Below are 137,489 nucleotides of genomic sequence, written 5' to 3'. Positions count from 1 at the left end.
CTTCCCTTTTTCCTTTTTTGAGACAGGGCCTTGAAGTGGAAACTTAAGGATTCTTCGGAAAGTCAGTTGGATGCTGTTTTTGAAGTGGCAGACACGTGAAGGAACATTTCGCTGAAGCAGACACAGGAGAGAGGATGTTCTGCTAAAGCAAGCACGTGAAAAGGACACATGACGAAGGACTTTTTGCTAACCACACAGATGTCTGCCTTACATTGCATAGTCGAGCTGCATTTGTCAGAACGCCATAGAGAGAGAAACGCACCAAAAAACTTTAGTGGTGAGCTGAAGTTTGTTTCCGCTTCCAAGGACTCGGGCTGATTGGATGCACGGGCTGAGGCAAGGCACATGGAGGACACGTGATGTTTGGAGAATATACACAGGACTCTGAGGAGTGATGGAGAGAGAGCTTGGTTTGCTGGTACAGCTAGCTGTGCAATGCCTGTGGGTCTCTCCTGCTCACTGATCTTCGCTTCCCTGAGAGAGACACAGCACAGAACTTCTCCTGGTGTCCCTCCGGGTTCCTCCTGCTGACTCGTGCTGAGGCCGAGCCCTGGCCCTCTCTGCCAGGTCATGTCACCCAACTTTACTGAACTGGACCGCTGATGTATGTGTGAGGTGTTTACGAGTGGATTGGACTGCTGCTGCTGCTGACCTGTAAACGGAACTGCCGATTTCCAGACTACACAGACGGGAGTTGCTCCAAAGAACCTTTCTAAACAGGTCCACTTCCCCCATATCCTTTCTTTTCCATTACCTCTGGTGCATGGTGGGTTACAAGGAGCTTAAAGTGTTTAAGAACCATCATTAAAAATAGGATTTGAAAAGTTAACGTTGGCCCTGGGTTCGGTCCCCAGCTCCGGAAAAAAAAAAAAAATAAAGAAAAGTTAACGTTACAGAGTCTGACTATGTAGCCCTAGCTGGCTACCCTCAAAGTCACAGAGATGTACCTGCGTTTGCCTTTCAAAGCCTGGGGTTAAAGGTGCGTGCTACCAGGCCAGGTGCCTACCTCATGAAAAACTGGACTGGGGTTACTATGACCACACTGACCTTTTTTTTCCTCCCTGAAACAAGTTTCTCTGTGTAGCCGTGGGTGTCTTGGAACTCACTCTGTAGAACAGGATGGCCTCAACCTCACAGAGATCTGCCTGCCTCTACCTTCCGGGTGCTGGAATTACAGGTGTGCGCCACCACAGCTGGCTTGATGTTTGACTCCTTATTTTTTGGTGTACGGTATAGGTAAACATTCTGTGCAGCACATGAATGCGTAACCAAGGAGGCCAGAAGAGGGCGCCAGATCACCCGGAACTGGAGTTCCAGAGGTTGTTAATGGCTGCCTAGGAGCTAGGAACCAAGACCTGCTCTGGAAGCACAGCCAGTTCTCTTAACCACTAGGCTAGCTCTCCAGTCTCTTTACTGGACATTTGTTGTGGCCTCGCCCACCCCAGCATCTTCCATGGCTTTCTTGTCTCAGGAGATCACCCTACCATCCCCTCACTTAGCTCCAAGTCACGGGGTCATCTTTGGTTCTGAGTTTCGCTTGTTTCACCCCAAGTCCAAGCCTCCACTGAGTCCTGTCCAGTCTGTCCACAGCCATGCCCACCTACCATTTGCATTCAAGGCTGCTCACTGCTCAGCCACACTGCAGCATTCCCAAGTGGACGGACGCCTGGCCCTTTGCTCTTGGCCTCTGCCGGCCACAGCATCCCTCCCACCAGTCCTCCTCTCAGTGTCTTCCAGGGGAGCCGGGCATGGTGGCACAGTCTTGAAATCCTAGCAGCGTCACTAGCAAAGTGGCTCAGCAGAGGCTCGTGTCACTAAGCCTGACAACCTGGGTCAATCCTCAGAACTACACAGTGGGAAGGGAGAGCTTCCTGGAGGTTGTTCTCTAAGTCCACCCAAGCACCATGGGGCCTGCACGCACGTATGAGCACGAAGGCACAGAAGTTAATTAATAATTAATAAAAAATAGAATCCCAACCCTCGAGACACAAAGGCCAAAGGATCAAAAGTTGAAGGCCCATCCTGGGTCACATGAAAGCCTGACTCAAAAAAACAACCAGGCCGGGGGCTGGGTGGATGACTCCGTGGTTCAGAGCACTGTTGCTATTCAACAACAGTCCAATGGGGTTAGCTCACGAACACCGTAACTCCAGTTGTAGGCGATCCAATGCTCTGTGAGTTCCAGGAGCAATACACACACCCGCGCGCACACACATACACACATACACACGCACACACACACACACACACACACACAAAATGCACATACATACGTGCAGGCAAAGCTCTCACACGTCCACACACACAAATCTGTTTTAAAATTTAATTTAAAACAAAGCCAGTGAGATGGCTCAGGGCAGGAGCGTGGTGATAAAACAGCCACCCTTCAAGCCTGTTGATCTCCATTCAGTCCCCAGATCCCAAGTAAAGCAGCTCCAGATGCTCTGTGACCTCAGCACACACACTGTGGCACCACCCCACGACCACATAAAGCACACACAATCACATACAAATAACTTTTTTTTTTTTTGAGATTTTTCAAGACCAGGTTTCTCTGTGTAGCCCTGACTCTCCTGGAACTCACTCTGTAGACCAGGCTGACCTCAAACTCAGAGATCTGTCTGCCTCTGCCCCCTCAGAGCTGGGAGTAAAGATTTGTGCTGCCACCACCCTGTTTGTAAATAACATTTAACAATAAATGAATACAAGAGAAAAGGATAGTAAGGGAGATTTTAGGAAACTTTTAGGAAACAATGGCCCGACAACAACAAAAGGTTTTTTAATACCCGATAAGACCCTCTGAGAGACTCTTGTTTTCCTTTGACCCTCCCTCAGGAAAGTAATCCAGGCTCCAATTCACCAAGAAGCAGACAGACAGGTGCCACCCTGCCCCGTTAGCTATGTGATCTTTTAAAGAAGGTAAGCCGGAAAGTTCTGGCATCAGGCTATGAAGAGAAGCAATGGGGGGAGGGGCACAGGCAGGGAACAAGCCAACAGGAGGCTTCGCCATAAGACAGAACCACCAGGAGAAGACAGGCTTCCGGTACTGGGCAAGGGCTGATCCATACGGAGAGAGTAAAATTAGCTTATTCCCAGCTCCAGGTGGGTCCGGGGCTCACGGATGAACAACCAACGTTTAACTGGGAGAGGAAAATATAGGAGAATATTTTTACGCTCTCCCGGCAAGAAATAATCTTTTTAAAGTGAACTTGAAACTTGCCACATGCCCAAAGAAAGGCAAGCATTTTCTAAGTGTGCAGCCAGATAAGATTCTGTAAAGTAAATGCAGCCTAGCACTCAGCAGACAACGTGACCAGCACCTCCCTCGGCCCCCACCACAGATTGTCTTGGGCATAGGGTTGTAGATGGAGCTCAGCGGGAAGGGCCCTGCTTATCACCGTCCTGGGTTCAGTCCCAAGCACCTCCCTGAAAAGAAGAGAAACCCTAGTACTCTGGAGGTAGTGGCAGGAGGGTCAGGAGTTCAAGGTCATCCTCGGCTGTATAGGGGAGTTCACGGCTGGCCTGGGGTTCAGGAGACTGTTAAAAAATAAAACAAGGGGTTGGGGATTTAGCTCAGTGGTAGAGCGCTTGCCTAGCAAGCGCAAGGCCCTGGGTTCGGTACCCAGCTCCGAAAAAAAGAAAAAGAAGAAAAAAATAAATAAATAAAACAAAAGGCCAGGTGTGGTGCCACATGTCTTTAATCCCAGAACTTGGGAGGCAGTGACAGGCAGATGTCTGAGTTTGAAGTCATCGTGGTCTACAGAACGAGTTCCAGGACAGCTAGTGCGTCACAGAGAAACCCTGTCTCGAAAAGCCAAAACATAAATAGAAAACCAAACCAGTTAGGATGCTGAGCTCAGCTGGCAGAGTCTTGGTGTGGCATGCTGGAAGCAGGATGAGTGTGGGGAACATCTGAAATCCTGGCATTTGAAAGGCAGAGGCAAGAGAGTCAAAAGTCCAGGGTCATCCTCTGCTATTGAGTTAAAGGCCAGCCTGGGCTACTTGAGATCTGATCTAGAAGCAAAATCTAAAGCACAAAGTGGATGGGGCTGGCGACAGTGCTCACCCTGGGTTCCCAGCACCCACACGAAGGTTCACAATGGCTCACAAGCGTGTGTAACTCCCGTTCCAGGGGACTCTGCATCCTCTTCTGGCCTGCATGTGACCTACAGACATACATGTAGAGAAAACTCCCCTACATACAGATAAAATAATTCAATGTTTTGTTTTTTTTTTTTATTTTTAAAGAAACATGGTCATTTGACTGTTAGCCTAGCATGGTGGTTCATACCTGCAAAAGCTAGCCTGGGCTACATGGTAAGTTCTAGGCCAATCGAGGCTAAGTAGACAGACCTTGTCTCAAACAAACAACAACGGAATCAGTAACACAATTCTTTCATTCTTTTCCAATAACAGAAAACGATTCAGATAAAGTTAAAAAGAGACACCACAATAAAAAAATTTGCAGCACATCTAGTAAGCAGGAGATTTGTACATAGAAAAGGATGGGGTATTTTCGTTCAGGAAACAACGACGAGGCTCACATACAGAGCACAGGCTCAGCCTGCACAAGGCTGCACACTCAGCCTGTAGCCCTCAAACCTCAAACAACGTAAGAAGTAAAATCCAGTTCTCAGCAAGACGACCGAGTGGCACATAGACTGCTGGGGACATGAGAGCTAAATCAGGTCCTTTGGGGAACAGAACTCTCCTTGCCAAGGGGCTGGCCTTAAAGACATGAGACTCAACCTAAACCTTGAGCGCTGGAGACAATTTGGGCAGGAAGAAAAGGAAAACTTTTGTCACCCTTACTTTTTATTTATTTTTATTATTTTATGTGTATGAGTGTTCTGCCTTCGTGCGTGTCTGTACACCGTGTGCTGGTGCCTGAGGAAGTGGTAAGCCTCCATGTGGGTGCTGGGAGTCAAACCCTGGTCTTTTGCAACAACAAGTGTTCTTAACCACTGAGCCAGCTTTCTAGCCTTTCTCCCTTATTTTTTAATTTTTTCTTTTCCTGTGTCTTTTGTGTGTGTGTATAGTTTAAAATTTATTATTATTATTATTATTATTATTATTATTATTATTATTATTCTCTCTGTGTCTAAGCATGTATGTGTGTGTGAGCACGTGTGTGTGGTTTTAAATAATTATTATTATCATCATCATCATCATTATTTTCTGTGTGTGTGTATGTGTGTATGTGTGAGTGTGTGTGTACGGGGGTGTGAATGTGTCCACACCACAATATGGGTTGTGTGGAGGTCAGACCTCCTCTGCTTCCACAATAGCATAATAACTAACCTTCATGCTAGGTGGGAAATCTACCACTGAACTACAACCCCAGCCATCTCTCGCTCTCTCTTTTTTCTTTTGAGACAAGGTCTCACTAAGCCTCCCCATCTGGCCTTAAGTTTACTCTGTAGCTCCAGCTTCTTCCTGCCTCAGCCTCTCAAGTGTCTGGGATTGCAGGCCTGAGACACCCACCTAGGCTCTGTGCCCTTCCCAGTATCCTCCTCTCTCCTCTGTCCTTGCTTAAGGAGTCTCCTCACCAAGGCTGGACTGGGGCCTGAGCCTCCTTGCTAAACTTGGTTTCTCTACTTTGCATATGGCCTCTAAGGCCACTGCTGTAAACATAGCACTTTCTTGGTCAAAGGTCCAATGGTTTCTGACCTGAAACAGAAACTTTCTCTTAGCTTCCTATTCAAGAATCAAACACTGAGTTAAAGGCTCTCGGGTTAGTCTTTTGAGAAAAGCCATGTAGACCCACAGCTGGAGTCCTCAAGGATTTCACAAACATGGCCGACTACTAGTGCTGGTGGCAACCAACAGAGTTCACTGAGCAGCTGCTGTCCTCTCTGTGTGGCCCTGCCTCGACCACCGCAAAGAAGGCTCAATGAACAAGCATGGGGGAAAGGTGACACTTGACTTTGGAGGCCAAACAGCATCACTTCCACTGTATTCTACAAGAGGCCCTGGGCCAGCTCCACTGCAGGGGGAGAGAAAACAGGCTCCACTTCAAGCAGGGACAGAGATAGGGAATAGTGCGTGGGGCAGGAAACGCTCCCGTAGCCATGGACTGGACCTATGTGTGTCTGCTATGGCAGGATCCTAGACTCTCTGGATGTGAGCTCAGCCTACACCCCCCAGCTTCACCAGCACCCTCGATGTTGATTTCTGAGGGCCATGCTCTGGAGCTCTGGCTGACCTGGGGTTTGAACCCAGGATCCTTCTTCAGCATCTGCCTCCCGAGTTCGTGCACTAGAGGAACCCCCACCCACCCACCCACAAAAGTCTTTTAAATGTATCAGACTGGAGGAGGCGTCTTTATATGCTAAATGAGACAGGAGCAGCCTCACCCAGAGAACTGTCCCAGCCCAAATGTCAAGAGCCTCTCCCAGTCTCTGCAAGTGGAGGCCTTGGTGGGGGAAGCTGCTGGCCCCAGGTTCAGCACCCATTGGTCTGTCTCACTGAGCTACAGCAGAACAGTGTGAAGCGGGAGAGTCCCAGACAGCAGTGCATCTGTGGCCACAGGGTGGTGGCCAAAGTGTAAGAGGTCACAAAGGACAAGGGACTGTGCTGGTGGGGACACAAGTGTCTCTGCTGTGCTTTTTCCTCGACTTACCCTCTCAAAACAGCTTCCCGGTCCTCTGGGGACTTCTGGGAGACTCACGAGCTGCCACTCCTCCAAAGGACCCAGCAGCGGAACAGATAAAAAGAATGTGGGGAAAATGTCACTTTTGATGGTCACTATCTGTCCATCGGGCCCAGTTCCTCAGGGAGTCAACCCCTATCCCACCCCCGTGGGCCTGAGCGTCATCAAGGTCAACTACCTTTGATATCAGGTGACAGGTCTGGGTCAGCCTCTCCAGCGACTGAAAGGTTTCCCAGGATTGAGGAACAAGGAAGCTGACTAGACTCTGAGCAATGGACCAGCCCCACCCTAGGCTGATGTCTACTTAGATAGGTGAAGGAGGCCTGCTGAGTTCACAGCCGCAGTCCCAACCTGAGGTTTCCAGTCACCTGGCTTAGACTGAGTTTAGCAGGGCTGGAGATTTAGAGCCCTCGCGCTGCGTGTCCAAAGCTCTGGGTTCATGTTGGAGGGATGAAAGATACCTATCCCTCTTCCTGGTGGAGTATGGATATATAGAGTGCTTATTGTGCTATTTGAGTGTGTGTGTGTGTGTGTGTGTGTGTGTGTGTATTTGCACGCGCATGTGTCACTATGTAGCCCTGCTGGAACTTTAGACCAGGCTGGTCTGCTGGTCTGACTTTTTTTTAATGTAAATTATGGTTACTAAAAAAATTTCGACAGAAGGAAATAAAATCCAGCCTCGAAGCCTTTCACCAAGCAGCATGCCGTGTCAGATCCTGTTTGTTTTGTAGTGCCGGGACTAGAACCCAGCACCTTGCACATTCTGGATGAGTGCTCTCTCTGTCTCTCTCTCTCTCTCTCTCCCTCTCTCTCTCTCTCTCTCTCTCTCTCTCTCTCTCTCTCTCTCGGATGAGCTGCTGTCCATAATGTGGTAGGAAAAGCAGCAGCTGGTGGTAAAACGCTCTGTAGAGAGGAAGCTCAGATTGCTCACTGACAGAAACCTGAGAGAAACAAACAGTAGATGACAGGCACCAGCTAGGCTGCAGGTCTAAGCTCGAAGATACTCCGGAGGCTGGGCTGGGAGAAACAAGCTCATGGCCAGCCTGAGTCATTTAGTGAGACTGTCTCAAAATAAAAAAACCGGAATCATTATAAACAATAAGAATGACATCTTTCGGGGCTGGGGATTTAGCTCAGTGGTAGAGTGCTTACCTAGGAAGCGCAAGGCCCTGGGTTCGGTCCCCAGCTCCGAAAAAAAAGAACCAAAAAAAAAAAAAAAAAAAAAAAAAAAAGAATGACATCTTTCTTTCTTTCTCCCACCCAGAGCCTCCTAGTCCTCTCTGGTGACATGAGTGGGCACGCGGGGCCGAGGTTGAGGGAGCGATGTGGGCACCAGCAGGCAGCAGAATTGGCAGATACATTCCTCTCCTGACGCTAACTGAGAAAATTAGGAGGTTACCCATCCTGGTCCCAGAAGATACTAAGAATCCTCTCTGGGAAAGACAGGAAAGGGAGGGGCCTCAGTCACACACTAGCAAGCACACAAACACACACACACACACACACACACACACACACACACACACACACACACACACACAAAGAGTCGGTAGTCAGGGCACTTGAGGCCTAGTCAGGGAGTATTCAAGAACAACACCCTCTGCCATTTCCCACAGAGACAACTTTTCTCACACTCCAAGTTTGGTCAATATATTCTGTCTCCAGTGCCTACTCCACAGGTGTGAAACAGCAATTCCTTAGGGAGTGGGGGTCACGGGCTGGCCTCTGACAGCTGGAAAGGTCCTCCAGTCGGGTCATCTTGCCAACTGTCCTCCGCAAGCACCTGCTGTGCGCCAGGCTCCATGCCAAACATTTTATAGATGTCTTGTGACATTGCTGCAGGGGGCGGGCGGCACCCTTATCCCCATTTAGTGGATGAAGAAACTGAGGCTTCATAAGGTTCCTCCTCAGCAGTGGATCAGGGACCAGGGGTAGAGCTGACTGGTGCAGAGCCAGGACCACCCTAAGGCAAACTGGTTCTGCCATCTGTGCCTGGGCAGTTAATCCGAGAGATAGTCACCCATATTATACATCAGGCAAAGACACCATTCTCTCAGCTGAGGACACAAGTCCTGAGGCTAGAGGTTCAAATGGACGTGAGGAATCAGCTCCCATCTGGGTGCTGGGCCTCCCGGTGCTACCCAACTGACTCATGGAACTCAGAAAGTCTAAATTTTATACGGTCATTCAAGCACCCTGGGACTTCACACTCCGAGTGTTGACACACGGGGCTGGCTTGGCATCTTCTGCCTGACGTGTGACATGTGGGCACTTTCTCTTGGCTCCATCATCCAGACACAGACCTCGGCCTACAAAACCAACAGGGTCTTGGTATGTCTGGAGGGGCAGCCCGGAACATGTTGTATCCCAGACTGGTCTGGATTCCCCACAGCAATTTTCCTCAGCCTCCCAAGCACTGGGATGATGGGCAAGTGTCACCACAGCCAGGGCTCATGGGGGTAAATCCTGACAGAGCAACTATGGCTGCCTGGAACACTGTGGACCAAGGGGTCTGTCCCCCTCTTAATGGATTGCCAATGACTGCCGCAGGCTAGGGAGCTGTGTGCTGTGAATTTGCTTAACTAGGATGCTCAGGTGGTTGGCTTCAGTGAACCCTCAGGAAGTCCCCCTAATGCTCCTTGTAGGTGAGGTGTCCCACTAACCTACTTCTGTGAAGACGAGTCCTGGGGGGGAAAAGCTGCGCTGTGGGGATTTCATGTTGGTTTAGGCTTCCTATAGCCACTTCCTGCCCCAGATAAGGTCTAGGACCCACACCGAGGGTTATCTGTGAAATCTCAATCATTGTCTTGAGGCCTCAATTTTGAGGACTCCTGTGGAGAACAGCACTCTGAGGTCACCTCTTTTCCTAGAAGCATCCTGTTTCTCATTACATCAGCCTACGCCCACAGTCAGAGATGATCTGCAAACTCAGAGCTGGTTTACGTGGCTGCTATTGTGGGACACAGCTCTCCCTGGAGGAGCATATGCTGGTTTTGTCTTTCATATTTGTAGGCTCTGAGGACTGGACTTGAAGCTAGACGTGCCCTCTATCTCTAAGCCCCCCTCAACCCCATGAGTACACCTTTTTTTTTTTTTTTTTTCCAGGACAGGGTTTCTCTGCATAGCCCTGGCTGTCCCGAAACTAGTTTCGTAGACCAGGCTGGCCTCAAACTCACAGAGATCAGCCTGCCTCTGCCTCCCAAGTGCTGGGATTAAAAACTCCGAAAAAAAAGAAAAGGGAAAAAAAAAAGCATGGGCCACCACCACCATCCACCCGCAACCATGAGTGCATTTTAAAAGCAGAAAACCATGGACTGGGAGATGGCTTACTCTTTTTTTTTTTTTTTTTTTTTTTTCTTTTTCTTTTTTTCGGACCTGGGGACCGAACCCAGGGCCTTGCGTTTGCCAGGCAAGCGCTCTACCACTGAGCTAAATCCCCAACCCTGAGATGGCTTACTCTTTAAAGTGCTTGCAAGGTCTGAGTTTGAAGTTCAGCACCAGGAAATAAAGGTCATGTACCATGGCTATAATCTCAGAGCACTGGAGCCAGAAACAGACAAATCCCTGGGGCTCTAAAAGCAGGAGCCTCAGGTTCTATCGAGAGATCTTGTCTTCATAAAACAAGCAATGATAGTAGGTCAGGTTGACCTCTGGCCTCCACCCACACCCGGTGTGTATGCACACATATGCACACTAAAAGCAGACACTAGCTAGGTGTGGTAGCTTACCTGTAATTCTAAGCTACCTTGAGTTTTGAGACCAGTCAGGACCATGCAAAGAATAAAAAAAAAAAAACAAAAACAAAAAAAGATAACACAGCAAAACCCTGTCTCAAACAAAATTTCAGAAACCTAAATGGCTCTAATGGAGGGATTTTAGGATGTGTAGCAGGTGAAGGGGGACCCATTTGAGGTCCCCAGTGTCCATGGGGACTGCCAGACTTTCCTCAAATACACCCGGGTTGGTGCGCATGAAAGCTGGCTGCACCCCACCCGTGTCTCTGTTTGCTAAGCCCTGAGCAGGCCTCTGCTGTTTCCTCGTAAGACAGTCTTGTTTGGCTCTGATAGGCGGCTCCACTCCGCCCTGTTCCCCAAGCCTTCTGGGACATAGGACTCCCCACCCAGGGCAGAGGACCTAGGGGAAAGCCTCATGTTGGAGCAGTCATCCATGGTCTCAAAATTCCAGAGAGTAACTCAGGAAAGGAGTTGAGGGAAGATGTCCTACAAACTTCTAGAAGTTTCCTGAGCAGGGACATTTAGTCTTTAATCCTACCTCCATCAGACGTCTTTCCATGATTCCTCCTGTAAAAGCAACTTGACCTCCAGTTGAATGTCTCCAGAATCAGGGAACCCAAATGGAAGGGCAGAGACGTCTAGGCATCCTTTTGTTTTGGCTTGTTTTTTTGTCTGTCTGTTTTGAGACAGGGTCTTCCTGGCTGACCTGGAACTCCTTCTGCAGACTAGACTAGCCTCTAACTCAGAGTTCTGCCTGTCTCTGCTTCCCACATGGTAGTGGACAGGAAGGCGGGCAGCAGAGCACTGAGCCTTGTGTTGTTTTGAGAAAGTCTCATAGGCCAGCGTGGCCTCCTCAAACTTCCTATGTAACTGAGGATAATCTTGAACTCCTGATCTTCCTGTCTCTTCCTCCTGAGTGCTGAGATCATAGACCGTACCACCATGCCTACCTTCCAGGCATTTTCTATCTCTTTGTGTCTCTATGTAGAAACAGGTTTTTGTGGATGTTGTCGTTTTTTGCAGTGAATTTTTTTTTTTTTTCCGGAGCTGGGGACCGAACCCAGGGCCTTGCGCTTCCTAGGTAAGCGCTCTACCACTGAGCTAAATCCCCAGCCCCTGCAGTGAATTTTTTTGTTTAGCAAATATCAACACATCATCCACTAGGTGACTGTCACGTTCTTAGTCACTGGACATGACAGAGCAGTGGACAGAACCGAGAACCCTCTGCCTGCCTAGACCTGATATCCTGGTGTGGGGAGAAAGGCAATAAGCAAACAATTGGGTATAGTACGTCCTGTTCTGTGGTGAAAGGTGCTATGCAAAACAGGGAAGAAAGGGAGCACGGAGCTGGGCTACGGAGCTGGGCTTGCTTTTTAGCGTACAATAGTACAAATGGCGGCAGGCAGGAAAACGTCCAAAAGATAGGAAGGGTGTAGCCACCTGACTTGAAAAAGCATGACTTAGGGAAGTGAGGGGAAACTTTTGCAAACTTCCAGAAGTTTCCCAAGCAGGGGAATTTAATGCTCCCAATCCTATCTCCATCTGACACATCTTTCCAGAATCCCTTTCCTAAAAGCCACTCGGCTTCCAATTGAATGTCCCCAGAAACAGGGAGCCATCTTGGGCTGTGACTCAGGAAGGTGGCAGCCAGTGCCCATAGTAAACTACCACCAGGTCCCTCTCTTTCACACAGGCAAAGGTAGGGACGGGTGCAAAGGCCCTATGGTGGGAAGACGGTCAGACAGAGAAGCAGCAGGGTGAGCAGTGTGAAGAGGGTAAGGTGGACACAGGGGCAAGAACGGTGGTGTCTTTACAAGAGCTGCGGTTTTGCTGGAATGTAAGAAAGTGAATGTTTACAGTGTAGATTCTAGTGGAGACAAACCCAGACGAAAGAATAGGAACCCCTCCCGATGCACACACATATCGCAGCAAGTGTCATGGTGACCGTACTAGGAACTTCAAAGTGGGGCCACTCACCTGAGCTCCGCTGGTGTTCGGCAAGTTCCTTGAGCTACAGGGAGCCTAGCATCGACAACCAAGTGTATATATAGGTCTAGGAAGAGCGAGACATGCTGCTGTGTAGGGCCCAGGCTGGAGCCGTGGGCGCTGCCTGGCCTTGTCAGACAGGGGAAGTGAGTTGGCCTCCTCAGACCTGGACCTGAGCTGAGGAGGGTGACACTGCCCTGCGCAGATGTACCCTTGAGCTGTGTGGCCCTTTTCTTTGGTCTTGTCCGGAGAGGTAGAGCAAGGGGCTAGGACTCAGCCTGATGTGTTGAGTGACTTTCAGAGACGACTACCCACCCTAGGCTGTTGTTGCTCAGAAGGGTGGCCTCTGTCAGTCCTCACAGTAAACTCCCACCAGGTCATCCACCTTAGGACCGGAGTCAGAGATCTCCTTGTTGTGAGGAAGTCCTGTGAAGCTCACATCTGGCTGTGACTTGGGATCTAAGTTTGCCTGGAGGCCCTGACTCCAGGCTGCTTGGCTACCCTGTGTTTCTTTGTGGCCGTACAGGTCTAGCTTCAGGTGCAAACAGACCCAGAATAGGGGACATGCAAAGGGCAGTGGGGGAGGAAGTGAGGCAGGAGGGGACAGGGTGGGTGCTGTCGGGGAGCAGGGGCCACGAGTGCGTGCTCCTGTGTATATGTACATGTGGTCAGGGTGTATGTGTGTGCGTGTGGTGGGGGTGCCGAGGGCTGGGTAAATGCTCTGCCACTGATCTACCAGTCAGCCCCACAGACTCCCATCTTCAGCACTGCTAATTCCAAGCCCTGGCAAGGACTCTGCAAGATTCTACAGAACCCTTCGTCCTCTGCCAGCACCTGACACAGAGTCATTGTTACAGTGGTGGACGGAGGCCATTATCCTCCAACTGGCATTGGTGCTGTGTGTGTTTGCTGACTTTGATTTGGGTAAGAGGAGTCCAGGGCACAGGGCCAGTGAAGTGCTTCCATCCAGAACTGGGGGAGGGGGAGTCTCCTGGGATTCCAGGTTCCACAGGGACGTGACCACCTTGCTTTCCTTCCACCCCATGCCTCAGTCCCACCCATTCGAGGTCTGGCCAGAGTAAGCTCCTGTTGCCAGGAACTGATGGCAAGACCGTTGTTGGGTCTTTGACTCTGCCATCTACCAGCCCCAGTGGTCCCCAGAGTCAGACTGACAGCTTCAAACTGTGACATCATTTCCTGAACAGGTGACATTGAGCAAGTCATCCAGTGGCCCTAAGACTGAGCAGGGGTTTTGTCTTTCGGTTACCAGGAGAAAAGTGGTTTCTTTGTGGCTCCAGGGTTTGGACACAGAGCCGCGTCTCTGTTAGACAAGCTCTACTGCTCTGCTGCAGTATGCCATCAGCCCCACTGTCCCTTGGAGACAAGGTCTCAATAAGTTGCCCAACCAAGAACTTGCCAACTTTTTGCCTTACCTTCCCAAGTAGCTGAGATTTCACACAGCAAGCCCAGCTCAAGATTGCGCTGTAAAGGGGCTGGGGATTTAGCTCAGTGGTTAGAGCGCTTACCTAGGAAGCGCAAGGCCCTGGGTTCGGTCCCCAGCTCCAAAAAAAAGAACAAAAAAAAAAAAGATTGCGCTGTAGAACTGGTTATGTTTACTTTGCTGGGCTTTGGGGAGGAATAAACAAGATAGTGTGTGTGCACCGAGGATGTAACTCAGTCGGCAGTGTTCGCCTAGCGTGCGTGAAGTCCTGGGTTCGATCCCCGGCGTCCCCTGAGCCAGGTGTGGACATGTATGTTTGTAATCCTAGTGCTCAGGGAGTGGAGGCGGGAGGATCAAAAGCTCAAAATCATCCTCATTTACAAAGAAAGTTCAAGGCGGGCCTAGGATAGATAAGACCCGTCTTTAAAATAAAGTAAGTTAAGGCCCTGCGTGTGAGGCACTAGGCTTGGTACCTCGAGTGATAAGCCGAGTGATACGTAAGCCGCGGTGATTACGTTCCTTAGACCACGTATGATTTACTGCCGTCACGGGATCTCCCGGCCCGAGTTTGGACTCCGTAATGGTGTTGGCGTGGAGTAGTCTTTTTCACCGCTGCTGGCAAACTAGGAGAGAGCAGAGGCGGACTTAACGTGTAAATGATGCGTGGAAGCCGAGTGAGGCCCAAACGATGTGACAGCCCACTGTGCGAATGGAAGAGTGGCAATAATTCACAGGGAAACGTGGGGGGGGGCACTGAGTCATCCGCAGCCCATGACAGCATCCGGAGGCATGGCATACTCAGACAAGATGGGCTCTAATTGGTCATCTTTCCACTAGTAGCAATTTGGTGTCAGCCTGAGAACATCCTCTGGCTCCATTCAACTCATAGTCACTTAGCATTTTGCTGGGTTTGCAGTTTTCATTCATTTGTTCATTCATTCATTCATTCATTCATTCACTCACTCACTCACTCCTGTGATGTGGGACCTCAAACCTAGGGCTGCAGACAGGATCAGCGAGGGCTCTTCCATTGAGCAATGCCCCAACTCTGTGTCCATGTGTGTGTCATGTGCATCTCTTTGATGCAGACAGATTGCTACATAAGGAAATCTATATGAGAAAGTAAGTATAAAAATAGATGTGTGTGTATGTATGTGTGTGTGCATGTGTGTGTGTGTGTGTGTGTGTGTGTGTGTGTGTGTGTGTTCAAAATGAAACAATGGCCAGCCTGAGCTAAAGAATGAACCTGACTAAGAAAGGAAAGAAGCAAACACAGAGACTAATTGCAGGGATAAATAATATGCAAAGAAAACTGGTGCCGAGGAGTGCAGAGGGGCTGCCCAGAGGACAGTGACAGCGGCAAGGTGCTCTGTGTGCATCCCTGTGCTCTGACCTGCTTGTCATTGCTCACCTAATCATCTTGCACCGACAGTCACCCAAGCACAAGAAGCAAGGCACACAGCCTTAAAGGAACCAACCTTAAGCTGGCCATGGGCTGTAACCCCAGCATTCGGGAGGTGAAGCAAGAAGGTCAGGAGCGGGCTGGGGATTTAGCTCAGTGGTAGAGCGCTTACCTAGGAAGCGCAAGGCCCTGGGTTCGGTCCCCAGCTCCAAAAAAAAAGAACAAAAAAAAAAAAAAAAAAAAAAAAAAAAAAAAAAAAAAAGAAAAAAAAAAAAGAAAAAAAAAAAAAAGAAGGTCAGGAACTCAAGGTCACCCATAGTTACATACGGAGTTTGAGGCATAACTATGTAGCCTAGGCTGCCTAAAACAAAAGTAAAACTTCATGTATGTTAGCCCATGATCTGGCAGGGCCTGTTAAGGTGGCAGTTTCCAACGTAAGGGCCAAGACCCCTAGAGTGTTGACAGCCAACCTTTCACAGGGGTCACATATAAGACATTCTCATATCAGATATTTGCATTATGATTCATAGCAGTAGAAAACTTACAGTTATGAAGTAGCAATGAAAATAATTTTATGGTTGGGGGCCACCACAACATGAGGAACTGTAGTAAAGGGTTGCAGCCTTAGGGAGGTTGAGAGCCACTGTGTTAAGGCCATGTGCAGAGTTCAGGTTAGAGCTTGTCTGCATTGGCAGGAAAGAGTCAGGAAGGTGGGGCCTGCTTTGGCCATGTGAGGAGAACATTGAGCAAGCACAATGCAAGAAGTGGCAGAGCCACTGTCCTTATGAGGTAAGGCCACCAGGGACATCTCAGAGACGCCTGCCCAGTGGTGAACCTGTAATGAATTCTAGATCCTGCCTGTCCCCCAAGCAGGTGACATATTTGAGGTGACAACTGCCAGGAAGGCTCCACTGGTCTGAATCAGCCTGGTCCACGTGTCCCAGCAACCTTGCCTACAAGTTCCATATGTGGGTCAAGCTGAGAGTACTGTCTCACACAGCTCTTGATCTCTGACCTCAGGGGGAAGGAGTGGGGGGTGGAAGTGACTTGCCAAATGGTAAAGAGATACCAATGAGCTACCTGGAAGCCTGGACCACCAAAGACAGTGCTGAACACGGACATCCACACCAGGAGACCGGCCTCTCCCCTCCATGAGAAGACTATGGGCCCCCAATACTATGAGGAAGGCCTGGATGCCAGCCAAGGTAGAAGGGTCCACAGGGAGAGCGCCTTCCTAGCAAGCTAGCTGGGGAACCCAGCAGTCCCAGCAGCCTTGGTGGCTGCAGGACCCTGTGTACTTCGTTAACATGATACAAGCTGGTACTGTTAATACCGTGTGGGGAAAAAAACGAGGAAACGGAGGCCCTGAGAGGGGTATTACCCAGGAACACTATACCATCCCCTGCCAAGTTCAGGGGAAAGGCCATTCGGTGACTCATTAGTGAACGCCATGGAAAAGTCAGCATGTACCTACTGAGACAACACAGGTGAGCTAGTCTGATCCAAGAAAGTCAAGTGTGAACCACAGCTGTGCCACCCACAGAGCCTCCCCAAGTGAACCAGGTCTGATTCAGCCCGAGCTCAGCCCTCAGAGAGGCAGAAGGCAGAACGGAATGAGTGGGCTGTCCCCTTTCGTACGCCCCTGTCTGAATCCTGAGTCCGTTTCCCTAACCATCTCTGGGCAAGAGCTCCAGACTCTGTTTCAGAACCTGTGAAGTGGGGACAGTACTAGCTGTGTGTGCAGCCTATGGCACCAGAGGCAACGGTGGTGGGGTGTGAGCATTGCTGCCCCACAATGAGCCAAGGAAGACTGTGAGTGCCGGCTGTTAATTAAAGGATCTCTTTGTCTGCTTCAGGAGATGCCGGGAGATGCGGTTCAGGAGAAGCACCTGATCCCACCTACTGGGCTGAGACTGCGTGATCACGAGATGTTCCTTGCTTCAGAGCCCATTTTCTATTTTGGTACAGAATCTCTCGGTCTGCTCCTGCCCCGCCCAGGCCTCTCGGAGTCCACATGCCTGTTTACACACTGATAGGAGTCACTCGGCTTCCTCACGCCAGATCCAATGTCACTTAAGGAAGGGTCATAGATAGTACCAGACAGTACCTCCTGTGCGGGGTGTTTGTAAGTCCTACTCCTGCCTCCCCACAGTGAACAGATGTGTGTGTGTGTGTGTGTGTGTGTGTGTGTGTGTGTGTGTGTGTGTGTGTGAGACAGGGTCTTTTATGGAGCCCTGGCTGTTCTGGAACTCACTATGTAAAGCAGGCTGGACTTGAACTCACAGAGAGTCACTTGCCTCTGCCTACGAAGGTGTGCGCCACTATGCCCAGCCTTGGATGGGCCTTTTATCTTAAAAAGGGAGCACATGAGCGTGTTTAAAGCCAGCCTGGGCTACTTAGTGAATTCCAGACAAACCTTGCCTACATAGTAACACTCTATGAAACTCTATAAGAATTGTCTGCTATCCTGAGCGATAAAATTTGGCACCTAGGTTCTGCCCAATATGCACTCTGTGATCTTGTCACCCTCTCATCTCTCTCCCCCAGGTGTCTGTTCCTCAAACCCTGTTTTGAGGCTGTCTCCACTCAACTCTTCCTCTGAAACCTTCTACTCTGCTTTTGTTTTGAGACTTGGCTGAAAGATCCTTTGTGCTCGTAGGCCTCCTCTGATACCCCAGAGACAGTGACTCTTCCCCAAGTAGATCCACATGATGATGATGATGATGATGATGATGGTGATGATGATGGAGATGATGGTGGTGGTGGTGGTGATGATGGTGGTGATGATGGTGGTGGTGATGGTGGTGATGATGGTGGTGGTGATGGTGGTGGTGATGGTGGTGGTGGTGGTGGTGATGGTGGTGGTGGTGATGGTGGTGGTGGTGGTGGTGATGATGATGGTAATGGTGATGGTGATGGTGGTGGTGGTGATGATTTTGAGACAGGCTCACACTATAAAGCCCAGGTTAACATTGAACTTAGAATCCTCTTGCCTTGGTTTACTGAGTGCTGGGATTACAGGTGTGTACCACCATGCTAGCAAAGTCCTAGAGATCAAACCCCGGGCCTGTACACAGTGGCAAGTGCTCTACCACTGAGCTACATCTCTAGCCCCTCGGTTGTCTTCCAGATGGTGCCTGGTGATCTATGCCTCCCTGTTTTCCCTATTGTCAGTCTCCCTCCCTACAGCTGGGACACCGGAAGAAGTCTGGCGTCTGCACGTCCCAATCGAAGTCTTGGTTGGTATCAGATGTCCACACGACATACCTGGGAAGAGGTACCCTCAAATGAGAACTTTCCTCCATTAGATCAGCCTGTGGGCATGTTGGTAGGCATTTTCCTAATTGCTAACTGATGTGGAAGGCCCGCCCACAGTTGAGCCTGGGGTGTCATCCTGAGCATGTGGTCTGTGGCTTACATAAGGAAGATAGCTGAGCAAACCAGTAAGCAAGCAACCCTTGTCTGTGATCTCGGATTCATTTCTCGCGCCTCCAGGCTCCTATTTGAGTTCCTGCCTTGTATCCCTCAAAGATGTACTTACTGCAAATGAAAAGATGAAGGAAACTGTTCCCCCCTCCGAGTTACTCTTGGTCAGTGTTTTAATCACAGCAACTCACCTAACTAACTTGAGACATGAGTGAACCCCTTACTCTGTTCAGGGCTCATGAGGACCTTAGGGTCTGAGGTGGCTCAATGGCACCTGATGCCCTAGCAAAGGCCCCTGGGTCTGCCACACAGGTGTCCTTCCTGAGCCTCTCAGGTGTGTGTGCTGAGTGCAGCCCCTCAGGCCGGCAGCAGCCTGTAAGGAGCCTGCTGGCACACAGCGCTGGGCTCTGTCCCCAGGTGTATCTGCCATTCGGAGAAAGCACCGCCCTTCCCCAGGTATTAGCTGATTTTCCCTTGCAGTGTTTGGCTTAAGGATTAAAGTCAGTGGAGGAACCTGTAATTTCCAGAGTCATCTGTTTCTTTCTTGGCTGCCCACACTGAGCTCATTGTTTTATTCCCAAGCCCCTGATAGTGCTGTTCCAGACGTGTCCAATGTCATCTGACAGGACTAAGCTTCCCTGAGCCGGAGAACGGACAACTTCGCTGTGAACCCCCAGCAGCTGTTCTCTACATTCTTGTGCCCTCTTCCTGATCCTGATAGGATCAGCCCTGAACCTATCCCCTACCCCTCCCTGCCTTTTTCGGAGTCAGGATCTCAATAGTCCAGGCTGATCTCAAGCTTGGTTGTAGCTGAGGCTGGTCTCTACTCCTGATCCCCCTGCCCGCTTCTCCCAAGTGCTGGTACTACAGAGGTGCGTCCCATGACCAAGTTTTATTTTATTTTAGAAGGGTCTTACTATGCAGTCCAGTCCAGTTTCCAACTGAAACCAAGCGTCAGCATCTCTGAGGGCTGGGGTTATACGTATAGCCTATCACAAAGTCCTGCTTATTTATTCTTAGTACTGCAGTGACTCTCATGTATCGTGTAGTTAAGAAATGGGCTACTCCATCACCGCTCTGCTGGCCTCCAACAGGCCCGAGGAACAAGGAACATCCATCCAGACGAGCCTGGCATGGGTGTTTCCGGGAAGGCTTCCTCAGCAAGTGTATGGAAACAGATGTGGAGACCCACAGTCAAATGTCAGGTGGTGCTCCAGGAGTCTTGTGGAAGATCGAGGGACAGGACTGAGTGAGCTGGGGGGCCAGGACACCACAAGAAGACCTACAGAGTAACTAACCTGGGCCCACAGGGGCTCACAGAGCCCCTGACCGAGGAGCATGCAGGGGCTGGACCTAGACCCCTACACATTTGTAGCAGACGTGCAGCTCCGTCTTCATGTGGGTGCCCAACGACTGAAGCGGGGCTGTCTCTGTCTCTGACTCTGCTGCCTGCCATTGGGTCCCCTTCCCTTAACTGAACTGCCTGGTCGTGCCTCAGTGGGAGAAGAGGTGCTTAGTTCTGCTGGGACTAGATGTCCCAGGGTGGAATGGTGTCGGTGCCAGGGTAGGGGTGGGGGCTTCCCCTCTCTGAGAAGAAGATAAAGGGGTAATGGGGAGAGGGATTTGTAAGAGTGGGACTGGGGGGGCTGGGGATTTAGCTCAGTGGTAGAGCGCTTGCCTAGGAAGCACAAGGCCCTGGGTTCGGTCCCCAGCTCCGAAAAAAAGAACAAAAAAAAAAAAAAAAAAAGAGTGGGACTGGGAGGAGGGGGTGGACATGATCAGGATGTAAAGTGAATACATATATATATATGTATATATATATATACACACACACATACATACATACATACATACATGCATACATACATACACACATACATAATGGGGACTCCATAGGTGAATTTTCAGAATAATGCTTGTGAAACCCTAGAGAAGTAAACAACCAAAATCAGCTTTATTGAAATATAATTGACATACTATAAACTGCATATATTTAAAGTATACAACTTAATATGTTTTGACACATGTACAGACTCAGGAAAATGTCACCACAATCAAGATAAGGAACATGTCCATCATCACCAGAGCTTCCTCCAACCCCTCCCTTCCCACTTCCCCAAGCAACCATAGATCTGCTTTCTTTTTTTTTTTTTTAAAGATTTATTCATTTATTATATGTACGTACACTGTAGCTGTCTACAGACACACCAGAAGAGGGCATCAGATCCCATTACAGATGGTTGTGAGCCACCATGTGGTTGCTGGGATTTGAACTCAGGACCTCTGGAAGAGCAGTCGGTGCTCTTAACCACTGAGCCACATAGATCTGCTTTCTAAACACACATGCAATGCAAAAGTCTCTCTCCCTCTTCACCGCTTTAGTCAGCAGAGTGTGATCCTTGGTTCACCTCGTCATTAACGTTCTGAGAGCAATGTCTTCAGATGTCATGAAGATGTAAAGTGTCGTTTGCTCTGAACACTAAATGGCCGGTTGCCATATAGCCACACAAGGTGGCTTGGTGCTGGAGAGGCATCTGGGTGCATGGTCTCCTAATGTCCAGACTGGCATGACCACCTTCGCCTTGTGACTTTTCTATACCATACTGTGGATCAGAGGTCTCCGCAGGATTTTGTCACTAGAAGGGATTTAACAAAGTCTCGGAACTTGGGGAGTTGTTACTATGGGAGTGGCATCCATCTCATGTTAAAACCAGAGAGGCAGCCAGTGTTCTGTAAGCCCGGCCAGTGCCCACCAGAGTGTTGATAGTTGAAATACAGAAACCCTGTATGGGACAGCAAACCGATGGGAACCCCAGCACCACATGGAGGCGATCAGCTGAGCAGAGCAGTGGGCTGGTTGGAATAGTGAGGCATGAAGGTTAAGGAGTCTGCTGCAGCCTCTGTCAGGCAACTCTGGCTTCCTGAGGACAAGCCCTAAGGGAAGGAGTGTGGCGGCATGGGGACCCAGCACCTAGCAGGTACTCAGTAAGTGCCAGGCAAACAGGGCTGCACCCAAAATATTTTATTAGATGCCTAATTGTGGGTAGCACTTGCTGGCACAGAAGGTGAAGCTGAATACATGCAGCTGGCCAAAGGAAGCCATTAAACCGTCAAGTGACTGGGATGCAGAGCGGCCTTCGGTGAAGGTAAGTGCAGACCCACCCCAATAAATGAGAAGGCCTGGTCACGCTGGGATCCAGTTCCAACGTGACCAGATATGTCACCGCCAAATCACTTCTAACTCGAAGCTCCTCCCCCCACCTACAGACACCACTTGGCCTGTCATATAAAGGGTTTTTTCCCAAAGTGCTTTAGCCAGAACTGGAAAGTTACCGCCTGACGTGACCAAAGCCTCACCGGGGCACTGGCAGCCAAGAGGGAAGCGGAGGGCAGGCAAGATGGATCTTGGATTCTCTGGAGCTAGATGGTGACGTATGAGCGTGCTTTACTTGGTTTTGCATGACTGGAGGCTTTCATTAATGTATTATAAGAGCTATGGAGACATTCCTGAAGATCCAGAAAGGAAGGAAGGAGGAAGGAAGGAACCAGAAAGCTCTCCATCCCTTTACACACATGCTGTGCGTGCAGTGAGTTAAACCAAGGGGGACTGGTGCCGAAGGTTCTTGAGTGCCTCAGGTTAGGGAGAGGTTTCAAAGATAGAGACTCCCACAGTTCCTCCAGGGTACAAAGGGACTGACTGGATATTAGCACTAAGGCTCGCTATGGTTACTTCTGGATCAGCTCCAAATCTGAGGATAAAGAGAGATCTGGCTAGCCCTTCCTCTTGCCCCCCATCCAGATGGCCTCACTTTAGACTCTGAGTGCTAAGGATTCTGTGAAATTGGTGTCACCATAGAAGACTCACGTCAGGGAACTGAGCGTTAGAGGCAGCCGAGATTCCTGGACCCCTAGGTTTCAGGTCAATGGTAAGAATGATAAAAAAAAATACAATACCTGCCTACAGGACTCATTGCAGAAAGAGAAGAGATTCTCCTTCTAACTAGCCTGAGAAAGACTTTCAGATTCTTGTCAGCAGAATTATTGCAAACGCAATCTATGTGGCCATCCAAACGCAAGCGGGACAAAGTGCAGGCAGCTATGGTGGTTAGCAGGGCAGCTGCTCACCTGCGTGGTGCCTCCACACAGCCCCCTCCCTCAGTGAGACACAGCTCACTGCTTCCCTCAAGGCATTGGCAGGGAAGGCTGGCTGGAGAACACTTGTGCCTTCAGGGTTCTGGCTACTTCTCCCCCTCCAAAGACCCAAGGAGACTCCTCTGGGCCAGGCTCCAAGGAAGGGTGAAACCACAAGGCTGTCATTCTGGGGTGAACTTTTAAGTCACAGGACAATTGGGAGGGGCACTAGGGGACTCCCTTGCTAGATAGGGCCAACCCTGTCCCTGTTTCCCCTAAATGGTGCGGCTGCTCATGGCCTAAGGAGAATCTCTGACTCACTTCCTGCCTCAGTCTCACCACAAGGGTATTGTTCTCCCGACTATGTGAGGTGCCGCTGCTAGGGGCTACCCCATAGTGGTCCCCACAACATCTTAGCTCCTTCTAAGGGAAAACCCCCATATGGGAGGAGGCAGAAAGACTTATAGACTTGTCTCCCAACGTTTAGAGACCCCATGTCTGCAGTGTTTTAAAGGATACTCAAACAACAAATTCAATTAACTTCATACACATCTCCATTTTCAGAGGGATTAAACAACCGAGGCTCTGAGAATTCAAGGTTGGCATAACATAAAATAGTACCACAGGGATTTGAGCCCGACTTTGCTGGGTGACTTTCCACACAAATGACTTTAGAAATACACATACACAAGCACGCACACATATATTCCTACACCTGTGTTGTGTATTTCTTTGGGGGTTTTGAGACAAAGTCTTTTATATGTCATCTTGGCTGGTCTTAAACTTGTAGTCATTCTCCTGCCTCAGCCTTCCCAGTTTGATGATTACAACTAGGTGCTACTACTACACATGGCTCCTTAGCATATTATTTAACCTCACTGGGCCTAAACTCTGTCCTTTGAGAAAAGAACCCAGGATACAGACAAGGTACCTAGGTATCACGGTATGAACTTCATGGGGTCTGTGGATGAAGAGTTGCATACGGAGACAGCTTAGGACGGTGCCTATCTTCTAGAAGTGCTTGATGGCCTCTGTTTCTATCACTGTTGAGGAACCCGTGTTAGAGACACACAGGAAGAGGACAGGATAGGATCATGTAGCCAGGTTATCTCACAGAGAGCAAGAAGGGATGTGCAGAGACTTCTGGCGACCTTGGAACAACCCAGCCTGGGAAGATCTTGGCCCGTTTCCCCTCTTCTTTCTCAGCTCAAGCAGAATGTCGACCTCCGCCAAGTAGCACAGCCGTTTTCTAGGGCAGGAACCCAGGGAGGGAAGGGCTCTGGCTGGTATATTGTAAGTAGTTTGGAATGAAGTGCTGCCAAATCTGAGGCCTGCTAAGTTGTGTAACTTAAGGAAAATTATTTAAACTTTGTGTGCCTCAGTTTCCTTATCTGTAAAGTGGGATTAATAATGTTAGCCTGAATGGATTATGTGGATTAAAGAATGTACATAAGGAGAAGATAGAATGAACGATTGGCCCAGTGCCTAGCTCTCCGTTGTTCCAGGAGAAAAAAAAGTATTAAAAAAAAAAAAAAACCCAAAACCAAACATGAAAGGAGGTGGCTATTCTGTTTATTCACCTGTCTCTACAGAAGCAAATAAAACTGTGACTCCTCTAGCTGGAGGTGCGAGGGCTGCTCTGCCGCTGTGAGGTCCGACCTGAGAGTGGAGCTTCCCCAGGTCCGCCATCCCAGGGCGCTTCCCTTGATTATCCCCCAAACTCAGAACTCGGAAGCCAGGACCGCAGGGAAGGCAGGGACAGCTTGGACTCCCCCCAACCCCCGATCCTTGGCCCTTCTCTCGCCATCTCGCCCGCAGGCTCCCAGTCCGGGTCTCCGAGACCATCTGCCCGGGAGTTTGCGGGGCCAAGAGCCGAACCCGGCGCGGTCCGAGGGGCCTGGGGTGGCGCGCGGGGACCACGCTCCCTACCAGCCCCGCTGGCAGCCGCAGACAGGGCGCCCCGAGGCCGCAGGGCCCGCCGCGTGGAGCGCTCAGAACGTCGGCCCGGCCCGGGCGGGCGGCGAACGGGCCGGGCCGGCTGCGGCCGCGGAGCGCGGAGGTGGCGCCGCGAGGGGGAGGGGCGCGGCGCGGAGGAGGAGGAGCCGGGGCCGCCGCCGCCGCCGCCGCCGTGACAGCGGCCCGAGTAAACAAGCCGCGCCGCCGCGGCCGGGCCGCTGCCCCCCGCCCGCGCCCGAGCCCAGGCCGAGCCTTGCCCTGGTCGCCGGCCGGGCCGAGGCCGCGCCGCCGCGCCTCCCCGCCTGCGCGCTGTGACGCCGCTGCCGGGCGCGGGGACCGCCCGAGCCAGGCCCCCGCCGCCGGGCTCCGTGCTCGGCCGAGGGGTACCCGAGCAGCCGCGGCGCTCGTCCGGAAAAGTTTCCCCGCCCGGCTCCCCAGGGTAAGCGGCGAGGGCGCGCGGCCCGGGGCCGGGGAGGCGGCGCGCTGGGGAGCCGGGCCCGGAGCGGGCGGGGGAGCGCGGAGCCGGGCGGCGCAGCCCCGGGCCTCGCCGGCCGCCGGGCTCTGGCCGCGGATTCTCTGCCGCCGCGGTGGAAGGACCGGAGCCGCGCAGCCCACCTGAGCGCCGGGCTTGGGCCCGCGCCGGTACTTTTCCGCTGAGGCCGGGGCGAGCCCTCTGACCTCAGGAAGCGCCGGCGGGGCCCCTGCTGGGGCGGGCTAGGCAGAGCATTCCTCGGGCTCTGGGTGCTCCCGCCTGCCCGCCGTTCTCCGTGGCCCCGGCGGCTAGGGCCTGCGCCCGATGGGGCGCGCTCCTGGTAGGGCACGGGGTCCTCGGCCGGCTTGCACACCTGTGCGGCCGGAGCGGTCGGGGGCGGATTTCGCGGGCGCGCACAGGCCGGCTTGGGGAGGCTCGCTCTGGGCTGCCTCCTGCCGAGGCCTGGCGGAGGCCCCTACTGCCCCCGTCGGGTGGCTGGCCGAGGGGCGGCCTGCTTGCCATACAGGTCTGACAGCAGACACTAGTCTAGCCAGTGTCTACGTTCCCACCGCCCCAGGTCTTTGCGCCTAGGGGAAGTGGACTTTCATCTCTCTGGAGCGCTGGGATTCTCTGTGACTTGGGAAGTGCCAAGGCAACGCAGGTGATGTGGCCCAGTGAGGGCTTGTGGCTGCCGGCCAGGTGTGGACACAGCAAAGGAGAGTGGTCAAACAGATTAGGTGTTTGTTTCCTGTTTTGGACTTCTATCTAAAATTTGAAGTTTAAAAAAGAGGATTCCGTGGCTTAAAAAAAAAGTTTGAAAGCCTCTGACTTAATAGTTTTCCACCACCAAGGAAACTGAGGCCCAGAGAGAGGAAATGACCTGGGTAAGATCTCCGAGGGACCAGTAGTTGAACAGGGACTAGGAGTTAAAATTTCATGGGAGGTGCCTGTAACAGGACCTGCCTTGGGGTCTCTGCTGGAAAGAGAGACCTGATTGGGTTTCCCAGCAGTCTTCAGTGGCTTGCTCCGTGGCTGCCTCAGCCAGGTCTCCAGCAGCCACACCTGGGGGTAAGTTCCTTGGGTGGTTGGTTGTGGTGATCTCTGTTGGTAGGTTCTAGGGAGGGACAAAAAAGCTTTGCCCAAGAAAAGAGCTAGGAACAGCCCTATAGCCTCTTTTCTAGTCAGGCCCAGCGCTGAGTGCTGGGCAAGACTGACCCAGAGAGGCTAGAAATATATCCAGCCTCCTGGTTTTGAGACAACTGGGACTCAGAGGGTGAGTCAGAGTCTGGGATGGGGGTGGGGAGAAGCCTGTTCATTCATTGTTCTCAGCTCTTTGTGTGTGTGTGTGTGTGTGTGTGTGTGTGTGTGTGTGTGTGTTATGTATGTGTTGTGTGTGTGCCCTCCTATGTGTCTGATCATGAGGCAGGACGGTCTGATGTTTGGAATCCATATTCTACCCTTACCGTAGTTGGGAGCAAGGTGTCGGGGGAAGCAGATCATCTTCCTTGGGGTGGGGTGGAGGTCCTGTCTCTGTGGCCCCATCTATATAGTTTACTGGAACCTGGGCTAGCCCCAGAGCAACCCAGCCGTAATTTGGAAGTTGTAGGCAGGTCTCAGAACTCGGAGCAGGGAGTCTGCAGATGTCTAAACTCAAGAGGTTTTAGATGTGGAGGGTCCTGTTTCTATGTGGGGGGACATGGAGCTCTAACTCCCAGGCATGTCTTTGGAGCCCTTTGGACTCTGCCCTTCAGGCATGGAGTCTGCCTCTTGATGTCCCCTGCCATCAGCTGTCGGGTTATTTTGGTGTAAACTGAAAATACTCCAGGATTGTGAGTGGAGTCCCCTCAGCCTGTGGGGTGAAACGGCAGCAGTTAGGGAGACTTGTAGCTCATGGCAGCTCCTGGAGAATCATGGAGTTCCCAGTGGCAAGCAGATCTGTCCAGCTCCTCCGGGCAGTGTGTGCTGAGGTACCTACATTTTACCGTTTGGCTGAGCCACTTCTAGGGCTGGGCCACAGGAATGGTAGGGGTATCAGGATCCTGGCACTGAGAGGATGTCTCCAGCAGCCTACTGGAACCTCTCCTAGCTGCCACCTACCCCAGGAGCTTGGCTTGTGACTAGTCGGGGCCCTCTATGGGGACAGTTATGTGGCCCCAGGCAGAAAGGTCTTGCTGTCTGTTTGCTGAAGGAGGAAAAACACCACTCAGGGCTATTGATTCAGCCTCACCTTGGTGCTCCTGGCGCAGCAGCCAGTGTTTGCCCTGGCAGTCTGGCTCAGATTACGCAAGGTGGTGGGTGGTGGGCCTGGAACAAGCCAGGGGGCAGCTCTGACTTCTAAACCCAAGCCTGGCTGGACTAGCAGGAGCAAAGTTGCCCAGGAAACAGCTTGGGCCTGCCTTTAAAGATGGCCGTCATTTCAGCCCTAGAGGGCGGCGAAACCTCTGGAATCCCTCATGCTCAGAGCATGGCTCTGAGCCTCCATCCCAACTTAAGATACCCACTCTTTCCTCCCAAGGACTGAGAATCTCTCAAGTAAGCCCCTACATCTAACCTTTTTGCTGAACCAGGACACCCTAATGAGTTGGGTAGACCCTGTTCAATTTTTAAAGAGCCAAGATTTTATTCTTTTATAAAATATACCTAAATATTTTGAGAACATACAATAGCACAAAGAAAGTAACAATTACTACACGTAATTCTCACCATCTCCAAGGAGCCATTGTTAAATTGTAACTTGTATCCTTCCAGATTTGTTTTGGTTATTTATAAATATGCATGCATAATTTTAAGAAAACAAAATGGAATCGTGTGTGCATGCCATTTGATAATGTATCTTTCTTTCTTTGGTCATTGTTTGCTTTTTCTTTTGAATGACTCAAGCCCTGATTATATTCTTGATGGAGAAAGGCTTGGGAGGGGAGACTGTGGGTCCATGTGTCTTGTTTGGCCGACCTTTAGGGATATGTACTAGATATCTTACAGAGACAACTTAGGGGTTTGGTGTGTGTGTGTGTGTGTGTGTGTGTGTCCGTCCATCTGTCTGTCTGTCTCTGTTGAGGCTGGGGCTGGATCCCTGGAAGCTGAAGTTACAAGCAGTTGTGAACCATCCAATACAAGTGCTAGGGTGAGGACTCTGGTCCCCTGCAGGAGCAGAATGTGCTTGCTCCTAACTACTGAGCTATCTCTCCAGCCCTGACCAGTGTTTCTGACTTTGTTTGGGGGAGGGGGGTTGGGGGTGGAGAAGGGGACTAAGACAGGTCTCTTACCAAACCTGGAGCTTGCAGGTTTGGCTAGGTTGACCCAGCTAGCAGCCCCAGGGGTCCTTGTCTCTGCCCTGCCAAGTGCTGGAGTTGCAGGCACATGCTGCCAAGCCTACCTTCTCCTGTGGGTCCTGGGACTCCACACTCAGGTTTTAATGCTTGGGTGGCAGTAACTGTCCCTACTAAGCCATCTTCCCAGCCCCTTAGGTGTTTGTTTTACCCATCTCCCTTGAAACTCCTGTTAGGCCCTGACTCAGCCTTGAGGATAGGAAGGGCGGCATCAGTGTGTGACAGAGAGGACTAACTCTTCTTTCTTCCTCTTGTTCCCTTAGATCTGGCCCCCGTCCTGTCCTCCAGCCCCACCCACCTCGGCTCCATGCCCCCCCCAGTCAGCTTCGGGACCCTGGCAGTGAGCAGGCACGTGGCAGCCAAGGCCCTGTGACCAGGCCAGGGAGACGGAGCTCTGGGGTCCCAGTCACCTGCCCCCCCATGGAGCTGAGACCCTGGTTGCTATGGGTGGTAGCAGCAGCAGGAGCCTTGGTCCTGCTAGCAGCTGAAGCTCGCGGCCAGAAGATCTTCACCAACACGTGGGCTGTGCACATTTCTGGAGGCCCAGCTGTGGCTGATAGTGTGGCACGGAAGCATGGGTTCCACAACCTGGGCCAGGTGGGCTTCTAACTTGGCCTGTTTGTGACTTCGGGACGTTCCCTAGTGGGAGTGAGGGCAGAGACTCTCAAACCTTAAAGGAGAAATCGTATTTGTCTTCCAGGACATCTGGTCAGGGGCAGGTTCCAAGTGACTGGTGGAATGGGATCCATGGCATTGTCCTCTTTGTGGGTTTTCCTATAGGTCGCTTAGAAAAGCCAGCACATCTCAATGATGGTGGCCCTATCATCCCCTGCATGTTCCTGTGGGTCCTAAGCAGGGAACAGATCCCCCCCCCCCCAGTCGCTTGCCTTAGTGAGCTTCCCCAGCAGCCTTGTCCACCCCCATCTCTGCCTCCCCCAGGGACTGGCAGATGGAGGGCCCATCTCAGACTCACTGTTTTATTGTAGATCTTCGGTGACTATTACCACTTCTGGCACAGAGCAGTGACAAAGCGGTCCCTGTCGCCTCACCGCCCGCGGCACAGCCGGCTACAGAGGGAGCCTCAAGTAAGTGTGGCCCTGGCCCTTCCGGCTGCCACCCCCTTCTGTTCTGAGTCTCCCTCACTCTGCAACCCCCACACCTCTACCATCTTCCTAGGTGAAGTGGCTGGAGCAGCAGGTAGCCAAGCAAAGGGCCAAGAGGGACGTGTATCAGGAGCCCACAGACCCCAAGTTCCCTCAGCAGTGGTACCTGGTATGCTCCTTGGACTCTGGTCCCTTTCCCCACCACTGGGAGGTCCTGTGAGTGGATGAGGCTCACCCCGGGGCTTCTTCTGTTTTCTTCTCCCTTCTTTCTGCCTCTAGCCCAGTGGTTCTCAACTTTTCCTACTGTTTCCACCCTTTAATACAGTTCCTCATGTTGTGGTGACCCTTGACTATGAAGTTATTTTTGTTGCTACGTTATAACTATAATTTTGCTACTGTTATGAATTATAAATATTTTTGGAGATAAAAGTTTGCCAGGCGGTCGAGACCCACAGGTTGAGAACCACTGCTCTAACCCATCCTGCCTTCCCAGAATCTATGCCTATGATTCATCTATTTTTATTTTATGTACATTGGTGTGCTTATGTGAGTGTGTGAGACTGTCAGATCCCCTGGAACTGGAGTTACAGACAGTTGTGACCACGTGGGTGCTAGGAACTAAACCTGGGTCCTTTGAAAGAACAGCCAGTGCTTCTGCTGCTGAGCTGTCTTTCCAGTCCCCAGGAGTGGCATTTTAAGAGCTGGGATGGGTAAAGATAGAGGTTTTAGGGTAGAATTTATTCTTTTGAGTTAATAGCCAAATATCCCTGGTAATGGGCTGGTTGTCTCTGCAGTCTGGGGTCACTCAGCGAGACCTGAATGTGAAGGAAGCCTGGGCCCAGGGCTTCACAGGGCGTGGCATTGTGGTCTCCATCCTGGATGACGGCATTGAAAAGAACCATCCTGACTTGGCAGGCAATTATGTAAGGAACGGAAGAGAGTGGCTGGAGTGACCCTGGGTAGCCACCTCTGGGGACTCTCCTGTAATGTGGTTAGGCAGCTCTGATGATGGCCTTGTCCTTTCCAGGACCCGGGAGCCAGCTTTGATGTCAATGACCAGGACCCTGACCCACAGCCTCGGTACACGCAGATGAATGACAACAGGTGAGGAATGTTAAGTTCCTGGTCGCTCAGCCTCTCCCTCTCGTCCCTCAGGGACACGAGGGTGAGCTTGAATGTCCCATGTCCCACTGAAGTCTTTCCAGCATGGCGGCATACTCCTTTAATCCCAGCACTTGGGAGGGAAAAGTTGACAGATCTCTGTGAGTTTGAGACCTGCTCTTCACAGTGAGTTCCAGGCCAGCCAAGCTGCCTTATCTTGGAGAGCCAGGGGCTGGAGAGAGGGCTCAGCAGTTAAGAGCACTGAGTTCAATCCCCAGCAACCACATGGTGACTCACAACCATCTGTAATGGGGTCTGATGCCCTCTCCTGGCGTGTAGGTGTACAGGCAGACAGAGCACCCATATATAAAATGAATAAATAAATAATATATCTTAAATACAACAACACATAACTGAAGTCTTTGTCTAACTGAAGTCTTGTTCCCCAAGGGAGTTTCAGTTTTCGTTCTTTGAAACATGGTTTCCATATGCAGCCCTGGCTGTCCTAGAATTTGCTTTGTAGTCTAGGCTGGTCTCAAACTCAAATCTTCTGATCAGGCGCCACAGGGAACTGCTGAGTGGCCCAAGGGCCTTTCTGCGCCGTCCATTCCTAGAGCTACTGCCTCACTTGTGTATCTCCACTGACGCCGCGTTCTTACTCTGCTCTTGGTCTGCAGGCACGGCACTCGGTGTGCCGGGGAAGTGGCAGCGGTGGCCAACAATGGTGTCTGTGGTGTAGGTGTAGCTTACAATGCCCGGATTGGAGGTGGGTATGGAAGTGGGAGGAGCCTCTCCCGGAAGTTTTCCCTGCCCACTCAATGCCTTCCACCATAGATCTTTGGCAGCATGCTAGTCTAGGCAGGATTCTGGGCAAAAGGAAAACCTGGAATCCCAGAGCTGGCAGCATGGTGGAGTGGGGTGTGGATTTAAAAGTCTCCCTAAATCATGGCACAGCCTTCGGTCCCTTCCTAGTGAAGAGTGGTGTGACTTGGGAGAAGTCGGGTCGCCTTTCCTCTTCCTTAGGTCCTGCTCTTGAAAGACAGTGGGAGACCATGCATAAGGGGCTCGGGTTTCCCAGCACTGCCACTCCTCTCTCTCACCGCCCCCCCCCCCGCCCCCACCCGGCCTCAAACTGGGCCTGTGTCTTTGGGTGCCCTGGTGGCTGGACCCACGCAGCATCCCTTTTCCCACCCCTCTGCGGCTAGGGGTGCGTATGTTGGATGGCGAGGTGACTGACGCGGTAGAGGCACGTTCGCTGGGCCTGAATCCCAACCACATCCACATCTACAGCGCCAGCTGGGGCCCCGAGGACGACGGCAAGACCGTGGATGGGCCAGCCCGGCTCGCCGAGGAGGCCTTCTTTCGGGGAGTTAGCCAGGTGAAGTGGGAGTCCTGGTCTAGCTCTGGAAATCAGACTGGCTGAATTGCATCTTCCATTGCTCTCTTCCTTATATTTCAGTTTTCCTAGTTTTTTGTTTTTGTTTTTCCAGTTTTCTAAGAGTTTCTCTGTGTAGCCCTGTCTGTCTTGGAACTCCCTTTGTAGACCAGGCTGGCCTGGAACTCAGAGATCCACCTGCCTCTGCCTCCCAAGTACTGGAACTAAAGGTGTGCGCCATCACTGCCCAGGCTGGTTTGCTTTTTGAGACGAAGTCTTCTGTACAGTTTAGACTGGCCTATGTAGCCCAGGCTAGCCTGGAACCCATGATTGCACTGCTTCAGCTTCTTGACTGTTGGGATTACATGTGTGCACCACTTTACCTGGTTGATTAATTTTAATCTTGACAAAAGTGGTAAAATTGAATGTTATAGAGGCTAGAGAGATGCCCCAGTGGTTAAGAGCACTGGCTGCTCTTGAAGACTTGGGTGTGGTTCTCAGAACCCACATAGTGGCTCCCAACTTACCAGTAACTCCAGTCCAGGGAACTGATGCCCTCTTCTGTCCTCCCAGGGCACCAGACACACATGTAGTAAGTACATGCACATATATACAGGCAAAACACTCCTGCAATAAAAATAAAATTTTAAATAAAAATCAATTTAAGAAACTAAATGTTACTAAAACATTAAGAAGTTGGGAACTGACGATATATCTTCATTTTATTTATTTTATGTTATATAAATATTTTAATGGCATGCATGCCCATTGGATTTCTGGTACTGGGAGTATGGGTGTTTGTGAGCCATCATGTGGGTGCTGAGAATCAACCCCAGGTCCTCTGCAAGAGCACGGTGCCCTTAACTTCTGAGTTCTCTCTCCAGCCCTTTTGTTTCCTTAACTGGGGCGGGGGTCTGCGGGGTTACATGAGCAGAGGCATTACCTGTGTTGGCAGCTCCTCTGCCACAGAGCCACATCCCAGCCTCAGCCATGGGTTTGATTTTAGCACTACCAAAATAGTAAAGTGACAGGGTCACAGAGATGGTTAACAGGTAGTCTGCACACAAGCCTGAGGGCCTGAGCTCAAGCCTCAGTCCCCATATAAATGTGCAAGGAGAGGAGGATCAGCTCCACACAGATGCTTCTGGTGACCACATGGGTATCATGGCACACATGGCCATACAAATGTAACACAGTATCTTTTTAGGTTAAATTAAGTAATGGGAAAAAGCAAAAAGTGCCCATTCTCCCATTCTGTGGGGCTCACCCCGCTCTGGGGATCACCCCGCTCTGGGGCATCACTCTGCTTTAAGGGGATCACCCTGCTCCAAGGGATCACCCTGCTCTGAGGGGATCATCCTGCTTTGAGGGGATCACCCCACTCTGGGGGATCACCCCGCTCTGGGGGATCACCACTCTAAGCATTTTGGTGTGAGCCTGGTCCAATTTGATTTTGTGTATTCATCTACAAGGGATCTTTGGTGATTCTAAGAAGTGAATGGAGTCCATAGAGACAGAGCTCACATCTTCTCAGTCTGCCTTAACATCTTCCTGTTAGACCTCCTTGCTCTCTACCCCACAGTACACCATCTTGAGTAACCTCAGCCCACTGTGTTTACAGGGCCGCGGAGGGCTGGGCTCCATCTTTGTCTGGGCCTCAGGGAACGGGGGCCGGGAACATGACAGCTGTAACTGTGACGGCTACACCAACAGCATCTACACGCTGTCCATCAGCAGTGCCACACAATTCGGCAACGTGCCCTGGTACAGTGAGGCCTGCTCCTCCACACTGGCCACCACCTACAGCAGTGGCAACCAGAATGAGAAGCAGATTGTGAGTCTTGCCCAGGGCTGGGGGCTGGGAGGGGAGGCTCCTTGCTCTCTGCTCAGGGCGCCATTAGGCCTTATCCACTCTCGTCCCTGTGTGGCTGAATAGAGTAGCTTGGGCCTTGTGCAGTTACCCTGTGAGCTGGGGATTCCCCCAGACCTCTGAGGGCTACCAAACCATCCCCGACCCCCTGAGAAGTATAGACTCTCCCTAGAAATATCCCTTATGCTCCAACCTCTGACTGTTTCCCAATTATTCCTTGAGAACCTTGGCCCTAGAAGGAGCTATGCATGGTAGTAAGGTAGAAGCTGGACCTCAGGTGTCTTAACTGATTCACTGTACCATCTAGGGTACCCAGGTCCGATAGACAAAAGGACAGGCAGGTGGCTCCTCCTCCAGATATCCATCAGGTCTCACCACCGTTGTTCCCTGGCAGGTGACAACTGACTTGAGGCAGAAGTGCACTGAGTCTCACACAGGCACCTCAGCCTCCGCCCCTTTGGCAGCTGGTATCATTGCTCTCACCCTGGAGGCCAAGTAAGTGGGCAAGCAACAGCCCGCCCCCACCAGTGCCCCTAAAAGCAGCTGTTTTCTGCAGCCACGGTCCAAAAAGCCTGACCCAGACATTTTCTCCTTTGCAGCAAGAACCTCACCTGGCGGGACATGCAGCACCTGGTGGTGCAGACCTCAAAGCCAGCACATCTCAACGCTAACGATTGGGCCACCAATGGCGTGGGCCGGAAAGGTGAGGGCAAGGTAACCCAGAGGTTTAGGCTCTGAGGCAAGATGGGGGCTCTCCTACCTCCCATTAACCCTTCCCTGCCTCCACAGTGAGCCATTCCTATGGCTACGGGCTGTTGGATGCAGGTGCCATGGTGGCCCTGGCCCAGAACTGGACAACAGTGGCCCCCCAGCGGAAGTGCATCATTGAAATCCTGGCAGAGCCCAAGTAAAGACTGGACCTGAGTGGGAGGGAGCTTCTGGGGTGCCCTCTGTTACTGCTGGCCTGGTTACTGACTCACTGGTGCTCATTGCACAGGGACATTGGCAAACGGCTAGAGGTGCGCAAGACCGTGACAGCGTGCCTGGGTGAGCCCAACCACATCTCCAGACTGGAACACGTTCAGGCACGGCTCACCCTGTCTTACAATCGCCGTGGTGACCTGGCTATCCACCTCATCAGCCCCATGGGCACCCGTTCCACCCTATTAGCTGCCAGGTGCTCTCCATGTTTCCTTCTCATGTCCTACATCATTCCCTCCTTTGTCCCCAAGACTCTAGCCACCAGTAACACGTGGGAGGGACAGCTCGTCCTTGTGACTCCCTCAGCATAGGAGCCCTTGCTTAGACTGCTGTCTGACATGCCAGCCATGTCCCTTGTGAAATAGGGCCCCTGGCTAAGGACACTTGGGAGACAGCTTGCCCGAGATGTGCTTCCAGTCCAGCAGGTTGCCTCGTGGGGAGGGGTGGTGCATGTCCCATGTGTCATGGGCTAGGTGTCCCCTGACCTGGGTTCCTGAAGTCTAAAGCCTCAGATGGCTATAAGGAACTCTCTTCCTCCAGACCACATGACTACTCTGCTGATGGATTTAATGACTGGGCTTTCATGACAACTCATTCCTGGGATGAGGACCCCTCTGGCGAGTGGGTCCTAGAGATTGAAAATACCAGCGAGGCCAACAACTATGGTACTGGACACACTGACAAGTGGAGGGTGGGAGAGAGCCGGTGGGACCTAGGGTGTTAGCAAGGTGCTCACACCCCTGACCCTTTTCTCTTACCAACTCTGGAATAGGGACGCTGACCAAGTTCACTCTCGTCCTATATGGCACAGCCTCTGAGGGTCTCTCTGCACCTCCAGAGAGCAGCGGCTGCAAGACCCTCACATCCAGCCAGGCCTGCGTGGGTCAGTAGTGACGTGATCAAGGCTGGGGAATTGGGGGGAATGGGGTTGGAACAGTGGAGTTGGAGGGGCCAGTGAACTTTAGAGAAAAACCTCCTGGGGACTGTGGGGACTACTTAGGACTGTAGGTCTGTGGAGCCTGGGCGGAGCTCAGGGACTCAGAGGCCATTGTTCACTTGACTAACACGCCCTCCTCTCCTGTGCTGGCAGTGTGTGAGGAAGGTTTCTCACTGCACCAGAAAAGCTGTGTCCAGCGTTGCCCACCAGGCTTCACACCCCAAGTCCTTGATACACACTACAGCACTGAGAATGATGTGGAGATCATCCGTGCCAGCGTCTGCACCCCCTGCCACGCCTCATGTGCCACTTGCCAGGGCCCAGCTCCCACAGACTGCCTCAGCTGCCCCAGCCATGCCTCCCTGGACCCTGTGGAGCAAACCTGCTCCCGGCAAAGCCAGAGCAGCCGAGAGTCCCGACCTCAGCAGCCACCTCCCGCACTGCGCCCAGAGGTGGAAGTGGAGCCCCGGTTGCGGGCTGGGCTGGCCTCTCACCTGCCGGAGGTCCTGGCCGGCCTCAGCTGCCTTATCATCGCTCTCATCTTTGGCATCGTCTTCCTCTTCCTGCATCGGTGTTCAGGCTTCAGCTTCCGGGGAGTGAAAGTGTACACCATGGACCGTGGCCTCATCTCCTACAAGGGGCTGCCTCCTGAGGCCTGGCAGGAGGAGTGCCCATCTGACTCAGAAGAGGATGAGGGCCGGGGCGAGAGGACCGCCTTTATCAAAGACCAGAGCGCCCTTTGATGAGCCCACTGCCCACCCTATCAAATCGATCCCTTCCTCGGGCACTTTTTAATTCACCAAAGTATTTTTTTATCTTGGGACTGGGTTTGGACCCTAGCTGGGAGGTGAGAGGGGCAGAGACCCTTGGGCCTACCTGTTTGCCTGAGGTGGGGTCCCGGGAGCCTCACCCCCCACCAACCCTCCATGTGGAGGAAGGAGTAAATCTTTAGGGCAGCTTCCTGCAGAGTGAAGAGGGGCAGCCTTTCTGAGTCCCTGGCCAGGCTGCAGCCTTGCCCCTCCCCTGCCCCTCAGAAAGCAATAATGGTCCCCATCCAGGCAACAGGGAGGCTGGCCAGGAGGTACTTGAAGAAGGTGGCCACCTCTCCAAGGGCTTTTGCATCCCCTGACCCTCTCTGGCTCAGGATGAGCCTCTGAAGAAGCTTGCAGTCACAGGAAGGGACCAAAGCAAAGCAGGCACTCTCCAGTGTGCCTGCACTCTTGCTCTCAGCCTGCCTCTGCACTCCAGGTCTCCACCTCAGCTGGTAGCCAGGCTGAGCTAGACCAGCACAGGTCAGGCTCTGGGGCCTTATGCTGGTGTCCTGACCATCCTCTATGGCACCCCCCCCCCTTGCCAGGGCCTTGTTTTCTGAGCCCGGGGCTGCCTGGGCAGTTGGCGCTCACAGTCCAGGAGCCCCTGGGTGGGTGGTGGGGAGGGACGGTGGCTCCTCCCGCCTCCCACCCGATGCTGCTTTCCCCTGTGGGGATCTCAGGAGCTGTTTGAGGATATATTTTCACTTTGTGATTATTCACTTTAGATGCTGATTTTTTTTTTTTTTGTATTTTTAATGGGGGTAGCAGCTGGACCATTCACCTTCTCCTACCCATGTCCACCCTGCCTTTCCCATGGCTGCCCAGCTCTGAGGCAGAGGGAATCACTAAGCCCCAAGTCCTGAAGAGGCAGGCCAGCCAGCTGGGCTCCAGGAAAGGGGGTCATGGTGGGAGGGGTAGGCTGACATCATCTGTTTCAAATGGGGTTGTGCCACAGGCTTTTGGGTTGCTGGCTCTCCAAGTGCCAGGGGTGGGCAGGTGGCACCACCAAGCCCTTTCTAACACTGTGCCCTGGTGGAGAAAGCATTGGCCTATGATGCCCCCCAAACCCCCTGTTCTGATGTGCCTTTCGCACCCCTCCCATTAGGACAATCAGTCCCCTCCCACTTGGGCCTCCTCTTTTCTTTTTCCTAGCCCTTCTCGGTACCCAACCTACCTGTCCAGGGGTGCCCCTTGCTCTCCTGCCCACCCCTAGCGGCCATCCAGGCTGGTTTTGTAAGATGCTGGGTTGGTGCACAGTCATTTTTTTTTCCTTGTAATTTAAACAGGCCTGGCATTGTTGGTTCTATTTAATGGACACGAGATAATGTTAGAGGTTTTAAAGTGATTAAACGTGCAGACTATGCAAACCAAGCCTGGTCTCCAGTGTGTTGCTCTTCCTTTTCTCAGGACCCTTCACTGTGTTCAACTGGGGGAAGGGGTTGGAGCTAGGGGCCAGTTTGGCTTAGTGGTGTCTTGACGGCCTGCAGACAGGCCTAACTGCCTCCAAGAGGTCTAGTCTAAGGGGGCCAGAGTGAGGGATCTGTGTGCTGCTTGGTTTTATGACACAGCCAGTGTCACCTGGGAAGAGAAGCTTCAGTTGAGAGTTCGCCTCCATCGGATTGGTCTGTGGGCAAGTCTGTGCCGCATTTTGATTGGTGGCTGAGGAAAGGCCTATCACTGGGGTGGCTACCACAGGCAAGGGTCCTGGGGTGTATATGAAAGCAAAGAGGGCAGTGAGCAGTGTTCTCCTGTGGTTCCTGTTTCCAGTCCAGCCCCCTGACTTCCCACAATGGACTCTTAAACCAGACAGCCCCTTTCTCCCCAAGTTGCTTTCAGTTCAGGGGTTTGTCACAGCTGGGCACACTCACCTTTAATCTCAGCATTTGAGAGGCAGAGGTAGGGGATCTCCTAGTTTGAGGCCAGCCCATGTACACAGCAAGTTCTAGGGCAGACAGGACCACATAGAGGGACCCTTTCTCAAAAGAAAAGAAACAGCGAGTCGGGACTGAATGGCTGAGGGAACCTGAGTTCCTCTTGGGGAAATAATTTCTCCTCAGTCCTATGCCCTGTGCTGCCCAGGCTGCCACTGAGACTGAAAGCCCTGCCCCGGGCGTCGAGAGAAAACGGAACCTGTGTCTGAGGAGCAAGCCTCTGTTTTGGATTTTTACTTGGAGATTTAATATGCAAATAGAGGCTGGCGCCTGAGCTCTCCTTAGGGAATCCAGAGGAGAGACAGGACTAGGCTTCCTTCCTCTCCTGGGTCCCCCTGGCACCCTAGCATGCTGTCAGGGTTCACATGAGTCCCCAGACTCCCCACACCCTGGGTGCACCCAGCACCTTGCCTGAGGCCTCACCTTGATTCCATCCCCACTGCATTTTTGGGTTCTTTACACCGCGTTCACAGGACCCTGGGGAGTGCCTGGTGCGCAAGCTACTCTTCGCATGGCCATTCTTTGCCGGCCTCCTCCTCCCTTCCGTTTCCGTGGCTGAGCTGTCGCTGTAGGCTGTGGCCCAGGGCACGCAGAGTGGGGAGCAGGATGGGGGGTGGGCTGTGCTCTCTCTTCCCTACAGTGGACCCGCCCCGCGGCCTACAGCAACTGAAACCACGGAGGAGGAAGCAGGAATCAGGAACTGGCCGGGTAGATTCTGGGCTGTTAGTCGGTCCACTGCCACCTGTCCCAGGAGCAGCTGCCCAAGAAAGGTAACTCCACCTTCGAGATCCAGGAATCTATGTATGACACGGGCAGGGGTGGGCACCGGAAAGGGGCCAGGCGGGTGTTCTGGGAACCTGAGACCTGATGAGGGTGGGGCTAGGAGCTTGGGAAGAGCAGGAAAGCCCAGTAACAGGATTTCTTCGGTGGCTCCCTGAGGCCGCCGTCCAGCACTGTTGAAGGCCCTGTGCAGGGTTTGGTAACATCCAGGCGTGGTGTGAGTGAAAGACACTAGTAGGGATCTCCTGTCTGGTTCCTGGAAACCGGACCACTGGCTCTGAGACTTGGTCTGGTTCATCGGAAGCAGAGGGACCGGCCCCATCCCAGGCTACTGTCTGTACCTCTTGATATTTTTTTCTGAGCAGGACCCCACCCATGTTGCGCCCTTAGCCCTCTTGGGCCTTACTAGCCCTTAGCCTCATGGTCCTGTTCTTCCATCTCCAGCTGCTTCTTTGTCTCCACTGAATGACCCCGCTTCTGTTCCCAGGACACCATTATGGGCTTCTCTTCAGAGCTGTGCAGCCCCCAGGGCCACGGGGCAGTGCAACAGATGCAAGAAGCTGAGCTTCGTTTATTGGAAGGGATGAGGAAGTGGATGGCGCAGAGGGTCAAGAGTGACCGGGAATATGCAGGATTGCTTCACCACATGTCCTTGCAAGACAGCGGGGGCCAGAGCTGGAGCAGTGGCCCTGACAGCCCTGTCAGCCAGGTGAGCTGCCATGCACTCCCCCTTAGAGGTGGGGTTGGAGATGTTACAAACCCACTTGCTGGCCATTGCCATGTTCTTCCTGCTTCCCAATCCCACAATGTGCCATAGTCCTGGGCAGAGATAACAAGCCAGACGGAGAACTTGAGCCGGGTACTGCGGCAGCATGCAGAAGATCTGAACTCAGGGCCCCTGAGCAAGCTGAGCGTGCTGATCCGGGAGCGGCAGCACCTGAGAAAGACTTACAACGAGCAGTGGCAGCAGCTGCAGCAGGAGCTCACCAAGGTAGGTGTGCACCAAAGGACTCTTTCACAATCGGGCGCAGTTTTGCACAAGAGTGCCTAGGGAAGCAGAAGTCACTGACCGACCGCAGGCCTAGTTCCAGGATGGCCTGTGTGGCTCTGCTGCAGCTTCCGCCTTTCCTCTTACAACTTAGGCTAACTTGCTACAGAACCTGTTGATCCATAGTGAGGGACTTGGGATGGCCAAGTGTACCTTTGGCTTAGAGTGACTCCGCCCAGGGCCCCAGAGGCAGGATCCTGCTTAGGTCTGAATTCCAGCTGCAGGCTGGGTTATATGCAGCTGCTTTGTCTCTGGGTGCTTCCCTCCCCCATTCACTGGTCAGTCTCCCAGTACCACACCCCTCTCGTCGCCGCAGAGTTGGGTCGTACCATGGACCCACAGCGCCCCCTTGTGGTCTGCATTCCCATACTTTCCTAACTCAATTCTAATCCAAGGATTACACAGCTGTGCTTATATAGGATCCTACGTGTCAGTGAAGGAATGGAGTAATTTCTGCAGAACTCTATGACCTGCATGCACAGTATATTTACCATCTGGCTCTTTAAGACTGTCCAAGTTGCCAGGTGGCGGCGGTGAACGCCTTTAATCCTAACACTTGGGAGGCAGAGGCAATTTCAATATGATAACCACACTGTATGAAACCAAGTCTCAGGATCTTTTGATTGTGGGGTCATGCGGGGTCATGTGGGGTCATGTGAATCTATACATCTGAGGCTGCTGCTACCTGCCACCCGGAGGGATAGTTGGAACCTGTCCTAAACTCTTTCTTGCCTCCTCAGTAGCATGTCTATAACTCAACTCCTCTGACCCTGACCTTAGCAGCCACCATCTCCAGAAGTTTCCAGACTCTTTCAGAAGGATGAGTCTGGTTAACCTGACAGCCTGAGTGGCAGAACCCTCCCAAGGTTTTACCTTAGGTATGACTCCCCCTGGATTTAAGGTCTGCCTCCTCACCCTGACTTCCCTTTTTCTTCCAGACCCACAGCCAGGACATTGAGAAGCTAAAGAGCCAGTACCGGACCCTGACACGAGATAGTGCCCAGGCCAGGCGCAAGTACCAGGAAGCCAGCAAAGGTTTGGAACTTTTCTTCCTGGCAGGGAGAAAACTCAGTCTAGCAGACCTGTTTGCTGGTGCCCAGGGAGTGGGGGCTGCTCCTTGGACCTCTGGGACACCGACACCCACTCTTGTACACACACGCACACCCTCTCTTACCTCCCACCTACCAGACAAGGATCGCGACAAGGCCAAAGACAAGTATGTACGAAGCCTGTGGAAGCTCTTTGCCCACCACAACCGCTACGTACTGGGTGTGAGGGCCGCGCAGCTGCACCACCAGCACTACCACCAATTCATGCTGCCTGGCCTGCTGCAGTCACTACAGGACTTGCACGAAGAGATGGCAGGCATCCTGTAAGCTCGCAGTCCCTGCACCCTCTAACCAACAGTAGAACCCAGGGCTGGAACTGGGCGGTGGGGAAGGGGTGGTGGTGCTAAGCCTGGGAGAGACAGGCTTTGGGGGGGTCAGCGGCACATCCCTGCCTTATGCATTTATTGGGGACCTAGTTCCTGAGTACTTTCTGTGTACCAGGCATGACCCACAGGATCTGTGGTCCTGAGCTCCCGTTGCCAGGACACCTATAATCCTCTCGGGAAGCAGAAGACCCGGGAGGCCTTTAATGATTTGCTGAAGGTCCTTCACTTGCATCTGAGCTAAGGTGGGGGTGTGAGGAGGGCGTCTTCCAACCTAGAATTGTTAGGAAACCATCCTGCTAGGCTGAGTTGGCCTCCTTGCCCAGCCTGAGGTCCTCTGACTCGGTGGCTCTATGGGGTGGGGGATGCAGGAAGGACATCCTGCAGGAATACCTAGAGATCAGCAGTCTGGTGCAGGATGATGTGGCATCCATTCACCGTGAGCTGGCTGCAGCTGCTGCTCGCATCCAGCCTGAGTTTGAGTACCTAGGCTTCCTGCGACAGTACGGGTAAGCCGGGGTCCTTATCCTTGAACCTCCTGGGCTCCGGGGCTTCTGACCTAGTCTCTGAAGGGCCCTGTGCACCCACAGATCTGCCCCTGATGTCCCACCTTGTGTCACTTTTGATGTGTCACTTCTTGAAGAGGGCGAACAGCTGGAACCTGGGGACCTGCAGCTGAACGAGCTGACCTTGGAGAGCGTGCAGCACACGTGCGTGGTCGCTTGTCAGACTTCCTGTGTGTGGGGGGGGGTGGGTGGGGGTGGGGGTGGATGTGGGGGCAGGGAACCCTTGGCTAAGTGGCCAGGCTAGGTTGGCTTGTTGGGGTGCATGTGGTGGGGGCACAGCTTTCATTATCCTGCCCTTGGGGTGCAGGCTGACCTCTGTGACAGACGAACTGGCTGTGGCCACCAAAGAGGTGCTGAGCCGGCAGGAGATGGTCAGTCAGCTGCAGCGGGAGCTCCAGTGCGAGGAGCAGAACACCCACCCCCGAGAACGGTGAGGAGACCCCACCTGCAGCAGCCTCCTGACTCCGCCCCTCTGCTGTGCATGCAAGGTTCAGGCTGACTCTCTCTCTCTGCCCTCCCCTTGCCCTGCTCCTGCCTGCAGGGTGCAGCTTCTGGGCAAGAGGCAGGTGCTGCAAGAGGCGATGCAGGGGTTGCAGGTAGCACTGTGCAATCAGGACAAGCTTCAGGCTCAGCAGGAACTTCTACAGAGCAAGATGGAGCAGCTCGGGACAGGCGAGCCCCCAGCCGTACCACTCCTTCAGGATGACCGTCATTCCACCTCTTCCACGGTGAGATGCCCTACCACTACTATGCCGACCCCTGCCAGCCTGCGTGCAGGGGCTGCACTCCTCATTTTTGCCCTCCCCCTCCCTAAGCCTGGCCACACGCTGACGTCTGTCCCTGGCCTCAGGAGCAGGAGCGAGATGGGGGAAGGACACCCACCCTGGAGATCATTAAAAGCCACTTCTCTGGAATCTTCCGCCCCAAGTTCTCCGTGAGTAGTCCAGAGCTGGACCTCTACCTCTGCCCATCTAGTTAGGCCAGGCTAGGAGTCTCAGACCTTAGACCTCCACACTCTGGATAGAAGGACCTGCCTGCCTAGAACACTTTCACAGTGTGGGGTGGGAGGAGCGGGGCGGGGGGCAGCGGAGCACGAGCAGGGGACAACATTTCCTTCCTCGGGTTTCCTTCCCTGGGGTTCTAGGCTGCAGATACCTCTGAGCCCTGCCAGCTCTCATGTCCTCTCTTCACCATCCCTATATGCCGCAGGGGCATGTGGCTTTGGCTACTGCACTCCTCTGCTGCTTCGGGAGTGACGGAGAGGCCTCTGGTTCAGAGGAGAAAAGTCCTAACTTGATTGGGATCTGCTAGCCCCAGCTTCCCATTTCAGTTGTGCCCAGAGTGAGCTTGAACCAGGCCGCTCTAGTGTCCCGTGGATAGCTTAGGGATGAGAGCAGGTGACACGGTGAAACCCCACCTTAGCCCAGGGCTCTCCCCTTCTGAGCCAGCCCAGTGACACTGCACACTCCTCCCAGATCCCTCCTCCGCTGCAGCTCGTTCCAGAGGTGCAGAAGCCCCTCCACGAGCAGCTGTGGTACCATGGGGCTATCCCTCGGGCAGAGGTAGCTGAGCTGCTAACACACTCCGGGGACTTCCTGGTTCGGGAGAGCCAGGGCAAGCAGGAGTATGTTCTGTCTGTGCTGTGGGATGGCCAGCCCCGACACTTCATCATCCAATCCTCAGATGTAAGTGGGGAGGGGACGCTGATCCTACTCCTTCTGTCTTCCCCTCTCTAGGGAAATGGTCTAGAGCTCAGTGACCTTGAGTGTAGAGAGTAACTGCTGTACCTTCAGTGCCTCCTTCTCTAACTCAGTTGGAGGGCCCCAAAGAGAATATCCATGTCCCTGAGTCTTTCCTCCCCAAAGAAAAAAGATAGCAAGAGTGCCACGTACCAGTGTGTCCTAGGCAGTCCCTGCCCCCTACTCCCCACCTCTCCACCACACCCCTAGTCCCCCACTTCTGTTGCTGCTCTTCTTGCCTCTTCCAGGGCTCAGGTCTCCTTACCAAAGGAAGCTGCTGACCTCAGGTCTCCCCAACACCCGTAATCCCTTGCTCACAGAACCTGTACCGGCTGGAAGGGGACGGCTTTCCCAGCATCCCTTTGCTCATCACTCACCTGCTGTCCTCCCAGCAGCCCCTTACAAAGAAGAGTGGTGTTGTCTTGTTCAGGGCGGTACCCAAGGTGAGCCTGTGGCCAGCCTGGCCCACGTTGAGCTTGGGAATCACAGGTGCTCAGAGTGTGGATAAGCATTTACCCCACAAGAGGGCCAGCCCCCCCCTTGGTATGGGATGCCATATATATCAGCCTGATCCCCAAATTATCTGAGTGTCCTGATATGACCAAACCTATGGGCCAGTGTGACACAGTAGGTCAGCTCCAAGACTGACATAGTGTCAGCCGGAGTGTCTTCCACAAGGCCCAGCACCCCTTCTGTTTGCCGACTTCTGAGTCCCTTGCTTCTTTCCTCAGGACAAGTGGGTACTGAAGCATGAGGATCTGGTGCTGGGAGAGCAGATCGGAAGGGTAGGTGTAGCCCCACGACCCTGGGATTCTCCAACCTTCTGGGCTCTACCTGTTACCTTCCTCACAGCTTCTTCTAGGCCCCTCACCAAGTCTCACCTCTGGTTCCACTTCCAGGCTCCTAGAGGGTCTCCTTGACTCAGTGTGATTCCAGCTCATAAAATATCGAATACCAACTCCTAGACTGACATCTTACCCCAGCTCTCGCCCTGCTCGAGGGTGTCTTACTAAGCACCTCTGTTAATATCAGACGCCAGCCACTTTCCAATCAGAATGCTTTCCCGACCCAAAGAAAAGCAATTCTTCCCATGTCACTTCTTAGAGAAGGTGGCACAGACCACGTTTGTATCTTTACGAGGGGAACTCCTCATAGAGACCCAGGGTGACAAGGCAGCATGGACAGTGGGGACAAGATGGCTTGTCCTCTGGAGGTGAGAAAGGGAAGCAATACCAGGAAGTTGTGGTAGGAACCAGGACTATTGCAGGGGAACTTCGGAGAGGTGTTTAGTGGACGTCTTCGTGCAGACAACACCCCGGTGGCTGTGAAGTCTTGTCGAGAGACGCTCCCACCTGACCTCAAGGCCAAGTTTCTGCAAGAAGCGAGGTGGGTCATAAAATGGGAACAGTCAGAGGTTCCTTGTGTGAGAGGCTTCCTCTGTGCACTGACTAGCATTTGATTCTCCAAGTCCTCTCATACCCAAGTAGCACCCATAGTGCCAAGAGGTACTGACCGGGGCCCCGCAGTCATGTGTCCAAGGCTGCAGACATTCGAAGTCACCCTTTTCCTCTGTAGCCTTCTGTCTTCTCTGAGGCTCCTTCTGAGAGGTGGGGGACAGGGACAGGTACAGAAGGCTGTGAGCACGAATTACACACAGCCTAAGCAGCAGTGCTCTCCAGGATCCTGAAACAGTACAACCACCCCAACATTGTACGTCTCATCGGGGTCTGCACACAGAAACAGCCCATCTACATTGTCATGGAGCTGGTTCAAGGTGAGCAGAGGTGCTGGTCTCCAGGCTGAGGGCTCAGCTTGCCTGGTATCTCCCACTAGGCTCAAGGCTGCTCTCGCCTCTAGGGGGCGACTTTCTCACCTTTCTGCGGACAGAGGGAGCCCGCCTGCGGGTGAAGACCCTGCTGCAGATGGTAGGGGATGCAGCTGCTGGCATGGAGTACTTGGAAAGCAAGTGCTGTATCCACCGGTGAGTGGGCTGCAGGCCCTGATGCAGGCTCTGGGAGACCCCACCACAGTGGCCACCAGGTATCAGCTCCCTGGGCAGAAATGGTCTCTAGCACTTTGTTTTTTTTGTTTCTTTTTTTTTTTTTTTTTCTTTTTTTTCGGAGCTGGGGACCAAACCCAGGGCCTTACGCTTGCTAGGCAAGCGCTCTACCACTGAGCTAAATCCCCAACCCCTCTCTAGCACTTTGTATGTGAGAGTTACACCATGTTTCTGTGCATATGCACATATATGTCCATGTTTGTGGAGGCCAGAAGTCAATGTTATTTATTTTATGAATGTGAGCACACAGTAGCTGTCTTCAGACACACCAGAAGAGGGCATCAGATCCTGTTACAGATGGTTGTGAGCCCTCATGTGGATGCTGGGAATTGAACTCAGGACCTCTGGAAGAGCAGTCAGTGCTCTTAACCACTGAGCCATCTCTCCAGCCCAATGTTAGGTGTCTTAATCCTTCTCACTTTAGATTTTTAGACAGTCTCTCACTAAACCAGAAGATTATGAATTTGGTGAAGCCGTCTGGCCAGAGAGCTCTAAGGATCTGCCTCTCTTTGATGCCCCAGTGCTGGATTAACAGACAAGCATTGCCAACTTTTTCTTTGAGAGCTAGGGATGTTGTGGTTTGCCCTGGAGTTATCTGTATTTTGATGCTAATTCCACTGCCCCAAGGACGGCTGCCTAGTCATGTACTCAGGACTTAGGTGACTTCACCATAACCTTCTCCCCATTGAATTTATAAAATACAGGTGAGGGGCAGGTACAGGATAGAAGGAGGCTTGTCTTTGGATGGAAGGTAGGATGGGTGGGAGAAAAGTTTGAAGGAAGAGGAGGAGACTGGAATGGAGAGGGAGAAGAGACAGGAGATAGAGAGGGAGAGAAGCCATGGCAAGTGACGTTAAGATTCCACTCTGTGTATTTACAGATTGTTATTAATGTTCTTAGGCCAAAGATTATTGTGTTGTGTGTTCTTTTATGTGAGGGCTTGAGTGTAGGAAAGTGTGCAGCAGCAGGAGACACTGGGCCACCATGGAGTTGGGATGTGTTTCCACCAAGATATCTAGCAGATATCTTGGGGCACTGAGGTGCTGGACCTAATGAGGTAAAAGACAACCATACTTTTTTTATTTTTTTTATATTTTTACAACAACATAGGGATCTGAACCCAGGCCCTCAGGTTTGGTCAGCAGACACTTACTAACTACACCACCTCCTTTGCCCCAAAGGACAGCTATATTGTTTGCTGTCTAGAGGGCTTGACCCAGCTAAGTAAACCAAAATGGCTGAAGACCAACTTCTGCCCTGCTTCACCCAGGGATCTGGCTGCTCGCAACTGCCTGGTGACAGAGAAGAATGTTCTGAAGATCAGTGACTTCGGGATGTCTCGAGAAGAGGCTGACGGGATCTACGCGGCCTCAGCCGGCCTCAGACAAGTCCCTGTTAAGTGGACTGCCCCTGAAGCTCTTAATTATGGTACCTGATTCTCACCCATCCTGGGCTGCAAGGCCGATGACTGGGCACGGGTGGACTCTGGGCCTCTGACGGGGATAGTCTCCCTATGCTGCCTTGCTTCCTCTGCAGGACGCTACTCCTCAGAAAGTGACGTGTGGAGCTTTGGCATTTTGCTGTGGGAGACCTTCAGCCTAGGGGCCTCACCTTATCCCAACCTCACCAATCAGCAGACACGGGAGTTTGTCGAAAAGGGTAAGGCCACAGATTTATGATGGTACCTCAGGACCAAGCTCCTAAGATGTTCCTGACAAATGCTTCCTCCTCAAAACCTCCTACTGGGGCAGGATAAGAAGAGTCTGTAGCTACCACAGGTGGCAAGCCTGTCTATGCATGGCAGGCCAGAGATTAGAGCCTAGGCCTCTGTTTTTGGGGTTCTTAGTGGTTTCTCTCACGGGCAGTGAATCGGAAGGAATCTGATCCCTTCTCATACTTGGTGCGCTGCACCTGTCCTCGTAGGGCATCGTCTGCCTTGCCCAGAGCTGTGCCCTGATGCAGTCTTCAGGCTCATGGAGCAGTGCTGGGCCTATGAGCCGGGGCAGAGGCCTAGCTTCAGCACCATCTGCCAGGAGCTACAGAGTATCCGAAAGCGGCATCGGTGAGACCAGTGGCCTGTTCGGGCAAGAGTGTACGTCCTCAGCAGTTCCCACTCACTGTTGGACAGCTCCAAGACCTGGGTTCCAACACTAGCAGCAGGGCTTCGGGCAGGGTGCGGCTCCAGGGAGGGTCACCATCCTTCTTCCTGCACAAATTCATCTCTTGGACAGAAAAATAAAACAAATTGTGTTCATCAGGTAATATTGACATGTGTGCTCCTCTGGAGGCCAGGGGCCAGTTCTTAGGAGAGGATGACTGTAGTCCTGTGATGACTGTGAAAAGAGGAAGGTCAGAGAGCCCGCATGGGGTAGAGCTGACATGATTGATTGGTTTAATGTGGGACAGGAGCCAGAAGTGCAAGGTGCTATACAGACTTTGGCCAGACGGTGGCGCTGTTCCCTAGAACAGGATCACACAGGTAAATTGTAAAGATGTTGCCTTCCAGGAACCTGTGGAGTTAAAACGTAGGTTGGTGTACAGACTGGGAACTGAGGTGTAAAAGTCATCGGTCTGTGAAAAATAGAGTATCTTGGGCTGTGTGTGTCACACAGTCACAGGACATTCAGGGGATGAACAAATGGGTAAGGGAAGGCTTCCCCACAAAGAAGAAATGTTTCTTCTAGACGAGTGTGAGCAAGGCTGAGGGCTAACTCAGGACTAGCAAAGTCCCCCAAGTCCTTCTGAAATCCCTAGCTGTGTGAAACAGTCTTTGGGAACAGGGACTGTCAGGAACATAGACGGCATGGTGCTAACACACCAACAAACACACTACAGAAACTGGGAATGGCTTATAAGACAAATTAATGAGGACAGCAAAATACCCTGTAACCACATTCCCACCCCCACCTCACCCCTACCCCACCAGACACAGACTGCACACGCATGCTCGTGCACAGACACATGCATGCACGTTCTTGGTCAGGCAAAGTGGTTCATATCTGTATCATCCATTTTCAAAGAGATAAAAGTAAGCCGTTGTAGAGGCTGAGCAGGCAGCCCAGTTGATGGATTGCTTGCTGAGGATACAAGAGGCCCTGGGTTCTGTGCCATCGTATGTCATATACAAATCCCTAGTACTTGGGAGGTAGGGAGAGTGAGTTCTCTGTGAGTTCAAGTGCAGCCTCTGCTACATACAGAATGTGGGGTCAGGCCGGGTCACATGAGACTGTCTCATAATGATGATGATGATGACGACGACAGGGGTTGGATGGGGATCAGGGAATATAGGAGAGCCACTGCTAAGAGACAAGACAATCAGATGCCTTTAATCCCAGCGCTTAGAAGGCAGAGGCAGGTAGATCTCTGTGAGTTCAAGGCCAGACTGTTCTACAGAGAGAGTTCCAGAACAATCAGGGTAGATCAGGCTGGCTTTGAACTCAGAGATGAGCCTGCCTCTACTTCCTGAGTGCGGGGATTAAAGGTGCACACCACCACACTGGGCTCTGAGACTCACTTTTACCAAGAGTGAGAAAGAAGGAGAATGAGACCTGAGCGGACATGTTACTGTTTCCAGCGAAACCACAGGAGCGTGGTTCATTGGCTAGGCAGACAAGGGTGCAGCGCTGACTGAGAAGGAAGGGAAGCCGCTCAGTTGCTGAGCAACTGGCCCCATTCTCTAAGCCACTTTCAGCTGCAACCACTGTCGGCGCCAGCACCGACACGGTACCGAGAATCGGGCGAAAGCCTACAGGATGAAAGAAACACACACACACAGGTTATCGTGTCAAGCCAGGAGAGGAGGAGAGGAAGAGAGAGAGAGAGAAAGAGAGAGAGAGAGAGAGAGAGAGAGAGAGAGAGAGAGAGAGAGAGAGAGGGGGAGGAAGAGCGGAAGGAAGAGTGAGAGTGAGGAAGAAGAGTGAGAGTGAGGAAGAAGAGTGAGAGTCTCCTGTAGCTTTATTCACCACTTATATACCCAAGTCTCCAGGTAGAAAATAACTGGGAAGCACAGTGGGAAACCCTGGCTCCTGACTACCTGGCTAGTGACTTCGGTAACAAAAGACCGACTAGGAGACCTGAATTAATTAGGGAGAAGTCCAGCCTAAATCTCCAGGATAAAGGCTGAGGAAGCAAAAGGCAGAAGTAAATTGACCACCACCCAGGTGTGGTCCAGGTGTGTCAGTTCCACATGCATCAGCCGGGCTCAGCAGAGGTCATGCAGTGGAGATATCGGGTGTTTACTACTTGGTCTTTTCTTCCTGTGCCGTAAATACATGGGAGAGGCCTCTGTCCAACAATCCCATGACTTCTTAACTGTGGCCATACAGTTACAAAGCGGCCAGGCCCAAATCCAATATGGCTCTCTACAAACCACAACATGATATAAAGGAGAAAGGTATGGAGAAATCCAGGGCTTGTCGCAGAGTCCTCACGAATGTGATTAAACAGCTCAATGAGATGAGTCTTGCCATCTGGTTCTGAGAGAGGCTACCTGTTCAGACAGCAGTGATGACCCAGCCTAGAATCACAATGGCCACCTCCCCCACACTGCACATTTATTTCCTTCCCAGGCTGAGGAGGGAAAGGGATCTCTTCATGCATTCTTGGGATAATTTAGGGGAACCTATTTTGCTGTTAGGCGTTAAATCTAATAGGGTCGCATGCGTGGCAAAAGTCAAGAAGTCGGGGGTTGGGGATTTAGCTCAGTGGTAGAGCGCTTGCCTAGCAAGTGCAAGGCCCTGGGTTCGGTCCCCAGCTCCGGGGAAAAAAAAAGACAAAAAAAAAAAGACAAAAAAAAAAGTCAAGAAGTCTTCTGTAAAAGTCAAAAGTGTGGGTGCGTAGGGTGGGCACAGAGGATTTGCAGCAGAAAAGCCCCCCCCAAGGGGTAGGGACCCAGTTGTTATGCCAAGAGGTCATTAAAGTGAAATGTGACCCTACCCATAAAGGCAAGGTTTCAGTTCTCACTAGGAGGAATAAAAGACAAAGATCTGAGCCACTGTTGACACTTTCTTTGGGCAGACAGGTGGGACATCCAGCAGCCACACCCTCTCAACTGTGGTGTGTTCTCCTAAGGAGCTGCCTGACACCACACTGCCAGCACATCCATTGTCCTCGTCATAGACAATGGGCAAGGTTAGAGGCCTAGGTTTCTGGAGCAATACCTAGAGGAGGCTTCCAACTGTTATGTCTCCAGGCCCAGCCAAGTACCTGATAGCAGAAAAGGAAGAAGAGGGCCTTATACAAGAGCTAATGGAAACAAGAGAGCTGTTACTATCTCCTTTTATTAGCCCTGAGTGGCCGGTAAAAAAAATGACTCATAGCCTGTGACACACACCAGTTGTTACAAACCACAGGATTCTTTGACAGACTAGTATGCAAGGACATCCCGAGTGCCTTTTTTGGGCGCTTCATTGCATGTAGAGGAAGAACATCAGTTTGCCTCCCTTACTTTGAGTTACAGGACATCCTCAACACTATTGTGCCCTAAGTCCCCTGATATTTGCCCCCAGGGGACAGGGTAACAGAGAGCTAGGATCCTGTGACAGCTGATCCTCACTGTCATTTTGATTGGATTGTGAATCACCTGAGAGACTGGGGAAGCACACCTGAGGTGTATGGATGGGAGTGCTCCCAGGAGAAGTGACTGAAAGTGACCTACCCTGAACAGGGGGACCACTGTCCTACAGACTAGGGTTCCAGACCCTAAAACAGGACAAGAAAAAACCCAACCCAGGTATAATTACAGACATAAGTCTGTAATCTCAGCACTTGGGAGGTGGAGGCAGGAGGATGAAGAATTCACATGATTGGAAACCCTGTTTCAGAGGTGGGTGTGGGGGGTGGGAGAAAGAGAGAGGGAGAGAGAGAGAGAGAAGAGAGAGAGAGAGAGAGGAGTTGAGGCACAACGTCGAGTCCTTATTTCTGTTCTACTATGTCTTCCTTAACATGATGAATCCTTGAAAGTTGTGAAAACAAGGGGGCTGGAGAGATGGCTCAGTGGTTAAGAGCACTGACTGCTCTTGAGTTCAAATCCCACCAACCACATGGTGGCTCACAACCATCTGTAATGAGATCTGGTGCCCTCTTCTGGTGTGTAGGCATATATGTAAGCAGAATGCTGTATACATAATAAATAACTTTTTAAAGAAGGATCAATGTTAAAAAAGAGAGAAAAGAAAGAAAAGTTAAGCCCAGCAAGATACTGTCCCCAAATCACCAAACCCCAAACGAAACACGTGTAGCAAACTATCTGAAGGAGGCATTGGAGAGTGTGTGTCTGCTCTGGGAGGCTATCTTAGGCCAGTGGTTCTCAACCTTTCTACTGCTGTGAGCTTCTAATGCAGCTCCTCATGCTGTGGTGACCCGACCAAAAAAATGATCTCGCCAGGCACATAGCCACACCTAGATGGAAAGAAAACTTGTCTGTGTCCTCCCAAAAAAAAAAAAAAAAAAAAAAAAAAAAAAAAAGATCTCACTGCTACCTTATAAAAGTAATCTTGCTACTGTTATGAATTACAATACAAATACCTGACATGCAGGATATCTGATAGGTGACCTCATAGGGGTCAGAACCCACAGGTTGACAACGGCTTCTCTACGGCCACCCATCTATAAGCAGGGTCCCCCCCCCCAAAAAAAAAAAAACAAACCTGCCCCTTTGGGCCAGCAAAATGGCTTAGTGAGGAAGGTGAGTCCCACGAAGCCTGGTGACCTGGGTTGGATCTTTGGGACACACACAGTGGAAGGACAAGTGCAAGTTGTTCCTCTGACCTCTGCTTGTGCTCCACCCCGACACATGCACACACAGGGGCAGGTAGATTTCTGTGACTTTAAGGATCGTCTGATCTGCATAGAGAGTTTCAGACTAGTCAAAGTCTCAAAACCCAGAATTTTTAAAAGTAGGAACTGGAGCTAGAGAAATAGCTCAGCTATTAAAAAGTACTCCCTGTTCTTACAGAGGACCCGCATGGCAGCTCAGTCGAGATACTTGGGACATTGCGGCCCCTGGGAGCCTGGACCTGGTTGGAGGACTCAAACTAACAGCTAGTGGAGTGCAGCAAGCAGCCGCAGCTGGACGCCAGGGCTTAGATATTTTGCACAGAAAAGGGAACTTCACCCAACAGGCAAAGAGGAGGGCTTCGAGGCTTGGCTTGACAAACACCAAACAGGAAAGCACCTGCTATATTTTTACTGACTCCTGAGAGGGAGCCTGTAGGCTGGTGCTGGCGCCACAAGTCTCAACCTAGAGAAGAGCACCATGGCCTGTATAGGTGGAGCCCAGGGGCAACGGCAGGCCGTGGAAAAGGAACCTTCCCACCAAGGGTATCCGTGGAAGCCAATGACCAATGGCAGCTGCTCAGAACTGGCATTGCTCAGCAAAACCCGAATGTACTGTCACCAGGGATGTGTCAGGCCACCCAGGACTGACGTGAAAAACTTCAAGACCACAACTGATACTCAGTCAGTGTTTGTGGACACTAACTAGACGGCAGAGTGGCCGAGAGATTCCCAGGAGATATGGTCTAGGCACTTAAACCCAAATGGTTCTGGTGGATAGACCGCCTTCAGGGTAGACTGTTTTCCCTGTGTGTGACACAGCAGTCTGCGTCTGAACAGAAAATGGAGACTCTGCAATACATTTGTTTTGTTTTGTTGAAATACTTTCGTTGCGTAGCCCGGACTGGCCTGAAACTGATTACATAGACCAAATTGGCGTCAAATGTGCAGCCAAGATGAACTTGGTGGCCCATACCTTTAATCCCAGTGCTCAGAGGCAGAGGCAGGCGGATCTCTGAGCAGAGTTCAAGGCCAGCCTAGTCTATAGAGAGAGTGCTAGGCCAGTCAGGGCTATGTAGAAAGACCCTGTCTTAAGACAGAGCATCAGAGTACAGCACCGGTACTTAGGAAGAGTAGACAATCCTCTTCCTAATTCCTGGTCTGAAAAGAATTCTTAGCTGGACCCAGGGAAGGTTGGAGTGGCAGGGGAATGGTGTTGCAGTAAAAATATAACCACCCGTACCGTTCCTCACTTTCTCTCCCTCCCAGGCTCCCTCCAACCCGGGTGATACTCGAGGCGGGGGGCACCTCGCCCTGCCTTCACGCACAGCTCCATCCCATCTCACACTACAATGGCTGCTCTCTGAGCCCACGGCAATCTCTCCACCTATCTAGTCCCCAGGGGTTGTTACCACACCAGGCATGCACAGCCCAATTCCGTGGCGGGCCTGGTGCACTCCGACGCCAAACACTCTCTTAAGTTGGCACATGAAAGAACACACCATACAATATCCTCTGATCCAATTGATAAGATATACCTTGCCCATCTAGACAGCACAATATCCTGTACACACCCGTCCCTTAAGAATAGTCACAACAACCTGCAACTATGCGCAGAGAAGAATCTTAACATCTGCCACCAAGTTCTCCCAGCTCCTTCTCCTCGCTCCTGCCTCCTCTCTCCTCTTCTCCCTCCCTTCTAAAACCTCTGTTCCCTCCTCCCCTCCAATGACAGACCTTGTTCTGCCTTGTCTGTCTTCACCTGCATAATGACATCAACCTACAGGATGGCACTATTGGACACAGCTATGACAGAGCCCTTGTTATTGCTGTATGGTGAGGCTGGACCACAGTCTAAACCAAGTTTTGGCCAAGTGTGCTATGATTCTTCCCCAGGCCCGAGGAGGCCAGCAGACTCCATTTTGTAAGAGACTACACTCTGCTGCCATTTTATATCCCCCTTTTAAAAAATATTTATTTATTTTATGTATATGATATACTTTAGCTGTCTTCATGCATATCAGAAAAGGGTGTTGGATCCCATTATAGATGATTGTGAGCCACCAAGTAGTTGCTGGAAATTGAATTCAGGACCTCTGGAAGAGCAGTCAGTGTCCTTAACCACTGAGCCATCTCTCCAGTGCCCCCATCCCTCCTTCTTGTTTCAGGTGCATGCAGGCTTCCTTCCTGGAGGCCACTAAAGCTACAAAACTGCTTGGTGTTGGCTTAGTGCCCTGTCTCAGTGGAAGAGAGACCAGTGTGTGCTGTTACCAGGCCCCTCTTCATTTTCCCATGGCCTAGAGCCTTCAGGAGCTACCACAAAGCTGATCTCAGTTTTGTTGACTATAAGTAATTGACGGCCTGGATCTGTTTGGGCTTGTTGTCAGCAGAGAAAGAAGAAAACTTTTGGGAGGCAAGGCTGTTTTATTCTAATCTAGGGTGTGAGTGTGAGTGGGGGGTAGGATAGAGAGAGAGGGGGGAGAGAGAGGGAGAGAAATTGTGTGTTTGAGCAAGGGATTACTTATCCAAGACTGAGACTCAACTCTCTGTAGTTAGGGTGAATGTGAACTTCTGATCCTACTTGAGACTCTCAAATTCTGAGATTACAGGTTTGTGCCTGGTTTATGTAGTTCTTGGGATGAAACTAGGACTTCATGCATGCTAGGCAAGCACTGATCTATTCTACTCACACACACACACACACACACACACAGACACACAGAGACAGACACTGACACACACACACACACACAGACACACAGAGACAGACACTGACACACACACACACACACACAGACACTGACACACACACATGTTTATTTATTTTATGTGAGCACACTGTCTCAAAGAGGGCATCGGACCCCATTACAGATGGTTGCGAGCCACCATGCAATTGCTGGGAATTGAACTCGGGACCTCTGGAAGAGCAGTCGGTGTTCTTAACCACTGAGCCTTCTCTCCAGCCCCCTGACCTATATTTCAGCAGATAATTATAAAAAATCATCAAAATGCACCTCAAGATTTGTAAATTTAAGCCAGGCAGTGGTGGCATCCACCTTTAATCCCAGCACTCAGGAGGCAGAGACAGGTGGATCTGAGTTCTAGGCCAGCCTGGTCTACAGAGCGAGTTCCAGGATAGCCAGAGCTACACAGAGAAACCCTGCCTCAAAAACCAAAAGCAAACAAAAAATATTTGTAAAATACCTGAATTAAAAAACAAAAACAAGGACCCTGGCTGCTCTTCCAGAGGTCCTGAGTTCAATTCCCAGCAACCACACGGTGACTCAGCCATCTGTAATGAGATCTGGTGCCCTCTTCTGGCCTGCAGGCATACATGCAGATAGAATGCTGTATATATAATAAATAAATCTTTTAAAAACACTTAAGAGAGGGGTTGGGGATTTAGCTCAGTGGTAGAGCGCAAGCGCAAGGCCCTGGGTTCGGTCCTCAGCTCCGAAAAAAAAAAACATTTAAGAGAGAAACAAGAGCCTTTGAGAATAATGTTTCAAATAAATAAATAAATAAATAAATAAATAAATTCAATGGAAAATTAGGAAATAAATCTCCCAGACACAGGGCAAACACAAAGAGTCAGAGAGGATTATATACTGGTGGAGACCTACATCTTGGCATCAGGCACGTCAGCTGGTGTATATCCCTAGAAAAGTGACCCTGAAGGTGATACAAGAAATGAGAGCTAAATAATGAGATTGCGTTTTCTAATTAAACAACTAAAAATTTGTTTCAGAGATAACTTTACTGCTTTTTGACAGGGGAGCAGGTATGGTCTTTTCTAGGAGCTGGAGGAGGCCAAGAATCATCCATCATATCAGAGCTTACGTTTTGCCCAGGAAAACTCACCATCTCGCTGCTGCATATCTGTCCAAAGATAACGTCTCAGTCTGCGTGAGCTGCTGTAACAAATACCATAAACTAGGTAGCTTATAAATAACAGTTTGCTTCTTACACTCCTGGAGAATGAGACAAGAGTAGATGGGAGGTGTGCATGTGTGTGTGGGAGGGGAGAAAGAGAGATGGGGGGTGGGGACTTTCTGGTATATAGATGACTTCTTCTGGCTGTGTCCTCAGATAGTGGAAGGGACAAAGCAGCATGGTTTTCTTCCTGGGGTGCTTTAAACTTTTTCTACATTTCTTATTCCCTCCCCCTCTCCCCCCCTCCCCCTTTTCCCCTCTCAGTGTGTGTGTGTGTGCACGTGCACGTGCAGTCACTGTGGCAGGTATGTGGGAGATTGGAGGAATCCTTTCCTTCCATCACGTAGATTCTGGAGATCAAGCTCAGGTCATCAGGCTTGGTGGCAAGCATCTTTATTCACTGAGCCACCTCACTGACCTCTGGGTTGCTTTTATTTTGAGGCAGGGTCTCATCATGCTGCCCAGGCTGGCCTGGGACTCACCAAGATCTGCCTTGTCTCTGCTTCTTAACTGCTGGGGGTGGGGTGGGGGGCTAGACTCTGGGGTGTTTTTATAAGGACAGGGTAATCTGCTTGCTAAGGGCTCTGCCTTCATGAGCTTATCTTAATCTCGACAAAGCCCCACCTCCCAATATGGTCAAATCTGGAGACAGAACTTCAAGATGTGAACCTGGGGTTAGGGATAGTTTACACCACATAGTAAAATTTGTTTTGCTCTGTAGCCCAGGCTGGTATCCATTTGCTGGGATTCTCTTGCCTCAGATTCACAAGAGTTGGACTTTAGTGGGCATCACCAGCTCAGTTCCAGGCAGTAATTTTAATAATCTTTTTCCCTTTTGACACACGGCCTCAAATGTGTAGTCCAGAATAGCTTCCGACTTGTAGCAATCTGAGATAGGATGATTATAGGTGTGTGCCACTACGACCTAGCAAACATTTTTTTTCCCCCTAAGTAGCTATGGCTATCCTGGAATTCAAGATGTACACCAGACTGGCCTTGAACTCAGAGATTTGTGTGCCTCTGCCTTCTAGGTGCTGGGACTAGGCACGTGTTTCTACATCCAGTCAAATATTAATCTTAAAAGGAAATTGGGGAATTTGTGGAGATGTTCATTGCAGTATGGTGCCTTACGCTGCAGATCAGAAACCTAGACGGTCAGCAGAGGAGTAACCTTTAATTGCATGGTATGCATTTTCTCCTTAGTGGCAAGAAACCCAGAGCTACCAGGAACGCGCAGCACCTAGAGGGAGGCAGTATCCCTTTGACTAAGAAACATCACTGTGGAGTCCGGCAGGGAGTCCACAAAGCATGGTTTTACCCTTTCTGTGTCTGCCTAAATCTTACTCTTGGAAGACCCAGAGAAAACAAAAACAAAAAACAACAAAACAAAACAAAACAAAACAAAACAAAACAAAACAAAACAAAACAAAACAAAACAGAGTGGCGCGGACCTGCTGGGGTTCTGCTGCGCGCGCTCTGACGGGTCAACGGCTGCGCAGAGCCGCACCGCAGCCATAGTGGACCCCAGCGCCGACCCAGCGGGAGGAGACCGAGCTGGGTGCCAGGGGGCGCTGCGGAACCCGGCGGGGGGCGAGGCAGCGGCGGGGCCCGGCACTAGGGGACGCTGCACGCAGTCCCCCCGCGCCCCTCCTCCTGCCCGGCGCGCCGCTCGACCCCGCGGAGGCGGGAGCGCGGGAGCACAGACGCGGGGCGAGCGCAGGGAGCGCGCAGCGGTCCTGTCCCCCGCGGGAGCGCGGCTGCAGGGCCGAGCCGGGGCGGTGGGTGGGCAGGCGTCTGTCTTAGCCTGCGCATCTGCCAGCGCGCTGGCGGAGGTCCCCGGGGATGCGAGCAGTGGCGGCTTGGCGGGCCGGGTCCGGAGCGCCGCGGAGGCCGGCCGCGTACGGTAACGGGCCAGGCGGGGTGTGGGCGAGGACTCCAGCCTGTAGGCCGTGGGCGTTGCGGCCCCCGGGTGCTGGTTGAGCCCGGAGGACCGGAGTGGACTGGGCGGGCTGGAGGAGGGGGTACATCGCGGCCGGTAACTGCCCCACGGTGACCCAGCTCCTGCTCCTTAGCTCCGCCCTCTGTGGCCCGGACCCAATCTCCAGGGACTAAAAATATTGCCCGGAGGCTCCTGAGCGGAATCAGATCGCGTTAAGTAGGACGCAGGCTGAGGTGACAGAGCTTTTCAGCACCAGGGCCGGAAGAGCAGACTCCAGAACGCGGTCCCGCCCACGCGCGTTCAGGAGCTAGCGTCCTCCCTCCTCCAGCAGGCAAGTGGGGACTCGCGGGCGGTGGCAGCGGGCACTGTGGGTCGTCTCGAGTTGCCCCGTTACAGAGCAGCTGTGCCCGGCTTCTGCTACCCTGGGGACTTTGAGTATCGCTGCTATCTTCTAAGGAGCCCCTTTAAAGCACTCTGGAAGCCAGGGCTGGAAGTTTTGCACAGTAGCAATAGTACTGACAGGGACAATACTAGAACTGGGTTGTTAGAAACACGAGCATTTCTTCTTCTCTAAAACGAAATCTATTCTGTATTCTTCTCTGAGACAGGATTTGGGCCAGGCACTATTTCTGCTGAGTTTCAGCCTGCCCCAGGAGGTCAAAGAGGTGTGTGGGGGGGGGGAGAGAATGGGGGGCTGCCTGCCTCGCCGGCCCATGATTGTACCGCTAAGTCAAACAAAATAAAAGCTGTGGTATTTATACATCTGAAGGGAGGAAACACATGGCTTGGGAGCGCCTTCACAGAGTCCTGAGCAAGCTGTTTGCAATCAGTGGTTTTGTAATGAAGTGTGGGTCAGAGCCAGAGCCGGGGTGGTGAGGGTGGGGGGTGGGGGGTGGAGGGGCTCCGTTATCCCTGTTTGTTTGGTTTCAGTGTGTTGCCTTTATTTATGTGCATGGACGCCACAGAAAACGTGCGGTAATCAGAGGACAATTTGTGATAGTATTTTTTCACCTTCTACCTTATGAATCAAATGAATTACCTTGGTTGGCAGGCTTGGCCGCAAGTGCCTCTTTACCTACTCAGCTGTCTCACCTACCACACACACTCACCATATCCTGGTTTTTAGAGCTTGGGCTGAGGGGAAACAGAACTCCTGTCCTACAGGACCAGCCTCAGATGTATGTGCTACTTGTGTGTTGGGAGTCACAACCAAGATTTGGCACTTGAAAGCTTGCCTTTTTACCCAGACTCAGGCAAGTGGGTGCCCCTTGGGAACCCACAGGGCATTTGTTAGGAAGACCAACAAGAGGATTTTGCATGCCAGAACTACAGGTGGTGTCTCTCCTTCCTGCCAGGAGTGTGCCTGGTGTCAGTATGAAGCTGAAAAAGCAGGTGACAGTGTGCGGGGCTGCTATCTTCTGTGTGGCCGTCTTTTCCCTGTACCTAATGCTGGACCGAGTGCAGCATGATCCTGCCAGACACCAGAATGGTGGGAACTTCCCCAGGGTGAGTCATGCCCTGTTCTCTTCTTCAAATGCAAGTCACCTGGGCTCAGGGGAGTTATGTCAGCCTGGGACAAGAACACCCTCCTCCCCCACTGTCTTAGGTATTGGACCAAGAGCCTCCTCATGAGCACACATGAACGCAACATTAACGATCTACAACTGAGTTAGTTATCTGTAGCCAGGAACACTCCTAGGCAGATTTTGGAGGTTGATGCTAAACGTGTGCTTTTCCACGGGGCTATGCTCCTAGCTGTAACAGGAAGTGAAAAGCAACAATGTGGAAGAATAGAGGAGGGAGGAGGAGGGGGAGGAGGGGGAGAAGAAAGGGGGGAGGAAGAGGGGGAGGAGGAAGAGGAGGAGGAGGGAAGAGGGAGAGAAGGGGGAGGGGGAGAAGGAGAAAGAGGGAGAGGAGGGGAAGGAGGGAGAGGAAGGGGAAGAAAGGAGGAGGAGGAGGAAGAGGAGAAGAAGAAGAAGAAGAAGAAGAAGAAGAAGAAGAAGAAGAAGAAGGAGGAGGAGGAGGAGGAGGAGGAGGAGGAGGAGGAGGAGAGGAGGAGGAGGAGGAGAAGAAGAAGAAGAAGAAGAAGAGGAAGAGGAAGAGGAAGAGGAAGAGGAAGAGGAAGAGGAAGAAGAAGAAAGTTGGGGTTGGGGATTTAGCTCAGTGGTAGAGCGCTTGCCTAGCAAGCGCAAGGCCCTGGGTTCGGTCCCCACCTCCGGAAAAAAAAGAAAAGAAAAAAAAAAGAAGAAGATAGTTGCCTTGTGTATTGATAGTCCGATTTGAGTTCTTGGCAGACACTGCTAATTGACTGAAGTCTTTCTTTTCCGTTAAGCTGAATGCAGTTCTCGGCACCATGCTTGAGACAGGAAGTACATGTAGGTCACTGAGCACAGGCATGTGAGATGTGGTAGTACTTCCAAGCTAAGTGGATGGGAGCCTGCAGGAGTGGTGTGAGGAGCGTGCCATCCCTGCAGGCCTGAGGAGAGGGGTATCAGAGTCACACCAGTCAGGTACCACCACTTCCCAAGCGATTACCTTCTGTCCTTGTTCTTGGCAGAGCCAAATTTCTGTGCTACAGAACCGGATCGAACAGCTGGAACAGCTGCTGGAAGAAAACCATGAGATCATAAGCCATATCAAGGACTCTGTGCTGGAACTGACAGCCAATGCGGAGGGCCCACCAGCCCTGCTGCCCTACCACACAGCCAACGGCTCCTGGGCTGTGCTCCCCGAGCCCCGGCCCAGCTTCTTCTCTGTATCCCCTGAGGACTGCCAGTTTGCTTTGGGGGGCCGGGGTCAGAAGCCAGAGCTACAGGTAAGAGCTGGAGCTGACAGGGGCCCTCTCCCGCTCAGACGGGCACTGAGCCACATTGTTCCCTGGCAGATGTTAACTGTGTCTGAGGATTTGCCGTTTGACAATGTGGAGGGCGGCGTGTGGAGGCAAGGCTTCGACATCTCCTACAGCCCAAATGACTGGGATGCTGAAGACCTGCAGGTGTTTGTGGTGCCTCACTCCCACAATGATCCAGGTGAAGAGCCAGCAGGCCCCGGCCGCAGCGTGCAGGGTGGGCTTTCTGGTGACAGGCGTAAGGAGGGCGCGACGGAAGTAGGTGACATATTCAGGGGACCTTGTGCTGGCTCCCCCAGGCTGGATCAAGACTTTTGACAAGTACTACACGGAACAAACCCAACACATCCTCAACAGCATGGTGTCCAAGCTGCAGGAAGATCCCCGACGGCGCTTTCTCTGGGCAGAAGTCTCCTTCTTCGCCAAGTGGTGGGACAACATCAGTGCCCAGAAAAGGGCAGCAGTTCGAAGGTCAGTTGGGAAGGTGTAGGAGGGTCATTATCTAAGCCCTGGGTGCGCAGCTTGGGCTTGTCTCGTCGTGCGGCTGCCAAGCTAGCAGGGAGGTAGAGCTGTGGCAGGAGTGGGGAATCGAAGGTCTGTTAGTGTTCGGAGAAATTGGAATGCTCGGAGCATAAGGGAGGAAGCGAGACCTTGGCCTCTGAGCACAGAAGGGGGTCCTGAGGTAAGCAACCAAGACAAGGCCAGGCAGGCTGCAGAGAAAGGAGGGTGGGTGAGCGCTCTCTCGGGTATCAGGGTTATCGGCCACATCGCACGGGTGACCTGGCTGGCTAAGGCCAGTGTATGCAGTCCCTGCCATTCTCTGGGCACCGGGCCCAAGCCAAGGGTCCCTGCCCCACCCCACGTGTGCCTTCATCCTCAGGCTGGTGGGAAATGGGCAGCTGGAAATTGCAACGGGTGGATGGGTGATGCCAGATGAGGCCAACTCCCATTACTTTGCCCTGGTCGACCAGCTCATCGAGGGACACCAGTGGCTGGAGAGAAACCTGGGTAAGTGCAGGCACAGGAGCTAGGCTCTGTCCCCAGACCAGGGCCTGAATGTTGTTGGCAAGGTGCTGTGAGGTACGGGGGGTGGGGGGGGGGTGGGAAGGAGTTGTTCCTTTCTAGGCTCATGCAGCCTATCTGATGGGTAAGGCAGGAGCTGGCCATCTTCCCAGGCACCAAGAGGTCAGGGGCCAGTCCCCTGGTATTTAGGGCCTTTGACTTCTGTGTGGGGCTTAGGTGCAACTCCTCGCTCGGGCTGGGCAGTGGACCCCTTTGGACACAGCTCCACCATGCCTTACCTGCTGCGCCGTGCCAACCTGACCAGCATGCTAATTCAGAGGGTGCATTACGCCATCAAGAAGCACTTTGCGGCCACTCACAGCCTGGAGTTCATGTGGAGGCAGACATGGGGTAAGACCAAGTAAGGGCACGCGTGGGTTTTATCACAGTGCAGTCTCAGGAGAGAGTCGTATTGACCTCTGCTGGCTTCTGTGGGCACATCTCCTGCAGGAGCTGTAGATGTGGGAGCCCCATGTCCTATTCCCAGCCTACACTACCCGTATGCTACAGCCTTAAGTCTAGCTAGAACCTCAGTGCCTCTCAGGGCTGGTCTATGGATGCCGTGAATCTGCAAGCCCCTGATGTCCCTGTGGCCAGCTCCTAAGGCTGTCCACTGCCAGAGGCTGACCCTGTGCTATGTCTTCCGTAGATTCAGACTCCAGCACAGACATCTTCTGCCACATGATGCCCTTCTACAGCTACGACGTCCCACACACCTGTGGCCCTGATCCCAAGATCTGCTGCCAGTTTGATTTCAAACGTCTGCCAGGTGGGAGAATCAATTGTCCTTGGAAGGTGCCGCCGCGGGCTATCACAGAGGCCAACGTGGCAGACAGGTATCTGCTGTCAGCCCTGCTTGGGCCAGGGGCTGGGTTTGGGGTTCGGGGTTTGGGGTTTCGAGCTATGTGTGGTCTTGCTGTGTAGCTCCAGCAGGCTCCAATGCCATCCTCCTGCTCCAGTCTCTGGGGTCCACAGGCTTTTGCTACCACACCCAGCTGGTGTTGACATTTTACTCCAAAGAGGAGTTAGACTGAAACCTGGTTTCTGCTCTTGGTTGTGCCACATGGGACTTCATGATGCTGACCATACCTGGAAAAAATGGTAGACTCTGGGGGCGAGTTGAGGCCGAGAGTCTGCAGTAGGGACTCCTTAGTGCCTCCTGGGAAGGGAATGGCAGAATGGAGATAAGCAAACGTCTTTCCCAGAGTGCTTTTACCTCCCTCAGTGAGGATGCCTTCTGATGTCTTGGGAAGCATCTCTACCCCGCCCCCACCCCTGTAGTTTTGCTTTTGTTTTTGAGGTAGGCTCTGTCATACTCCAAGCTGGCTGGCCTCAGACCTGCCTCCCAGTTCCTGAGTGCTGGAGTTACCAACATGATTTGCCATACCCCATTATGCCCAGACCAGAGGTTTGTGAATGCACTCTACCAGCTGAGCTCCATCCCCAGCCCTGAACAATTCTTTTTTTACCATCCTGAGACAGAGTCTCACTATGTAGATTGGGCCAGCCTCAGACTCAGAGATCCGCCTGCCTCTGCCAAGTGCTGAGGCTGCAGGCCTGTGTCGATGTGCTGGGCACCCGCCCTAAACTGTTCTTACCAAACAGTTCTTGCACTGGTACCCTTTCTTGCAAACTCCCAGCTGCCGTCCTGCCGTGGATTCTGGTTCTCTGGGTCAGCTCTAGGTCAGGCAATGGGCCAAATCTTGTTCAGATCCACCCAGTTCTGCCAGAGAGCCTCTACCCACTGAGAAAAAAAGACCTGTCTCCTTGAAAAGACTACTAAGGGACCTTAAAGATGCCACTGTGACTAAAATGAGACCCCTACAAAAGTGTTGGTTTAGGGTGATCTAAATGTGAGGGTGTAATATATGTAGCAGCAGTCTAAGCTAGCACTGAAGCTCACCTCTCTCTCTCTCTCTCTCTCTCTCTCTCTCTCTCTCTCTCTCGTGTGTGTGTGTGTGTGTGTGTGTGTGTGTGTGTGTGTGTGTGTGTGTATTTTCTTCTTAGTTTTGGAGACAAGGTCTTGTCATGTATCTCTGGCTTGCCTGGTACTCACTGTGTAGCTCAGGCCGACCTCAAACTTGCAACCATCCTCCTGCCCCAACCTCTAAGTGTTGGGATTCTAAAACTCTAAAAAAGTCTCTAATGACATGCCATAAGGTTCAATTGGCTAAATAGTATAGATTTAAAAACATGTTCTCCTACAGTTCAAGTTAGGCACTATTGTGTATGTCTGTGTGTGTCTGTGTGTAGTGTATCTGTGTGTGTATGTGTTTATGTGTGTATCTGTGTGTATGTGTGTGTCTGTATGTGTGTGTCTCTGTGTGTGTATGTGTCTGTGTGTCTGTATGTGTCTGTATGTGTATGTGTGTGTATGTGTATATGTGTGTGTCTGTATGTGTGTATGTGTCTGTGTGTATGTGTGTGTCTGTGTGTAGTGTATCTGTATGTGTATGTGTTTATGTGTATATCTGTGTGTATGTATGTGTCTGTGTGTGTGTCTCTGTGTGTGTATGTGTCTGTGTCTATGTGTGTATATGTCTGTGTGTGTCTGTATGTGTATGTGTGTGTATGTGTATATGTGTGTGTGTCTGTATGTGTGTCTGTGTCTGTGTGTATGTGTCTGTATGTGTGTATGTGTCTGTGTGTGTCTGTCTATGTGCGTGTGTGTGTGTATGTGTGTGTGTATGTGTATGTGTGTATCTGTGTGTGTCTGTGTGTGTGTGTGTGTGTGTGTGTATCTCACGTAGCTGAAGCTGTCATTGAACTTGATGTGTACATAGGATGGGCTTGAACTACTGATCAGTGCTGGCATTATAGGCATGTGCTACCACACCTAGTAGGCCTTCTCTGTGTAGACCTGGCTGGCCTCAAACATGGGTCTTCTTGCCTGAGTTTCCTGTGTACTGGGATTACAAGTATGTGGCACTGCACCTAGCTTTTCATGGGATTTTCTTTCTTTCTTTTTTTTTTTTAAGATTTATTTATTATATGTAAGTACACTGTAGCTGTCTTCAGACACACGAGAAGAGGGCGTTAGATCTCATTACAGATGGTTGTGAGCCACCATGTGGTTGCTGGGAATTGAACTCAGGACCTCTGGAAGAGCAGTCAGTGCTCTTAACTACTGAGCCAGATCTCCAGCCCTTCATGGGATTTTCTTTTTCTCTTCTTGAGACAGAATTTCATTAAATCAACCTAGCTGGCCTGGAACTTGTTATATAGATCAGGCTGGTCTCAAACTCACTCGCCTCCCAAGTGTCAGAGTTAAAAGCAAGTGCCACCAGGCATAGTTTGCAGGTCCGTGAATGTATATGGCGGCCCGAGGTTAGCATCAGAAATGTTCCTTGGTTTCTTTCCACCTTAGTCATTGAAAAGTTTCCCAGTTGGATCCGGGGCTCATCTCTGGTATTGGCTAGTATAAGCATGCAGCTTGCTGTGGGGATCCTGTCTCCACCCTCTGAGATTACCGTCCAGCCACCACGCACATGGTCATTTATTTATTTACATCTTGGAGGGGAGTGTGTCTAAACTCCAGCCCTCATGCTTGTGTGACAAGTACTTGATCCCCTGCAGTTCCCTCCCTGGTGTTTTTTTTTTTTTTTTTTTTTTTTTTTTTGGTTCTTTTTTCGGAGCTGGGGATCGTCTCCCTGGTGTTTTTAAGCCTGTGGCTTCCTGTTGGGCCAGTGACCATCTGTGTTTCCAGGGCAGCCCTGCTCCTGGACCAGTACCGGAAGAAGTCCCGGCTGTTTCGAAGCAGTGTCCTCCTTGTGCCGCTGGGTGATGACTTCCGATATGACAAGCCCCAGGAATGGGATGCCCAGTTCTTCAACTATCAACGGCTCTTTGACTTCCTCAACAGCAAGCCAGAGTTCCACGTACAGGTGGGAGCACACATACAGACCTGCAGACGCTACGTGCTCCCACCTGGGCTTTCCTGGGCTCTGGTCATCCCCAGGCAAGGTTTCTAAGCCCAGAGGAGCAGGGCACACAGAGTTCCTGCCTTGTACTAGACAAAGTCGTCACCTCTGTCTTCCCTTGCAGCATTGTAGGAAGGACATTGTGTCCAGAGTTCTCAGGAGGCTCTGTAATTGATGGTAGCTCCTTTTGGGTCCCTACAGGCACAGTTTGGGACCCTCTCTGAGTATTTTGATGCCCTGTATAAGAGGACAGGAGTGGAGCCTGGTGCCCGGCCTCCAGGGTTTCCTGTGCTGAGTGGGGACTTCTTCTCCTATGCTGACCGGGAGGACCACTACTGGACAGGCTATTACACTTCCCGGCCTTTCTATAAGAGCTTGGACCGCGTGCTAGAAACTCACCTTCGGTGAGACTTGCCCTCCTCCCCCTGCTGAGTCAGGAGGGGCTGGGTGGGAGAGAGGACCCCTTCAGTGTGTGGGTGGCCCGTGGGGGTGAGGTTGACTAGAACAGGAAGGCTCTGACTTCTTTCTCTGGGTAGTGGGGCAGAGGTTCTATACAGCCTGGCTTTGGCGCATGCCCGCCGTTCTGGACTGACTGGCCAGTATCCGCTGTCTGATTACGCTGTCCTGACGGAAGCTCGTCGTACACTGGGCCTCTTCCAGCACCACGATGCCATCACCGGAACTGCCAAGGAGGCAGTTGTAGTAGACTATGGGGTCAGGTAGGAGCCACCCCTGTTTTCCCTCGCCACGTCAAAGAGAGGATACGTGGGTGATTGGATGGTAGGCTGCTGAGGGCTGGTCCTGTTGGCATAGCAGACAGCCTCCCTGTGGCCCTCTTCTCTCAGCTTTCTCTCCTGCTCACCATAGGTTGCTGCGTTCCCTGGTCAGCCTAAAGCAGGTCATCATCAATGCTGCCCACTACCTGGTGCTGGGGGACAAGGAGACCTACAGCTTTGACCCTAGGGCACCCTTCCTCCAAATGGTGGGCCCCCTCCTACCTCTGCTTGAGAGATGCTCTGGTGTGGGTGGGTACTATCTCAAGAGCTGCTAGTGGTGGGTACAGTTCCTTTTTTCCCCTTTTCTTGTTTTGGGGTGCAAATTCCATGCTTAAGGTGGTGGATGGCCAATGTCCTGGACAGGCTGGGGTAGGGGAAGCGGTTGAGTCTAGTCACCGTTCTTCCTTTCTGCCCACGACATTGCAGGATGACAGTCGAGTAAGTCACGATGCCCTGCCTGAGCGCACGGTGATCCGTCTGGACTCCTCACCCAGGTGAGCCAGGCCTGGCGAGGCTCTCAGAGCACCCTCCACCCCAGCGTGGCCCTTGTTCCTGCTGCTGCTGCTTCTGCCCTGCTGCCGCAGCGAGCTCCTAGGTCAGCCCACCTTCCACCCACAGGTTTGTGGTGGTCTTTAACCCACTGGAACAGGAGCGGCTCAGTGTGGTGTCCCTGCTGGTCAACTCACCCCGAGTGCGAGTGCTTTCAGAGGAGGGTCAGCCCTTGTCTGTGCAGATCAGTGTGCAGTGGAGCTCCGCCACCAACATGGTCCCCGATGTCTACCAGGTGAGGCAGGGCACAGCCCTCCCTGCTTGTCAGTACCTCCCTTGGGGCCTCACTCCCCACGAACACCCGCCCCCCACTCCCCTGCTGTGGCCTGCTCACTCCCCAGGATGGAAGGAGCAGGTGGCCCAGGGAGAGGCACTGGGGACAGTCACAACTGGGATTTGAGTGTCCTTAAAAGGACAGCGAGGACCGTGTGGTAACAATTATAGCAAAGACAGCGAGCAAGCACCCGCGGCCGTTCACTCAGCAAGTATGTATGTTTACATCACTGGGACGGGCTCTGGCCTCAGTTCCTGGACTCAAGCTTCTAATGAGGAGTTAGTGTGTTGACTTACTCTGTATTCATGAAAACAAATGTTCAGATGTAGTTCATGCTAGGCTCCGCTCTAAGTGCCTAATTATTCAATCCGTTAAAAAAAATTTTTAGCACACACCTTTGATCCCAGCACTCAGGAGGCAGAGGCAAGGAGTTCTATGAGTCCAGCCTGGTCTGCAGAGTGAGTTCCAGGACAGTCGGGGCTACACAGAGAAACCCTGTTTGGAAAATAAAGCGGGGAGGGATAAACAAAAGTTTTTAAGACAAAGGCCTTGCTGCATAGCCCAGGCTGGCCTCAGACTCGCTGCATAGCCCAGGCTGGCCTCAGACTCGCTGCATAGCCCAGGCTGGCCTCAGACTCGCAATCCTCTGCCTTATCGTCCTGACTGCAGGATACAAAGATATACCAGCGGTCACTCCCGGGGTTCATTTAAATTCTCACTAGTACACACCGTGATGCTACTCTGATTTCCCCAGGAACTGAGGTCAAGTTACTTGCCTACGGGTCACTCAGTCTCTGTGAAGCCTGCTCCAGACCCTAGGCTCTCACGTCGGTGGGCGGGTGGGTGGGCGCTGTGAGCCTTTGCTGAACAGTGTGCGGCATGACACTGGGACCCAGAACCAGGATCCCCAAACAGACAGGGTTCTTCAGATAGAGATGTAGGGTTCTGCGCTTAGCTTCAGAAAGCAGAGCACCGAGGTCAAGGGTTGAGGGTAGAAGGCTAGCCCAGGACAGTCAGGGCTGATGCTTCTTACTGCCCCCATGCTCACAGGTGTCAGTGCCTGTCCGCCTGCCAGCCCTGGGCCTGGGTGTGCTGCAGCTGCAGCCAGATCTCGATGGACCCTACACACTGCAGTCTTCGGTGCATGTCTACCTGAACGGCGTGAAACTGTCTGTCAGCAGGCAAACAACATTCCCTCTCCGTGTTGTGGACTCGGGCACCAGTGACTTCGCCATCAGCAATCGATACATGCAGGTCTGGTTCTCCGGCCTTACTGGGCTTCTCAAGGTAAAGGGCCAGGCCAGGGGAGGAGGGTAGGGACCAGAGGCAGGCATGGGGGTCAGGGGCTTGTATACAGCTGTTCCTGCTCCCCTGTCAACTGACTCATGGAGATTTGGGGGTGAGCATTAGCAGGACCAAGCTAACAGCCTGGCAAGGCTGAACGTGTTAATCACCTGCTACCGGGTCAGTGACTCGTAAAGAGAGGTTTAGTCCAGCTCCCAGCTCTGAGCTCCAAGTCTGCGGCTGTGCAGACCCTTTGCTTTGGGCCTGTGGTTCGGTAGCAGGCCCTGGCAGAGAGCACATCTCAGCAGAGTGAATTACTTCACAGCCAGGAATGCAAGAGAGGGGTTGGTGCTTGTGGCACACACCTGCTATTTCAGCAGTGGATAGGGTAGGATCAGAAATTCAAGGCCCTCTTTGGTTACATGGCAAGTGTGAGGCAACATGAGACCCTTGTCTCAAAAAAAAAAAAAAAAAGAAAAAAAAGAAAGAAGTTGGGTCTGTTTGTACACATCTTTAATCCCTGCACTGGAGAGGCCGAGACAGGTGGATCTCTGTAAACCTGAGGCCAGCCTGGTCTACATGGTGGATTCCAGGTCAACCAGAGCTACACAATGAAACAGTGTCTCAAAAAAAAAAAAAGAAAAAAAAAAAAGTACAGAAAGGGGACTGGCTGTGGCTCATGGTCGCCAAGCACTCTACCCCAAGAATCCCTAGGTTTGTTCCCCCACACTGCAGAAAACCAAGTGTGCTGGCATACACTTGTAACCCAGCATTGGGAGGTGGGGGCAGGAGGATCGGAAGTTAAGATCAGCCTTAGGAGGGTGGTGGTGGTGGTGTCTTTAATCACAGCCAATGGAAAGTAGAGGAAGAGGGATTTCTGGGTTCAAGTCCGACTGCTGTAAAAAAAAAAAAAAGAAAAAAAAAAGAAAAAGAAAAGAAAAGAAAAGAAAAGGTAGAAGGGAAGCGGTGGGAAGGGACAGGGTCCCACCTTCCTCCACCTCTCCTAGTAGCAGCAGTCCCCTTATGGGGACTAAGATCCCAACTGTGGCACTGGGCTTGGCTCTTTGGGGGAAGTCAGTCCCTGCCCTCCCAGGGGAGACCTGACAAGTTGGTGTGGGGCCAGGGGTCAGGGCTGTGTTTTTTGGCAGAGCGTCCGACGTGTGGACGAAGAGCAGGAACAGCAGGTGGACATGAAGCTCTTCGTCTATGGAACCCGCACATCCAAGGATAAGAGTGGTGCCTACCTCTTCCTGCCTGATAACGAGGCTAAGGTACCCAAGACGCCTCACAGAACTGGGCAGCTCCTGTGGGGGTGGGGGGGAGAGACTTGGGAGGAACCTGGCCTACCCGGTCTTGCGCTACTGTGGGGGTTGGCGGGCCGTGGTCCTAACGATGGCTGTGGGCCTGTTCAGTGAAGGTAGGTGTTCAGGCCAGAGCACTGGGACAAGGATTTCTGTTGACCAAGCCTGACTTGCTACTGCTGCTTTGTACTCTGTGCTGTGGGTCCAGTGGCCGCTTGCTCCTTTTCCAGCCCTATGTCCCTAAGAAACCTCCTGTGCTGCGTGTCACCGAAGGCCCTTTCTTCTCAGAGGTGGCTGCGTATTATGAGCACTTTCACCAAGTGATTCGACTTTACAACCTGCCAGGTGAGCCCCGCAGGTGGGGAAGGTCACCAGGTGTGAGTCCCACAGGCTGGCACCTGCTCCTCTTCCACCACTGTGGACAGGCAGATGTGTCACTGGACACGGGGATGCTTCGTTCTCTTGAGGAAGCCCATCCAACGGTGTCCTGAGGGCTCCTGGGAGGAGGGTGGGGGGAGCCTTCTCTGGAATAGTCTCCAGCTGTGCTCACCTCACCTCTGGCTGCCCCTGTGTTTCCAGGGGTAGAGGGGCTGTCTCTGGACGTGTCGTTCCAGGTGGACATCAGGGACTACGTGAACAAGGAGCTAGCCCTGCGCATCCACACAGACATCGACAGCCAGGGCACTTTCTTCACAGACCTCAATGGCTTTCAGGTATTTCTTGGGCCCTATGGGACAGAACTTGTACTGCCTATGGCCTCTAATGCCAGAGCTGTGTGGAGGGGTGGGGGTGCCAAGGGCGGGTGGCAAGTATAGAGGACCAGTGAAGTGGTTTAGTGGGTAAAAGCTCTTTTTTTTTTGGTTCTTTTTTTCGGAGCTGGGGACCGAACCCAGGGCCTTGCACTTCCTAGGCAAGCGCTCTACCACTGAGCTAAATCCCCAACCCCCTGTAAAAGCTCTTGCTTAACCCTGACAACCTGAGTTTGGTTCCCGGAATCCTCATAAAGGTGGGGGAGAGAATCCATTCCACAGACATGGCCTCGGACCTCCTGGTGTGGCACACACACCCATACACGCACACTATACACATACAGATAATTAGAAAAAAAAATAGCTGGGTGATGGCTCACACCTTTAACCTCAGCCCTCGAGAGTCAGAGGCAAGCAAATCTCTTGAGTTCGAAACCAGTGAGGTCTACAGAGTGAGTTCCAGGACAGTCATGGCTACATGAGGAACCCTGTCTTGAAAATAAACAATCAAATAACCAGCCAAACAGCCAGAAATGCCTTCCTACTGAGAACCCTTCAGAACACACATCAGACACCATTCCAGGCTGGCCTTGAACTCCTCCCTGTAGGTACAGCCCCGGAAGTATCTGAAGAAGTTGCCCCTGCAGGCTAATTTCTACCCTATGCCAGTCATGGCCTACATCCAGGATTCCCAGAGGCGCCTCACGCTGCACACTGCTCAGGCTCTGGGTGTCTCCAGCCTCGGCAATGGTGAGTAGGGAACCGCATACCCTTTGTTCCAGTCAGCTCCCCAGTTCCCTCCCCTCTTCCCAGATCCCATTACCTCGGAGCTTGAAAAGGGGCGAGCCATCCCCAGCTCTTCTCAGTCATGCTTGGGCATCCTGTCTTTTGGTAGTAGCAGCTGGGTATTGAAGGGGTCTGACTTTCAGTTGAAGGGCTCAGCCCAATCTCTCTCACACACACACACTCTCTCACACACACACTCTCTCTCTCTCTCTCTCTCTCTCTCTCTCTCTCTCTCTCTCTCTCATTTTTTTTTTTTTTTTGAGACAGGGTTTCTCTGTGTAGCCCTGACTGTCCTAGAACTCACTCTGCAGACCAGACTAAACTCAAACTCAAAGATCTGTCTGCCTCTGCCTCCTGAGTGCTGGGATTAAAGGCAACCACCACCACAGCCCAGAAGGAGGCAGCTCTTAGGTGGTTAAGTGCAATATTCAGGAAAGGAGAAAGATATATATTTTCCTTCTAATGGTCAGTAAAAGAAAAGATAACAACATTCTTACAAATCAAAGATTTCTAAGCCTAGTAGCACAGAGAGGCTGAGGAGGGACGGTCCTAAACTCAAGGCCAGTCTAGGCAACTTTAAGTAAGACTGTCTCAAGACAAAAAGTCAAAACAAAAGGGACTTGAGACTTGGCTCTGTGGGTGGCATGGACAAGATGTGAGCTTCCACCCTCCGTGTGGAAAAGTGAGAAGAGACAAGTTGGGAGCTCTCCCACCCCAGGGATTTGTGCAGCCTTGGGACAAACTGAGTAGTAACTTAGGGACTCTCAGGCCCTAGAGGTCTTCTGTCAGTGGATATAGAGCTTGTGAAGGCCAAACCGAATACAGGATTAAAGCTATGTCACAACAGCGATGAGCGCTGTTCCTGCTCCCTCTGTGGGAGGAATATGGCTCTCCCACCCTCTGCCAGGATTATTTGGGATTTGTCTGCCTTGAAACTCCTGAATGCAGCCATTGTCCTTGCTTGGTCAGCTGTCTGTCCCTCTGGGACATGGCGTATTAAGGAACGATTATCTTCTATGCAAGGGACCTATTTTAGAGTTGGAGCTAGCCTTCTGTTTTTGCTCAGATTACAAAGCCAAGGAAAATACAGAAATCAGAGATGAAAAGGAGCACTGGCCTCTGGGAGAGAGAGGATGTGTGGGTTGCTGTGGGAGAGCCTTCCTTTGTGCCTGTCAGCTTTTCAGTAAGACCCCTATCCCAAACAAATTCCAAATGGTTTGCAGAGGTAGTCCTCTTCTGTCTCTTACCTGAGCCTGACTGGAGGCCTTGCTGAGCCTCCACCTCCTGCCTTCTACCTGTCCTCACCACAGCCTGCTCCTGACAGGCAAGGCCATCCACTCCAGCCTGGACTGCTGGGCCTTCTAGCTGATGCCGGGCAGTGTAAAAGCAAGAGAGCACGTGTCAAGTCATGGGTCTCTCCACCCTGAGAAAGCCTGTCTCAGATGAGGAACTCAGCCGCATTGCAAACAGGCCTCTCTTTTCTGGCTGCTGGTCACTGTGTTTGTTCTCTGTGGCCCGTCCCTAAGAGGCTTCCTCCTGGACCTGGGGCCCGAGTCCTACCCCTGAGTCACAGAGGTGAACTGCCATGGTCAGTGCTCCCCTTTCTAGGCCCCCTGGTTTCTCACCTAGAAAAATAAGGTGAGACACCCATACACACTCTGCTCTCTCGGTACCAGGTCCATCGCTCTCTCTTCCAAGTTACTCAGCTTGTCTGTCTCGCTGGCTTTCCCCCTGAGGACCTGAGGTAGAGAGTCTGCTCCCAAGGCCTATGTCAGTTTAGACATGGGTTTTGCAAGCTGGAGCTCACTGTCACCTTCCTTAGGCCAGCTGGAGGTGATCTTGGACCGAAGGCTAATGCAGGATGACAACCGGGGACTAGGCCAAGGGCTCAAAGACAACAAGATCACCTGCAACCATTTCCGCCTCCTGTTAGAACGTCGAACCCTGATGAGCCCTGAGGTAAAATCTGGGCCCATTGTCCTGTGGGGGACCCTGGGGGTACCCAGATACACCTGGAGGAGGGCAAGGGGCAGACAGTAGAGCTTACTTACGCCACTGAGGCAGGAGGCTAGCTGGCATCATGCTAACCCATTTCATGCTGCTTGGCAGTCCCTCCCCCAGCTGTGCCCTGTCACCTAGCCCTTGTCATGTTCCTCTCCTGCCTTTCTTTCTCCTTCCCGCCCTTCATGCCTGAGCATTTCCTAACCTTGACGCAACGCTGGCCATCTCACAGTTTTCTTTGCCTCACCAGCCTGGCTTTTTCTCCAAACTGGCAGCCATGTTTAGGGGCTTGATCTTTTCCAGCAACACAATCAGGAACTCAAAGGTAAGGGTCAGGGAGGGACGTGGTGGCCTAGGGTGAGCAGCCTGGCACTGTAGTTGGAGTCTGCTGCCTAGAATCCCGCAGGTCGGCCTAGACACTTGTTCCTCGTGTAGATGCAGAGCCCTTGCTGTGCTGTGGGGACGAAAGGATGCAGGCCAATGTGCTGCTACCACTGGGCTCAGCTCGTGAGCAGGGTCGGGAGTGGCTTTCAGCATGAGAGTATAATCAAGCAGTGGGGTTTCGGGTCTCGGTGGAGTCAAAAGGTGGCTTCCGGAAAGAGCAGTCATTAGGCTCAGCGTCTGTGAGTGGGGCCCGCATGCGAAGTCCAAGGCCGGAAGACGGTGTGCAAGTGAGACTAGCTGTGATTTTTAGGCTAAAATAGTGCTGACTAGCATAGCGGCCACCATCCGTACGTGCTGGCCGTTTCCTTTATTGGAACTTAGGATTGAATCTAGGGCTTTGCACATGTTAGGCGAGGGCTTCACCACTAAGCTAAATCAAAGTGCAGTTTAGTGTTTTGGGTTTGGGTGTTTAAGGCAAGGTCTTATGTAGCCTGGGCTGCCCTTCTGATGTGGGGATATCCTTGGTAACCTTGATTTTCCTCTCACTGTTGCCTAGGCTGGCCTTGAACTCCTGAGTTTAAGTGAGCCTCCGGTCTGAGCCTCCTAAGTAGCTAAGACCACAAGAATATGCCACCTTGCCTAGCTACCTGTGGCTGGCTGCTTACTTACCTCTCTCTCTCTCTCTCTCTCTCTCTCTCTCTCTCTCTCTCTCTCTCTCTTTGAAATAAGGCATCAAATAGCCCAGGCTAGACTTCATCGTCCTGCCTCTATTTCCCAAGGGTTAGAATTAGAGTCTACACCACCATGCTGGGCTTTTCTTATCTGTGAGTTAACTCAGATGAGTTAAGATGATGTGAATCCAGGTTTTTGCTCACACTGGCTACGTTTGTTGGGCCGGGTGCAGGCGGCATGTGTCTCAGTCTCCAGAGAGAGGTGGCGGATCTCTGTGAGGCTGACCCCTGGTCTGCAGAGGGAATTCCAGGGCAGCCAGTACTACATAGTGAGAACCTGTCTCAAAAAATAAAAACTGGGGTTGGGGATTTAGCTCAGTGGTAGAGCGCTTGCCTAGCATGCGCAAGACCCTGAGTTCAGTCCCCAGCTCTGAAAAAAAAAAAAAGAAAGAAAAAAGAAAAAACAAATAAAAACTACAGGAGGCTGGAGAGTTCCTCAGCAGTTAAGAGCATTGCCTGCTGCTCTTCGAGAGGATCCAAGTTTGACCCCAGCACCCATAGGGCAGCTCGGGGCCATCTGTTAGTCCAGTTCGTGGGATCTGATGTCTTCCTCTGGCCTCCAAAGTATACAGACAAAACTCCCATACACACAAAATGATCATAATAAAATTCTTTTAAGATTTATTTATTTTTTATTTATTTATATGAGTACACCGTCACTGTCTTCAGACACCAGAAGAAGGCATTGGATCCCATATCAGATGGTTGTGAGTCACCATGTGGTTGCTTGGAATTGAACTCAGGACCTCTGGAAGAGTAGTCAGTGCTCCTAACCACTGAACCATCTCTCCAGCCCATAAATTGCTTTGAAAAATTACCTTTAAACCTCCAGTGTTGTCAGTGGCTGTCACAGAAGGCATGGCAGGTAGTGGCTGTGTAGGGAGACAAAGTAGGGATGACAGTTTCAGATGTTGAAACAGGAAGCCTTAGATGCTTGAAGTAAGCCAAGGATAGGAAGAAGAAATTGGAGAGGAAGTCTGTGTTGAAGACATTGCAAAAGCAAAGTCTTGAAGGGCCAAGGGGAGACTCTATATATGGTGGTGCCAGGAACAGGGATGAGCATACAGAAATGTAGTGGCTGTGGAGAAGTCTGTGTGATTCTGTGAGTGTGGCATCCTGGGAGCTACCCAGGAGTCTTAGCAGCGGGGGCTCATGGACCTGACCATCTGGCCGACACAGTGGATGTGGCATCTTACCACAGGACTTCCATTATTAGAAGCCTGTCCACAGTGAAGCATGTCTGTCTGTCGTCCATTTCTACACCTCTCTGTGGGATGACGGCACCGATGAGAGAGCATTCTTCATGATAGTGTTAAAGAAAACAGAAGCAAGGGGTTGGGGATTTAGCTCAGTGGTAGAGCGCTTGCCTAGCAAATGCAAGGCCCTGGGTTCGGTCCCCAGCTCCGAAAAAAAGAACCAAAAAAAAAAAAGAAAAAAAGAAAAAGAAAACAGAAGCAGGCCTAGTACCACGACTGTCTCCGAGCCGAGTGCCATGAGATGTAGCCCCCCATTAAGGGTTGGAGGCACAGGGCTGGTAACCAGGCAGCCAGAGTCCAAGGGAACTAGGAGAACTGTTTTGAAAGGAGCTGGCCTACATCCCCTTCACCTAGAGGGGTCTCTTCCCTCATTTACATTTTGGGTCCATCTTGCAGGTCCAACAGGAGCGCTCTACAAGCTACCCGTCCCTCCTCAGCCACATGACTTCCATGTACCTCAACACACCTCCTCTGGTCTTACCGGTGGCCAAGAGGGAGAGCACCAGCCCCACTCTGCACTCTTTCCACCCTCTGGCTTCTCCGTTGCCCTGCGATTTCCATCTGCTCAATCTGCGCATGCTCCCCGCCGAGGTGAGTGTCCCGGTCCGTGCCAATCCTCACCATCAGGCTGAGGTGAGTGTCCCGGTCCGTGCCAATCCTCACCATCAGGCTCTGGCCCTCCTCCCTGTTCTCCTGTGTCCAGCCTTGCCTTCTTGGCAGACATGCTGCTGACCCTCCACCGCTCTTGTCCCTGACTGTCTTCCAGGACACCTTGCCCGCGGCTGATGCTGCTCTCATCCTACACCGCAAGGGTTTTGACTGTGGCCTTGAAGCCAAGAACCTGGGCTTCAACTGTACCACAAGCCAAGGCAAGGTGAGCAGGGTCCAGGTGTGGGAGGCGCGGCTGCTGGTCAGGATTGCAAAGTCCTAGGCTGAGAGCCTAGAGGAAGACTGGGCTCGGGTTGGCAGTAGGACGAGAGGAGGTTGTAGCCTGAGGAGAAGGTATAGTCTCCAGAGACTAAGGGGAGCCTTTGACGTGTGTTTTGGGTAATGAAGTCAGCAGGAGCAGTTTTACACAAGCATGGAGCTAGAAACCTAAGGTTTCCTGAGGACAGACCTTTTCTTTTAGTTGTTTTTTTTTTTTGTTGTTGTTTTTTTTTTCCCGGAGCTGGGGACCGAACCCAGGGCCTTGTGCTTGCTAGGCTAGCGCTTTACCACTGAGCTAAATCCCCAACCCTGGACAGACCTTTTCTATGTGAAGTGGGAAACTGGAGAATGAAAAGCCGCTGCACCTTTTCAAAGCATCGCTCATGGTGTAAGCTGGCACGTTGCTTGCCTGGTGACAGTCCTTGTCCTCAGCTCACACAGCGTGCGTGGTGGGAGGCGCCCTACAACAAGGAGTCTGGACAAGCTTCGGACCTGAGTCAGTTGGAGCAGAGCCCGGCTGGAGGCTTGCTGCTCCTGAGAGGGCTGTGGCTTCCGGCAGCTCGTTTCCCTCTTACTTTTTATATTTATTTATCTTAGTTTCATTCTTTATTTTTGAGAAAAGGTCACACATAACCTAGGCTGGATGCAACCTTACTGTGTAGCCAAAGCTGAGTTGAACTCCTGAACTGCCCACCTCTCCTTCCCAAGAGCTGGGGGTAGTGTTACACCGTCTTAGCTCTAAGAATCTGACAGAAAGCCAGGTGTGGCGGCTCATAATACAGTCCCAGCACTGAGGCAGGATTGCTCTGAGTTTGAGACCAGCCTGGACTACAGTGTGAGATCCTGTCTCAAAAAAACCCCAGGGGTTGGGGATTTAGCTCAGTGGTAGAGCGCTTGCCTAGCAAGCGCAAGGCCCTGGGTTCGGTCCCCAGCTCCGAAAAATAGAAAAGAAAAAACAAAAACAAAAACAAAAACAAAAAACCCCAAAAGGTAGTACTCGGTGTAAGGAAGAACTTATCCAGTGTTAGCGGTGCCTAGCTCACCCTGCCCCCTCTCTCTTCACAGCTGGCCCTGGGGAGCCTCTTCCATGGCCTGGATGTGCTATTCCTGCAGCCCACCTCTTTGACTTTGCTATACCCTCTGGCCTCGCCCTCCAACAGCACTGACATCTCTCTGGAGCCCATGGAGATCAGCACCTTCCGCCTGCGCTTGGGTTAGGTTAGGGCTTCTTGTGGCCTGAAGACGAAGTTCATCCACAAAGACTGCCTCCTAACACCAAGACCGAGTTGGACCAGCCACACTGAGTATCACATTCTGCCTCAGAACTGACAGACCATGCTCTGCCCTTACGTTGTCTATTGCTGCTTCTGTGTTTGGGCCAGCCCTTACATCAGCAGACGGCAGATACAGTGGGACAGGGAGAGGAGGCCCTTCCCTTGGGTTGTAAGTAGCTGCCCAGCTGGGCACGGCTTAGGTTCCATCCTTTTCCCACAATGGGATCTAGGAAGAGCGGGGACAAACAGAAGAGGTCAGGGAGGCTGAGGGGAACAACCTCGCACCAGGTGACTGGAGTTATGACCGTGCTCTGTGGGGTGATAGGGGCCCCACAGTGCTGGTATGAGGGTACAGGTGCAGGGTGATTCTGGGAGATGAGGGGTAGGTACCTGTTATTAGTGGAGTAAAGGCGTGGAGGAGTCCCTGTTTCTCCTGAGAGCCTAAAGGCTTTGTTGCTCTCTGTTCTGGCTCTGCTCTAAGTGCTGCTGGGCCTTTATGCCCTGGCTAGGGGCTGCTGGGTGGCAGGAAGGGCTTGCTGGACACTCCAGGCCGAGGCCACAGAGCACTTGAGGTATTCGTGCCAGTTTTCAGCTGCTCATTTGGTGTTGATTTGTGGCAGGGTAGGGAGTGTCTCCACCTGACCTGCTTCTTTATCTCACACACCAGTCTCCCTACAAGTTCCCATTGCCGGGACCCTGGCAGTGTTCCTTTCCCTAGAAGGGAAACGGAGCTTCCAAGACCCCTATGCTTGGGCATCTTGGGAAAGCAATCCCATGCTGGATCCCCCGGCAGGTTCACCGTGTTCCATCTGCCCGGTGTGTGGACAAGGAAGACAGAGATAAAATTAGGAGGCATGTGCTTCGATGAGCCTCCGGTTTTGCTTCACTCGATAGAGAATCTGTCTATAAACAATAAGATTTGGTAAAAGCGAAGTCTCATCCTTATGAAAACGTAGTAAGCCAAGTTAGAAAGAAGCGCCATGATCTAGAGAAAGGTCTCTGTCACCAGTTACTAAGGCACAGCGCAGCCATTCCCCTGAGAGTCAGAAGCTGGCCGGTGGCATGCTGGTACTTAAGGGTGTCCTGGTGTCACTAACCCATACTCCAGATGGAGACAAGAATTATAATTGCCACTGTTTTAAAACCATAAGCTACCTAAGAAACCTGCGTCAGCCAAAGACCCAGCAAGGCTTTCTATGAGTTGCCCAGTGAAGACTGGTTCTCCCAAAATCAGCCCATAAAAACAATGTCATTCCCACGAGATTGGATACTTTTTGGAATTCTGCAGATTTGGCGTTATCTGGAGGATGACAGGCTGAGGATGTGAAGTAGTTCTGAATGGCAGTGGTGATGTGTGGCCGGTGACACTGAGGCGGCCACAGGCAGGTGTCTTATCAGAGTTCTCAAAGGACTTGGACTCTTCTGCCAGTGTGAATTCAGCTGCCATGAGAGGTCAGGTCAGACAGACCTAGGCACATAGAAATTTAGTATATGATTTCAAGTGCAGGGGAGGGAGATGAAGTATTTAATAGTGCTTTGAGACAACTAGCTATCTGTGAGACTTCTATCTCGGTTTCAAAAACAAAATAAAACCAAAAAACCCTAGGGCTAGAGGGGAAAAAAAAAAAACAAAACAACAAAATCATCATCATCATCACCATCGTCATCATCATCGTCATCATCATCATCATCATCATCATCAGCCCACTATGTACCTCTGACTGTGCTGGAACTCTCTATGTAAACCACGCTGGCCTGGAAATCACCAAGATACTCACCCGCCTCTGCCTCCTAAATGCTGGGACTAAAGGCTTGTACACCTGGAAAGAAAAAATATTTTTATACCCGTTGTAGGAAAAAGGCTTTTCTAGACATAACGTGAAACCGAATACATAATGGGGGAAAGACATACACACACACACACACACACAAAGCTTGAGAGCATGCTATAGGAAACAGGTTAAATCAATACAGGTGCGTGGGTGGGAGAGCATGTGTGTGAGTACCTTCATTGCAGGAGAAAGTGTTTTGACTTCTCAGAGAACGGCACCAGGGTCTGTCCAGCAGTCACCCAAAGATTCAGTAGTGACAGGGTTGAGTTCTTTTTTTTTTTTTTCCGGAGCTGGGGACTGAACCTCTACTGCTGAGCTAAATCCCCAGCCCCCAGGGTTGAGTTCTCTTGCAGGTCCTCCAGAGTTTTTGCTGCCAGGCTCAGACCACATGGCTTCCTATTCATGTCTTGGTGACAGAAATAAGGTGAAGCTTAGAGAGCACTTATCATAGAGTGGGGGTTGTGGACAAGCTCCTCAGTGTGAGCATAAACATGGTAGAAAGCCTACGGAAACACTCGGACAGCAAGTGTTGTTTGCTGGTCTGTGGTTTGTAATCAAATGATAGGGGACACTGTGAACCCCTAGGAACTTTGCAGAATAAAGGATATTCTTTGGAGGTCAGAGATGTGCAGTGACTTGTCAGTTATTTGTCTGACAGGACAAATATTAATCACAAGCACACACTTTCATTGAGGGCGTCTTACAGTGTATCTCTGACTAGCCCAGACTTGCCATAGAGAGCCAGGCTGGCCTTGAACTTGTAATCTTCCTGCTTCTGCTGCCCACATTAGGCTCCCAGGTATGCACACCATGCCCTGCTGCCATTTACATATTTAAGTTGTACTCAGAGCAGTGTTTTTTCAAAAGCCCAGTCAGCAGAGTTGCTTCTGGAAAGTGCAGGTTTCTGCCCTGTCCCATACAGGCCTGTTTCTTCAGTCTGGGTGCTAAGGCAATGTGTAGGGAGGGCCACATGCTACTGGATCAAGAAGTAAAAGCTTGCCGTGGAGCCCAGAAGGAAAAAAAGCCAACTTCTGCTCTGGGAGAGCAAGGGCCAAAGAATTTCCTTTTTCTTTCCCTGAGGCAGGTAGCACAAGCTGGCCTCCAATTTATAGACATTTCCCTGCCTCAGCCTCGCAAGTGCCAGGATTACAAGTGCACGCCACCGCCACCGTGCCTGGCTCATACTGTTCTCAGTACGCAGTGAGTGCATACTATTTTAAGAAAAGCAGCAGCTGTTGTCTACAGAGCTCAGGCATTGATGCCTTCCCAGCGAGAAGCTAACAGTCTTCAGTGGATACAACAAAACAACCTCAATCACCAGGAAGGGAAGGACTCCCTCATCGAGATACATCCAGTTCCGTAAGGAAAGGACTGAGTGGGTAGCTGGAGGCACAGAGAGAAGGGCAGGCAGACGTGAGGGAGGCGCTTCATCTTGCGGGGGATCAGGCTCAGATAGGGTCCGGGTCTGCCTTCCCCAGGGCGTGAAGAGAAGCAGGAATTCATGGACAGAGTAGCATTTCTAACCTGAACTGGAACTGCTTAGTCTGCTGTCATGCGGGTAAGGAGGTCCTTGTGAAGCCAGGCACTTACAGTACAGCTACTCTGGAGACAGAGGAGGGGTCTGTTGAGCCCAGGAGTTTAGAGCCAGCTTGAGTGACATTGAGACTCCATCTCAAACAAACAAAAAGTTACTAGCTGTCACGCACACAAAGAGGGAAAAAAAACTATGTAGTGGAGGGGTGAGGCTTACAGTTCAACTAGAGGTCTCTGAAATTTTTTGTTCTTAGCAAAAATGTATGTAAAGTTGAGCCTCACATGGTGAGACAGGACAGAGAGACTGATCTTCTGACAAACTAGTTCTGTTTAGGCCCAGTGGGAAGAAAATTCAAATTCTGATGGTTGCCAGGAGCGGCTGGGTCTATTTCTGCTCCTGACTTTGCATCGCCCTGATTAACTAGAATAGTCTGCTCATAAGAAGCCCAAGAAGGGCTCTTTCCACCATCTTGGCGCATTTGGAGGCCTGCTGGGAACAGGACTTCTAAAAAAACAAGTATGTCTGGAAGGCTGTGGTGCAAGGCCATTTTTGCTGGCTACAAGCGAGGCCTCAGGAACCAAAGAGAGCACACGGCTCTTCTTAAAATTGAAGGTGTTTATGCCCGAGATGAAACTGAGTTCTACTTAGGCAAGAGGTGTGCTTATGTGTACAAAGCAAAAAACAATACAGTGACTCCTGGAGGCAAACCAAACAAAACCAGAGTGATCTGGGGAAAAGTAACTTGGGCCCATGGAAATAGTGGCGTGGTTCGTGCCAAATTCCGAAGCAACCTTCCTGCAAAGGCCATTGGACACAGAATCCGTGTAATGCTGTACCCATCCCGGATTTAAACTAATGGAGAGTAAATAAAAGTAAAAAAAAAAAAAAAAAAAAAAAAAGCCCAAGAAGGGCTTCTTAGCCTGTACATTGTGATACAGTTGAAGATTAGAGATGGTGGCCAGTGATAGAGTCCCTTAGAGGGTGAAACCCCTGAGTGTCTAAGCATTGAATGCTATGGTTTGAGTATGTGTGTCCCTCTGTAGTTGAATGAAGTGTAAGAGGGGGAACCTGTGGGAGGTTGATAGGTCTTACAGGCTTCTTGCTGGTGTGTGTGTGGGATGGTGGCCATTATAAAACAAGGAAGGGGCTGGGGATTTAGCTCAGTGGTAGAGTGCTTACCTAGGAAGCGCAAGGCCCTGGGTTCGGTCCCCAGCTCCGAAAAAAAAAGAACCAAAAAAAAAAAAAAAAAAAAGGGAAGAGGGAACCATGTAGTTTACCCTAGGGAGGGGAGACTCTCTGCCTAACGCAGGGAAAGCTTGCTTCAGGCAGAGGTGCTTCTGTCCACCTGGGCCAAGGAGACCCAACAAGCCACGGCGCAAACAGGCACCTTCTTTGTGCAGACTTGCTCTGTAGATCAGCATGAGAAGAAACAGCCTGACTCCAGTTCTCAAAAAATGTTTTAAAAGATGGAGGACCATGTCTATAGAGGAAAAGTTGAAGTTTGAAGGTATGGTCTAAAGTCATGAGGCTCACTGTGCCCTGGAGATGAATTCTGTCCCTCCCAAAGGGGCTAAGAAGGAAAGCAGAAAACTCTAAAACTCCCAAGGTCCCCACCGGTCTCCTGCCTGTTGGCTCTGAACTTCACTCAAAGACCAAAACTGAACACCCAGGCTTGTCTATTAGAGACACTGTGGGGTGGGGGCGGGGTGAGGCTGTGGGGACAGCCAAAGACAACCACCGGAGCAGAAAGCAGCCAGACTCAAAAGAGCATGAAAAGATTGCTGTACACCATGCCAAGGGCAAAATGTAGCAAAAAGGACCAGAGATAGGAGGCCAACAGGTATAAAGTATAATGAGCCAGAAGAGGGTGAAGAATGGCTGCTGTGTGTGTGTGTGTGTGTGTGTGTGTGTGTGTGTGTGTGTGTCCGTGTGTTCAGGCAGGTGTTTTTCTAAGAATGGAAAATTCAAGTGCAGCTTAACATTAGCTTCGGTGTAAAACCTATAGATTTTTGTATGGCCGATGAGATTTAAGAAGCCTTCGGGGTAGCCTTGGTATGGTTGCGCTTTGTCGCAGAGGCAGGAGAATTATAGAAAGGCTGTGGGGGCTCTATCCCCCTCCAACAAACAAAAACGGAACAACAAAAGAGGCAACGAAGGCGAGATAGCTGAGTGGGTAAAGGCATCAGCTCGCCAAGCCTGACAAACCTAAGTTTGATATCCCATACCTACATGATGGAGGGCGAAATCCAACTCCCCACAAGCTCTCTGATTGCCACACCCACACTGTGGGACTTCCGCACACAAACTCAAACCTCCACAGCTTTTTTCTTTCTACAGATTCCACCCACCTCTATGGGCGGGGCGACTTCAGGGCCTCTTCCGGTTACTTGGAAGCGCTAGTGACTTAGCAACCCAGGAAGCCAATAAAATTTAAGGGTCAAGGCATTGGCCACTAATCAACTGCTGCAGTTGGTGTTGGGGCACTGAGGTCTTCTAGCCTTCTCATGTTACTGGGATTTCTGTCCTTCCCAGCCAGTTGCCAAAAAGTGATGGCATTCCTTCCCAGTATATCTGCCATCCCACAACTACATCATCTGACCTTCGTAAAGACATAGTCCAGCTCAGTTGATAAGGACGCCATGCTCCAAGGGTCGATGCTTTCAACCCAGGGGAGCTGATGCAAAAGACACATAGGAAATGAGTATCCAGCATGTGGGTCCTCTTCGGGGAGACCAGAGAAGGAGGAACAGCAGTTTAAGCCTTTACCCTAAATGCTTTATTTTCCACGACTTATAAACCAAGGCTTATCCAGTCTTAGGTCCCTAAGGGGCCAGAGGTCCCACCATGCAAAACAGCAAACAGAGCCAAGACTTAAGGAAAGGCTGTTAGTGTATGATGGGCATTTCTGGTTTCCATATCCGGGGCTCAGCTGTGTGAAAAAAGGCAGAAGTTTTTAGCCCGTGGTGTCTGGGCTGAATAAAGGAATGTGAGAGATGAGGACACTTGGAGATGCAGTAAGAATCCTATCTTTCCTGGGCCTTACTGGAGCCATGCCACAGGACTGCATGGAGGCTCTCTCAGAGAGTCAGCCCTCGTTCCTCGAACAGCTGTTTTAGTGCCTCTTCCAGTTGCTGGTTCGTTCCTTGAAGCCCTTTTACCACCTGTGCTGCCCACTCGAAGTACTCCTGGACTCGATGTTCTGACCAGCCTGCACAAGAGTGGACAGAAACCTGCTCGTGTGTTGTCAAGGCCAGCATTGTCTTTTGCCTGTTTCCTGGCAGGCTTTGGTACAAACAAGGCCATAAGATGAATTGCAGTGGTATGATCTGACGACTTCTCCATGACCCACAACTCTGTTCACCCTCCCCCCAGAAGGCTGTCCTAGGAGGATTAGTTGGAGGTGTTAGGACCACCCCTCCCTCCCATTCCCGTTTATTTCTGGGAAGCTGACCAGCCTATGTTTTCAGAAGCTGGACATCCCTCACCCTCTCCTCAGAGCCAGTTGGGGAGCATACCTTTAGGGGTGCAGCGATTCAGGTCCCTTAGATTGTGTAGCTTGTCTGCCAGCTTCACTAGTTTGGCCCCTGGGCTGCTGTGGGGTGCCTGTTCCACCTGTTGCCGCTTTCTTTCCAGTTTGGGCAGAGTCTTGTCATCTGTTACCTCCTCCACCAAGCGTCGAACCTGTGCTCCAAAGTGCAGCTCTACCTCATCCAGGGTAGTATCTGTGTCTTCTACTGTGTCATGGAGCAAGGCCGCCTGGGGATAGGCGGCCATTCAGTATAGTGACACTGCCTACTAGCCAAACGGCACCCATTTTTTATCAGTACTCGTTTCCCCACACCAGCCTCCTGGCAAAGAAGGGTAAAGTTACCTGCAACACCACAATATCAGTGATTCCAGCCTCATGGGTTAGGATCCGGGCTACACCTGGCAGGGGCAAAACAGAAGTCAGACTAGAGGGAGCCAGATGTAGAACCGTACCAGCTGGATGACCTTGGGAAGTCCCTTACCCTCTTGGGATATCGACTGTACTAAGGGAACAATCCTGCCTACTACCCAGGTGAGGCTTACACGGCATAACGCATGAAAAGTGGTTGATACAACGCTTTGGACTCGAAGAAGGCGCTCAATAATTTATACTCGCTCTGTGTTCTCGTCCCAGTCAGTCCCCACCCGCCGAGAGAACTGCTTCCCAACCGGCACGCCCACCGATGGGGTGATTGATGTAGGGAGTCCCTTCAGGATCTTTCCGTCGCTGCTGTCGGTGTTTTTGAGCGGCGAAGTCAGCAGCCTCCAGCAGCTGAGCTGCCTCCGATCCCATCGCGCGGGTGGCGCGGGGGACTGAAGCTTCGGAGTTCGAACGGATCACCTATAGCGCCGCCTGGCGCCTCGGAGGCTCGCAGAATGGAGCTATTTCTAACAAGCTGTAATTCATTCCTTTCTCCCCTCCCCCAACGTTTGTGCGCGTGCAAGTCTCCACCTTAGTTTTAGAGACAAAGACTCTCCTTGAACCTGTAGCCAAGGTATTTAGCAAGAGTAGCTACCGAACGAATTTCAAGGAGTCTCCTGTTTCCACCTCCCCAGCACAACAGTCATAGGTCGCCACCCCCAGCTTTTTACCCGGCTGTTGCATTAATCTGAATGCAAGTCTTTATTCTTGTGCATCAAGCACCTTATCCACTGAGCCATCATTCCAGTCCCCATGGAGGTTTTTTAAAGGCTGAGATCCTGGATATAGAAAACAGTTTTTCAACAATCACAGCGGCTTGGTGCTCTGGTCTCTGCTCCAGGTTCAAGGACATAGTATCCTGGCTCTCGGAAAACAGAGACAAAATCAGAAACGATGGTTTCACAGAGTGCTGTGTGTATAGAGCTGGAAGGCACAGGTGGCCGTGGGCCCGTGAGGAAAGCCCATTTTATCTAGACTGGGAGGCAGAGGCAGCTTCTTCCATGAGAAAAAGGCCATCTACAACCTGGCAAGGCCCAGAACGTTTTCAAAGTGCTTCAGACATAGTTCTCCCCACAGGGTCAGTCTCTGTTACCATGAGCATCTAAACCTAACATCTTGGTCCTAACAATGCTAGGATTTGACCTTCTGGAGAATTGGATCTTGTTCAGTTGCTTCAGATTTGGGCTCCTGGGAGGCAGCATGGTTTCTATAGAAACTGTTTACATTAATCTCTTGAACCATAAGGGAGCCTGCTTCAGTCTCCAGACCTCTGCTTTGGGCCCCTGAGGTAATGAGTCTTGTCCCCGCTGTTTCAGGAACATAATGTCACCTAGCTTTGGTAAGCACTGGAATAATCCTTCACTCTTTATTGGCCGCCAAGCTTTGGATCTTCTGGAGAAATCCCGTCTTAGTGTCAGCAGCTCTGAAGTATGAGGGATAAGCAAGATGTTGGAGTCTCCCTGACGGGTTCTGAGAAATGGAGATAGCTAGCTAGCTGCTAAGGGTATTCCAACCAGGCAGGTAGCTTTTGTGTCTGTGCTGGTGGCTGGGGAGATAAGGCTCAGGGGAAGCTTCATGACAGGACTCTCCAGCAGGCTTGGTGGTTGCCATGTCACAGAGGTTCCGGAGGGATGCCCCACAGGCCGAACAGAGGTTTCTAGGGATTAAAATGGAATAGCCAGTATTCCCGAGGCGTCCATAGCAGCCTAGAAGTTGAGGGATGGGTAGACAGAAACACATTTGGCTTTACGTGTTCGTTTCTTTTCTTTCTCCCTTGGCATTCCTTTCCTCCTTTCTGCTTAGGAAATTTGGAGCCAGTTTGTAGGCAGTTTGGAGCCAAAGGCCTCACATTTCCCAGCTGATGATAGGCCCTAATCACTCTCATCTTCCTACAAGCCTGTAACAGAGGAGTTTCCACTTCTGGGAATCTTGGTACTTTAATGTCAGGTTCCTTACTGTCTGTAGCCAAGGCTTAGAACCCATACTGGATTCCCATACTGGACTACAACTGAGGTGGAGGTGACTTCTCATGGGCCTCCAGAGGAATCCAGGGCTTCTGCTGACAGGCCTGTGTGTGGGACTGCTTTTCAGTTGGATGAACCTCGCTCAGCCAACCGACCTCTCAGGTATACTTTCCCTATCCTCTGAGGGTGATTTGGGGAATTGGGAGAGCTGCCAGTGGTGGGTGGAGAGAGCCTCCTCTTCTCTTCTGTTAGGGACTTGGACCCCATTTTGCACTTTGAACAGGGTGCCAGGGATGTGGGTAACCTCCCTTCTCTATAGACGTCTTGCTTCTCTCCAGCACTGGCTCACCACCCCCATTTGTGTCAGACTACACGGGATGCCGAAGGCCGCCACTACCCTGGTTTTTTCTGTCCTCGCCTCTCTGATACTCCCGAGGAAGCCTACTGTTGCCACCTGCAGGCTGCTGGGGGTTCCTGCTGTACCCTGGATGAATTTGAGGCCCTGTACCAAGTAAACTTGTCTACTCTTCAGCCCCCACCCATCCTCAGGTAAGAACTCTAGCCCCCAGATTCACAGAACACTGACAGGGCGCTTCAGTGTTTTGGGCTCTGTCCTTGAATTCTGCGTTGGGAGACTTGTAGCTTCCAGACTAGTGGAGAGGAAGTCACCTAAATCATAATTACAAACAATACTGTAAAAATTGAAAACGAAGTAACGGAAGCTGCTTTATGTCCTAAGGGGTTTGGACGGTGTTAATAAAGAGGATCTTGTAGTCCATGGACACATTGTAGTAGGGGGTTTAATTCTGAATCTAGCCGTGTTCGTCTTCAAGGTATTGCGAGCTCCCAAATTTGTTTGCAAAATATGCGCACATAGTCTATATTTATCCCGCGCTTTCTCGGGACTCTTGGCTCTGTAAACCCTGACTTGTACAGTGCAGCCAGTGTACAATTTTGATTCTCTCCTCTCTCCCTAGAGGCCCAGGCCCGCTCTTAGCACTGGGCATCTACAGTCTACTGTTGATGGCATTGATGACTGCAGATTTCGTGCACTTCTGCCGTGGTCCGGGACGGAGAGAAAGGCAAAACTCCCGCGGCCGCCGCCTTTCCTTTCGGGCCTCTGCCGCGCGCCCCCTACAGGTCCCAGTGGGAACAGACTAAGACGCTCGGGAAGCATCCTTGACCGTGCGCCTGCGCCCGCGCCTGCGCAACGCGGCCGAGTACCCTGCCCTTGCAACCTCTTCTTGGCCTCGCCTTCTTTGGCGTAACCCTGACGCATTGCTGGGGCGGGGCAGTCACCGGCATCTTCCGGAGCCCAGGGCTACCTTAGCTCCAGTGACTGTGCCTGCACCGGCTCTTGGAGCTCAGCTTCGTGATGACTGTGAGTGGTCCGGGGACCCCCGAGCCCCGACCTTCCGACCCCGGGGTGCGTACTGATTCTCCTGCGACATCTCCCCTTCGCACATGCGCCTTCGTACCTGGACTCCGTCACTTCTTTCTAGCCCTATATGGGACTCTGCCCGGACCCGGCTCCTCTTCCAACCGCGCTGCTCTGCTCACCGTCTTTCTCTCCATAGGCCAGCTCAGCCGAGGAGCTGCGGAAGGAGGGCAACGAGCTGTTCAAATGCGGGGATTACGAGGGCGCCTTGACCGCCTACACCCAGGCCCTGAGTCTTGGCGCGACACCCCAGGACCAGGCTATTTTGCACCGAAACCGGGCTGCTTGCCACCTCAAGCTGGTGAGGGGGTCGGGTTGCTCTAACCTGGTTCTACCTGTGCCTGGGATTGTCCATAGCCGCTGCTGTGCGCAGCAGCTGGGCATTTTCTAGCCACCCACAATTGCCAGTGGTCTTTAGGCATGGGTGGTGAGGGATCAGGTGGCTCAGTAAAACAGGGGTGTCGTTGCCACTCGATTAGTTCCTCTCAGGCTCCTGATCTTTCTTACAGGAAGATTACAGCAAAGCAGAATCAGAGGCATCTAAAGGTAGGGGGGTGTGGGCCCTCGTACGGAGCAATGGGTTTTCTGTGGTGGGCAAGGACTCTGGGACCACCGAGCCATCCCTTTCTCCTCCTTTGGTCCCAGACACTCGTCTTTCTACTTGCTTTCCCACTTCTTCGGCCTTTCCTTTTCTGCAGCTGCCCTCACCTTTTCTGAGGCTGAAGCACAGAGCTCCACATTCGTACCCCTATCTTCCTTTGGCCCTCAAGATCTATCCTTACTGCTCTTGCCTGGAGACGGTGGCCTCATGGGTGCTGATAGAGCTCCTGTTTGTGCTCAGCCATTGAAAAGGACGGTGGGGATGTCAAAGCACTTTATCGACGAAGCCAAGCCCTAGAGAAGCTGGGCCGCCTGGACCAGGCTGTCCTTGACCTGAAGAGATGTGTGAGCCTAGAACCCAAGAACAAAGTTTTCCAGGAGTCCCTGAGGAACATTGGGGGCCAGATTCAGGAGAAGGTATGTGAAGAGCCAAGAGAAGTTGGGGACTTCCTGGGTCTGGGTCAAGGATATAGACACAGTGCTCCAGACGGGAGCTACTGGTAACAAACACACATTAATAATGCTTGAAGTGGGGGCTGGGGATTTAGCTCAGTGGTAGAGCACTTACCTAGGAAGCGCAAGGCCCTGGGTTCGGTCCCCAGCTCCGAAAAAAAGAACCAAAAAAAAAATAATAATAATGCTTGAAGTGTGGTTCTTCGGTGTATGTATACGTTTGTACTTGGCAAAGAATGAGGCAGGTAGGTGGTGTGGATGTGGGTGTGTGGGCTCTTACAGTACCTGGGGAAAGTAGGAATTGATTTGGCTCCATAAGGCCGAAGTACATTAGCATATCAAAGCTGTAAAGAAACAGGTGATGATCTAGTTAGCCTTAGACTCACTACGTGGCCAAAGCTGGCCTCGAACCCCTGATTCTCTTGCTTCCAAAAACATTTTTATTTTTACTTTTTTTAGACAGGGTTTCACGCAACCTAGGCTAGTCCTGGACTTGCTGCATGGCTGTGGATGGCCTTAACTTCCTACCTACACCTCCCAAGTGTTGGAGTTTCAGATGTCTGACTTTTTTTTTTTTTTTTTCCTTCGGAGCTGGGGACCGAACCCAGGGCCTTGCGCTTCCTAGGCAAGTGCTCTACCACTGAGCCAAATCCCCAACCCCCAGATGTCTGACTTTTATTTCAGTTTTGTTTATAGTAAGAGAGACTTGGGACTTGCCTGTATACTCAGCAAGGAGAGAACAAAACTAAACAGACTAGGTCAGTGCTGTTTCTGAGAAATGATCGTGTGTGACCAGACAGGGCTCTGCTGATTGGTAAACGGAAAAGCAAGATATGTGGTATTACATATAGGAACGCACTCTGTCGCTGACTTAAGGACCCAAATAATATGTCATGTCTGGGAACATTTGGGTGCATCTGTGTAAGTCCGATGAAAAATACTAACATTTTACAATAAAAGCCGGGCGGTGGTGCACACCTTTAATCCCAGCACTTGGGAGGCAGAGGCAAGCAGACCTCTGGGTTAAAGGCCAGCCTGGTCTACAGAATGAGTTCCAGGACAGCCAGAGCTACATAGTGAGACTCTGACTTAAAAAAACAAACAATAAAAATAAAGGCCTGTTAAAAATGTACACCAGGCCAGTGGGGTGGTACACACCTTTAATATCCCAGAGGCAGAGAAAGGCAGATGTCTGTGAATTTGAGACCAGCCTGATTTACAAAGTGCATTCTAGGGCAGCCAGGACTGTTTCACAGAGAAACCCTGTTGTGAAAAAAAACCAACAACAAACTGTCCACTAAAGGCCAAACCTGGTGGGTGGTGCATACCTTTAATCACAGCACTCAGGAGCAGAAGCAGACAGATCTTTGTGAGTTCAAGACCAGCCTGGGCTACATTTAAAAAAAAAGAAAAGTGTGTGTGTGTGTGTGTGTGTGTGTGTGTGTGTGTGTGTGTGTTTATTAAAATGGTTCAAGACCAGCCTGGGCTGTATTTTAAAAAACAAGAAAAAAGAGAATGAGTGTTTGTATGTGTGTGTTGTGTTTATGAAAATGGTAATATTAGAAGAATGGGGTTAAAGAGGTTTTCCAAAAAATACCTTGCTTTAACACACACACACACACACACACACACACACGCACGCACGCACGCACGCACGCACGCACGCACACACACACACACACACACAGCATCAACAGGAGTGTTAGCAGCTACCTCATAACCTTCCGGCCTCTTGTAAGTGACTGTCAAGTGCAGTGCAATAGCAGCATGTCCATTAGGCTGCTGTAGTATGATGGCCGGCATTTGCTGGGAGCTGGTTTCCTTGCAGCTAACAAATGCCTTCCATCTGAAGGCACTTCCTTTGGCATCAGCAAGCCCTCGTGCCCAAGCAGGGCGTAGTTCAGAGAGGGCCCTGGGAAGTTTAGGAGGAGATGCCTGGCAAGTCTCTTCCTGCCTGTCATGGTTGCTAGCTGTTGGCCCTGAGCTCTGAGCCTCCCAGAAGAGGGAGCCAGGGAGAACTCCTAGGAAATAGGACATGTCTGACGAAGACGGGTGATTTATTCTGTGCTCTGTTGCTCTGTCGTAGGTGCGGTACATGTCCTCCACAGATGCCAAAGTGGAACAGATGTTTCAGATACTGTTGGACCCCAAAGAGAAAGGCACAGAGAAGAAGCAGAAGGTATGGGTCCTGGAGTGGGCCACTAGAGCTCTTGCACATCCTTCTGTGCTCAGTGGTGTGGGCCTCTGGTGTCCTGCTGACCTGCTCTGTTGTAGGCTGAACCTTGAGGCATGCCTCCTGCATAGAAGCTCGTGAGTCCTTAATGTGAAGCAAGGAAAGGGAACTGGTGTTCACAGAGCACCTTGGTGGCCACCCTGGAGCCAGGATCTGGCACACAATGTGACTGAGATGCTGTCTTTGCTCTTGAAGCCCTGCTAGGGATTCCACTCTAGCCATCACTCAGGAGAGCAAGCTCTCCAGTCTACTTGAAGAGAGGGAAGCTGCAGTTCCAAGAGGTTGAATTTATAGCTACCACCTCTTGGATGCTAAGGGGAATCTTTGAGGTCTAGAGCTCAGGGCCTTTCTGCTCACCCTGCCTTTGGAGATATGTTGTGTCAACATTAGAATGTACTTCCTCTGGTATAGGCTTCTCAGAACCTTGTGGTACTGGCCCGAGAGGATGCTGGAGCCGAGAAGATCTTCCGGAGCAATGGGGTTCAGCTTTTGCAGCGCCTACTGGACACGGGAGAGACTGACCTCATGCTGGCAGCCCTGCGCACACTGGTCGGCATTTGCTCTGAGCACCAGTCTCGGGTATGTGGTGTGGAGAGGACCAGTTACTGCTTCCGTCTGTGTGTCTGTCTGTCTACTAATGTCTGCGCTTTCATTCCTCATCTTGTTCCAAAACCAGCTTAAAGCACAGACAGATCCAGAGTGACACAGACACAACCAGAAGGGAAAAATAAAAAGGACAGAAAAGACCCCCACACATAGGGTGGAGTAGGAACAGAAAGGACAAACAGCCCTGTTACACCTTGAGCGTTTTCCTGAAGACAGTCCACAGGGACACCTGGTCACTGCCCCACTCAACGCTGTTCAGAAAGGGGTGTTGAATGTGCTCTAAAGGGCTGACTCCTTTATCTCCAGAGAGGAGAGATGTCAGTGATGTCACCAGCAGCATCTCCCCTTAGTTCTAGTGACCCGATTAGCAGCATGGACTGTTGTCTGGTGTGGACAGTACGGCAAGGATAGCCTTGCTTCTGGACCAGGAAAGTCCATGGCCCCAGCTCTTGCCTGTGCTGGCTGGACCCAGGAGATAGGAACTTGGCCTCTGGTTCATCAGTATGTTTTTATGTATATATACGTGCTTATTTAGAGTCAGGGTCGTCTTCTGTAGTCTAGGCTGTCTTCAATTCATGTTCCCTCTGGGATCACAGCATGTACTGCCATGCTGGGCTCCTTGATTGCTTTTAGAGGAAGCTCCAGTTCCAAGAAGGGTAGATTTGGATGTAGTCGATGAAATCCCTTGAGGCCAAGCCTGGGCTATCCTTTGACTAGTCCAACCGTGACACCCCATAGCATCCTCTAGCTCCCAGAGGTCTATGTGAGCTGAGACGAACCCATTAGACCTCCTGGGCTCTCTGGCTTACAAGAGCGATGACTAGGCCTTGCGGATCTGCCCATGCATGTTCACACCCTCAAGCGCATGCAGACCTTAGTGCTGGGGTTGGGAAGGAACTGGCATCAGTCAGGAAGCTCTATTAAGGTGTGCCTTCTTCTGGAGGAGACATGAGACCGAGTAGTCACTCTTGGGGCTTGTCTTCTCTCAAGCGTCAGTGAGCCGAGGTGGATGGGGATTCTGGAATTTCTCCTCCTCTTCTTCCTCCTATCTCTTCCTCCTTGTTTTCAGACACTGGATATGTGGCTTGGCTGTCCTAGAACTGACTGCTATCCAGCCTCTGTCTGGGATTGCAGGTGATGCCACCACAACCAAATGAGATGCTTTCCTTTGACCCGCCCAGCCAGGAAGCATGGCATGACCCCAGGTCATACCTGCATGGCCCCAGGTTATAACCATTAGACACACCTACTTTCCTTGGAGCTGGCCCTTCCACCCAGGTGTTTACTCACTTTCTGACCATACTCACTAACTCACCATTAGGAATCACCGTGGCTGCCCCTTACCAACCAGAGCCTCTGTCTGACTCTTTCCCTCCTTAGACAGTGGCGACCCTGAGTGTCCTAGGAACTCGGAGAGTCGTCTCCATCCTGGGTGTGGAAAACCAGGCTGTGTCGCTGGCAGCCTGCCACCTGCTGCAGGTTATGTTTGATGCCCTCAAGGAAGGTGTCAAGAAAGGCTTCCGAGGCAAAGAAGGTGCCATTATCGTGGGTGAGTGGAAGCCGGTCTGGTCCCTTGGATGGTAGTGTTGTGGATGCGGATGAGGCTGAACCCAGTCAGCCAGTTTCTCAGGGTGAGATACGCAGTTCCAGGTTGTTCCGAAATGTGGCTTAGTGGTGATATTGTACTCTAAATTCTTTCGTTTTGTTTTGCCGAGAACATGCTGGTTTAGGGCTTGCCAGGTAGCACATAGGCTCTCAGTCCTCTGGCCTCAGCCTCCCAAGTGCTGACATCATAGGTCTGAGGCCCCATACCCAGCTTTTCCTCTGGGATCTAATAGCCAGGGTGCTTGAGGAGAGGTAGGCTCAGCTCAGAGCCCAGGAGGGAATCCTCCTTTGCCTGAGTCTCTCTGACTCTTGGGGAGTTCAGCAGTTACACAGGGCTGGGTCACTGTAGAGCCCAGTAATGTACCTCGCTCTGTTGTGCTGTTTTGCTTTTTTTTTTTAATTTTTATTTATTTATTTTATGTGAGTACACTGTAGCTGTCTTCAGACACTCCAGAAGATGGTATCAGATCCCATTACAGATGGTTGTGAGTCACCATGTGGTTGCTGGGAATTGAACTCGGGACCTCTGGAAAAGCAGTCAGTGCTCTTAACTGCTGAGCCATCTCTGCAGCCCTGTGCTGTTTTGTTCTGCAGAAGACTGAACCCGTTATGTCACAGGCATTGATCACTAATGTGTATTGTTGCCAGATCCTGCCCGGGAGCTGAAGGTTCTCATCAGTAACCTCTTGGAGCTTCTGACTGAGATGGGGGTCTCTGGCCAAGGCCGGGACAATGCCCTGACCCTCCTCATTAAAATGGTACCTCGGAAGTCACCGAAAGATCCCAACAACAGCCTCACACTCTGGGTCATTGATCAAGGTAAGTGGTGCGGTTTAGAAAAACCTGCTTGGGTGTCTGAGGCCTGCTTCTCTGTACAACTGACAAGAAAAGTAATCACACACAGCCATGAGTTATCCTGAGCTGCCCTCCTGTAGCCCGTGTAACCCCTGCGAGACCCTCCAGTTGCGTGTATGTGTGTCATGAATGTGTGTACGTTGGACAGTCCTGAAGAGTGTGTGTGTGTGTGTGTGTGTGTGTGTGTGTGTGTGTGTGTGTGTTCAAATGCCATGACCCTAGTGAAAGTCAAGATAGCCAAGCCAAGGTTGATTTTCTCCTCCTACCATGTGGGGCCGGGGGATTGAAATCAGGTCAGTCAGACTTGGCAGCAAGCACCTTTATCTGCTGAGCCATCTCACTGGCCCATTTGAAGTTTTTCTTAGTGCTTAGCTGTCATTGCTACACTTGGAGGAAGAAGACGGCTAAGTCATAATGTAGTAGGGTACACTTCTCACTTTCCAAAATGATAAGTAAGAGATAAGGAAGAAAGGACTCGGGAAGGCCCTGCCCGGCAGCCCTCTGCAGTGGTCCATGGAGCCTGCTTCTGTTTCCTCCATGGATTCACACTGTCATGCTCTGTTTGAACTCTGACCTCCCTGACTGAGAGGTGGCCTTGCTTTTCTCTGCATGTCCTGGGCTGTCTCCCTTTAGGGGTTGGCACCAGTGCTCTACTGTCTCCCTGGGGTATCTTTCCAGGTCTGAAAAAGATTCTGGAGGTGGGGGGCTCTGTGCCGGAGGCCGCCGGGGAGCTCACGGTGACCGCAAACAGCCGCATGAGTGCCTCCATCCTCCTCAGCAAGCTGTTTGATGACCTAAAGTGCGATGCTGAGCGGGAGAACTTCCACCGACTCTGTGAGAACTACATCAGGTGAGGGAGCATGCGGCTCTCCCGTTGCTGCGGCTGCCAGCGAGAAAGCATGGAGGGCAATCCTAAGGGAGGACTAGGAAGCTAAAGTGATCCCCAACACCCCCACCTCAGTGCTTAGTTACTTTTCTTTCTTTTTTTTTTTTTTTCTTTCTTTTTTTTTTTTTTCGGAGCTGGGGATCAAACCCAGGGCCTTGCGCTTGCTAGGCAAACGCTCTACCACTGAGCTAAATCCCCAACCCCTTAGTTACTTTTCTATTGCTGTGAAGAGACAACGTGACCAGGGTAGCCTATAAAAGCATCTATTAGGGGCTTAACAGTTTCAGAGGGTGATTAGAATTTATAACCATCATTGCAGAGAGTTTGACAGCCAGCAGGCAGGCATGGAGAGAGAGAGAGAGAGAGACAGAGAGAGAGAGAGAGAGAGAGAGAGAGAGAGAGAGAGAAGAGAGAGACAGAGACAGAGAGACAGAGACAGGGATAGAGAAACAGAGAACAGAGACACAGAGAGTCCACTAATTTGGAAGAATTTGGAAGGAGTGGGCTTTGCAACCTCAAAGCTCATCCTCAGTACCACACCTTCTCCAACAAGGCCACACCTCCTAATCCTTCCCAAAGAGTTCCACCAACTACAGACCAAACATTCAAATTTATGAGTTTATGGGAGACATTCATTCAAAACAACCAACTTATTTTAAGAGGAAAGTCTCACTATGTAGCCCAGGCTGGCCTAGAACTCCTGGGCTCCAGAGTAGCCAGGACATGGAGTTGTATGTGCCAGTGCGCCCAGCTCAAAACCTACTCTTGTTCTAAAGTGACTACACCAGGAAAACTGCAGCAGATGTGTCACGCATGACACATAAGCCAAACACTTAGCTGGATTTCTTTTATAACCCAAGAACTAAACGTGACAGTCTACCCTTGAGGTATTGACAGCTGAGGAGAAGTGACTGACAATAAAAGCTTACAGTGGGATGATCTTAAGGGGTACAGGAAAGCAGTGTGTCTGAGAGTAAGCTTTGTTTGGTGGAGTGTCCCTACCTAGGCCTGAGTGGAGGGCAGTAGTGGAAGGTGGCGAGTGCTGTTGGGATGGTCAGGCTTCCTTTATTAGCTTCTCTTGCTGTTTCTGCCCATCTAGCACCAAGTGCCCCCCTACTGTAGGGGAGACAGGGAGAAGAGGCCCCTTGTGTGTGCTTTGACATGACAGCTATGACTCTGTGCCCCTCAGGAGCTGGTTTGAGGGCCAAGGGCTGGCCGGGAAGCTGCGAGCCATCCAGACAGTGTCCTGCCTTCTGCAGGGCCCATGTGACGCTGGCAACCGGGCCTTAGAGCTGAGCGGTGTCATGGAGAGTGTGATCGCTCTCTGCGCCTCAGAGCAGGAGGAAGAACAGCTGGTGGCAGTGGAAGCACTGATCCATGCAGCCGGCAAAGCCAAGCGAGCCTCATTTATCACTGCCAATGGCGTCGCGCTGCTCAAGGACCTGTACAAGGGCAGTGAGAGGGACAGCATCCGCATCAGAGCACTAGTGGTGAGATGGGAGGGGACTGGTCAGCTGGTGTCTGCTGGGGCAACTCGACACTGTAGGTGAAAGTCCACACAGGACCTCACTGGGGCTTCTGCCACTGAAGGGCTTATGATCATGTGGGAGGTGACCCAGGTACAGAGGATGTCTAGGAATGTATGGTGCCTCACACTGTTCTCTTGCTGGTTAAAAGGCCTATGGAGAAGCAGAAACTGTGTTTGGTCTTTCTGGGCATCCATGAGCCAGCTGTAGACATCACTGTGGGGTCTGGTTCTCCTCCTTGGGTACTGTTGTAGCTTACTCTCTATTGCCGTGACAAACACCATTAACAAAAACAACTTGGAGTGGAAGGCTTTCTTTCATGTTACAGCTTTCTTTGAAAGGGAGGCAGGGCGGGAACCTGGGGCAGGAACTGAAGCAGAGACCATTAAGGAGTGCTGGCTTACTAGCTTCTTCCACATGGTTTGCTCAGTTTGTTTTCTTGTACACCTCAGGACCACCTTCCAGAGATGGCACCTGGGCCTTACTACAGGCCGTCTGATGGAAGCCATTCCTCAACTGAGGTCCCTTGTTCCCAGACGACCCCAGCTTGTGTAAAGTTGACAAAGAACCCACCTAGCACAGACAGTTAGTCCAGGGTTTCTGTCTGGTGAGGATTTAGGACATGGCTCAAGTACAGGGCTTTTCTGTTTTCTTTTGAGCCAGGACTAGCTTATGTAGTCCAGACTGGCTCCAAACTCGTTATAAACCCGAGGCTGGCCTAAAACTTTTGATCATCCTGCCTTTACCTCCAAAGTCTGGGATTATGCGTATGAGCCACTATGTCTGGCCCAAAGTGCTTTTTATGACATGAAAGGGACAGAGTAAGACACAGTGTAGAGCGGGAATGAAGGTAGAAAGAACATAGCTCAGGATACTAGGTGTCAGTTTCGACCAGTCACTGTGTCCTATGCCCACCTCGGTAGGTGGCTGCTGACCAACACTCCCTGTATCTGTCACCTGTGGAGAGGCTGATTAATTCATGTTAGTGGTCTTCCCAGAGCAATGACAGAGGGCCTTGGAGAGATCCAAAGCCTGGTGAGAGAGCCAGGCTGTGGTCTCCATCCTAGGCACCAACCAACTGGCCTTGTCCTCTTCCTCCAGGGACTCTGTAAGCTCGGATCAGCTGGAGGGACTGACTTTAGCATGAAGCAGTTTGCTGAAGGCTCTACTCTCAAACTGGCCAAGCAGTGCCGAAAGTGAGTCGTATTTCTCCATTTCTGGACAGACCTTAAGAGAGGGGGTGGAACTGTAGAGATGCTCAGTGGGTGCGACGGTGAGGGCCTGAGTGTGAACCCCAAGCACCTTATTCAAAAGCTGGGTGTGGTTGCCCACGTACCTGTCACACCTCTGCTGTGGTGGGCAGAGACAGAAGGACCCTAGGGGTTTGCTGACTGCTAGCCTAACTTCAGCTCCCAAGTGAACTGACATCATCCTCTGGTGTGCATATGTGCATATGGAAGATGGAACTCCTTTGTTTCCTGCTATCCATCCCAGGCAGGACCTGCTTTCCCTTAGACAAATCCTCCCAGATCCTCGCTCATAAGTGACAGTGTCAATGTCCAGGTTACCCCTTCTTTCTCCCACTTCTATTTGCTGTCCTATTTTGTTTTTTTGAGATAGGGTCTCACTAAACCCAAACCGGCCTAGAACTTGTGACCGTCCTGTCTCTGCCACCCGAGTGCTGAGATCACAGGCCTGTACCTGTACCATGGTTGGCTCCCACTTCATACCTCTGATCATACCCACGATCATACGTGTCCATAGGTGGCTATGCAATGACCAGATTGATGCGGGTACTCGGCGCTGGGCAGTGGAGGGCCTGGCGTACCTCACCTTTGACGCTGATGTGAAGGAAGAGTTTGTGGAGGACGAGGCTGCTCTGAAGGCCCTGTTCCAGCTCAGCAGGGTAGCTCTGGGGGTTCCTGCTCTCACCTAGGGGTGGGATCTAGGATGTGAGCTTACTGGGCTTTAGCAGGTTACCCATGTCCCTATGATCTTGGGAAGCAGAGCACTGCATTGTGTGGCTTCTGGAAGCACAGTTGCCCTGGAGGAGTTAGGAGCCGGGATTGTGAGCTCTGACTCTGGGGTTGGAGCAGGTCCCAGTCTTCCCCTAGGTTCTAGGTGAGGCTGTGGAGGGTGGCATGGAGGCCTGGCTCAGCTGCTCTGAGCTGGGCTGCTCTGCTGGGACCTCCCTGCTGAATGTCCCTCTCTCCCGGCAGTCTGAAGAGAGGTCGGTACTCTTTGCCGTAGGCTCGGCCCTGGTCAATTGCACCAACAGCTATGACTATGAGGAGCCTGACCCCAAGATGGTGGAGCTGGCTAAGTATGCCAAGCAGCACGTGCCTGAACAGCACCCCAAGGTGCGGGTCTGCAAGGAGGCCTGGGGCCAGGGGGGCAGCAGTTGAGCTGGGTGACCAGTCCTTAGCGAGGGGGGGTGGCTTTCCTTTAAGCTGATTATTTCCAACATGGTCCTCAGTGTCTTCTGTGAGGAAAGTACACATTTTCCTACCTAGCCAGCTAGGGCTCCCTCCCAGACTGCCTTCTCCCGCAGGACAAACCAAGCTTCGTGCGGGCTCGTGTGAAGAAGCTGCTGGCAGCGGGTGTGGTGTCAGCCATGACGTGTATGGTGAAGACGGAGAGCCCAGTGCTGACGAACTCCTGTAGGGAGCTACTCTCCAGGTAAGCCAGCCTGTGCCTCCTAACTCCTGCCTTGGCCTGCAGCTTGCCTCTTGGAGTGGGTGCTATGCTATGTGGGTTGGAGAGCACTCGACCGTCTTCCTTTGTTTGCTTAAGAATGAAATGCCTGTTTGCCAGAACCTTGGGCCATACCCATTCACCATGTCTCTTCCCTGCAGGGTCTTCCTGGCTTTGGTGGAAGAGGTGGAGGATCGAGGTACCGTGGTTGCCCAGGGAGGGGGCAAGGTAAGCTGGCTTCTGACTCCTTTCTGATCCTGAGCCATCCACCTATAAAGCATGACTCAGTGGCTCTGGCTTGGAGGACACTAATAGTGACCAGATGCTTCTGTGGACAGGCGCCCCAGAGTCCTTTGGGGCCATAAAGGTCCTGCGTTTGCCTCCTTTTCCCTCTTTGGCCCCGGGGCCCAGCACAACCCATGTTTAGTACCTAATAGGTGGTTGAGGAAGTGTGGGTGGTTTTAACGAGAGACCTCAGAATGAGGGAGAGTCTGAGCGGGAGTATTCTCAGGCCCATGGAAAGAATGAGAGGAAGGGTGCAGTCAGGATCGATGCTAGACTGGGCACTGACAGGGCTGGGGCTGTTTGATAGGCTCTGCTCCCGCTGGCCCTGGAGGGCACCGACGTCGGGCAGACGAAGGCAGCACAGGCTCTTGCTAAGCTCACCATCACCTCCAACCCAGAGATGACCTTTCCTGGTGAGCGGGTACGTGAATCCTTGCTCTGCCTGTGGCCCTCCTGTTCCTTCATTCTGCCCTGATGGCCCCCGTCCTGGTCTCCCTCTCATGACCAACAGGAAGTGGCGGTATTGCTGAGTCCTGGGGTAGAGGACAGTCACAGAGCCACTGTCTTGGGTGGGCTCCCTGCTGGGGGTCCCTGGAGTTGCATGAGCACTGATGTGTGGGGTTCTATCACAGATCTACGAAGTAGTCCGGCCCCTTGTCTCTCTGCTGCACCTCAGTTGCTCAGGACTGCAGAACTTTGAGGCCCTCATGGCCCTAACGAACCTGGCCGGGATCAGTGAGAGGCTTAGGTAAGGTCCTATGCAGCTTGGCACAGGGATTTGGGTGAGCCCCAGTTACTCACGCTGGAGTTTGGAAGACAGTTCCTGGTCATTCTGTGTGCCTCACAATGACTCCTCTGCCACATACAGAGGACACAGTCATGCCAGGGGTGGCAGGGTGAAGCGCTGGGGCCCTGACTCTGCCCACTACATCCTCCTCCTCTCCTCAGACTGCTGACACTCACTGGCTCACTCACCCTAAGAAAGTCTTTAAGTCATTCTGCCTCAGCTTCCACTCAGAGTTAGTTAGGTATCTAACTGTGGAGTAGTAGCATGGAGAGATGGCTGAGAAAATGCTTATAAAACCCTTCATCAGGCACAAGTGGTGGCTCATGCCAAGGGAGGAAGATTGGCTGTGAGTTCTAGGCCAGACTCCCCAACCTCTCCTGAAAGCCCTTAGTTCCTAGGTATCTGGCCCTGGCAGTAGTCACAGTGAATGTGTATTAGTTGTTAGTACTGTGACCTTGAACACATGACTCACCATGCGGCCCAGTTTCTGCTTTGGCTAAATAGAGACGGTAGCCACCACTATACATGGAGTAAGGTGAACATTAAGGAAGATAATTCAAGCCTGGGGCTATGATGAGCGTCAGGTGAAACAGTTCAGGCAGCTTGGGCAGGTTCAGAGCTCAGATGATTGATGTTTACCGAGCTATCTTCATAACCACCCTGCTTTGCTAAGTTCCAGGACGCTCAACACCCCCATGCTGTGTGTAGCCAGGCCAGAAGGCTAGAAAGCTCTGCAGTTCATAACCCACACAGGAAAGCCTGTGGGCACTGCTAGGGGAGCGCCTCAGCTCAGGGCACAGCCACCTGGGGTAGTGTGGTACAGGATGATATGGAGACTCTAGTCACGTGTGCCAACTTGTCCTGCAGACAGAAGATCCTGAAGGAGAAGGCCGTGCCCATGATTGAGGGCTACATGTTTGAGGAGCATGAGATGATCCGCCGGGCAGCTACAGAGTGCATGTGTAACTTAGCCATGAGCAAAGAGGTGAGGGTCGGTCCAGCCAGTCACCGTGACAGAGATGCCAGCGGCCCTGCACTTTGAGCACACTGTGGGCCGAGGTAGCAGGGTCCTCTCCCCGTCTGTTCGCAGGTACAGGATCTCTTCGAAGCCCAGGGCAACGACCGGTTGAAGCTGCTGGTGCTGTACAGCGGAGAAGATGATGAGCTTCTGCGGAGGGCTGCTGCCGGTGGCCTGGCCATGCTCACCTCCATGCGGCCCTCACTCTGCAGCCGTATCCCACAAGTGGTTAGTTGCCTGTTCTTGTGGGGGGCATGGAGGAGGGTGAGGGAACTAGCAGTTCCTCACATGGTAGCATCGCTCTTCTGTTGGGGAGCTCCCAGGGTACAGATGTGTTTTCTGCCAGAGTCGAGCCTGTTGCTAGGTCTTCACACCCACCATTCCCTACAGACCACGCACTGGCTGGAGATCCTGCAGGCCCTGCTTCTGAGCCCCAATCCGGAGCTGCAGCACCGGGGCACTGTCGTGGTGCTGAACATGATGGAGTCCTCGAAGGAGATCGCCAGCACCCTGATGGAGAGCGAGGTCCTGGAGATCCTGTCAGTGTTGGCCAAGGGCGAGGAGAGCCCAGTCACCAGGGCTGCTGCAGCCTGTCTGGAGAAAGCCGTGGAATATAGACTTATCCAACCCAACCAGGATGGGGAGTGAGGTTCTGCCCTGGACCCACAGCTCATGTGTCTGCTACCCATCACAGCTCTGAGAGTCAGGATAGAAGCAGCGTGGCCAACAGGACTGGGATGCTGGACACTGGCCTTCCTCCCCAGCTGCACTTTGGTGTTCTCTATCCTGGGGACACGCACCACACAGCCCTGCCCTGCCAGCACTCAGAAGGGCCCTGTCTGTACTGTAGAGAGCTGGGAATGGGGAGCACGCATCCCATTCAAGTCTGTGGATTATGGGCATCAAGAAGGAAGGGCACAGTAGCATCCTCACAAGCCGGGAGCATCACCAGAGCCTGCCAGCAGGCTAGTCCCTCTAATAAATCATGTGGAACTAAAGCTCAAGTTTGTTGTGTAGGCGGGGCTGCTGAGGGTGGGACGCTCTGGAGCTGCAGCCTAGTGTGCTTCCCCTGTAAGGAAAGGAAGCCAGTGGGCACATGGAGAATCTGTAGACAAGGCCTTAATATGGGTAAGTCAGGCTGGCTTCAAACTGACGATCCTTTCTCAGCCCTTAAGAGTAGTGCGGGGCTGGAGAGATGGCTCAGTGGTTAAGAGCACTGACTGCTCTTCCAGAGGACCTGAGTTCAAATCCCAGCAACCACATGGTGGCTCACAACCATCTGTATTGAGAGCTGATGCCCTCTTCTGGTGTGTCTGAAGACAGCTACAGTATACTCATATGAATAAAATAAATCTTAAAAAAAAAAAAAGTAGGGGTTGGGGATTTAGCTCAGCGGTAGAGCGCTTGCCTAGCGAGCACAAGGCCCTGGGTTCGGTCCCCAGCTCCGAAAAAAAAGAAAAGGAAAAAAAAAAAAAAGTAGTGGGAATTACAGTTGCCGTCACCCAGCCTGGGTTCTTTGTACGCCCTGGTGAGTTAGCCTGAAGCTTAGGAAACATATTTCAATGTGTTATGCTGACCCTTGGACACATTTATCATGATATTGTGAGTTTTCTGTGATCTCTACTAGGTCTGTGTTTGGGATTTGGGGTTGGTGTGCCCTTCTCTCGGGAAAAATATGTTTCTGTAGCTGTGTCTTACTGAAGGAGAAGCGCGGCCCAAATAGGATCTCTGGCTGAGAACGCCTGTCTCTTAGAGGGGTCCAAACTTGGGACTCATTGGCTCAGTAGAAGTAAATGACAGAGCCTGGGCCAATCAGTGAAGGCACTAATACTACCGCTTCCTGTCTGGATATCAGTCCTAAGCTTGTTCAGTAGGAACCGCCTCCTTCCTTGTTCAAAGGGAATGGAAGGAGTCAGGATTTGGTCTGTGCCCACCGTTCCCCTCGGATCTTCCTGAGTATTCAGTGGTTCCAACCGCGTCCACTGTCGGCGCCCATCGGAGACTTCGGCACACTGTCCGGAGCAGCCCGAATTGGCTTGGCAAAGGGCAGGTAATCCGGCGCATGTGTGCACGTCAGGCGGGCCCCGTGGTGACGTCATCGCTCGTGCCTGCGATTGGCTCAGAAAAGCTGCCGCATCCAATGACCGCTTTGCTTGGCGCGGGGGCCCTTTAAACACGTTCTGCCCCGCCGCCGGTCTGTTCGGAGCTGTGCGCTACTATGCGTTTGCCATTTCCAAGGTTTCCCGCTTAAAGGGCTTTCCTGATGAGTTGAGGGTACAAGGAAACGGGGAAGGTAAAAGATTCCCTTGGTTGGGGGATCCAGGAGCTGTGGTCTCAGGTCTGACTTAAGAGGCTTTAGAGTGTCTGTAAAATTCTGATCCAGTCCAATGAAGTGGCGTTGCATTTGGAACAGTGCGACTGTCTCCCTGGGGCCCATAGTCACTGAATTAAGCCAAAGGAAAGGCGCAACAGATTTCTTGAAAGAATAAACTATCAAGTAAGGTCCAGTGGAAATTTTCCAAATGCCTCTGAAACCCGGTAAGAGCCAATGGTCATTTTCGTCGTTAAATGCTACTGCATTTATTAAGCTAAGACTGTTGCCACTTTAATTTTGATTTGTATTTATTGCGAACAATTATGCCAAGTAGATACAAGCACTGCTGTTCCCACCCGCTTTGTAAAACGGAAGCTATGCAGTAGGATTTGGGTGCACAGGCACACACACAGGCCCCAGGTATTTATTCTGTCTGTTGGGATGAAGCTTATAAACCCACAGGACTTGACTCAGCTCTGTACTTGCTGTGTGACTTGGGGTTAAAGTTCCAGCTAGGGATCTGGAGCAGTGGGCTTCAGATCCTAGTGCTGCATCTGGTCTCCCACTTAAATACCTCACCGTTCCCTGCGGTAGGGGTAATAGGTTCTGGGTTGCAAAGAAAGAGACCACTGTTAAGGCCTAGGTGGAATGTTAGACCTAGGTAACTGTAACTTGGCTAGCCTGCCATTTAAGGAAACTTTCTCATAGGTTTCTGTTCTCAGGAAACTCTGTAAGGCTAAGGCTGACTATATGTTCTGTTCTGTGTCCTTGGAAACCAGTCACTTTAGAAGTCAGTAGAATTGCTTTGTGTAGTTAACCACAGTAAGCTTGGATCCAAAGCAACCACCAAGCAGAACTTCCTGCTCCTGTGTATAAGCTTTTATGGTATAAACTGCCCCTGGGCTAGACCCCAAGATAAGAGAGACACATGCGCCAATAAAAGAAACTATTTGGAATAAGACTTCTGAGTAGGGGTCAAGTAAAGTTTGAGTCCCAAGACCTCCCTGGGAACCGCCATCCTACTTTGCAGAAAGAAACATGTACGTGGGTAACTGACATCTTTCATGGCAAGTTAAGGCATAAATGTTAGACAAGTCCTGTCCTGGTAGACAAGTTAAGACATGAACATTAGACAAGGCAAGTCCCCTGACACAGTCGTATTCCCAGCCAATGGGAGCCAGGATAAGTGTGTAGCAAAGACGTGTTCCTGAGGACGTCCCCTATCCCTAAATTCTGTTTGGTGGAATAATTTGGCACAGATGTTTGTGGAATTTAGACTTAAAAACCCTGTAGAATCCTAACTTGGGGTCACAGTTCATTTGCTGAACGTGGACTGTGGCACTGGTTGGTCAGTCCTGGGGCAAATGCTCAATAAACTCTCCCTGTCTGGCAGAGATTGGTGTTCGTGTGGTTTGTGAGGCGACTCCAGGACCCAAACAAGCACTTACGCTGGGAAGAGCAGAAAACAGAGACAGGAACACACTTGGTTTTCCTCTTTCCCACCTGGCTGGGGTCTGACCTCTCAGTAGTATTCCTTGACTGGTCTTTCTGATGTTTTGAGACAAGGTCTCTTATTATGTAGCCCTGACTGTCTTATAACTTGCTCTGTAGACCAGGCTGGCCTCAAACTCACAGAAACCCACTTGCCTCTGCCTCCCAAGTGCTGGAATTAAAAGTGTGCACCACCACACCCTGCCCTAAATTGGGTAGTCTTGCAAGACTTAGTGCACAGGAAACGAAGGAGAAAAGAGGAAAGGGTCACTGGTCATGGGACTTTGAGAAAACAAAAGATTTACTGGTTTGTGTGTGTATGTGTGTAACATTTTCAAAATAGTCTTATGGGGTACAGGGAGATAAAGAAGATTGGTGTTGAAGTAGTGGCGCATGCCTTTGATCTCGGCACTCAGAAGGCAGAGATGGGGAAGTCTTCGTGAGTTTGAAGCCAGGCTGTTCTACATAGTGAGTTCCAGGACAGCAGGGACTTGCATAGAAAGACCTTGTCTCAAAATAAAAAGGGGATAGAGAAGCTCAGTGGTTAAGAGCACTGCTGTTCTTGCAGAAGACCTGGGTTCAATTCTAGCACCCATGTGATAGCTCATAACTCCAGTACCAGGGGATCTGATGCCCTCTTCTGCCCTTTAGTAACTCCAGACACAAACATGGTACACAGGCAAATGTGAAGGAAAAACATCTAAATATTTTATTATTTTATTTTATGTGCATGCTGTTTTGCCTGTGTGTATGTCTGTGTAAGGGTGTAGGAAGCCCTGGAACTGGTGTTACGGACAGGTGTGAACTGCCATGTGAGTGCTAGGAATTGAACTTGGATCCTCTGGGAGTGCAGCCAGGGCTCTTAACCATAGAGCCATCTCTCCAGCCCAAAATAATAATTATCTTTTTTTTTTATAATTATCTTTTTTTAATCACTTTAAAAAAAGGATTTGTTTTATATGTGTCTGACTACACTGTTGCTGTCTTCAGGCACACCAGAAGAGGGCATTGGGTCCCATTACAGATGGTTGTGAGCCACCATGTGGTTGCTGGGATTTGAACTCAGGACCTCTGGAAGAGCAGTCAGTGCTCTTATCCGCCCCGAATACAAGTTTTATAGTGTTTGACAGAAAAGACGCATACTTAATATTTCTTACAGTGGGATACTGGATTTGAGCCAAAAGTGGAAGAAAGAAGCAGTCAGCTGCAGACCGTTCAATAGTCGCAAATCCAGTAGGACCTTTGGCCAAAGCTCCTCTCAACAGACAATAGTGGGATGAACTCCCTTTGCCCCAGTGATTAAGATGGTAGCCAGTCTCTATTTTACAGATAACGCGGCTGCAGCCCCTTGAAGGCGAGATTCGCCAGTGTTCCTGAGGTGTCCTGTTCGTGAGACTCTCCTTGGGTTGTAGCCTTAATCTTGCACCCCAGCCAAGTGGCCGCCACCCACAGAGGCCTCAACCTGAACATGGCCGAGAAACGGCAAGGAGCCTGGTTCGGCTTTGGTTTCTGTGGCTTTGGGCAAGCGCTGGGCTCTGGGAACGGCCAACATGCAGTGCACAGTCCTGAACCACTGCATGCTGCTGACGATGTTTGCCAAGTGAGCGCAAGCTGGAGCTACACTGCCCTGGTGACTCGTGAGTACCCTTACAACCCCAACTCCGGGCCTGTCCCCTCTACCTGCCCAGCCCTTCTTAACTTGCCTGTCCAGAAATACCCTACACCCTTACTCTGGCAACCTTGAGCCCATGGCATGTGTCCCACCCCACTCTACCCACACAGGCGGAGGCCGGGTGGAACTGTCAGGCTCTGTGAGCTGTGCAGCAGACGGCTGCAGGGATGTGTGGGCGTCGGAGGGACTCCTGGTGGTGCAGCGCAACAAGAGTGGGTCCGGCACGGAACTGCAGGCCTGGGTACCAGGTTCCGCGCTACAGGGGGAGCCCCTTTGGGTCCAGAACTTAGCTTCTGGGGCAAAGGCCCAAGGGGAAGATGAACCCGGCAGTGAGCCTAGGATGGGGACGCTGCCGTTGCTGCCCTGCGCCCGTGCCTATATGACCCCACAGCCTCCCTTCTGCCAGCCTCTGGCCCCAGAGCTGCGGGTGCGCCAGCTGCAGCTGGGTGCGGAGCACGGGCTGCTGCTGTGCGAAGCTGGCCAGGTGTTCTCCTGGGGCGGGGGCAGGTGAGGACGGGCTGGGTATGACGTGGGGACGCTCAAGGAGGTGCTCCCTCGAATGTATCTGTAACCGATTAGGGACTCCTTTGACCAGGCATGGACAGCTGGGTCACGGGTCGCTGGAGGCAGAACTAGAGCCAAGGCTGTTGGAGGCACTGCAAGGCCTACGGATGGCTGAGGTGGCCGCAGGTGGCTGGCACTCTGTGTGTGTGAGTGGTGAGTGACCTGGGGTGTCTCCAAATAAGTGGGGATCTTGGCCACTCCTTCTTGTTCTGTTTTTGTGGGTGGGTCTAGCCCAGGCCTCGTTCCAAGCTCAACCTAGCCCAGTTATTCCTGACTCTTCAGTGTTTTTAGATTTAGCCTGTTGACTCCACTACCCTCTTATACCTCTGCTGCTGCGGTTACTGTCTTTCTGTACCTGGGCTCTTCACCACTCCCATCCATCTAAAATATTCCAGATGGGAAGGACACTTATACAAGGGAACCGCTCAGCCAGAAGCAATGGAGAAGGCTGCATATGCCCACGTAGCCATGGTGGATGGCAGAGAGATGTGCTGCTGCCTTGGTCCACAGTGTGCATCCTAAGGCTTTTGTGTATTGGGTCCATTGTGGTGGTTGGGCTCTCTAGGTACTCCTATCTCCTAGGCTCTTTGAGCAGGACGAGAGGGTATAGATAAAGTAGTGTTCTTGGGGCTGGGGATTTAGCTCAGTGGTAGAGCGCTTACCTAGGAAGCGCAAGGCCCTGGGTTCGGTCCCCAGCTCCGAAAAAAAGAACCAAAAAAAAAAAAAAAAAAAAGTAGTGTTCTTTAAAAATATAGGTGGAGTGTCTGTGCAGATGTCAAGACAGGTCAGAAGTGGTCACTGGGTCCCCTGGTGCTGGAGTTACAAGCAGCTATGAGCTGCCATTTTGGCACTGGGAATTGAACCCTGGTCCTTTAGAAGAGCAACCAGTGCTGTTGACCACTGAGCCATCTTTCCAGCCCACTACTGGTCTTTCTTATAGGGGCTCTCATTACCCCTATGTTCTGGGGTAATGGGAGCAGGTCCAACCTGAGCAGGGAGGCAGAGGACAGAGGCCTGGAAACAACAGCCTAAAAGCGAGTTTCATCCCTGAGGTTCGGGAGTTTGAGACCTTGTGCTTGCAAAAGAGGGTGAAGCACAGACGAGGCTTCCAAGTTTCCAGTCTTCACTCTGGCCCTGCAACCTTTGTGCTGGTGCTAAATCTGTCTCATTTGACTTGAGAGTTCTGTCATACTTCTAGGGCTCCATGGTTATATTGGGAAGTTGAGCATTTTATAAAGTTTCTATTAGTGAGTGTTGTGTTCAGACACAGTCTCATTTTAAGACCAGCTTGGCCTCAAACTGACTGACCTTGAACTCTTTATCTTCCTGCCTCTGCCTCCCAAGTAGTGTTGTTAGTGAATCTTTGACATTAGGTGTCCTGATTAGTTTGTTACCCACTTGACACAAGCTAGTGTCATCTGGAAAGAGAAACCTCCATTGAGATTGGCCATCAGATTTTGATTGATGCTTGTTGTGGGAGGTCCTAGTCCACCAGGGGCTGTGCCACTCTTGAGCAGTCCTGGGTGCTGTTAAGCATCACTCCTCCATGGCCTCTACTTCAGTTCCTGCCTCCAGGTTCCAGCCCTGACTTCCCTCCTCCCGAGTTGCTTTTGGTAATAGTTTTATCACAGCCATGGACAGTAACTAGGACACTGGGGCTCCAACCCTCTAATGTGGGGCAGCAGTGCTAGGAGAAGGAAGGTAAGAGCCAGGGTCTTCAGCAGGACCGGTAGGAGCTGGGACTGACAAAGAGCACAGGCTACCTCCATGGCTTTGGATGGAGACAGTGGAGATGTAGGGATTCTGGAGTTGGGGAAATAGGTGGCAGCTTTGAAATGAGAGAATAAGAACGGACTGGCAGTAGGGATGCATGACTTTAATGCCAACCCTTCAGAGGCAGAGGCAGGTGGAAATTTGCATTTAAGAGTAGCCTCGGGGTTGGGGATTTAGCTCAGTGGTAGAGCGCTTGCCTAGCAAGCGCAAGGCCCTGGGTTCGGTCCCCAGCTCTGAAAAAAAAAAAAGAAAAAGAAAAAGAAAAAAAAAAAAAAAAGAGTGGCCTCAGCTATCCAGTGAATCCCGGAACAGCTTCAGCTACAAAGTAAGACTCAGGAAAAAAAAAAAAATGAAAATGAAGGCAGATGAGCATGGAAGTTAAAGGATCACATGGTGTTCACGCATAGTTTTAGCTACTGGAAAGGCCGAGACAAAAAAACTTCGGCCTGGAGTTAGCCAAAGAAAAGCTGGGCACAGTAGGTCATGCCCATAGTCCCAGGATTCAGGAAAATGGGAGATTTTGAGGCCAACCAGAGAGGTACACAGTGAGGCTGTTTGGAAAAGAAAAAGGGGGGAGGGGGAGGGGAGAAGAGGGTATGTGTGGGCAGGGAATCTTAGACCAGGAAGCTGCTGGGACTTGGAATGGGCATCTTTGCTTGGAAGGGGTGATTAGACAGGGCACCCTTTACTCGTCCCTACAAACTTGTACTGGGGATGTTTAGAGGAGGTGGGATAGATGAAAGGGTTCCACGGTGTGTTTCATGGATTCTCTTGGTCTCTTGCAGAAACTGGGGATATTTATATCTGGGGTTGGAATGAGTCAGGGCAGCTGGCCTTGCCCACAAGGAGCGGGACAGAGAAGAAAACAGTGAGAGAGGAAGGTGAGGTCACCCTCCAGGATGTCCTTCCTGGCTTGTTACTGTGTGCTGGACACTGAGAATCATCCTCACTAACCATTGGACACTCCTTGCTGTGGGGAGGCTGATGTCCAACCTCTAGGACTGAGTAAGGGTTGGGCACCAGCTCTGGAGCTAGCTCTAAAACAGTCTTTTATAGAGCCACTGCCGGAAGAGTGTGTGGACATTCCCAGGCTCCTGAATGTTAAACACACCATAACCTTCTGAAGCCACAGAATTGAATGACGATGGTCTCAGAGGAGAGGAAGCAGCTCTGGCTGATGTTGGAGCTCCTGCCCACTTCATAGCTATCCAGCCCTTCCCAGCTCTCCTGGATCTTCCCCTGGGCTCAGATGCAGTCAAGGCCAGTTGTGGATCCCGACACACAGCTGTGGTGACACGTAAGTGAGACTCAGGGTAGAGCAGTACTTAGCTGGGGACTGTGGTCTTCCCTGCCTGTCCAGTTTTAATTTTAGGAAGAGTATTTAAACAGGACTGTCTAAAACTCCTGGGCTTAAGTTCTTAACTTCTGGTCAGAGCAGCTGTGGTTATGGAACTCTGCACACTGTGTGCTGGGGACTGAATCCAGGGCCTCTCCAGTGCTAAGCAGGCACACGGCCACTAAGCTACGTTCTTAACAAGCATCACCATATTTGGCATCTTGTGATACATGTTTCATGATCTGCTGCCTCACTCATCGAAAAGCTTTCGTGCTGGGAAAGGTGGCCTACACCTCTAAATGCTGACCCTTGGAATGAGGCAGGAGGCTGGGACTTTGAGGTCAGCTTTGGACTATACAGTGACTGTTACAAACTCTAAAAAAACAAAGCAAACCAGAAAATCAGAATCACAATACTGGTTCATATCAGTGGGTTTCATATCAGATATTTTTATTATGACCCATAACAGTAGCAGAATTTTAAAAGCTAGCAACAAAATAATTTTACGGTTGAGGGTCACCACATGAGGAACTGTACTGAGGTGTCTCAGCATTAGGAAGGCAGAGAACCATTGCAATAAAGAAAAAAAAAAAAGGTTTCACAGATCCACAGCCTGAGGCCCAGTAGGTTCTCCTTCTAAAAAGTTGGTAATCAGTTGTGTGCAGGAACCTTCCGTCTAGGGTGTGACTCCATGTACTGAGGTCAATTGGTATTTAGGAAGTTAAGCCTTTTGATCTCTGGCACTACCACCCCTCACCAGCCCAAGTGTGATAGCAGTTGTAATCAGTGTGTGCCAAGCACATGCCATGATTCCAGCATGCTGCCTGTGACTTGTGCCAGACCACGCAGTGGCTTGCTGGGGGTAGTTGGCAACTACTTACTGTCTCTTTGGTTGCAGGAACAGGAGAACTCTATACCTGGGGCTGGGGTGAGTAAAAAAAGATCATCAAATCAAGGGGAAGAACCAGAAAGATAGAACAGGTCATGACCAAGGTACACAAACTAGAGGGGCAGGGGTTTCAGCCTGAGCAATGGGAGGACTGAAAACCCGTGTCTCTTTCCCTTGGATGGGAGAACAGATACACTTAGAAGGCCCAAGGGCAGACGGCAGAGAAATAAGGTGACAAGGGTAAAGAGGCTGTTCTCATCATCTTGACATAGGCAGCAGAGACTAGAGGAGCCACTGCCACTGTTCTCTGGGGGACCCCAAGGTGGCTTGGAAAGTTTCAGGCCTTACTCTTCTGAATCCACAGAAGACCCACCCAACAGGTTGGGAATAGCTCTCAAGGCAGTGTGTAGGCTGGCACCATTCTGAGGGGAAAGCAGCAAGGCCTACCGAAGGAGTTCCTTTCATTCCAGGTAAATATGGACAGCTTGGCCACAAGGACAGCACCAGCTCGGACCAGCCCTGCCGTGTGGAATACTTTGTAGAAAGACAACTTGAAGTAAGGGCTGTTACATGTGGACCCTGGAATACCTATGTCTATGCAGTGGAGAGAGAGAACATCTGAACTATATCTCAGGTGGATCCCCAGGCTGCTTATGTACCTGGGTGAGAATGAACTCTTGCTTCAACATGCTGTCCTGGGTGCATGGAAACAAGGCCACAGCGATCTCCCCGCCTCCTCAGTGCTGGGATTAAAGGTGCATGCAGACTTAAGAATGTGTGTCTAGGGGTTGGGGATTTAGCTCAGTGGTAGAGCACTTGCCTAGCAAGAGCAAGGCCCTGGGTTCGGTCCCCAGCTCCGGAAAAAAAAAAGGAAAAAAAAAAAAAAGAATGTGTGTCTAACTGCTTATTTCTGGAGTAGTGCCAGGGATCCATGTGCATCAACAGCTTAGCTATACCACCCAGAGGCTTAAACCTGAGAAAATATTCCCAAATGAAAATAAAGAGTAAATCCAAACTACTCTGAGAATACATTCTTGAAATTTCTTCAACATCCTTTGAACTTTGTCTTCTGGTGAGTTTAATCTATAGATCACAAGCAACCATTGGAGAAAAATAAAACGTAGTATTTGAAAGATTAACTATATACATTTTATTTTAATATGTTTAAAAACAACATATATATGTGTGTGAGTAGACAGCATACTGACACAGACCAGGTTTTAAAGAATCATTTAATGTGTTGGCAGAACTGGCACAGACAGAATAAATAATAGTGCTTTGGGGAGAGTAGTGATGAACTGGGTAGGCAAGAAAGAGCCTCAGTGTGGACGTGATCACACAGATAACATGGAGATGTGCAAAGTTGTGGAGTCCATGACAGAAATGGCCCAACCCACCCAGATAGCTTCTCTATTTGGTTGTCAACTACAGGGAACAGACTAGGCCCGGTGAGCACAGGGTTGGGAGACTGGAGAAAGACTGAAGAGGTCAGAGAATGTGTGTTCACACACACACCCCTCCAAGATTGCACTACAGAAACAACTGTCGCTGCTGCTCTTTTGGCGGCAGCTCAGGCCATCTCGAATGCTGAGACACAAGGAACCAGAATAGTACACTGCTGGGTACAGGCCTCTGGGTAAGATCAAAGTTACTACAGCTACAGCATTAATCAAATGTCCAAGAACAAAAAATATATTTTTAGATGTTAATTCCAAGTCTACAAGTCAGAATTACTTCATGTCTCACCCTGTACCCCAAAGCTGGGCATAATCATTTTTTTCATTTTCCAATATAGTATTATGACAAACCCTTGATCATTCTTTACGTAGAATTATGGGGTAGAGAAAAAAATAGCTACCAGATGTTAAAAAGCTTGTATAACTATCGTAACTAGCTTTTAAGATCTCTTGACTCAAAAACTTAAGGTCTCTTGACTCTGTGCCCGTGAAGGCTTTCTTCTCTTGTGCTCCTTCCTGTCTAAGGAAGGCGCAGTTAACAGAACCTGCCCAAGGTAGTTGTTTCAAACATTAAACTGTTGGAAAGTCGCCCCTTGGGTTCGTCAGTCCAGTCTAGGCACAGGAAACCACAGCTGGCTAACTGGACAGGGATTCTCAGGACTGGATGTTGGTGGAATTGAGGATTCGAGAAGTAGCATCAGATCTGGAAGCCTTTGACAGTTCTCGCTGTTGAAGAATAGGCAACATCAGTGACAGTGCAGTTTCTACCCCTCCGCTTTAAATGTGGTCAAGGGTTATTAGCACAAAGCCTCCAGGGAAGTTTCCCTGAGTTCCTAGGAAGAGACTCAGGAACACTAGCACCATTCTGTCAGTCACAAGCCTAGCACATGTGCACATAGGCCTGAACCCAGTCCAATCTTAAGCTTCACCAAGAGAAACCCCTTATTTCACATCATAGCAGTTGTTCAGCCAAGAGAACAGCAAGCTTTGTTTTTGTTTTTCCTCACCCTGCTGGGAATATAACCCCAGGGCCTTGCACATGCTAGAGGCTTTGGTTTCTTGATCCCTTTGTAAAACAAGGGTCAGACCACTTATCTACCAATCCCTGGGGCTGAGGGCTTTGTAACCTGCTGATTTGATCTCATGCTGGAGTACATGGTGGGAAAATACAAGATGAAAGCGTGAATGGCCACGGAGAAAGACTGGTAGTAGTAGAAGTCAGCTGAGTGAGTGGCTTTAGTGCTACCCATAGACTTGGTCAACTATAGCTGCCAGTATCAGAAGAAACCCTCCGGGTTTAGCCAGAGATAGATGAATGTGTAGCTACAGTTAAGCCTCAAACAGGAAATGGGCTTTCACTGAGCAAACGTAAAAGGGAAAACTAGATGTGCTGCTCAGCAATCAGACAACTAGAGCTACACACACCCCTTTCTCCTCACACAGAAACACCACCATCCTTGTCATGGGAAGAACGGCCAGAGCATCAAGAATTCCCATATTCCAAACTGGCCATGCTGGTCTTATGGTCTCCTTCCCTATCTCACCATGAGAGGAGGTAGTCTTAAGTTTAATATGGTGCCCCCTAAAGGGGGAGGAGCAGCCCTCACCTCACTGGTAAGATACTGAGGGAAGAGAAAATAGATGGTTAAGGAGGCCACCAAATTCAGAGCGGGATAAATTAAAGAGCAAAGTGAAAAGGTGTTTTCTGTCTTCACACACATTAGCAGCTCACTGGCAGCAGTAAGTAGAGGAGAGAAAATCAGCATAGGCCAGACAGACGGGGCAGTTCAGCGAGTGTTAGTAAGGAGCATACTCCAGGAAATAATCAGCACACAGGCCAAGAGCCTCAGTACAAGCAGCACACAGCTGGCCCCACCCCTATGTTGTGGGGCCTTTATTCTCCATCTTAGGTGGGGCTGAGAATCCAATTCAAGCCTGAACATGGTTTGGTTTGGTTTGTTTGTTTTGTTTTGTTTTTCTAGCCACCATGTCCGTCTACTGGAAATAGAAACCAGAAACTTTATTTTTGAAACCCATAATAGGAATTCCTGTTTCCTTTGTTTTTGTTTTGTTCTTGTTGTTTTGACTTTTTATTTTTAAAAAGTTCTCATGTTGATACAGCTGAGATTATGGGTTAGTGAAGTGCTGTGCCCAGATGCGAATGAAGCCAGCAGATAACAGATCAGTTTGGAAAGGGGACATGCAGGGGTGCCATACAGACCTGAAGCCCAACAGTGGAGCTGTCAGAAAGGGACGGGTCCTTCTAAGAACAAAGAATTAAGACAATTACCAAGAACTCCACCAAGAGAGCACCAGGGCAGTCATTAATTAGCAGGTTACCTCCTGCAGCCAAGGAATGACACCGCAGAAAGATCAGGTCAAATGTCTGGTTTCTGACATCACCCCCTTCTTCCTCTACAACCCCTTAAGCCACCCACCCCCTAGCATGATCAAGGCATGAAAGGGATTCTCAGCCCTCAGGTTGCTGTCCTGACTGAATATCCTGGGTGCCCTTGTAAAGATACCCCTCAGCCAACTGTGTGCTCCCCAGAGACTGGTAGATATCAGAAAAGGTGAATTACCGAAAACTCAGAATAGGTGCTGGCAACAGACTTAATGCTGCAGTTGCGCTGGAGGGGCGTCGAGCCAGAGTACCCACCGCTCAGGATGCTGCCATTGAGGTCCAAGTTCTCCTTGTTGGCCCTAAGCCGGGCAGCTCTAGGTGTTTTCTTTCCAGAACATAGAGAAGTGACTACTGACTGCAGAGAAGAAAGATAACCGTGTTACCTATCACCTTAGAATGAACTCCCACAGGAAACCCTGACGTTGCATTTGTGTCACTCATAAGTCTCTTAAGCCTGGACACAGCTGACTTAATGCGGCAGTTAGGCACGATGGTGCACGCCGTGGATCCCAACAGAAGCAGGCTATCTCTGAGATCCTGGACATAACAGCTCCAGAACAGTCAGCTACACAGTGAGACCCTGCCTCAAAGCGGACATTAGCAAATCCACCCTAGAAGAAACTCCTGATTTGTGTATCTTGTTTGTTTGCATTTGTGGCACAATCTCATGCAGCCAGGTATGTATAACCAGGGTTATTTCTCATGTAAAAAGAGGTCACACAAGGGAAAGTTTAAAAAGTCCTGGTCTAATGATTATCTGGATCGACCCCAATTATCAGAATCTCAATGATCAGCAACCATGACCACAGAAAGTAGACTGAGGAGGACCTTTGGAGGAATAGGTAGCAAACAGAGACGTGTTTGTATGGAATGTACTAACCTTGCTGCCAGAAGGGGGTAGTCGAGACATAGGTGAACGGTACACTGATCCACCAAAGACAGGCCGAATGCTACTATTGGGTGTAGCAGTAGACATGGTGGTAGTGTTCATCTAAGAATAGATCACTGAGGTGAGGATAACAACACCAGCCTTTCCAGCCACCCAGCTGTACCCTGCACAAGGAGCTTCCAGTAATGTTGGCTGTGTAGAATACCATGCAGCTTTAAGGAATTTAAAAAGGTATTTTAAAAGGTATTTAAGGGAATTTAATGGTGTATGTTTGTCAAAACTTATTAAAAGTGCACACTTTACATAATGCCTGCTTATTATACTAAAGTTATAAACTTTTAATGCTCAGGATTGAGCCAGGGCCTTGTGTACAATTTAAAAAATATTTAACATACTATGTGATGGTTCATACCTGTAATTCCTGCTAGCATTCTAGAGGCATTCATTAAAAGCATGGAAGGGGTCTTTTACACAGTACTGTGGCTCCCTGTGGCAATTATAGGACAAACTTCTGTAAACTATTACTACAGAATGTTGCTCTCAGCCGCTGGGAATCTAGTGCAAAGTCTTGAGAGCTGGCAGAGCTGGTTATTCTTTGACTCTCACTACAAGCAGCCACTCAGCATTCCAGTATTTCCCCATTCGCTTGGATAGACTCAGCCTAGAAAGAGAAGCCCTTTGCCTTCTTAGCAGGGCAGAGGCATAACAAGCAGAGTTTCCCTCTCCCTTGCCAACAGCAGCAGCACGAAGGTAGGTTTACCTTGCGTACTTTGCCACACTTGTTGGGAGTCTGTCCTGGTCTTTTGCTAGGTGTCCGGGGAGCACTGCCGTACAGCATCTCTGTCTCTGTCTGTCTCTTGTTCTTTAGTTGCTGCATGGAACAAAGATAGCCCCGGTAAGACAGCAGGACCAGAGACTCAGATAAACATCTCTGAAGCCTGAGGTAGAAGGAGCTGCTGCAATCTATCGATTCTTCAGTGGACCCCGATCTGTGGCAGAGAGGCAGGACCACTCTAATTGCTACCCTCCCTCTTTTCTTAACTTGTGTGCACACTTACCCTCTCCTGTTTGGCTCGCTCTTTCTCCAACCGATGTAACTCCCACTGCTCTGTAACATACTCCATGAATTTCTGCCCGTTCACCACAAATGCTGTTGAGTTCTCTTGTTCCCAGTGTTCAATCCGTGCCTTCAACTCCTCTTCCAGCTGCCCCCAAACACAACACATTGTTTACTTCCAATAACATTGGTGTTAATCTCAAATGAAATAATTGTCCTAAAGACTCCACCCCAGAGTAGCCTTCGGATAGACAGTTGGACCATGTGGCTACAGTTGGAACAAATGGAAATCAAAGACTAGGAGTTCATTTAGATACACATTGAAACGGGGAATAAAGGGCAAAAACCCAGTCTAAAAATGAGAGGTTTTGATGACTAAAGTTGGAAACAGCACTGGGTGATTTATAAACAGAATTATGGGGCTGGAGAGATGGCTCAATAGTTAAGAGCACTGACTGCTGTTCTAGAGGTCCTGAGTTCAATTCCCAGCAACCACATGGTGGCTCACAACCATCTGTAATGGGATCTGATGCCCTCTTCTGGTGTGTCTGAGGACAGCTACAGTGTACTAAATCTTTTAAGAATTATGGAAGAATTATCAGGATTTCAATATGGAATCAACCTCTTAACTAACCAGAAAGGTGGGTAAGGGAACTTGATATCTCAGTCCCCTCACCTCTACACATGGAAATAATCTTTTTTTTTTTTTTTTTTTTTTTGGTTCTTTTTTTTTTCGGAGCTGGGGACCGAACCCAGGGCCTTGCGCTTCCTAGGTAAGCGCTCTACCACTGAGCTAAATCCCCAGCCCCGAAATAATCTTAACTTGTGGGATACTGGACAGTGATATGATTAAATGAGATGCCATGGACGAGTGCCTGGCAGAAATCAGTAAAAGCTGTTTAGTTTGAGTACAGAGCAGACGATGAGAACAAAGCACACAGACTTTGGTAAAATTCGGCGCAGGCGCAGTAGCTATCCTAATTCTCACTGAAGTCTTCACGGTACAACACCTCACTGCTATTATCCGGAGACAGCCTTTTAAAATGAGGTCATTAGGCTAGGCCCTAATCTAATAGGATGGGCAGTAATTAGGACAGAGACCCAGAGAAAAACCACATGAAGACACGGGGACAGAGGATGGCCATCTCTAAGTCAAACAACCTCATTAAGAGACCCAACCCTATCAAAGACACCTTGAGTTCATTAAACTTAAATTTCTGTTTTTTTAAGCCAACTAATCCCTGGCACTCAGTTGTGGCAGCCTTAGCAAACTCTGATAACTCAGATGCTACATTAGAAGGCCCACTATGTACTGTCTTTCCTATGCTTAGAAAGGACAGAGAATAAAGTATCTTACAAGCACAATACCTTAGGGAGTGTTTTCTGGAGCTTTGCTCGTTCCTTTTCTTCTTTTAAAAGATTTCCCCCTCGGTTTGTAAACCGACTTGGATCTGAAGCTTTTCTCTGCGAAAAATACACTTATTAGAGTAAAACCTCAAAGGATGGGGAGAAGATTCAGGATAGTGTCTGCTGCAGATCTTCAAACTCACAAGAGTTGCTTGTGCCAGTGCCTGCCTGCAACCCCATGCTGGGGGTTGGGGCTGTAGGGCAATAGGATCCTAAGGCTTGATGGCAGGCCAGCCAGCCTAACTAATGTAAGAGGCTCCAAACTGATTGAGAGAATTCAAGAAATAAGGTGGGAGCCAGCACTCAGGAGGCAGAGACAGGCAGTTTTCTGTGAGTTTGAGGCTAGCCTGGTCTAGGCAGTGAGTTTTAGGGCAGACAGAAACCGTGTTTCAAAAGGAAAAAGGTAGAGAGCAATTGAAGACAGCTGATATTAACCTGTCTTGCACATGTGTATACATGCACCCACACATGAACACATATACACCACATAAAACATCAAAAACAGAATCCTACTATATAGACACCAATTACTTCTGCCAAGGCTCTTCCTCACCAGATAACTTTAATGCTTTTATGAGCTGTATATTCCTGTCTACACAAAAGTGAGAAACAGTCATTTCCTATGCCATGGGCATTCCCTGCCAAACGTAAGGTCATCCACTGGGGTTCAGGAAAACTAGCATTTCCTTGGAAAAGTGAAACCATACACATTAGCATATATTAGTTCTATGAAATAAGAGTGTTTCATATTCTCATGCATGTACATGATGCATGTGTTCACACCCTCCTGCTACTCTCAATGCCTTCCTGCTGACTTCCTTCCTCTTGCCAACTCTCTTTCTCCTTGGGATTTTTGGAGGAGGTGACCCAATGAGCTTTTAAGTAGGGTTGCTTACAGGATCAAGGGTGGAAGGGTTTTGTTTGTTTTTAAGACAGGGTTTCTTTGTGCAACCCTGGCTGTCCAGGCTGGCTTCTTCCTCTGCCTCCCAAGTGCTGGGATTAAGATGTGAGCCACCACCGCCAGACGAAGGATTATTTACAGGAACATTTGCAACTTTCCAGTAGCTACAGTACTTAAAAAGAAAATGTCTGTGGTGGTGGTGGTGGCTCATGCCTTTAATCCTAGCACTCAGGAAGCAGAGGCAGGTGATCTCTATAAATTCAAGGCCAGTCTGGTTTACAGCATGAGTTCCAGGACAGCCAGGACTACACAGAGTAATGCTGTCTCAGAAAAACAAAGAAACAACAAAATCAAAAAAAGCAACAATTCGGGGTTGGGGATTTAGCTCAGTGGTAGAGGGCTTAAGCCTAGCAAGCGCAAGGCCCTGGGTTAGGTCCCCAGCTCCGAAAAAAAACAAAAACAAAAACCCAACAATTCTTGTCTCTGTAGGTCCAACTGGCCTGGAACTAAAAGATCTGTCTGTATGTGCAGGATAGAAGGAAGCCTGCACTAAGGACCAGCCTTTACTTGCCTATAACTTCTGTCCACTTAAACACACACAGGTGAAGGCCTGGGTTAAATTCCCAGCACTGCCAGAAAATACGATACGCTGAGCCGGGGATGCATGACAGAACATGCAAAAGACCCTGATTTCAATTCTCAGTACCATAAAAAAGTTTGTCATTCTTCCATTTTAACTTTTCATTTTTGCTATTTTCTATGTATCCATAGCAATGAGCACATAACATTATAAATTAGGTGCATTACTCAAAACTAGGGGCAGATAATAGACATTGCTGACATAGTGCTTGACTGGTACAGCGCATAGAAAATAACTGCGGGGAGCACGATTCCCTTTCATCCCTCCTCTTACATGTGGGTGTGTCAACCAGGGAACCTGCTTTAGACCTGTTTGTGACTGTTCTCTGCTTTCAACCAGAGCAAGGATTACCAGAGGCCTAGCTGTAAGCTTCACAGTTCCTCACCTCAGTCTGACTTCTCTAATTGTAATTTTTGGCTTTCACTTTAAGCTGAGGCTAGGCTACAACTCCTGACTATTCCAGAGCTTCCACATGCTGGGATCACAGATAGGAGCAAACACACTTGGCATGCTTTCAATACCGCTCCAAAGAAAAACAGATACAACTAGGCTATTACCTCAAACTCTAGGAAAAGTTTCCAGCTCTCTTCCCATTTCTGGACTCCTTCAAACAGTTCCTTGTGAGCGTCATGATAGTTTCTTAACCGTATAACCTCAACATCATGAAGATGGAGCAGGTTTTCTGTGTAGTCCTCTGTAACAGAGACGTTTAATTTCTTATTAAATCCTCTAGCAGTTCTCAACCTCTGGGTCATGACCCTTTTGGGGTTAAGCGACCCTTTTCACCAGAATCACATATCATATAACCTGCATATCAGATATTTACCCTTTGATTCATAACAGAACAAAATTACAGGTTTTATGAAGTAGCAACAAAGTAACTGTATGGCTGAGGTCACCACAACATGCAGAACTGCAGTAAAGGGTCTCAGCATTAGAAAGTGAGGACCATTGCCCTCGTGTTTGTTATTCCAAGTAACTAACACTACAGTATGGAAAGTTTTCTCCTTTATAATGACAAGGTTATAAATAAAATAATAGTAAATCTTAAAACAAAAAGAAAAATTATATCCACATTTGTCATAGTAGTTGGGATGGACTAAAATGCAGTCTAAAATGATGACCATTCTTCAAAGTGTGTTGTCTCTCTTTTCTGTTTCTATGCTAGGCCCTGCTGGTAGGAGACCGGGCTACATGAATTATCTAGACAGCTGTTTGGTTAGGACACTCCAACTCTGATTAGCTTAAGACAGCTTGGAACTCCTTTCTTGACTTCCTGAGTTCAGACAAAGACTCAAGCATTTAGCTGTTATAATTCTCTTTACTGCTCAAAATGTATGCTTTAGTGCCCTTTTCTTTGGATCAAAAATAATAATAGGTAATATTTTTAAGGTTTGGCCGTATCTGTTCACAAGGGGAAATAAGAACTTCCTGGTGAGGGTCACAGCTTGTAAAGGACCTCAAGGGCAGCAGCCACATGAAGACCATCACCTCTGTACTAACCAGAATAGTAAGGGGCAAAAGCCTGCCTCTGTTCCTGGCTATAAAAGCACTGGTCCCAGAACTGAGCCAGCTCCACTCGAATTGTCTCAATCACTTGCTTTATGTTTTGCATTTTCAGTTCTTCTAACCGATCCACTTCTAATTTCAACTGAAAGAAAAAAGACAAAGGTTATATATCCATACTTCTAGTCCCTTGTTTGTCTATCCATGTTTAAATAAAATCACAGCACGAACCTATAGAGGTAAATCAACAACATGCTTTATAACATTGCAAGAGTAGACATCTAAGAAATGCGCCAAAATAGAAAGAGCATGTCTTTGCTGGCTCGAGACTAGCTAGTAAGGACATTAGACTCACCCCAGAAATGCTCAGAGCACTATTTACCCAGCATGCACTGGACTTCTTACCGCATTCCTGATTTTGGTTTTTGACCCAGTCATAATTGCAGCCACAGGTTCTCTCTCCTCTTCAGGTATCTGTAGCCTATCCCAGAGCTCTCGGATTTGAGCACGGAGCCCCTCACATTCTGCTTCATTTTGTGACTTTTTCACTTCCAGCTGTGACAAGGAAAGGCAGTAGTTACTCTAAGGCAGCAAAGGCTGTCCTAGACTCTCAGGAAAATGTCTGGACCCAGGAGAAGAGAAAGCACTTTTATGAGATTCTTATATATTCATATGCACATCTTCTCTATGTAGCACAGGCTGGCTACACCTTGACTCAGGTTCCTGAATGTGGATGGAGTATAGTTTAGGTATTGCTATTGTACCTTTAGATTAAATGCTAAGAGATATCTTTTCATGCCATCTACACATATGCTGTAAGGCTGCCATTGCCATAGGCCATCAGACCTATCACAGGATTCAAATTTTGACTTCTTGTTGTGTTTTAAGATAGGATCTCATTATGTAGCCCTGGCTGGCTTGGAATTCAGACTCACCTGCCTCTGCCCACTGAGGCTTAGGTTTAAAGGCATGTGTTCACATTTTGAATTATTATTAAACATTAGGCTAATTAAAATGGCTAGTACTATTTCAACTGAAATTTAACTTAATATTCTAAAAATATTATATTTCTTATTCAAATAGATAGCTTAGGCTCTTTTTCTCAAGGAAGGAAGGAAGGAAGGAAGGAAGGAAGGAAGGAAGAAAGGAAGGAAGGAAGGAAGGAAGGAAGGAAGGCAGGCAGGCAGGCAGGCAGGCAGGCAGGCAGGCAGGCAGGCCGGCCGGCTGGCCGGCCAGGGTTAGGATTCATGAGACTGCCAGGTTTGAATTCAATCTCTACCACTAAAAAGCAAAAAGGGAAAACAGGAGCTCAGAAGTTGGCGCAGTCAGTAAAGGGCTTGCCAGAACACGGGTGAAAAGTTGAGCCTGGAAGGGCAAGCCTGTCATCTTAGCTCGGAATGTCAGACAACCCTGTAAGGCTCACCAGCCGACAAGCCTGGCCTAGTAAGTGAGCACTGGTCCCAGTGAAAGCTTGTCTCTACAAGGTGTACAGCTCCTAGTACTGACACTTGCAGGTGACCCTCTCTTATATGTCTGTCTGTCTGTCTGTCTCTCTCTCTCTCTCTCTCACACACACACACACACACACACACACACACACACACACACACACACACACGCCATTCTTTGTGTTTGCTTATGTATTCTCTTCACTCACACTGGCACCTTATTTAAGACTAAGCTGTCGGGGTTGGGGATTTAGCTCAGTGGTAGAGCGCTTGCCTAGGAAGCGCAAGGCCCTGGGTTCGATCCCCAGCTCTGAAAAAAAGAACAAAAAAAAAAAAAAAAAAAAAAGACTAAGCTGTCAGTTTCTTCATTGATGAATACGACTGAGATGCTACGCCACAACTGGACCAGACAGTACCTGCTTTAGCAGCTTCTGTAATGTTGCAATATTCTCCAGTGATAAACAAAAGGCACTCTCATCCTCACACACTACGTCTCTTTCAAAGCTTGTATCCGGAGTGTGCTCTAATTCTTCCATACACAATATGATTTGTCTCTTAATGTTGACAAATTGTTCATGCCTCGATTCCTTAAAAAAAAGAAAGAAAGAAAACCAAGAAAAACAAATTAAAGACACCTAAAAGTCGAAGAGTTTCAGGGTAGAATGAATGATGCAGGCAGCATACCTTTGTTTCCCTCAAAGTTGCCACACGTTGTCGGAATAGATTCAGCTCTTCTAAGGTGGGGACAGAGGTGCTGTCTACATCACAGGGAGGCATACACAGAATTTCACGGAGCTCTTGATCTTGTTCTTGAAGTAGCTTAAGTTCCTGCTTTCTCTCCTTTTTCTGTTTTCTCATCAATTCTACTTGAGTGCGCAAATCTTTTTCTAATTGCAAGACAGTTATTTCTTTATCTTCCTGTGAAACGACATGATTATTAATAATAAAAGCCAAGGATGGGAAGCACTAAGAGAAACAGCGATTGACAAAGCAAGCACTTCAAGCTGGCGTGGCTATGCACACTTTAATCCTCGCTCTTGGGAGGTAGAGGCAGGGGGATCTCAGAGTTCAAGGCCAGCCTAGTCTTGACCGAAAGAGGGTCACCTAGGGTTTCTAGCAGGGAAAGTCTGTTTTTCTTTCTCTTGACTTGTAGTATGTGGCCAAGAAAGATCTCAAAGTCCTGATCTTTGCACCTCCTGTCTCAGGGGCTCAGGTTATTGGCATGGGTCCTATGCCCAACTTCCTTTTCCAATTTTTTTTCTTTAACAATGGCAAAATGAAGGGTTAGGGATTTAGCTCAGTGGTAGAGCACTTGCCTAGCAAGCGCAAGGCCCTGAGTTCGGTCCCCAGCTCTGGGGAAAAAAAAAAAAAAAAAAAAAAAAAAAAAAAGAGGATCAAATTATAACAATGGCAAAATGCCCAATTATCACCCTACATACAAATCTTTGCAGTTTGTCAGTGTATAGCAGTGGTCTATAACTTAGCAATAGATTTATTCCATGACATTTCATCTTTACAATGGGACAAAGGCAATACACACTCAGCACAATCTATATTTCAGGTACTAATTCAACCACAGTTTTTCACTTTCATACAGTACTAAAATTACACAAACAAAAAAGAAAATACTTTTTATTTTCTGAGATGGTCTCACTGGCCTTGAATTTGGTATCCTCCTGTCTGGTTTCCACATGCCGAGTATACAGGCCTGCACTGTCACACCAACCAAAATCATGTGTATGCAACCTTTGACAGTATGACACAAAATTGACGTCTACGTAGTTCATACCTGAGGACAGGCTGTCAAGATGGCTTGGAGGGTAAAGGTTTGCTGTCAAGCCTGACAATCTGCTCCTCACAGCCCACAGGGTAAAGGAAAGAAACAACTCCTGTAAGATGTTCTCTGACCCGTGCACACCTATAATCCCAGCACTTGGTAGGCAGAGGCAGGTGGACCTGAGTTTGAAGCCAGCCTGGTCTACAGAATGAGTTCCAGGACAGCCAGGGCTACACAGAGAAACCCTGTCTCAAAAAAGTCAAACAAACTAAAAAGCAAAACCAAAACAAACCAAAAAACCCCAAAGCTCTCGTAGCACATGTGTGTGTGTGGTGAAGGGTTGCCATGACATGCATAGGACAGTAACAGAATGGCATTTCACATGGCTTCTGGGGACTGAACTCAGGCCCTCTGGTTTTTATGACAATCACCCACTGACTCATCTTGCTGGCCAATACCAGAGACTAAAACTAGGACATGACGCTAGTAAGACCCCCTTAAGGCTGAACTGCATCCACAGTGGTTTAGATTACAATTCTGTATTAATCCACAGGTTAAACGTGTGTGTACGATGGGGCCAAACTCTAGGTTAAGGTGTTTTGTGCAATGTGTACAACAACCAAGTGTAAACTACAATTTCCCATAACTTAACTGTACAATTAAAAAAAATGTATGGTGGCTTTATGAGGATGTGGTCTAAGTGAAGAAGCAATTGTGAATACTGCTGTGCAATCCTACAGTCACTCACCTCCAGAACTCATTTCTTCTTGCAAAACTCAACTGCTCATTTGGCAAAAGGTCCTCCTTTATGCTCCCACCCACTCCAGTCCACTCCACTTCTCGGCTCTATGAATCTGACTGTCTTAGGTACTAGGGGACTTTGTAAGAGGGTACAACGACCAGAAAAGGCTTGGTTAGCTGGAGATGGTTTATCTAGTTCTTACTAGCTGAAATACATTAAAATCCTATGAACACCACTTATCAATGTCAACTTAGTAGATCCTTCTCTACTGCAGTGGATAAATAAGGGACTAACTAGAGTGACTAGTGATTCTATGTCCTACAAATAAATACAGTTTCATTTAGAATTGTTAAAAACTGCTGTATGTTTAAGGAAGATAGATGTACCAGTGTGCACCAACTTCTCATGTACCTATTTTGACATTGAAAATTTAAAAACAAAAGACTGAACTGAAGAGAAACTTTATGTAAAAATCAGTGTCATTTATGGTAATTCCAAGAGACTGCTCTGACGTCATGATCTCTTGAATGCTCTTGACTGCCAGGGATGAATCACCCTTCCCCTTTAAAGGCAGTCTGAGTGCCAGAACTACTCCTCTACAGATGCCGGTGCTCAGTCAGTCCTGTTACGGTAAACAGGACATGAGAACCAGTCACCACCACCTTTCCCTGCTCCTCTGTGCCCAACTTTTCAGGTCCTATTCTGGTTGGTTCAGGGTATGCAGCTTTCGAGCATGGAAAAGAACAAAACAGTTGAATTTGGCTGCTTCCCTTTCTTTGTTATCACTAGGTACCCTCGCCTCCTGGTCCCACTCACTGTCAGGGTGGACGGGAGCATGGACACGTATATGAACAGATGGATCAACTCTGGGGGGTCACTCCCTAGGACTGTCCACTTTGCTATTGGTTTTAAAATTTATAAGGGTATAAGTTTTTCTCCTGCATGTGTCTTAAGTGTGCTACATGTGGACCTGATACCCACTGGGGCCAGAAGAGGGTGCTGGAGCTTGGAGTTCAGGACAGTTGTAAGACACCACGTGTGCTGGGGACTGAATCTGGCCCCTGTGCATGAGTGAGTGTTCTTAACTGCTGAGCCATTTCTCCAGCCCTCTGCCTTGTTTTTTATCTTTGTTTTCTTTTTGGAGATAACTTTTTTATTGGTTTGAAGCTTATGGATCAGGCTAGGCTGGCTAGCCAGTTAATCTTGAGAGATCAATCTATCTCTGACCCCCAGCAGTAAGGTTACAAGCATATGCTACCATAGCTGGCTTTTCCCCATGGCTATGAGGACTGGACTCAGTTCTCAAAGCTGTGAAGAGAGGACTTTACCAACTAACCCATTTCTTCCATGTTTCCCCAGCCCTTTCCACACAAACATCTGTGCCTCCATTTTCCTCAAAGTTAATTTAAAAACATTATTAAGCTCTATAAAACAGAAAAATGGCAAGGAGTTTTGATAACCTAATATTAGCTGCTTCACTTCAACATCTCATGTCTAGTCCTTCTCCTATAAGAAAGCTTTAGGGGTTGGGGATTTAGCTCAGTGGTAGTGCGCTTGCCTAGCAAGGGCAAGGCCCTGGGTTCGGTCCCCAGCTCCGAAAAAAAAAAAAGAAAAAAAAAAAAAAAAAAAAAAGAAAGCTTTGGATTTGCAGTCCTAAATGAAACCAATCTCCCAAGCACTACGTTCTGCCACATACCTCAAATGGCTTGACTTGTAGCTCGCTGCACAGGGTGCTCAGCTCCTTCCGACAGATGGATATGCTCTTGAGAAGCCTTTCCCGCAGGTTCTCCTCCTCAGCAATCATTTTATCCAGAAGATCCTACAGGCGAGAAGACAGCTGATAAAGACTTGGAGCCAATGAGAACAAAACAATAAAAACATTGCAGAAAACCCACAAAATCAACTAGCATTAATATCAAAACCCTCATAATTTCAAATTTTACAGAAAGGGCTTTAAATAAAATCAGGACCAGCCCGTGATACTTTAGTATAAAGGCCCCGGAGTCAATCCCCTCTATCAGATATGGGCTCTGGCAATTGAGCTCAGGTCCAGGCTCATATCATGGAGTTGCAGTGGGTACTTTACCTGCTAAGTTACCCACCAATAATGTCCATCCCCACTGTTGTCCCTGCAGAGGAAGCAGTGTGAATCAACTCACCTTTATATGCTTCTTTACAACCTCGGTTCTTTGTAGTCTCTGCTCCTCGGGAATCCCAATTAACCCCCATATTTCCCGAAGGTGAGTTAGAGCTTTCTGGAGGCATACGATGGACTCGTCTGCTAGCACCTCACTGAAAATCAATAGAAAACCATTTTGTAAGACCCAGCATCACTGCCTCAAAATGAAAAGCACCATTTTCAGGAACTAAATTGAGTAGTTTCCCAGTGGCCCTGAGAGTAAATTCAGAGTAGGCATACTGGTTTAATAAATGCTCAGCCATTCTCCGTGTTTCCTAAACACACTAGCAAAATTATTCCATTCACCTGAATAACAACCAATGACTTTGATCAATGTTTCTATGTCTAATACTGAATTACAAATGCCTTTACAAAAGAAAACCAGGGCTGAAGAGATGGCTCAGCAGTTAAGAGCACTGACTGCTCTTCAGGAGGTCCTGAGTTCAATTCCCAGCAACCATGGTGGCTCACAACCATCTGTAATGAGATCTGATGCCCTCTTTTGGTGTGTCTGCAAGACAGTGACAGTGTACTCATAAAATAAAAAATTAGAAGAGAAAAACCAGACAAAATATCAGTAAAATAAACTCCTAGCTAGCATAAGAGCTTGCTAGTGAGAGGCTCCTGAAAACAGCTGCTGGAGAGCTGGGCATGGTGGTTTGTGCCCTTAAAGCCTACACTCCAGAGACTGAGCTGAGCCTTAAGTCCAAGAATCTTCGGCCTCAGCTTCCAGAGTGCTGGAATTACAAATGCACCCCACAAGCCCAGCACTCAGGAGGCAGAGGCAGCTGGATCTCTGTGAGGTCGAGGCCACCCTAGTGTACAAAGTCAGTCCAGGACAGCCAGTGCTGCATAGAGAAACCACTGTGTTGACCAAAAAGGAAGCCAAGACTTGAGTGGGGATAGAAGCAGCACTTAGCCATAGCACGGGAAGTAGAGACAGTCGTATGCCAACAGAATGGACCGATACACTCCAACAGTGAAAAGGAACAAATTACAAACAACACTGCCAAAACTCAAAACATGGTAGGCTGGCAAAGGGCTCAACATGTGAAGACTGAGTTGAATCCCTGCAACCTACATGGTAGGAAAAAACTGGTTCCTACATGTTGGCCTTTGACTTCACAAAACAACTAACAAATAAATGTGAAAAAAAAAACAATAAAATAATACTAATTATGCTGAACTATGGCAAGTGTAAAGTCAAACCCAGTGATCCCTTCCCATGAGATTCACCTGGCATAGGATGGCCTTGACCCTTGACCCTTTGGTTCTCCTTGCACCTGCGCCACCAACCCCGGCAGTATGTAATCTTTGAAAGTTTCACTTTAGATTAGTGTCTTTAGCCAGAAAGCAGCGGCACATGTCTTAAATACCTGCACTAGGGGTGTAGAGCAGTCAGACCTCTGAATTTTAGGCCAACCTGATCTACAGAACAAGTTCCAGTTTAGCCATGGCTACAGAGAGAAACCCTGCCTCAAAAAACAAACAAACAAAAAAATAATCTCCTTTATAACATGTAAATAATAGACTGTTTTCTCCTTTTTCTTAGCTGCACCAAGGAAACAGACTGCTTTGGCTCTAAAGAACTGGAGCCTGGATAAACTCTGCCACCCTTTAGCACCCATTGGCCTTGGAATAAACCATTTAACCAACTACTGTATCCCCACAAATGATGGGGCCGGACACTTTGGTTACTGGTGTGTTTCAGAGAATTCAGTGATTTTAAGAAATACCAGTCTAGACCTTCATAAGTTCCTCAAAAGATCTTCAATAGTCACAAACAAACCTTAATATATTCACACTCAAACACTTCTCCCTAGTCATAAAATCCCAGTTTACGTTGCCTGTCCTAGGTGGATAGCATTAGCACCCAGACAATAATCTAGTGCTTAAAAACTTTTTTTTTTTTTTTGGTTCTTTTTTTTTCGGAGCTGGGGACCGAACCCAGGGCCTTGCGCTTCCTAGGTAAGCGTTCTACTACTGAGCTAAATCCCCAGCCCCGCTTAAAAACTTTTACTGGTACACTAACCCAACAACTGTTAGGGGAAACTTAAGATTGTACTGTACTCCATTTCAGAAATCTCTGTACTCACGTAGTATTTAGAATATACTGTACTCAATTCAGAACTGTTAACAGATTAATGCAATTAATATAATTTCTATGACTCGATATCCAACTAAGGAGTTTCCCTAAGGAGGCATGGCTCTTGCACTTCACTTCCTTAACAAAAAAGCTAGCCATGTCAAAACACTAACATCTCATCAAATTAACTGTCTTTTTACGGTCTTAAAGGTCCATCCTTACTAGTCAACTCCATGACAGCTAGATTTCTATTTAAAACAAAACAAAACAACAAACCACTGCTCAAGCCCCAAGAAAATACCCACTTCTCCTCATACTCTCCTCAGGAAAACAGTTCAATTACCTTATCCTCCAACCCATCAATCCCTCCAGAGTGCAGCCAACAGAACTTCCTAAGTATTCCCTGAACAATGTCCCCACCCCAGTCACATGCTGGGTGATGCTGGGTGTTTCTACATACTAGGTTCCCTTCATGTGCACAGTCTTACCTGGGAAACTAGGAACATGTTACTCACAATCACATTTGTTTTTATGTGTATGGGTGCTTCGTCTGCATGTATGCCTGTACCATGTATGTGTGTGCCTTGGTGCCTAAGGAGGTCAGAAGAGGTCACAAATGCTACGAGCTGCCACGTGGGTGTTGAGGTTTCAATTCAGAGCTGGGTGTGTTAAAACACACCTTTAACCTCAGGCACTCTGCAGGCAGAGGCGTCTGATCTCTGTAAATTCCAGGACACCTTCTCCCTAGAGCCAGTTCCAGGAAAGCCAGGGACATACACACAGCTGTCTAGGAAAAAAAAGGTGCATACTCCTCTTCCAGAGGGCTGGAGCTCAGTTCCCAGCACCTATATCAGGTAGATCACAATCATCTGTAACTCTGGTGGAACGAGTAGCTCGGACCTCAATTGTGACTGAACCACACATTAGCACACAAGTAATTACAAGAGAAATCCTTGACTGTTTATGGAGTTGGAGGCCAGCCTAGGCTACATGAAACCCTTTAATAAAACTCAAAATTCTTGGGGCTGGGGATTTAGCTCAGTGGTAGAGCGCTTACCTAGGAAGCGCAAGGCCCTGGGTTCAGTCCCCAGCTCCGAAAAAAAGAACCAAAAAAAAAAAAAAAAAAAAAACCTCAAAATTCTTGTACAAATGTTTGTGTGACCATCCTTTCGCTTCTCCTGGGTAAATGCTAGCAGTGGAATTGTGGGTTTGCATGGTAACTGATTGAGACTGTACACCAATGCTGCTACATCATCTTTCGTCCCATAAGCAGTCTATTCGGGTGTAGTTTCTCACCAGTATTTGTTCTTTCATTTCCCTACAAGTCCTCCTCTGTGCAGCTCTGGCTGTTCTGGAATTTGCTCGGTAGACCAGGTGGTCTGGAACTCTGAGATCCGCCTGCCTCTGCCTGCCTCCCAAGTGCTGGGATCAGAGGGGCCTGCCACAGATGCCCGGACCACCAAGGCCTGGCCGTTTTCTGTCATTGTAGCCATCCTGGTGGTTGTGAAGTAGTGTCTACTTGTGATTTGATTTACGTTTCTTTGATGACTAATGCTGAACAACCAGTCATTTATGGATCTCATTTGGAGAGATAAGTGCTCAAATTCTTTTCCCATTGCACTAGGTTGATTTTAAGTCAGACCAAAAGAAGAAGACGACGACGACGACGACGACGACGGAGGAGGAGGAGGAGGAGGAGGAGGAGGAGGAGGAAGAAGAAGAAGAAGAGGAAGAGGAGGAAGAGGAGGAAGAGGAGGGGGAGGAGGGGGAAGAAGAGGCGGAGGAGGAGGAAGAGGAAGAGGAAGAAGAGGAGGAAAGAAGGAAAGAAGGAAAGAAAGAAAGAAAGAAAGGAAGGAGGGAGGGAGGGAGGGAGGGAATGGTTTTATCCTCTATGCTAGTGAAGCTAGGTGGCCTTGCTAGCATCTGAAAGTGAGGAGCATAGGAAATTGGAGACAGTCCTTTCACTTTTTGTTGGTTTGTTTCTGAGACAGGGTCTCACCATGTAGCTCTGGCTGGCCTGGACCTCAGAGAGGCACCTGTACAGGGATTAAGGCATGAGCCCCGTGCCTATGCTTTCCCGTGTAATGAACAGCCGTGAAGGAGGGAGAAATGAAGAAGATAAAGATATGCTGATGGGTGGAGGGATGGAGGAGAGGTTAAGAGCACTGGCTGCTCTCCCAGAAGCTTTGACCATATATGATGGTGTACGTCTCTAATCCCCACACTCAGAAGCACTCAGAAGGCACAGGCAGCTGCATCTCTGGGTTTGAGGCCAGCCTGGTCTACACAGGGAGTTCCAGGCAGCCAGGGCTGTGTACAGACCCTGTTTTAAAATCACCCTACCTTAAAAAATAAATACAATAAAAAAGACATCTTTTTTTTCTTTGCATGTGCCCTAGGCATGAAACAGCTTTGGCCACCAAGCCAGGCACCAAGCTAGAATGAACAAAGGCCTGCGTCTGCTCTGCCCTGCCTGAGAGCACCACCGCCAACATGGTGTCTCCTTGCCCACTGCCAGGGGGGAAAAGACATCTTCTTAAAATACAACATTGAGATGTAAACTCAATGATCTCAAATCCATCTGAAACCAAGACAAGGGATTGGTGTGGCCTTCTGCAATCTCAAGACTGTCTCTAAATTTTTAAAAAAGCAGAAGATGCTTGAACAACTGGAACTCATACTGGAAGACTGTATATTACTTTTTTTTTGGGGGGGGGTCCCTTATGGGCTAGTCTGGCCTTGAACCTCCTACCTCTACCTCCCAAGAAAGTAGTGGGGATATAGGCGTGCCACCTCACCCAGCTGTCTGGGTTTCCTATTGATTCTTTTTATGGCAGAATGTCTGGAGCTCTCCTGCCTTGGGCTTCTGACATCTGTAGATTACAGCTGAGGGTAACCACATCCAAATATACTTTGAATACAAGTTTCTTTTCAATGTAATTTATGACTTTACTAGTCTTCATAATGCACCATTAATCCCAGAAGAGCGTAAATATATCACTTGGATGAGATTATCTGGAATCTTTAGCCTTGTACTCAAGTTGTTTTCACAATACTACTTATTAAGCGTTTTACTCTCTTCCCAGACTCTTGAGGCCAAGGGTCTGGGGGTAAAAAAATATGATCAAAATTAATCATGAAACCAAGATTCTTAAAATTAAAGCCTTGACACCCAGTCACTGCAGAAAGTTATTTTATAAGTTCGAAAACAGGCATTCAGCCTCTTACCCAAAGAGTCGTTCTGATCGAAATTTCAAATCAAGCACTCCCAAGTAGTGCTCAGTAAGTTTCTTTTTAATAGAGGGTCCTATTTATGTATGTATGTGCGTTGGTGTTTTGCCTAAATGTATGTCTGAGTGTGAGGATGTCAAATCACCTGGAACTGGAGTTACAGACAGTTGTGAGCTGCCTTGTGAGTGAGTGCTGGGTATTGAACCCAGGTCCTCTGGAGAGCAGCCAGTGTTTTTAGCCGCTGAACCATCTCTCTAACCCCGCCTAGGAATCTTAAAACGACCGGAAAAGAATTCCATAATTTGAGTTTGCTAACTTGCAAGTCATCTTTCCAAATCAAGTAAAAACACGGAACTAAAGACATTTAGAAAAGCGATACATTTAAAACTTCAGGGCTTTTTGAACGGTCTCGCTACCTAGCCCAGGCTAGTCTCAAAAGTACGTCTCCTAGGCTAAACTCAAATCAGTCTTGTTCTAGCCTCCCGAGCAATTGGATTACAGACTATATTTAGAAATGATAAGTCCACACCATTACAGGCTCAGCATTTACACGGAAGCGACCGAGTGGCCGGGACCTGAGGCTGCACCTGCGCTCCGCCGCCAGCTGCGCCAGGGCCTGAGACAAACCCACCCCGGCCTCGAGGAAGCGTGTCAACCCGCGCTGTCCGGTCCGCTGCTCGTCCCGCTAGTAGCCTCGGCCCCCAAGCCGGCTTCCAGCGCCCGCAGCCTCAGACACAGGTGCCTGAAGCCGAGCGAACCAGGCTGCCGAACCTGGTACCAGACCCGCACCTCAATAGTGGCTCCCTCCCCTAAGAGACCCGCACCTTCTCCTCATGGCGGATGCTCCGAGCCGTCCAGAATCGAGACCCTCCACTTCCCACGCGCGGGACGGAGGAAGGTAAGCAGCCACGGCAGCCTTCAACTTTCAGTCGGTCTCCACTCTCGAGCCGTTGGACCCCGCGGAATTCAAACCGAGCCGGAGGCGGCGCCGCCCGACAATTGGTTACTGCGTCCGCCACTCACGGAGCTCCGCCCTCGCCCCGCCCCTCCTGAAAGGGGCCGCTGCCTAAGCCTGCGGACTGGAGTACAGAGAACGCGCAGGGCGTGGGAAGCGCTAGCCGAGGAACGCGCGCCGGCCTCAGTGTGCGCATGCGTACACCATCCCTCAAGGGAGGGGTAAAGAGTGGCCAATGATGTCACCCGAGCCCCACCCGGTCTGTCGGCGCCGTTGGGTTTCAAAATTTTGTGCTTCCTCCGAGGTAACCCGGGAGACTGCCAAAACAGCTCAAAACTACCCGCTACTCTCCAATGTCCCAAGAGGAACAGGGATTAGCAGCAAAGTTTAGAAGGCAAACAAACCAGGCTCTTCGGCCCGGTACCTTAGTAGGCAAGTTTATCGCATTTAATCATTAGAACACACCTGTTAATAATGATCATCACTATCCTGTAGGAAAATTCGAGATTTGAGTAGCTTTTCCAGAACGTAGGCTGCTGAGGCAGGACGGGGAAATAATTTGGGTTACATGAAAAAAAAAATGACTAATTTACTTGCCCAATTAAGCTGTGAGCAAATGGTGATAAGCTGGGCTTTGTTTTTCTTGCAAATTATAGGATTTAGGTAAATTAGGAAAATTTCACAATTCGAACATGACTTCAAAGTACTTGTGTGTCCTTTTCTTCCCACTGATCCATAGTTGCTCCCTGCTGCATCTGAATCACATTTTTCAATGATTTACTATTACCTAATATGCTGGTATGCGAGTATCTCCTCAGTCACACATTTTGCTACTCATACTAAAATTTGTAATAAAGCTGAGATGAATTTTTTACTACCTTCTCAAAAAAGGATTTGTAGAAGTGTAATTATTGAACACGCCTTTCCAAAGAGGTATTTATTAACCTATCTTCTGCACCAAGCTTTCATTAGCGTATCCTTGCTACCCACAGCAACGGTGACTAGCAATGTGCTTTTGAACCACGACGTTCCATCTATAGCTCTGAAACAACCCCAAATCTGGTTTATACTGAATTACAACCGAAATTGTTTTTCTATAGTGGTCAATTGTGCCATCTATAAGAATCTCATTATTTGCTTTTCTTTTTACGATAAATACATTTATTAAATTTATTTCTCTGTATATGGAGGACGGAGGGAGGGGAACTTACATGATTCAGTTTTCTCCTTCTACTGCATTGGTCTAGGAAGTAGAATCCAAGGCAATGGTTCTCAAAATGGGGTCTTGACCCCTTTTTCTGGCGGGGGGGTCAAGCCCTATCACAGAGTGGAATAGCAGACACCTCACATATCAGATACTTGATTTATAAGAGTAATAAAATTACAACTATGAAGTAGCAATGAAAATTTTATGATTGGGGCTCACTATGACATGAGAAACTGTATAGGATGACAACATCAGGAAGGTTGAGAAC

The 137,489-nt window shown here is 50.3% G+C and overlaps 7 protein-coding genes, 3 long non-coding RNA genes, 1 other non-coding gene and 1 pseudogene across 56 annotated transcripts in view; 6 read left to right on the top strand and 6 right to left on the bottom strand.

Annotated features, from left to right (window-relative positions):
- Positions 1 to 1,940, bottom strand: part of LOC134483745 (uncharacterized) — a 4,337-nt gene extending 2,397 nt beyond the window's left edge. Inside the window, exons 1-2 of one of the 2 annotated variants that reach the window (XR_015651805.1) lie at positions 1,605 to 1,940; positions 263 to 384 (exon numbers count right to left, since the gene is read on the bottom strand). This is a non-coding gene — a long non-coding RNA (uncharacterized LOC134483745). Of the gene's footprint in view, positions 385 to 1,604 lie in introns of both variants that reach the window. The other variant, XR_015651804.1, reaches the window with a different exon arrangement.
- A 19,966-nt stretch (positions 1,941 to 21,906) lies between these two features.
- Positions 21,907 to 38,079, top strand: Furin (furin (paired basic amino acid cleaving enzyme)). Of its 8 annotated transcripts, none has more exons than XM_087584750.1 (16): positions 21,907 to 22,068; positions 28,793 to 29,126; positions 29,516 to 29,614; positions 29,706 to 29,801; positions 30,427 to 30,555; positions 30,660 to 30,736; positions 31,411 to 31,499; positions 31,939 to 32,111; positions 33,730 to 33,942; positions 34,373 to 34,473; positions 34,578 to 34,681; positions 34,768 to 34,885; positions 34,976 to 35,155; positions 35,500 to 35,624; positions 35,732 to 35,842; positions 36,050 to 38,079. In XM_087584750.1, exons 2-16 carry the CDS (start codon positions 28,950 to 28,952, stop codon positions 36,637 to 36,639), a joined length of 2,382 nt encoding a protein of 793 aa, XP_087440876.1. In that variant the 5' UTR covers positions 21,907 to 22,068; positions 28,793 to 28,949; the 3' UTR covers positions 36,640 to 38,079.
- LOC147996862 (uncharacterized) lies at positions 27,768 to 29,596 on the bottom strand. 2 transcript variants are annotated; one of them, XR_015651793.1, is made up of 2 exons: positions 29,503 to 29,596; positions 27,768 to 29,377 (listed from the first exon to the last, which is right to left on the bottom strand). It is a non-coding gene; the product is annotated as an uncharacterized LOC147996862 (long non-coding RNA). The 2 variants fall into 2 exon arrangements; XR_015651795.1 differs by having other exon boundaries at positions 27,768 to 29,313.
- Positions 37,441 to 39,280, bottom strand: LOC102553801 (uncharacterized). The gene is made up of 3 exons (XR_015651799.1): positions 39,063 to 39,280; positions 38,577 to 38,680; positions 37,441 to 38,412 (listed from the first exon to the last, which is right to left on the bottom strand). It is a non-coding gene; the product is annotated as an uncharacterized LOC102553801 (long non-coding RNA).
- A 4-nt stretch (positions 39,281 to 39,284) lies between these two features.
- Positions 39,285 to 48,525, top strand: Fes (FES proto-oncogene, tyrosine kinase). Of its 8 annotated transcripts, none has more exon segments than NM_001108488.1 (19): positions 39,285 to 39,409; positions 39,907 to 40,128; positions 40,237 to 40,410; positions 41,406 to 41,502; positions 41,656 to 41,839; positions 42,271 to 42,408; positions 42,490 to 42,609; positions 42,773 to 42,895; positions 43,007 to 43,193; positions 43,316 to 43,399; positions 43,941 to 44,150; positions 44,525 to 44,647; positions 44,936 to 44,989; positions 45,472 to 45,590; positions 45,884 to 45,978; positions 46,062 to 46,185; positions 47,534 to 47,691; positions 47,800 to 47,922; positions 48,187 to 48,525. In NM_001108488.1, coding segments are annotated over 18 exon segments (2,469 nt in total). In that variant the 5' UTR covers positions 39,285 to 39,409; positions 39,907 to 39,915; the 3' UTR covers positions 48,330 to 48,525.
- A 9,959-nt stretch (positions 48,526 to 58,484) lies between these two features.
- On the top strand, positions 58,485 to 81,486 carry Man2a2 (mannosidase, alpha, class 2A, member 2). 11 transcript variants are annotated; one of them, NM_001438186.1, is given in 25 exon segments: positions 58,485 to 58,873; positions 59,043 to 59,240; positions 60,265 to 60,415; positions 61,467 to 61,724; positions 61,794 to 61,938; positions 62,057 to 62,228; positions 62,638 to 62,765; positions 62,997 to 63,170; positions 63,469 to 63,655; positions 66,526 to 66,703; positions 66,941 to 67,143; positions 67,276 to 67,458; positions 67,607 to 67,721; positions 67,942 to 68,009; positions 68,134 to 68,299; positions 69,389 to 69,625; positions 70,771 to 70,893; positions 71,154 to 71,268; positions 71,503 to 71,636; positions 72,281 to 72,422; positions 74,281 to 74,417; positions 74,710 to 74,784; positions 77,227 to 77,421; positions 77,597 to 77,704; positions 78,823 to 81,486. In NM_001438186.1, coding segments are annotated over 23 exon segments (3,528 nt in total). In that variant the 5' UTR covers positions 58,485 to 58,873; positions 59,043 to 59,240; positions 60,265 to 60,283; the 3' UTR covers positions 78,976 to 81,486.
- Positions 81,487 to 82,874: 1,388 nt separating this feature from the next.
- Rpl35al7 (ribosomal protein L35A like 7) lies at positions 82,875 to 83,296 on the top strand (annotated as a pseudogene).
- A 1,155-nt stretch (positions 83,297 to 84,451) lies between these two features.
- On the bottom strand, positions 84,452 to 86,740 carry Hddc3 (HD domain containing 3). Of its 2 annotated transcripts, none has more exon segments than NM_001107528.1 (4): positions 84,452 to 85,605; positions 85,913 to 86,153; positions 86,269 to 86,324; positions 86,607 to 86,737. In NM_001107528.1, coding segments are annotated over 4 exon segments (540 nt in total). In that variant the 5' UTR covers positions 86,719 to 86,737; the 3' UTR covers positions 84,452 to 85,474.
- A 2,821-nt stretch (positions 86,741 to 89,561) lies between these two features.
- Unc45a (unc-45 myosin chaperone A) lies at positions 89,562 to 104,294 on the top strand. Of its 4 annotated transcripts, none has more exon segments than NM_001037647.1 (20): positions 89,562 to 89,736; positions 89,888 to 90,049; positions 90,258 to 90,294; positions 90,590 to 90,765; positions 92,888 to 92,980; positions 93,446 to 93,613; positions 95,021 to 95,189; positions 95,894 to 96,064; positions 96,779 to 96,950; positions 98,176 to 98,476; positions 99,614 to 99,708; positions 100,277 to 100,418; positions 100,732 to 100,872; positions 101,064 to 101,191; positions 101,368 to 101,434; positions 101,799 to 101,912; positions 102,124 to 102,239; positions 103,146 to 103,263; positions 103,369 to 103,524; positions 103,687 to 104,294. In NM_001037647.1, coding segments are annotated over 20 exon segments (2,835 nt in total). In that variant the 5' UTR covers positions 89,562 to 89,685; the 3' UTR covers positions 103,945 to 104,294.
- An 853-nt stretch (positions 104,295 to 105,147) lies between these two features.
- Rccd1 (RCC1 domain containing 1) lies at positions 105,148 to 114,474 on the top strand. 11 transcript variants are annotated; one of them, NR_197276.1, is given in 8 exon segments: positions 105,148 to 105,346; positions 108,431 to 108,738; positions 108,884 to 109,280; positions 109,369 to 109,490; positions 111,896 to 111,991; positions 112,167 to 112,407; positions 113,345 to 113,374; positions 113,806 to 114,474. NR_197276.1 is itself a non-coding variant. In NM_001432256.1 (8 exon segments), coding segments are annotated over 7 exon segments (1,131 nt in total). In that variant the 5' UTR covers positions 105,148 to 105,346; positions 108,431 to 108,569; the 3' UTR covers positions 113,958 to 114,474.
- On the bottom strand, positions 114,458 to 136,012 carry Prc1 (protein regulator of cytokinesis 1). Of its 6 annotated transcripts, XM_087557631.1 has the most exons (15): positions 135,884 to 136,001; positions 129,723 to 129,855; positions 129,260 to 129,382; positions 125,729 to 125,962; positions 125,461 to 125,631; positions 124,002 to 124,151; positions 123,594 to 123,741; positions 122,648 to 122,784; positions 120,511 to 120,606; positions 119,144 to 119,290; positions 118,846 to 118,956; positions 118,077 to 118,187; positions 117,375 to 117,551; positions 117,014 to 117,055; positions 114,550 to 115,518 (listed from the first exon to the last, which is right to left on the bottom strand). In XM_087557631.1, the coding sequence occupies exons 1-15, from the start codon at positions 135,892 to 135,894 to the stop codon at positions 115,447 to 115,449; spliced, it is 1,863 nt and encodes a 620-aa protein (XP_087413757.1). In that variant the 5' UTR covers positions 135,895 to 136,001; the 3' UTR covers positions 114,550 to 115,446.
- Positions 134,215 to 134,351, bottom strand: LOC120100407 (small nucleolar RNA SNORA48). Its single transcript, XR_015655924.1, has one exon. It is a non-coding gene; the product is annotated as a small nucleolar RNA SNORA48 (small nucleolar RNA).
- Positions 136,013 to 137,489: the final 1,477 nt, after the last annotated feature.

This window comes from Rattus norvegicus, chromosome 1 (assembly GCF_021556685.1).
Source record: "Rattus norvegicus strain SHRSP/BbbUtx chromosome 1, alternate assembly SHRSP_T2T, whole genome shotgun sequence".
Taxonomy (NCBI): domain Eukaryota; kingdom Metazoa; phylum Chordata; class Mammalia; order Rodentia; family Muridae; genus Rattus; species Rattus norvegicus.
This window is presented reverse-complemented; position numbering and strand designations above follow the sequence as displayed.

Excerpts from the sequence above, each read along its gene's own strand:
- Furin (XM_087584744.1), top strand. Across the intron at positions 34,682-34,767 it reads CAATGGCGTGGGCCGGAAAG|TGAGCCATTCCTATGGCTAC; the intron begins GTGAGGGCAAGG and ends CTGCCTCCACAG. Across the intron at positions 35,156-35,499 it reads TCCACCCTATTAGCTGCCAG|ACCACATGACTACTCTGCTG; the intron begins GTGCTCTCCATG and ends CTCTTCCTCCAG.
- Man2a2 (XM_087557497.1), top strand. The coding sequence starts at position 60,284 with ATGAAGCTGAAAAAGCAGGTGACAGTGTGCGGGGCTGCTATCTTCTGT. Across the intron at positions 62,229-62,637 it reads AAAAGGGCAGCAGTTCGAAG|GCTGGTGGGAAATGGGCAGC; the intron begins GTCAGTTGGGAA and ends CTTCATCCTCAG. Across the intron at positions 77,705-78,822 it reads GTACCACAAGCCAAGGCAAG|CTGGCCCTGGGGAGCCTCTT; the intron begins GTGAGCAGGGTC and ends CTCTCTTCACAG.
- Hddc3 (XM_087557537.1), bottom strand. Across the intron at positions 86,154-86,268 it reads CTGATATTGTGGTGTTGCAG|GCGGCCTTGCTCCATGACAC; the intron begins GTAACTTTACCC and ends GCCTATCCCCAG. Across the intron at positions 85,606-85,912 it reads GAATCGCTGCACCCCTAAAG|GCTGGTCAGAACATCGAGTC; the intron begins GTATGCTCCCCA and ends ACTCTTGTGCAG.
- Unc45a (XM_087557547.1), top strand. Across the intron at positions 90,766-92,887 it reads GGGGCCAGATTCAGGAGAAG|GTGCGGTACATGTCCTCCAC; the intron begins GTATGTGAAGAG and ends GCTCTGTCGTAG. Across the intron at positions 100,873-101,063 it reads TGCCTGAACAGCACCCCAAG|GACAAACCAAGCTTCGTGCG; the intron begins GTGCGGGTCTGC and ends CTTCTCCCGCAG.
- Rccd1 (XM_087557594.1), top strand. The coding sequence starts at position 108,570 with ATGGCCGAGAAACGGCAAGGAGCCTGGTTCGGCTTTGGTTTCTGTGGC. Across the intron at positions 108,739-108,883 it reads CTACACTGCCCTGGTGACTC|GCGGAGGCCGGGTGGAACTG; the intron begins GTGAGTACCCTT and ends CTACCCACACAG. Across the intron at positions 109,281-109,368 it reads TTCTCCTGGGGCGGGGGCAG|GCATGGACAGCTGGGTCACG; the intron begins GTGAGGACGGGC and ends TCCTTTGACCAG.
- Prc1 (XM_087557631.1), bottom strand. Across the intron at positions 123,742-124,001 it reads AAACCAAAATCAGGAATGCG|TTGAAATTAGAAGTGGATCG; the intron begins GTAAGAAGTCCA and ends TTTTTCTTTCAG. Across the intron at positions 118,188-118,845 it reads AGTGTGGCAAAGTACGCAAG|ATGAACACTACCACCATGTC; the intron begins GTAAACCTACCT and ends ATCTATTCTTAG.